The following is a 144,179-nucleotide window of genomic DNA, read 5'->3' as shown; positions in this document are numbered from 1 at the left end:
AAGATGGACAGAGTTTTGTTTGTTCACGGAGCTGAATTCAAAACCTGCATGCTTGGTATGTCATCAACAGGTCGTAGTGCTCAACGAATATAACATTCAACACCACTATGAGACTCACCATAAAGAAGAGTTTCACCATTTGGAGTTAATAAAAGAGAAGATTTACAAACTATTAGCAGGACTGATAAATAACTGTCTGCATTTACAGCTGATGTAGCAGTGACACCTAGCTACCTTATTGCTAACAAGTTGGAGCAAACATTCAAACCATTTTCGGATGGTGAACTTATGGAAAAATGCTGAAGGCTGCATAAGTCTTGTTCCCAAAAAGCAGTCGACCTTTGCTAGCATAGGTCTGTCAAGGATTACAATTGCAGATACAACATCTCTGAGGAGACTTGGGCGCCAAATGAAGGAATCCAGTCATTTATTTTATTTTCATAAATCATTGTCGCTGTTGATGAAAGCACCAACATCACTGATACAGTACAGACCAAAAGTTTGGACACACCTTCTCATTCAAATGAATGGGAAGGTGTGTCCAAACTTTTGGTCTGTACTGTATATGCAGCTGTGCATATTGATTAGAGGTGTTAAAGAGACCATCACAGTGGAGTTTCTTGAATTGATGGACATAACAACAGCTGATGACATAGCCAGCTCTCTTGTTCCTGCACCAGACTATGTTGGCGTGAACTGGTCATGTGATGTCAGTCTGGTCAATAGTGGCGCCCCATTAAAGGTCAGGAAGAAGGCAGGTGTTGCCACAAAATTCAGGCAGCAAACCAGGAAAAGATTCTTGGATATTTCATAAATGTGTAAATGTGTTTCTGCACAGGATCTGAATCCTGATATTGACGGCTGGGTGACGTATCAGGATAAAAAGGAGGTAACTCCAAATTGTTATGTTCAAAGAGGTTTGCAAGTTTCATTTACTTAAATTTTTCATTGATTTGCACATTTACATTTTAGGCAGGTGTTTCTTTTTTTCAGTAGCCCCTCTTGAGTTTATTATTGGGATTGCTTCCGTGTCAGATGTAAAATATTCAGTCTGTATAAAATTGAATAAACCAATTATTTTAAAGTGAAATGCATTTTATTTGAAATCCATTATCCTCTGTGAATGAATGTGTAATAATAAATGATTAGGCTACCATGTTGGTTGAAGCATTTAAAAAACAAAACAATCAAAGCTGATTTTTACTTTTATGTTACTGGTCCGGCCCATTTGGGATCAGATGGGTTGAATGTGGCCCCTGAACCAAAATGAGTTTGACACCCCTGATCTAAAAGGAAGCGTTCAGCTTTTCTGCTTTAAAGTTTTTTCTCAATAGGATCTTAAGCAGCATAGTTACGGCACATTGCTACATGTTCAATGGAACATATAAATAGTTGGATTGTTCGCCTTTTTCCTTCCGTGTTAAACTTTTTGACCCTTATTTTGAAGGACAAAATAGTTTCTTAATGTAAGGCCTCTCTTTAAGAGCCTGTTCAAACAAAAAACATCACACACCCTCTTTAAAACAACAAACGTCTGCGGTGAAACAGTTTCTGCAAAAAAAGGATTAAGTTGTGAGGAGTACTCACGTAATGCTGGTCTGCTTGATGCCATCAGGTGTAGTTATTGGTAACGAGAAACGGTTCGGCCTTTTTTTATTTTTTATTTTAAAGATGGCGCCGCATATGTGGCAGCAAATCTCTGCAGCTTTGTCCTGTTGTGTTTCTTTCTTTGCTTTTTAATATTCCCTTCCATCTTAATTGTGTCTTTTTTCTTTTAAAAAAATCAACATGGAGTTCTGCGACAAAAAACAGAAACTTCATTACTTTTGCTTTTTTTTTTATTATTTTCTCTCAACTTTTTGAGCCGGCCTGGGGGGATACTTCAGAATGCTGTCCCATTGTTTACACTCGAGATCAGCTGTTAGCTCTTGGCCGTTCCGTGTTTCCTCCCGCCGGAAAGCCAGATATTCCCGCTGAAATACGGAGAAAACGACGAGGCTGCAGAGCTGGCGTTTAACGCCGGGGGAGAAGATGGAGGTACAAGCCATTTTTACCATCTGTTACTATGAGAAACGTCCGCTCTCTCTCTAACAAGCTGGATGAGCTAACGGCGCTCATTCGTCTGCAGCGTGTGTACTGTGAGAGCAGCCTGCTGTGTTTCACAGAGATGTGGCTCAACCAGGAGACAACAAACTCAGTGGTCTCAGTTAACGGATTTATGCTGGTGCGGGCGAACCGGAGCGCGGTGCAGAGCAGAAAAAAGAAAGGCGGTGAACTGGTGGTGTTCGTGAATGATAGATGGTGTAAGCCGAACCACATCACTGTTAAAGAACAGCACTGCAGCAAGGACATTGAACTGGTGGCAGTCCGCGTTCGGCCGTACTACCTTCCACGGGAGTTCTCCCATGTGCTGATGGTCCCTCCATCGGCCGACACTGCTGTCGCTTGTGAGCGCGTGCACAACACTGTGTCCCAGCTGCAGACACAACACCCGCAGGCTCTGATCCTGATTTCTGGGGACTTTAACTATGCACGCACCCCCCTCTCCGCCACCCTGTCCAACTTCACCCAGTATGTTAAGTGTCAAACAAACCCTGGACCTTTGCTAATGTCACAAATGCATATACTTCTGCCCCCCTCCCCCCTTTAGGACACTCTGATCACATCCTGGTTCATCTCTCCTCTGCTTACACTGCAGTGGTGAAACAGCAGAAACCACAGGCTTGGTGAGGATCTGGACTGAGGAGGTAACAGAGCAACTAAAGGACTGTTTTAACGCCACAGACTGGGACATTCACTGCAGTCCACACAGGAAGGACATTGACAGTTTCTAAGTTAATTTTTGCGTGGAAAACACAGTACCAACAAAAACAGTGCAGTGTTTTTCCAAAAATAAGCCCAGGGTCGCTCCTGAGCTGAAGACCCTCATAAATAAAAAGAAGAGGACTTTTCTCTCTGGGGACAAGGAGAAGCTCCGCATAATGCAGAGGGACCTGAAATACAAGATCAGAAGGTGCAAGGACTGCTACAGTAGAAGCTGGAGCAGCAACTGGAACAGAACAACATCCGCAATATATGCAACGGAAAATTATAGTATCATCGTTCACCGTAACTGTAAGAGCGTGATTTGTCTGGACCAATAAATTGACCAATCGCTATCGTATACGTCACCGTGCCAACACAGCCAATCAAATAGTGTGACGTCATCATTGGTCGAAGGACCCCGAGACGATCTGGCAGCCCGAGTCGATCCGGTACCCATACCATAAACATAATCAATCTCCGTGGATTTCACCGATCACGGTTATTTTTAGAACGTAACTACTGCAATAAACGAGGGAACTCTGTGCTGGTGAAAAGGTAACACAGATATATGCGTGGCTGCAGCAGAAGACAGAAAAGAGCTTTTTTCATTTTTACTGGATGAGAAACAGACGTGCAGGACACGGTGCAGCTGCGCAAACTGTTAGACGTGAGGAGCTGCAGCCCTTAAAGTCTTTATTAGGATTATGACGGAAAAGGATAGATTATTTATTGTTTTTTTGTGTTTTTTTTTTTTAAATATATCAGTATATTTTTCCTAAATTTTTGTCTTTGAAAATCATAGAGAGTGTTATTTGGTCATTGCTTTATTTAATAAATAATGTTATTTATTTTATTAAAAAGATCATGAATGAATAAAACTTTATTCAGATCACTTTACAACTCCTTGAAGGTACAAAAGGGCTTCACAAGAAAAAAATAATCTAAAATGGAAAAAAAAGTTTTAAACTAAAAACTCTAGAAAATTCTGTTATAGAAATGTTTTTTCAATCCAAATGTTTTCATCCAAGGTATATCATTCTCATTTCACGCATCTGTCTGCTTGTGGTCCGGCCCTTCTATCGAATTTTAGAACCCAATGTGGCCCGCGATTTAAAATAATTGCCCACCCCTGATCTAATCTAATCTAATCTAATCTAATCTAATCTAATCTAATCTAATCTAATCTAATCTAATCTAATCTAATCTAATCTAATCTAATCTAATCTAATCTAATAAAAAAAAAATCATTCTATTTAAAAGCACTACACACCTTGTTGAAGTTCATTTTAGTGGTTGAGGACTAGTTAAAAAAAAAAGTCAGTTAGCGTTTACTTTTTTAGCTGTACTAGGAGCCATTGTATTTTTAAAGACTATACATTTCTATTTTATTAGTAAATACAAGATTTTTAGTTGTAAACTAAAAGCAAATGTGAATAGTTTGACTACCACCCTATTTTGTAAACTCATGTTAAAATATTAAAAAAAAATGAACAGACTGAGAAAAGAAGATGGTGCAAAAACACTGGAAGGCCTAAGCTTAATATTTTGTTGCACATAGAAAAGAAATTATGAAAGTTTGTGTCCGAATTCTCTCATTATTCACTACATAGTGCAATGTATAGTGTTCGCCATTTTGTAGTGCTGTCCAAATCTACAATTCCAAAATCGAGTGCCCTTGAAATTTCCCAAGAGTCCCTGCGAAAAACCAGTGTGCATCGATGGTCACTAGATTGGTGAATATAGACCATAAAGCATTGCATTTGAATAATCTTGGCGAGTTTTACAATTTATTTATATGTATTTTTCTGATAAACTATCATTTCTTTATCAGAACACAGTGGATTCCTAAAAAGTTGTTGTAACATGATCATATTGATTAGGTTTTCACTTAGTGAAATCAGTGATGTCGTATTCGCTGTTTAAAAAAGAAAGAAAAAAAAAAGAAGTAGTGAGCAGTGTCTGAATTGTTTTTATAATCCAGAGCACTTAATAATCCGGCACTAGATAATTTTTAGTAAGGATTAGGGTGAGAATTCACATAGCCTAAGTGTGGTACAAAAACTGTTAAAAAAAAGTCCTCACCATGGAACGACTCGCATGACTTCCACCGAGGTTTGGTCTAGGATGGGTGTTTCCGCTCGTCATCTGTGAAAGGTTATAGTAAAAGCTTTAAAGCTTAATAAATGACTATAAGGTATCTGATTTGAGTACTCTTAAACCACAACATAAATATTTTAGACTTGATGCATCATACTTCAGTATTGATTTTAACCACCTACAGGGTGCAAAAATGTTTTCCACAATTGACCAGGCTAATGCATACTATCAGCTGCCTCTGCACGAAGACAGCAGAGACCTCACAGCACTCATTACTCATGATGGTCTCTTCAGATTTTGCAGGGTTCCATAAGGATTCGCATCTGCCCCTCAGCTTTCCAGAAAATGATGAGAGAAATCCTCAAAGATCTTCTTGATGTCCAAAATTACTTGGATGATCTCATTGTTTTTGGCAAAACCAATACTGAACATGATCAGAACCATGACGCTGTCCTTCAGGGGCTCAAGGAAGCTGGACTGGTGCTCAATGAGCAAAACTGCAATTTCAGAAAACCATCATTGCACTTTTCCTGATCAGGACTACATTGAGGCTGTAAGCTCCTCCTCCATCTGATGCTGCTTCACTGAGATCCTTCCTGGGTTTGGTTTACTGGTACTCCAAATTTCTGCCCAATTTTGCAACCGTTGTGGCCCCTATGCGTATCTGTGCCAAGGAAAAGAACACATTTACCTGGACCTTGGCTGCACAAACCAGTTTCGAGAAAGTTAAACACCTCCTGGTTACTAGTGCTGCTCTGGCACCTTTTGATCCAGCCCTACACACTGTGGTGCCCACCGATGCCAGCGACTGTGGACTGGATGCTGTGCTAGCTCAAGTGCACCCTGATGGCACTGAGAAGACAGTGGCTTTTGCCTCCCGTAAATCCCAATCACACTTGCCCATGAGAGTCATCAAGGAATCGTGCACACTAGAGCACTTGAGGGACCTTTATTGGTGGCCAAAGATGGACTCCCAAGTGCGGGCTGCTATAGCCTCATGTGTCATTTGTCAGACTAATGACAAAACAGCCCATACACATTCTGCTCCCCTGCAGCCTGTTCCACTTCCTGATGGACCATGGAAGAAGCTGGGAGTTGACATTGTTGGACCTTTTAAGACTGCTGACCCCACCTGCAGGTTTGCCATCGCGCTGACCGATTACTATTCTAAGTGGCATGAACTTGCTTTTTCACCTACTGCTCCCGCTAATGATGTCATTTGGTTCTTGACTAGTGTTTTCAGTCGACATGGTAACCCCAAAAACATAGTCACCGATAATGGTGCACAGTTTACCTCTCACGTTTTTGCCTCTTTTCTTCTTCTGTGAGACATAACACACAGCAGAACATCTGTCTACTACCCAGCTGCCAATGGGGCGGTTGAAAGAGTTCACCGTGGTCTCAGGTCCTGTATTCAGATTGTAATTCAGCAGTCCCTACCTTGGACAGAGATTGTGACAAACTGGCTCCAGGTGTACCGTGCAACTCCACATGCGACCACCTGCATCTCTCCTCATATACTACACTATGGTAGGAATGTGTCAACCAAACTTGGCATTCTTCCAATACCCCCTGCTGTTTCTCCTTTGGATAACACAAACAGTACTTAAAGTACTTCTGATTCTGATTTAGCTGAGATCAGTTGTTTAAGAGGAGAGAGGAGGAACTCTTACCTTTTTAATTTGATCAGGAAGAGGAATATTTGACTGTACTCTTGAAAAAGGATCCTGCTCTGATTGGTTCTGCAGACAAAGAAAACAGATGTCTGAGTCTGACAAAACATGTTTTATTCTTTTGAAAAGCGCTACACACCTTGTTGGAGTTCATTTTAGTGGTTGAGGACTAGTTTTAAAAAAAAGGTCGGCGTTTGTTGGCGAGTTTTAAAATGTATTTATATGTATTTTTCTAATAAACATAATAATAAACATAATAATAAAATCATTTCTTTATCAGAACACAGTGGATTCCTAAAAGGTTGTCGTAACATGATCGTGTTGATTAGGTTTTCATTTTGTGAAATCACTGATGTCATAATTGCTGTTTAAAAAAAAAAGGTGTGAGCGGTGTCTGAATTGTTTTTATAATCCAGAGCATTTAATAATCCCACACTAGATAGTTTTATAGTAGGGATTAGGGTCAAAATTCACATTGCCTAAATGTGGTACAAAAACTGTTAAAAAAATGTCCTCACCATGGAACGACTCACATGACTTCCACCGAGGTTTGGTTTGTTTATGCTCATCTGTGAAAGGTTACAGTAAAAGCTTGAAAGCTTAATAAATGACTAAAAGGTATCTGATTTGAGTACTCTTAAACATTAACATGAATATTTTAGACTTGATGCATCATACTTCAGTTTTGTTTTTAACCATAGATTCCTTCAACGAGTCTGAAGTCCCCATGCTGTACGCTCCTGAGCTGTACGTTTTCTTGTTGAGGGAACGTCCTGAAGACGTTGCAGACTTCTAAGAAAAAACAAACAAAAAAATACTGTACATCTCACAATAAGCCCTGGATTAATTAACCAAGGATGGATACAAATTGTAAGATGATAGGCAGCTTGCACTTCTTCAGATCTTCATTCTACATTTAAAGATTGCTGCAAACACCCAAAGCAGGAGTCTGCAACCTTCAACTCGACTTTTTACTGACTATAACTTAGGAACTACAAAGTCTTAGTTTCCCTTTTAGAAAGAAATACATAACTGATTTGTACTTATTTTATTGTTAATAAATTAAAAATGTTAATAGGCTGCATTTTTTTGGGCATAAATTCAACTTAAACAAAAAGAGATTTTTTTTCAAAATGTTGTCGGGTAGGTTACATGACTTCTTTTTAAAAATAAAATACACCTTTATAAGATTATCTAATTGTGGGAAATGTAGTAGTAGGCAGTATGATGTATGAAAAAGTTTGGGCACCCCTGACCATTTTACATATTTTCCTTCTCCTTCATTAATCATTGGTTAACTTCAGGTAATTATATCATATAGGAGACAAACATGGAGGGTCTTCTTTTAGTTTTGCAATGTACTTTGTGCTAAATTGTATGAAAAGAGATTATTCTCTTTTCTTTAGAGCCTGTTTAAGCAGCAAACATGAACATACTGTCTTTAAAAGAACAAATGGCTGCAGTGAAACACTGTCTGTCCAAACAGGATTAAGTTGTGAGGATTACCACTGTATTGTTGGTCTGGTTGATGGCATTAGGTCCAGTTAATTCAGTCGGAGCCTAACATAAAAAGAAAAAAAATGTTTTTTCATTGAAATCATGTTTTGAACATCAAACTTTAGCTAATTTAATAAACAAACAAAAAAACAAGAAACATCACAACCAACTCACTATAGGTTTAAGGAGGTGTCCTTCTCTATTGTATTTCACAAGTGTCTGGTATCCTTTATCTTCCGTTTGTTCAAACTGATGTTTTTTGCAACTGCATGAGAACCCGATAAGTAAGACTGTAAACAAATCATAACAAAACATACATTTATGCTTTTAAAAAACGTACTTCAAATATAGTGAATTTCATCTTTTCATTTGAAGACGTTTGATCTGTTTGTGGTCCTTCACATGCTTCTGAGATCATGATACTCTGATCTTTATACACAATAGATGAAATATTCCTTTATGTAAAAGTATCTCTCACAAAACATGTGACACATTACACATAAATCAAAGATGATCTTATAGTTGATTACCAACCAGATAAAGTTTAAAAAGATTTAATTACATGAAGGTCCAGTCAAAGTTGAAGTTTCCATAATGATGACAATAAAAATGTTAACATTAAAACTGTTCTTTTTTTTCCTTCAATAACAGATGATCATCATCAAATACATTGTGTACAAGACAACATACAAGTGCCTTTGTTAATCCACGACAGTTGATAACTTAAAATAATTTTTAACAAATTTTCACTTTAACATATATTAGATTTCACTAAGTTTATTAAGACAATAGAGTACCAATAGAGCTTTCAAAAATTTGGGAAACTAGTTAAAGCGGGAAATATTCACAAAAAGCAATGATAAATGATTATTTTTCAATAGTTTTTTTATTTAAAAATAAGCTTTGTAGAAAGTGTAAAGGTTGCTTAAAAAAGGCAAAATAAAGTAAAAATTACTCAGTTTAGTCATTGCTCTGCTAACAGATACATTTCTTTATTTCCTAGTGCACTTTAACTAAAACATTTATGTTGTTTTATTTTTTTTTTCTATGCAGTTAATTATTGATATTTTTTGCCTAAATGTTACTGTCTTATTGTAAAATGTTAATAAGTTCTCACGATTTATCCTCAGATACAGTTAAAATATTTGGTGATATATGTACTCACTTAAAAACAAAAGTAGTCCAGCAATCATTGAGTATATGGCAGGTACTCCAAGGTGAAATGAAAGTGCCTTTTTTACATGACATGTATTATTCTCACAGTCACACACAACCACTTCCAGTGTCTCACGTCCAATATTGTTCTGCTGGTCTTCAATCACCAGTGATATAGAATAGTTTCCATAGGAAAGTGGTTTCAGGTTGATAAGGCCACCTTGCTGACCTGGTGAAACATGCAAAGACAGATATGTTGCTGTTTTATGCACGTGTTTAGTCATATGGATTAACAGATGTGTACATACCATAATATGGATCTAGTTTCCATTGCTTTTTATTGTCATCATTATCAAGTGAGAAATGAAATGGTCCACTATATGGATCAGCATCCAAGTCAATCACAGAAAGCATCATTTTATTGCTCATATTTCCACACATGATGATGCTGTTGTTGACCAGCTGTGGCTTGTGGTCATTGGTGTCCCTCAGGTGGATACTGATGGTGCAAGAACTTGAGGCTGGAGGATCACCTTCAAAGCCATGACAACAAGAAAAAAAAACAGAATCAGATAAACAAAGGATTTTAGATTTTGTTTCAAGTTTGTTTCAGTACCATCATCTATGGCAGCAATGACGACTTTGTAAACATTGTCAGCATCCACGAAGGGTGATTCTCTGTCCATCTTCTTAGTTGCTCTAATTTCTCCAGTTTTTTCATCAACAGAAACCCAGTTAGCTGGATCTTCTACAAGTACAAACCTGGAAACAGTTGGATAAATTAGTGTTCAAACTTTATGCAGACAAGCAAGATGTTCAGTTTCTGGACAGAATGCAGACACTTTACCTGAAGGAAGTAGAGTCTGGATCATGAACCTCTGGGGTGAAGAGAACCTTTCCTGGTTCAGACTCTTCTTTCTCAAACAAATCTACTTTAGTTTTCTGAAACTCTGGTGGGTCATTGCTATCAACCATTAGAACTTTGACACTGACTGAGTCTGGAGGATAAAGTTTGCTTCCCTGTTTAATCAATTTCCCGTTTTCACACTTAGAAAAGGGTTCAATGTTTTCTACCCCAACCTGCAAGTCGACCCAACTGTTTTTTTCATAATTCTTTTCCTGCAAAAGACACACAAATCAAGAATAATCAAAAATGAACCTTTTGTGTTTATCATTTGTGTAAATCATTTTAAAAACATTCAGATTTATTGAGAGCAAATGGAGTTACCTTAATGATGCTCAAAATACCCTCATTTGTTATTGGGTCTGTTTCAAGCTTAAAGATGTCTTCCTCATTCCCGCTGATGAAGAAGTACTTTGCACGCCATCCATCAGTGTTGGGAGTGTCTTTGTCCTCTACTGCCAATCTCAGAAGGTCATCATGGGTCTCCATTTCTGAGGCTTTAGTTTGGTACTAAAACAAGCAAAATTGAAACATTTTTTTTCATTAAAAGTGACTTTAGAGAGTAAAGCAATGACTATTAAATATAAGCTCCTCTTACCTCTCTCTCCTTGAACACTGGCATATTTGTGTTTCTGTCAACAATATTTATCGTAATCTCAGCAGTGGAGGACAATGGAGGGTCTCCATGATCCTTTGCTTGAAGAGTAACACTGTACTTGTTTTCTTTCTGGAACAAAGAAAATAGTTTTAAAGAAACTGAAGCAAAGTATAAAGAAAAACACATAAAAAACTGGCTTTACTTCATAGTTAAAACATCCAGTAAAGTTAAGATGCACAATTCTTTCATCAATCCATTTGGTCTGAATCTTAGGCTCTGGTGGATGCTGTGCAATCACACTGATGTTAAATCTGGAATTTATTGTATTTCTTTCATCCATGTCTTGAGCAATCACTTGCACCTCCAGTAAGCCTAACAGAATAAACAGAAGCAAAACAAAATTATTTCAGGAAAAAACAATTATCAATGGGTTTAAAGAAATATCCCAGCTGGGTATAAAGCTGGTAGCCTACTTGGTTTCAACAATGTCCTATATTTTTAAGTAAACCCACCTTCCTCTTGGTTTTCATCCACAGTAACAGCCTCAGGAATTTCGGTAAACTTTGGGGGATTGTCATTGATGTCCTTTATTACCACATTAAACGCTAGTTCCTTGTCAATTTTTTGGGCGGTCTCTGTGTCGTACACATCAAAGACGACCTTTGGGTAAAAACAAAGGGGTAATCAATTTTCTGGAGCTACATTGAATGATTTCATATCCAAATAAATATCTTATATCATATTTACTCACATGGAAAAAGGGGACATTTATTATCTCTCTGTCAATACGTTTGTTGACATAAACGTCTCCAGATGTTTCATTAATGGTCAAATATCCCAGATCCACTGCTTCTCCGCTTATCTCAAACCTGAATTCTTTCCCTTCTACCTTGTTATTGTACATCTAAGAGAAACATACGCAAAGTCTGATTAAGGTTTTTACATAACTAATCAGTAACTTGATATTTATTTAATAAAGCAAATTTTTTTAGATGACTTTGTTTTACCCTTGCAAGAAAGTAAGGGTAAGTCACATTCAGTTCTTCGTAAAGTTCAAATGTAGACAGAACCCATACTCTTTTAGTCCGCACCAAGAGATCCTGGAAAGGGAAAATTGGAGATTAATGTTTATAAACTTTTTCCATTCGGGGTTGCCTTTCAAACTTTTTACCACTTTACCCGTTTTTTACGAGAGTCCCGGGAACAAAGGCATCCAGCTAAAGCTGCAAATGAAACCTGTAGAAAAAAAAAATCAATTTTATTAAAATAGCAGAAACCATTTACAGTACGGTAAAGTGTGAGGACTGGTATTCTTTCACTTAAGTGTTTTCTTGGTTGTTAGTTTAAAAAACTGTGTGCCGCAGTACACTAGTGTCCTGTGAGAGGTGTTTCCCATGGTGCTATTCAATGTAATCTAATTAGTCTAAACCCCATATACTATTTCCAGCATCTCATCTCTGTGTTCATCATAAAAACTAAGTTTCACATAGAGTATGTAGAAATATGAAAGATCATAACTTTGTTTTTTAATGACTTTTGCAGTTCTAGGACCAAAAGTTCAGTTTTGTCACACAAAACGTACTGATGGACTTGAAGCTTTGGTGCAGTGTAAATAAGGAAGATTTACTTGATTTGTGGGAAATCTTTGATGCTGTTATGATACTCTACATGCTGCTCGTCATTATGCTTTCATCTGAACACAAAGGTTAGTTGCTCACTTTTCTTCGCAGGCAATCAAAAACTAGTTTTGCTTTTAATTACTGGTTGTTTACTTCCTGTTGGATGTATGCACTTTATTTTATTAATTATCATTCTAACTTCTGATTTTTAAGACTGCTTTTTGAACTCTGTTGACCTATACATTAAAGGCTGCTGTGTCTGGATTTTTCTTCTTCTCCACATACCATCTGGAGGAAGGAGACGTCTGAAAAAGCAGGAGTTTGGAATACAAACTGATAAGATTCAGAAACTGTGACCTACTACTCCCATTTCTGCAGCAAGAAGTTTAAACAAGTGTATTGTCAACTACTAACCTTGCATCTCTTAGATTCATTATTTTTTTCTGTAACCAGGGCAACCGATTCTAAATAAAATGGGAGGTCAGACAGGCATCCACAGAACTGCTGTCTGTTTTCAGCTCTCAGTATGAGAAATTCTACTGAGCTCCTGTCTGTTTTTCAACACTGTCTTTTGCTTTTAGAAACAACTTTGACTCTGTTCTCCACCAAGAACTGTGCTTAGACGTGGTCTGGTCCCTTTACCCCTATCAGAATCTTTTCTCTGGGGTTTATTCATTTATGGTCTGAGCTTATTTTACTTTTTATTTTATCATACTGGAAATTTGTTCTCCGCATTTGACCCATCCCCTGGGAGAGGGAACCGCGCTCGGGAGGTAGTAGCGTTTAGGGTCTTGCTTAAGGGCCTTCACTGGGTAATGTTAATTGCTCGCCATTGATATGGTAATCGCCACCAGTACCAGTGTTCATTCCCCTCCGGGAATCGACCCCCGGTTTCCTGCATGGTGCTCTCTCACCTTACCAACCTAGCACGCAAGACATCATTTCAACAATTAACTGTCAAAGATTGATTAACTTATTTGTTTTATTTCTACACCTTTCTATATTGCAATACTCATATTCTTAAGATATTTCCTCATTAAAATCCATCTTGTGTGTAAAAAGTGGTAAGAATAGAATAGTGAATAGTGTATAGTTTTTTTGTCTTTTGATATTTATAAAAATAGAGACATAGTCTTTTGTGTTCAAAATTGCCCAAAAAAGAAAATTCACACTTTTAATTATATTCTTCTCAAAATTTAGCTTAGGTGAAAAATTAAGACTTTAGTTAATGATCACTATATTTAATTAAGCAAATGTGACTAAACAGTGTCTTTATTTTTTTCTGTTTTTTATCAATCCATTTAATCATTTCTGACTACAATGCTTGAAATAATCAATCATTCAATCAATCAATTTAGGTCAATTCTTTTTTTTTTTTTTTTTTACAACGATATATTGACCTGACTTCAACTCAACAATTGAAAAATCGACATTCCTTAACTTTGCATTTCAAAATTTTTGACACACAGGGCAGCTGTTTCTCCTAAGTTATTTTCATTTTGTTGGCTGAATGCAAGAGTGCGGTGATCAATTGGCAAGATCTGTTTCAGTTCGATCCAGACAGTTTAAACATGACTTAGAGGCTTTTTCCTGTAACAGCATTCCGCACGCTCAACTTTGAAAAGGCAAACAATAAATCAGGAAACAAGTTACACAAGTTAAGCCTAAAGTGACAAACACGTTCCCTGCATTTTCATGAGAGTTTAGCAAAACTTCAACAAAAGGTGTCTACATTTACATGGACAAATATCTTTATGGAACAACAAATAGACAAAGTCCATATATTAAAAAAATAAAATACTGCACATGTAAATCCACTCAAATATAATTTTTTCCTCAAAGTTATAGAAAAATGTAAAAATGGTTTTCTCTTCTTTACAAACAATCTTCCTTTGAACCAGCAATAATTTTCTAAAGGTGAATAGAAACAGTTCAAATGTGTGATAGACGAACATAAAGAAAATGTTGACTTTATGCTTACCAAATATAGCAGAAAGTTAATCCTCATCTTGATCTACGCTGCTTGCCATCCACTGTGACAAATGCCCAAACAGAGCGACAAAGACCATGTAAATGAGCTGGGAGGGAACAATGCTAATTGTGCCTTCAGGTGTCGGATGTGCTGATTGTTGGAAATCAAAACCTTTCTTACAGATACTCGTTTGCTGAACACTGAAGGCAAAACTTATATTTATAGCTTACTTTGAGACAAATCTATGGTAAGTATCACACATTCATTTTCCATAAGCATTCTTAGAAAAATGCATCTCCAAAAACTCTTAGCCTGCACTTAAACCCTCGTGTTCAGGTGGAAATCCTTTAAAAAATGCTCTAGTCCCTCTTTCTCCAATTTTCATGGAGCTTTAGATTTATGGGATAATTGTTCATCAAGGCAAATCATTGGTTTTGAGCTTACTGGAGGTGCCTGCCCAGACTGTTCTCCACCAAAGCTGACCCTGGGGACCATGTTGACCTTGGTGTATCCCTCACCTTGCCTTCTCCAGCAACGCTGACGACCGTCATTTCTGTTCAAAGTGACCTGGCACTCATCAGTGAACAGGCTGGTTGACCTTTGCTGCATTGACCAGGTCACAGGGTCTCGTGCCCACTGCAAACATTGATGGTGGTGTCTTGGTGTTACTTTTTTTTTTCCAAAGCAAGCACAGGTTCATATCTCAATGCTCAGGTTTGCTTTGCACCTTTTTTGGAAATAGATCTAGATCCAATACAGGCATTAAAAGGGTACTGTCTACTGGGAGCAGATCAAGACGTGTTTCTGTATATACTATTAATATGAACAATGAGTGTTTTTGCAGTGTGACTGCCCGCTGTTCAGTTTTTATTTATTTTTATCTTTGGCATTAAAGTATTCCCTCTTTAGTTCTACAGACTATAATGGGTACATATCACGGGAATGAATCATTTAATTTGTTGAATCTTAAAAACTTGATTATGTTGTTTGCTCCAATGTGAGCATAGGCACTGAAATAATTAAAGTTAAAGGAATGAGTAGACTTTGAATGGCCAAATTACTGGTTAAGGGTCTGCTGTTTTGTTCCATTTTAATCTGCTATCTGGTATTTCATCCATCCATCCATCTTCAGGAGCTGCTGAATCACTTTGGAGGCACAGAACTCCTGGAGAAAACCCAACTGCTGTTGGGTGAAGGTGGCGTACATCCTGAACAAGCTACCAGTCAAGCCACACTCACACACACACATGCTTAGAGGCAATTAAAAATAACAATTATCTTATGAACCATGTCTTTGGATGGTGGGAGGAAGCAAGAGTGCCAAGAAAAATCCCTCACATGCTAAGGGAGAACATGCAAACTCCACACAGAAAGGTCCCAGCCGTGTTTCAAACCAGAGCCTTTTCAATGTAATGAAATCTTTTTTAAATGATTTACACTGCACCTCTGTGCAGCTTCATTTGCTATTTCAGGGAATCAGTCAACCAAACAAACAAAAAACAAACAAACAAAACCCTGATCTGTTTTCTGACGAATGCAATTATCGTCAGTAATTGAAAACGCTTGCAGTAAAAAGAACATCCCTGCTCTGGTATCTTGAAGAGCATGTATCTCTGGTGACTAATCTACAACCTTTTGCTGCTGCATTGAAATTTGATGGGGCAGGAAATTTAATCACTAAGAAAAGAATGTGCTTGCTCTTCCAGTGTAACCCACTTTTTTTCCTCAGTAAAGCTTGCTTGGGTAGGCCAAACAGTTTCAAACCTTATTTATTTATTCGCTTGAATGCCGTTTCCCGGAACATAGCAGAACAATTTACCCAAGTCAATGTACCCCTCCCACTTCAGGCTTCATTCATGCAGTACAGAATTATTACTTTTTATAAAATCTATGTGAAGGTTGACTACGGTATATATTTATTATTAGTTTGTTTGAAAACTGAAAAAAATGGGAAAACCTGTTGTTTGAATTAACAGTAAAATAACAAAAGAAGGGAAATAAACTTGACTTTTGTCACTTTTTGTGTCACTTTGAGAAAAATAACTTGTAGATTTCATTGTTGGTTCTTAGCTGGGGATATCTTTAAAAACAATTTTTTTGTTCTCAAGGGGAGAGAAGTGACCATCAACATCTAAATTTTTAATTGCTTGTAAAAATAAATCAATCAAAGGTTTCTGCTTCCTGAGTTCCTGTTTGTGCTCATTTCAAGATGATGGTCGTGAGAGACAAAGTTTTACCTCAAAGTGTTACCTGTTCTAGCATTCAGAATTTTTGTGTTGTACCAATATACTAATGTGAGCTTGTTTGATTGTTTCTTGGTCATTCCAAACCCCACAGATGGCCAATTTTACTGTCAGCGAAGCAGGCTTGGTAAAACTATGTGCATCACCTAATGAGAGCGCGGCTCTACTGCCAAACATTGCAATAGAGAAAGAAAACTGAGTTTGTTTGCTGTTTCCTTAAAGCTCATGACAAAAACTGATCCGTCCAGAATCCAAGAGCAGCACAGCTCAGTTTTTGTGGACATTGCTCAGCTCATTCCTTTTCAGTGATCTGTCATTCTGAAAACAGGTGAGTTGCTTTTAATGACTGCTCTGAACCTGTTCTATTATGAGCTGCTGATGTAAAGTTTAATGACAAAAACAGGCTGGATCACTGACTCTTTATACTGACATGCACACTAACTGGAAATTTGCTCTGAGCATTGCAAATTTAGTTAGAACTGAGTAGTCACAGGTGCATAAAACCTGTATGTTGAGGAAGTTGGATAACAATCTTTTCAATAAAAGACAGAATGTAAAACCAAAACCAAATCAAAATATAATTTCTTGACTTTACTAACAACCTGAACATTTAATACCATCAACTTATATTGTACTTGCTATGAGTTGTATGTGGCTTCTATTTGTACGCCAAATATTTCCTGCTCCTACACGTGTTTTGTCGAATGAATGTCTATATATTGTGACAGACAACACTGACAAGATTACTAATGAAGCTATTTGCTAGAAGTAAAACCAAGGATTCACGAAACACATAGAAATCAATAATAGTCAGAAGTAAGCCGTTTTTTTTTCTTCTTCAAACATTTGTACAGATTAAAGAGTGAATATGTTAAAAACACCCCCATTTGTTATTGGGACGCAAATGTTGTCAGGTCAGTGCACATTTTCTGAATCAGATATGAATAAAGTGTGTAAATCCTCATTTTTGAAACACTTTCAGCAGTCAAAGTAAAATGTCTACCTGGGGATTTTTTAGTTGTCAGTGTAACTGTTGGGAGAGGGGAGTGGATAACTGAATCCAAGTGCATACACAAACTGGTAGAAGTTAAGTTATTTAATTTGACTTGGCAGGCAGACTGATAGGCAGGCAGGCAGGCAGGCAGGCAGACAGACTGGCAGACTGGCAGACTGGAAGGCAGGCAGGCAGGCAAACTGGAAAGCGATGCAAACGTTATTTCAGTTGCTCTTGGGTGTAAAGGATTGTTCAAAGCCAAGGACTTGTTAACACGGGGTGAACAATAATCTGGCGCTGGCTGGAGGTCCTCGTCAGGAATAAATAGTCTGTGATAAATAGTCTGTGATGGCCAGCAGGTGTGGAGGTGCTGATTGTGGAGAAGAGCAGCAGGTGTTGTGCCCCAAGGAGGAGGCATGCTCAACAGAACCACAACAGTAACAAATCCTTCAGGTTCATGGTTAAAAATGGTGTAGACTTATGTAACCCTCAAAGTACTTTACAATCAAAGTCCTATTCCCTCATGCATACACATTCACACGCTGATAGCCTCCGCCAACCTATAACCACCAGGAACAATGTGGGGATCAGTGTCTTGCCCAATGACCCTACCACACGAGTGAGCAGGGCGGGAACCAAACTTGCGGTTTTCCAATGAGAGGTCGACCACCCTACCTCAGCACCACAGCAGGTTATTGAATTGTTGCAGAGTAATGGATTTAAATTTATCATCTTGTCATTGCTTTAGCGCAGAAGTGCTCATTACATCGATCGCAATCGACCAACTGATTGCAAAGGATGTGACGGTAGATCGCGGGTATGAGGAAACTGATCGTTCTAAACAGGACTGTAGATAAAAATAAGGTTACTTTCGTACCCTTCAGTTTCCTGCACACAGAAACGAATGAATAATGACTCAGAGACAGTTACTTATCTTTTGTGAAAGGTTTACTTCGTACAAGAAGCACAAATTTGTACGAAGGGTCACAGACAGATGAACAGGCTGCTGCATTCAAAGTCCGAACAAAGAAATCAGGAAAATGGGCTTGGTATATAAACCCTGCATTTGCATATTCAGAAGATCATCCGATAGACAATGATGTGAAAATCACACCCACAGGTTGCTGCTGGAGAGAAGCTCCAAGGTTGCAATGGAGTTATCTCTGAGGCATCTCACACACACAGCAAAAGGGAGTATGAGAAGAAACTGTGAGAAAAATAGCTTGGCTGTGCTGTCTTCAAATGTAATATAATTTTGAGATGATAATACATAGTGAATCAAGTTTAAACCATTAGTGTAATAAAAAGTAAAAGTTAGTTTAGTAAGAGTAAAAGAGAGTTTCTAACTATTCTGTTTCTAATTATTCCTAACAGCAGGCTATCAAAAAGAAATAAACAAAAAATAAAAATATATTTTTATAAAATCGCCATTATTGAATCATCATCCTTGCTGTAAAGTATGTAACTTGATTCACATGCAGAACAGCCAATCGAACATCCACTCATCCATACATTACTGCCAAATGTGTGTTTAACTACACTGAGCGCAGTCTGTCTTCCATCGGAGAGCCTTTGCGCGCCGGGTTCCCAGTGGAGGGCCACTCTGGCCCAGAGGATTTCAGGCCGGGGCCGCTCTGCCACGGCACCTGCTGCCAGGTCTGCAGTACTGCAAGGGGGAACCGAGCCCTCTCAGGCAGCAGTGGTCCAGAAGCATGCACTTCTGGAGCCCTTCCCACAGAGCAGTGACCTGCGCGGCGTGTGTTCTTGCCGCTCGCCCACTTGTCCCGCCAGCCATTTGAAAGCCTGAACGGGCGGATACCTGCTTGATCCTTCCAATATGTGATTATCTCAAAGATAAAGCCAAAGAAAACAAAAGTAGCCCCAGATGTGGAGTTTTCCTTGCTCTTTATCTTCAGATTAGCCTCAGTGTTAAATGTCATCTTACATAAGCAAAACTCCTCCCATAAAATACTACTACTTCTAATAATAATAATTATTATTATTATAATAATAGTAATAATAATAATAGTAATAAGCAAGTGATTGGACACAGCTGTTGTCATTTGCCTTTTATGTTAGAAAATGAAAGTAAAACATACAAATTTTCCACTCCTGGACACATGCAAAAGTTATGTTATTTAAGATACGTTAGTAGTAATGTAGGTCATTGGTCTCCAACCCCCGGGCTGCAGACCAGTACCGGTTCGTGGGTCACTTATACTGTGTCACAGGGAAAAGGCATATCCCCTCTTTTTTTATAATTCTTAATATCTTATTCTGAAGGACATTCTTTAACTTGTAAAAGGACCAGATTCTCTCCACCACATCCGTCCATAGCTGCGTTTCCATTGACGTTGAATTAGGCAAAATAGATTTGAAATAATGAATTACCTTGCAATAAATATTAATGGAAACACCACACCTTTAAAAAAACTTTCATTTATCGAAACCAGCTTCTTTAAGGCTGTGGTTTTTGAGGCTTATTGAAATTAACGTTTTTGGCAAAGCTGCAATGGAAACACTTTTTTCGAATTAAATGAGTCCTGTGACCAACAACCGGATGGCACTGTGCTTCTTGCTAGGAACAGGCTGCCTCTCCTACCATCACACAGCTCATCAAAAGCTGAGCATTTCATGTGGAATAGTTGGATCCCCAGCCACAATTTTCCAAGAACACTCCATCTGTAGCCACTCCCACGTGGGGCTCGCCGCTTTATGGCCTGAATAAGAAACCAATGTCTCCTTTGATAGTTAATGACGAGCGCTAGTGCCGTAGCAGAAATCTGAAAGGATCTGCTGTTTATCATTGTTCAGATCCGTCGCCGTGTTTTTGACTTGTCGGGTGTGTTGGCTTGTGTTTATTTTTGATGAAATGCAAACAGTGTAGTAGTAAAATTGTTTTTTTCGACATTTCTTTGACATGTCTTTTCACATCTGAAGTACATGTGCTACATTCTTAAAGCAGCTGCTCTGACTGCATAATTGAAATTCCTAAGATAACAAAAACAAACATTCCTGGAAAGTTTCTTTGTGCAATAAAAAGTGCCAGTGAGAAAACAGAAGAAAACAAAGCTAATAAATAAAAACCAGAAGCCCTACTAAAGACATGGATTTCTTGCAACTTTTTTTCCCTGCTCTGCACAATATGCACCAACCTGCTAATAAAGTTGCAAAAATGTTAAATAATATATTGGGAAAATACAAGTTGTATTGACAGCTCAATCATTTTATTTTCTTGTATTTATCCTCCACACCTCAAAAGTCGGGCAAAGCAAAAGTCAGCACTCAGCTATGGCTTCCACAACAGTAAAGGGTGAAGTTGAGGGGAAATCTACATCACATTTAAATGGGTCCCACAAAAAAATCAAGTGTTTTGTGTTTACTGAATCTCTTCTAAAATATCTACAAATATTTTCAAACTGTAATCCATTGTAAAATGGATGTCTCATTAAGCCATTTAAATGTGAAAAACAAATGTTACAAAACCAGAAGTTAAAAGAATTGGATGCCAATGTTAGCTCTGTACAGGTGAAAATATTGTCTGACATCTGACAACTGGTCCGGGGCCTAAAAAAGCTTCGGAACCAATGATGCAGGTAAATATCTAACCACAAGCTCTATTAATACATTCAGAAGAAAATCAGATTTTCTAATTTATAAATAAATTGTTTTCAAATTATGGTGGAAAATAAGTATTTGGTCACCTACAAACATGCAAGATTTCTGGCTCAAACAGACCTGGAACTTCTTCTGTAAGAGGATCCTTACCCCGTGGGGTCAAAATGATAACAAGAACCATGAGCAAAAATCTCTAGGGGGACCTAGTGAATGACCTGCAGAGAGCTGGGACCAAAGTAATAAAGGCTACCATGAGTAACACGCTACGCCGCCAGGGACTCAAATCCTGCAATCCTAGATGTATCCCCCTGCTAAAGCCAGTACATCTGCAGGCCCGTCTAAAGTTTGCTAGAGAGCATTTGGATGATCCAGAAGAGAATTGGGAGAATGTCTTATGGGTAAAAGAAGCCAAAACAGAACTTTTTGTAAGAACTCTACTCGTCGTGTTTGGAATGCAGAGTTACATCCAAAGAACGTGGCTGGGTCTTTCAGTTCTGGAGTGGCCTTTCCAGTCTTCACATATCAACCCCATAGAAAATCTTTGGAGGGAGTTGAAAGTCTGTGTTGCCCAGTGGCAGCCCTAAAAAAATCACTGCTCTAGAGGAGATCTGCATGGAGGAATGGGCCAAAATACCAGCAATAATGTTTGAAAACCTTGTAAAGACTTACAGAAAACGTTGACTGGTGTCATTGCCAACAAAGGTAATATAAACACAGTATTGAGTTGAACTTTTGTTATGAGCAAATACTTATTTACCACCTTAGTTTACAAATAAATTCCTAAAAAAATCAGACAACGTGATTTTCTGGATTTGTTTTTCAAAGCATTGTTATTGAATTAGAAATTGTATTGAGTAATCTTCATACGTTTTTCAGTATGCTAAAAAAAGGGCACCTATTATTTTTCCTAGATCTTTCCCCATCTTCTATATTAAACTATACCAAATTAAGGATCATTTTATAAGAAAATATATTTGCTGCTTTGGTCTATATGTTTTCTCCTTTTGGTTCATCCAGTTTTCATTGCTTGATTTTCAGTAATTTTTTAATTTGCAATGGATTGTGGTAGTTAGTTAATTTATAACGATAGATATAACAAAGACAAAAATTACAATGTAAGTCTTCCCCTCATATTACTCATAAATAGAAAAGTAGGTTTGAGCATGTTTAGCACCTCTTTGTGGATTGAAAGTGGTGGTGCACAGTCTTGGACTAATGCAGCGTAACCCTTGAGCTATCCAAGGCACTTTAACATTGGGAGTTGGGTCATCTAGACCCACTAGACAGGGCACTGAACCTTTTTTCTTCAATGATTTGTGATCTTCACTGGTGTCCATGGATTACATGAAATCCTCTCCACCTTTATCCACCTTTGTCATGGTAGGGAGAACACTTCAATGTAATGGTGGGGTCATCTAAGATAGCACAAAGGTTAAACGTGACACAGTCTAAGTTATTTCAGAATAAATAAATAAATAAATGTAATAGTAATCTATATTTTAACTATTATAAAGGAAACTGTCACTCCCCTTGGAATGGGGGTCAAGGTTTTTATGAGTCTCTTGGATGTTCAGAGTTCATGTTAATCATCTATGAGGTGACTTGAAGTTTTACAATAAAAAGCTATTGAACTTGAAAAGCCAAATAAATGACAAAAGGTTCCTGGTTTGAGCTTACTTTTAAATAATAACACATCATTATTTATATCTAAAGGAATAAATCAAAGGAATATATCTGACAATAAGGCCTGCAGTATGTAACAAAGCCTGTACACAACTTTAACAAGTGTGATGTAAAATGTAACTTTCTATCAAACCTAAATTCTGGAACCATAAACTTTATCCAACAGTAAATTTGAAGGTATACTGAATTCATAAATATGATAGGTAACATGTGCTTTTTGAAATTTCCATTCTGCAAACACGTAAAGCCAAATTTAGTCAAGCTTTGTTGTGCCTTAAAGTTCATCATTCTAATCACTTGTGCCACGATCTTTAGGAAACACTGTTATGCTTCTTTTACAAGTGCTCTGAAATGGCAAAATTGCAGCATAGTGTTTTGTATTAGAGTAATACAATAGTTGGATTATAGTGGTTAGCTTTTTTTTCTTACCATGTTTAATGGGAGACTAACGTGTACAGCCTATAGCGCTAAACGATTTCTGAAAGGTAACATGAATGTGCTCTCTTTATAACAACACATGTCTGCAGTAAAGCATTCTGTCAAAACAAGATTAAGTTGTGATGATTACCATTGTGATGTTAGTCTGCTTGATGCCATCAGCTCCAGTTGTTGGTGGAACTGGTTAGACCTCAGATAGAAAGCGAAAAATGTTTGGAATTGCATTCATGTTTTTAATAGCAGCCTTTTGGCAATTTGCTGAACAACATCACAACAAACTCACAATGCACAATGGACAGGACAAGTTAAAAAAAAAAAAAAAAAAAACAACAACTCACAATGCATGCAGAGACCCCTCCTTGGCTGCAATTGATAAGTCTCTGAGTCTTATCATCCGTCAAGTCTTCAAGTGGCGGTTTTTCAGACTTGCATGAGAAAGCAACAAGTGCAACTGTAAACACATCAACATCCAGGTTTATACTTTAACCAACTAACTTAAAGTACAATGAATATAAGTTTATCATTTTCCTTTTTAAGACATTTGATCTGTTTGTGGTCCTTCATATGTGACAGAGATCATAAAACCCAGACCTTTATAAACATTATTTGGAAAATTCCACCCATCCATTCTTTTTCAGAATGAGCTGAGTCCCTTTCTGGATCAGGGGGCAGCTAGAGCTCATCCCAGGTATTGTTGAGCGAAGGCAGGATACATACTTACTTTGAAGATTTAGAAGGCTTTCTTTTTGACTATTGAGACGTCACTAACACTGTTCTATTTTATCGCTTTCATCTCTAAATCTAGACTTCACAGGAACATTCTTTCACAATCCTGGAAATTCTCTGGAACTGTTAAGCGCAGAAGGCTTTAGAAGGAAATCTTTTATCTACCAAGTGCATGGCACTACTGCAGCTGTGTGTGTGTGAATGGGTGAAGGTGAATGGGTTGATTCTTTAGGTCCTTAAACTCCAAAAAAAATTGTGCTTTTGGTGTTTTTAATATGTTCTTGTATCATTTTTCTCAAGATGTCTTTATATAAAGAAAATTAAGATTAAAACTGCGTTTCTGAATACCTCTTTATTCATATCATGGTGAATCAGGAGCAGACAAAGAAATGCTGCTGAAAAATACTTGTAGTTATTACGTAAAATACAGTCGACCACAAACTCACCAGGGACAATAAGTATTTTATGGCATGACAACACTCAAGCGTCATTATTTTAGAAGTGTTTTTTTTTTCTAAAAGTTTTCAAAGGTTATGTAGTATTAAGTCATGTACAATTTTATTCTTTCAATAAGAATTGAATCTTCTTAATGTGCTTGAAGAAGACTTGTAAAAGACTTGAACTCGCAAATATGTTAGTAGAATGAAATTTTAGGTTCTGACTTTCTGCTCAAACCTTTATTGTATTTAGTACAAAAACAAGATTCCTGTTAAAACTGCAGGACTGTTATTATCTTTAATTGCTTTAAAATTTCAGACCACCAGACAACCCATGTTGTTTTATCAGCAGTTAATGAATTTCTGCTGCCATCTTTAGTTAATTTTTGTTGTTGTTATCTTTTCTTTTTCTTTTTTACATAAATGTAAAGGATTAAGAGTGGGGACTGCGACTGCACCTGGAACCCATCACTTATCTATGCAGTATTTAATTCCAGTTCATTACCAGCCACTTTGTCAACTACTCCCCACCGATTTGGTCTTTGTCCTGGCTTGTCCCATCCATCCATCCATCCATCCATCCATCCATCCATCCATCCATCCATCCATCCATCCATCCATCCATCCATCCATCCATCCATCCATCCATCCATCCATCCAATGTACATACCGTATGTGGTTTATATCGCTGCACACTCCTGAATGAAGATAATTCAGAGTTTTTGAAGTATCTTTAATCTTTGTTTGTTTACAATCTTTTCTGAGATCTCACAATTTTTGCCATCACACATGCTTTTTTCCCCTCACTGAACTCCCCTTAGCCTCCATTCACCAAACATCCCATTTCAGGACCCCTTAGCTGTCCAAACGGCCTGAATCTCAATGTCCCTTTTACATTCTTAAAGCACATTAGATCACTTGTGGTCATGTGTTGTCTACCAAAATATTTATTTAATAGATGGAAAGAAAAGGGTTATTGAGTTTTGGTAGCAGCAGCAAAAAATGCATTGATAATGAACTTTCGAAGGTTGCAAGCATGATTATTAAAGTAAAATTATTTATTGTTCACTTCTGCAGTTTATTTTTTTATTTTTATTTTTTGAAATAGATTATTTAGATGAACTATTCTGAGAATGACTAGTATTCCAAGGGGGTGCTGATGAGTTTCACCCAGTGAGGGTCCATGGGTTATGTGAAGAATAGTTAGAAACTGCCTTTAACTTTTATTACACTAATGGTTTAAACTTAATTCACTGAGCATGTATTGTCATCTCAAAATTATATTACATTTGAAGACAGCACAGCCAAACAGTTTCTTCTCATACTGCCTCTTTTCTGTGCATATGTGATCTGCTGAGCAGGCCTCAGACTTATCTTCACTTTAGCCTTGGAGCTTCTCTCCAGCAGTAACCCGTGGGCGTGATTTTCACACGAAGTCCATCGGACGAACTTCTGAATATGCAAATGCAGGGTTTTTATACCAACCCCATCCCTGAGCTCGTTGGTTCGGACTTTGAATGCACCATGTTCATCTGTCTGTCCCCTTCGTGTTTGTACGAAGTAAAACCTCCACAAAAGATAAGTAACTGTCTCTGAGTCATTATTCATTAATTTCTGTGTGCAGGAGGCTGAAGGGGAACGAAAAATATTCCTATTTTACAGTCCTGTTTAGAATCTCCAGTTTCCTCACAGGTTAGACTTTTCACGCCAGTGCGTAGCGACCAGTAATAATTTAGAATAAGTAAATGTGTATATTTCTGGGTTCTTTATTAAAATGAATTGAAAACTAAAGATAAATTTGTATCATTTTTCAACATGTAAATTTCACTCTTGTGATTATGGTTGTGAAGGTTCTACCTGAAATAAAAAGAGAAAACGTTTCTGATTAAAAGCCTTTTTTTAAACATTAACCCTTTACTAATTTGCTGAACATCAAAACAAACCCACATTGCATGCAGAGGCCTCTTCTTCTTGATTTTAAGTCCCAAGTGTCTGGCCTCCTTCCTCTGTCAAGTGTTTAAATGGTCGTTTTTGGCAAGTGCATGAGAGAGCAAGAAGTAAGAAGACTGTAATCACATAAAAACACAGGGTTCTACATTTAAAAAACTTACTTCAAGTATGGTGACATTTTGTGCATCTTTTCATTTTAAGATCTGCTTGTGGTCCTTCACACGCTACTGAGATAATGAAACTCGTAACTTTACACACATATTTGGAAAATGACACATTCACAGTAACCCTTGTGCTATCCTAGGCACTTTATCATTGGGAGCTGGGTCATCTAGACCAGGGGTCACCAACCTTTTTGAGACCGAGGGCTATTTCATGGGCAGTAAGTGGTATGAAGGGCGCCACAATTTGAGGCCTTCCTTTTGTGTGCCCTATTTTTATTTTCTCATTTTACACACAAAAACATGCATGAATTTTCTAGACTTGTATTACAGGGGGGGTCAAAGTCAGTTGCAGAAGGGGCCTAAATCCATAACACACTTTAGGTTGCAGCCAAACAAGATAAATATTTATTGTACACACTAAAGCTAAACTTTAAACCTTTAAAACTTTAACTTAATTTAAACTTTTTAAACATAAATGTGAAGAAAAACAGACAGGAATATTAATCCAGAATAATAAATATATTCTGTCAAATGATGCAAATATGAACAAACAAAGCCAGCCATATTATCAATTAGAAATAATAAATCAAATTATTCCATTTTCTTTGCTCTTTTGTCATTTTCTTAGAGCTCAACTCCTGACATCATTTTTAGCAAGTTCATTTCTGCTTGGTGTGTGATGATCTGTGAGAGTCTCTGGTCTTGTGTGTGTCTTTGGTCCTGTGTGTGTCTCTATGGTCCTGTGTGTGTCTTTGGTCCTGTGTGTGTCTCTGGCGTGTGTGTGTCTCTTTGGTCCTGTGTGTGTGTCTTTGGTCCTGTGTGTGCCTTTGTGAAAGGTATCAGAGGGATTTGATTATTTAAAAACCTGTTATTGTGCAAAATCATGTTTAGGTCTCATAAAACATTAAAAACTAAATCACAGAGCTCATCACTGGGATTACTCCAGAAATATTTGGCATTTTTCTAATTTTGTGCAACACCAACAGTAAAAATCCTCCAAAATCCTCAATACTTTCATAAATAAATGATCGATTGTTTATTTATGGTCTGAAAAAGTGCAGCTGTTTTCCAGCCTGCATTACCTGCTGTCTTTATTTATAAGTAACTATCACCAACTAAACAACCGTAAAAATAAATTTATATGTGACAGACAAGACAAGACAAGCCTACAGACAAGTGTTGAAAATGTCCGCAATAATTAGTAAAAAATGACATTATTAGAATGAGCTGAGTAATTTAAGCCACCCCATGATCCAGGTGTTGCGCAATGGTCTCCATGCGACATTTCACCTCGCAACCTGCGGCCACTACCCCTCTCCTCCTCACACACACATACACACGCACGCCTTTTTCTCAAAGGCGGGAACGCTGATTCGCAAGTTTCAGGCCGTTCCATACAATGCCATATATTTCACGATAGCAGAACTAAAGTGCCACAATTACTAATAGCAAGCACTGAATCGCCACCCTCTCCTATCCAGGCAAGTACTGTTGCGCCAGAGTCTCAATTCACTATCCTCTTACTGAGGAGCGGCTCCACTGGACATGTCCAAACCTGCTACCCGTGCCTCATGCAAAGCACAACCCCAGTTTGTCGAAAACGACACTCACATAAGTTAGCGGACTATCATATTTGTCTGTTCAATTTGAACACACCCACCACCAGCCAAACAGCATTAACCTCACTTCTGCTCACAGCTCCCTCACTTATGGTGAGCGATTTAACACACCAAGATTCCCCACTTCCCATGAGTCTTAGAAGCTGAAGGCGGGGATAACCCCCAGATCGCAACAATATATTGATTTGCTATGTGAGCAGTGCTATTTTTGGAGCATTCCCATTAAATTATATTACCCTTCCAATCATTTTTTTACATTCTCACTTTAACTGGGACAGTGATCTTTGTGTATTTTGTGGAAATGATGTAGAAACTGTGGAACATCTTTTCTTTGAATGTTTGCATGTAAAAAGTTTTGGTCTTCTTTTCATAATTGGCTTGAATCCAAAAATATCATCATTAACCCTTTACATTGGAATACAATTACAATTTGATTACAATTAATTGACAAAAATCTGGACTTTCTGATTAATGCACTGATTGTAATTTCAAAGCATTTTATTCATACTTGTAAATTCTTAAAGGTAAAACCTCACATTAATGGATTACTCAACCATCTCAACCTAATCTCTAAATCTTTACATTACATGAATCATAACAACGCCCAGACATTGCGTAATTTATTTGATTTATTTAAACTTTTGTAATAGACCCTTACTTTATTATTTTTTAAGTTATATTTGTTTTCATATTTGTTTTTTGTCTACCTTTATCTCAGAATTGATATTGTTGTCATTGATAGACATGCCGTGGTTGTTTGTTACGACGGAGTTTTAGGGCCACGGTGAGGAAAAAAAATTCTGGCCAACATGACGAGATTAAAGTCGTCATGTCGACTTTAATATCGTCATGACGAAAAAAAACTCGACACAAAGTTTCGAGAAAAAACTCGTCGTGTAGACATAAAAGTCGAAATAAAGTTTCGAGATCCCAATGTTGCGCGAGAGCAGTGAAGCTGAGTCTTTCAGGAGTATTCAGTGTTATGGCTTACATTAGTGAGCTAGTGGCTTTGTATTTAAGAGTTTACAACAGAGTTTTATGGCCACCAAAAAAAAGTAATTTTCTTAGGAGATAAAAACTCGTAAATTTACGGGAAAAAAGTCATAGATTAACAAGGAGAAAACACCGAAGTTGTCTGTTTATCGGAGCCTAGTTTGAAGATGAAATATGTGGAGCCTTTTGTGAAGCTTTATTTCCGGATTATAGGTTTAAAACAAAGAGATTCTGAGTCTTTTGGCGACTCAAAATCAGATTATTTTCCGTGTAGCAGTCTTTCCGGGATTCGGTGTCAGTAAAGCGGACTTTCATATGTAAAATAAGGAGCTCAGAGACAGGTTTGGGTGTAGAGGACCGCTGCAGCCTTTATTCTCCTTTTCATTCACATAACCTGAAATTCATCTGTCACATTACGTCATGAACCTGTCATCCAAACACCAATGCGGAAGTAAACAGTGTTACATACGCCCCCTCCTGCAGATGAAGCAACCCGTTTGATCATTAAAAAACAAGGATGAATGAAAATAGTCTGTTATATTAGCATTACAACGTTGAAAAAGGCAAAAAGTGCTTCTCCTCCTCAGACGGAAGCGTCACACAAACATAGAGATCTGGTCTTTGGTGGAGGAAGAAAGGATTCAAAGTCAAACAAACAGCTGCAGGGACACCCGATGGCTATCGGGCTGCAGAGATCCTGCAAACCAACCATCAATAAATAAAACTTTAATGAATCGTAAATCAATCAAATTAGCCTCCAGACATTTGGAACGTTATCAATTAACATTCAGCTCACCTGTTCAACAAAGTTTAGTCGGTCTGCTCTGCTGCTGCACGGCGTTCACCTGCTGCTCTGCATGATGCTCACTTCCACAATAATCTCGTAAATTTACGAGTTTTTTTCTGTCGCGCGCAACATTGCGACTTTAATCTCGAAACTTTATTTCGACTTTTATCTCGACAAGACGAGTTTTTTCTCGAAACTTTGTGTCGAGTTTTTTCTCGCCACGTTTTGCCAGAATTTTTTTCCCTCACCGTGGCCCTAAAACTCCGTCGTATAGTTTGTTGAATATTTGCTTCAATTAAAAAAAAAAAAAAAAAGATTTTTTTTGGGCGCATTTTATGCGGGCGCCAGTGCGCCCGCGGGCAAAGGGTTGGTGACCCCTGATCTAGACCCACTAAACAGTGCTCTGAACCTTTTTTCTTCAATGATTTGTGATCTTCACTGGTGTCCATGGATTACATGAAATCTTTCTACCTTTATCCACCTTTGTCATGGTAGGTTGAACACGTCAATGTAAGGGTGGGCTCATCTAAGATAGCACAAGGGTTAAACATGAAATAAAAATGCTTTTATTACCAACCAAATACACTTTAAAGAAGTAATTAAGTTTCTTTCAGTTCCAGTTACAGTTTACATTTCTGTTAAATAATATTTAGTTGATTTATTTAGGTCCTAAATTATCTCAGGAATCCCTAAAAATATTCACATTTTCTAATGGAGGTAACTGTTACACAGTTAAGTGTGAAATACCCACATAAAGCATTGTTCCAAGCGATGTTGACAGCACATTTTTCACATGGGGAAAGTAAGCTTTATATATGGTGCTTAAGGAAATAACACAGCAAACCCCCCCCCCCCCCCCCCACACACACACACACACAAAAAAAAGGCCCTCTAGTTATTTCTCTGTTATTACTATAAACAACTATATTTTAGTGCTGTGCGACTACATTTTAGTTCTCAGGGTTTATCCTTCAAATGAAATGCTTACAGCTTAAGATATAAATGTACTCACTCAAAAATGAAAGTGGTCCAGCAGTAATAGGTCCTATGGCAGCTTTCCCTAAGTGGATTTTTCTAAAATGGCGTTTATATCTGCCTATTCAGTCAAACATCACCACTTCCAACATCTCACGTCCAATATTGCTCCTTTGGTCTCGAATCACCAGAGGCACTGAATATTTGCCAACGGGGAGTGCCTTCAGGTTGACGAGGCCACCTTGCTGACCTGGTGAAAGACAATTATGCAGCTGCTTTATGCACTAATTTAGTTTTATGGATTAACAGATGTGTACTGACCATAAGCAGGATCTAGTTTCCATTGCTTCATATCGTCATAATCATCAAGGAAGAAAGAAAAGGGTCCAATATGTGGATCAGCATCCAAGTCCTCTACAGATAGCAAAATTTTGTTGATCTTGTTTCCACACATGATGAGGCTGTTGTTGACCAGCTGTGGCTTGTGGTCATTGATGTCCTCCAGCTGAATAGTGATGGTGCAAGAACTTGAGGCTGGAGGATAATCTTTGGGGTAAATTCAAAGAAAGTTATGCCTTTATAAATTAGATTTGCAACTAAAGCATTTTTGTATTTTGCTCCAGACTGTTTCAGTACCATCATCTATGGCAGCAATGACGACTTTGAAAACATTGTCAGCATCCAAGAAGGGTGATTCTCTGTCCATCTTCTTAGTTGCTCTAATTTCTCCAGTTTTATCATCAACAGACACCCAGTTAGCTGGATCTTCTACTAGTACAAACCTGGAAACAGTTGGATAAATTAGAGTTCAAACTTTATGCAGACAAGCAGGATGCACCGTCTATGGACAGAATGCAGACACTTTACCTGAAGGAAGTAGAGTCTGGATCATGAACCTCCTGGGTGAAGAGAACCTTTCCTGGTTCAGACTTTCTCAAACACATCTATTTTAGTTTTCTGAAACTCTGGTGGCTCATTGTAAGCAATAATTAGAACTTTGACATTGACTGTGTCAGGAGGATAAAGTTTGCTTCCCTGTTTAATCAATGTCCCATTTTTACACTTAGAAAAGGGTTCAATGTTTTCTACCCCAATCTGCAAGTTGACCAAACTTGTTTTTCCATATTTCTTTTTCTGCAAAAGACATAAATCAATGATATTCAAAATCAAGATGTTTGGTTTTTTTGTACTAGTGTGAATAATTTAACAAACGTCCAAACTTAGATTGTGTCACATATCCCAAAATGCCTCAGCACGGCAACCTAACGTTTTTTAGCTAATTCAGCAGGTGGCGGCCATTTGTAATCCGGAGGCTGCAGTCAAATTTTTACACGCAGCACAGTAGCCTCTTCAGAAAAAAGTTATAATGGCCACCGGACGATATTTTTGTTAGTGGTCAGTGGCCCCAGTGACACATTCGGAGGTCACGCAGTCTAAGACAGGTGAGTAGTAGGAAGGCAGCAGCACAATAATTGAGGAGGGTCTCCAAGGTCCCCCAAATCATCCGATAGTTGGCCGATTTCAGACTGCCACCCTTCTGCCCCTGTGCCGTCTGATTGTTAGAAGTTTGTCTCGTAGTAGAGTGGACACTCGACGAGGGCTGTTGACATGGGCCAGGGGCCCGGCTTTGACCAGACGTCAATGCGGCGACGGATTGATGCTTTATGGGGTTAGCACCACAGCGACTACAAAACCTGTGTCTTGACGAATTGCAGTTGATGCTGAGAACAATATGAAGAAGACAGAAAATTGTGCTTTCTGCGCTACTTATTGAAACAGAGCAACATGCATAAGAAGAAGTTGTTGGATGAGGCCGTGGTTGCAATGCAGTGCTGCTCAGACAGTATACAGCCAGTTTATATAACCCCAGGCTACTGGGGTTATATAAACGGTGATCTGGCTTCCACAGCCCTGTGGCTGCCCAATTTTGTAATTACGTCATCCCCGCCTGACTGATAACTGCCTGACTGCTGTCGTCTACATTCATGACAATGTCAACATTTTTTTTTCAAACGAGCGGCAGCAGCTAATCTTGAAGATTCATTGCACAGTGGCAGTTGTATTTGTGACAGCATTAGTGAGAGCAAATGGAGTTACCTTAATGATGCTCAAAATACCCTAATTTGTTACTGGGTCTGTTTCCATCTTAAACGCCAGCCATCAGTGTTGGGAGTGTCTTTGTCATCTACTGCCAATCTCAGAAGGTCATAATAGGTCTCCATCTCTGCTGCAAAAATTTGGTACTGAAAAAAAACATTAACTTTTATATACCTAAATTCAAAATTAACTTTCAAAGCAAACCAATAACATTTATAAAAGGAATTCTTACCTCTCTCTCCTTGAACACTGGCATTTTTATGTTTGTGTTAACAATATTCAGCATAATAACAGCAGTGGAGGACAATGGAGGTGTTTCATGATCCTTTGCTTCAAGAGTAACACTGTACTTGATTTCTTTCTGGAATACAAAAATTATTCATGTACCTTTGAAATGTGATCGATTCGAAGCATTTATAATAAACGTATTTAAAAATAAAAGTCTTTTGGGTTTACATCTTAGTTAAAACATCCAGTAAAGTTAAGATGGACCATTCTTTCATCCATCCATTTGCTCTGAATCTTGGGCTCTGGTGGATGCTGTGCAATCACACTGATGTTAAATCTTGAATTTAGTGTATTTTCCTCATCCAGGTCTTTGGCAATCACTTCCACCAGTAATCCTAACAGAATGAACAGAAACAAGTACATTAATTCGAGAAAAGACATGAATAAATTTATTTAAAATATTATTTTGTATTATCAAATTCTAAACTTAATAGGGTTTCTGTGTTAGCCTTTACTTAACTATGGAAGCTTTGACTCAATCTGGAAATGTGTTTATTTTTACTTGTTTCTTATAATGTGAACTCGTCTTCATCTTGGTTTGCCTCCACAGTAACAGTTTCAGGAATATTTATAAACTTTGGTGGATTATCGTTGATGTCTTATACGTCCACAATAATTGCTAGTTCCTTGTCTATTTTTAGGTTGGTCTGTGTGTCATGCACATCAAAAAGCACCTGTGGATTAAAACAGCATGGTATAATCATTTTTCTATTGAATGTTCTTTTGTTAAATAGTGGTCTGATTTCCTTTTTACTCACATAGAAGCAGGGATGTTTCTCTCTGTCAACAGGTTTGTGCAAGAAGATTTCTCCAGTCTTTTCATTAATGCTTAAATATTTTTGATCCACAGCATCTCCATTTATTTCAAAACGAAATTTTTTTGCCTGCTGTCTTATCATTAAATATCTATGAGTGACATAAAATAGTGTTGATTTTTTAATAGCTCGTTTTTAAAAACAAATCTCCTTTGAAAGAGACAATCATATATTTACCTTCGAAAGAAAATATGGATAGGTAACGTTCATTTCCTCTTCAATTTGAATAGTAGACAGGACCCATCTCCTTTTAGTGCGCAACAAAACATCCTGTCAAGGCAGAAGGTAAGAGGAACAACATCCGTATTTGAAAAACTGTTTGCAGATGTTGTCTTTCAAATTTCTCACAAATGTACCCGTTTTTTCCGAGCATTATCGCAACCATTGCAGAAAGACAAAGTTGGAAATACAACCTGCAAACAAAAAACGAAACAGAAAAAAAAACACACAATAACAAAATCACCATTAAATTCTGGCTGTCAACAGAAAATGTTTTAACAAATCAATTCATTAGGTCTGCATTTGCACACATCTTGCTCATTGAGACAAAAAGGGATTTGTTCAATAAAATGTCAACTCATCTTTTGGTCACTATTATTGGTTACCAGTGGCTGAGTAACAGTGTGGGGTCTTGGGCAAGACCCTTTGTGCTACTTCATAACTATGTAGTCAGGCCTGGTTCCCCCTGGGCAACGTCTAAAGCAGGGGTGTCAAACTCCAGGCCTCGGAGGCCGACCTCCTGCTGGTTTTTCAGAAATCCTGCCTCATCTGCTTCTAATTACCTGGATCAGATGTGTTTAGTCAATAAGGAGCTTTAATGGCAGATTGGTAGGAAAACATGCAGGACACCGGCCCTAGAGGCCTGGAGCTGGACACCAGTGGACTAAAGGGATATGCCGAAAGGTGGACAACAACATTAGTCATTCTTATCTTATCCCATTCTTATATATTATTTTTCTTTTTATGATGTCACAGTACTGCTGCCCAGTTTAGTTTAGTCTGTTGTCAGATAAATGCATCTAGACATTAAAGAAAAACACAATTATGAACAACAAACCACAACAAGAATCAAGTTTCTCATGCACGAGGGAGAGGAGCAAGAGTGACAGAAAACGTCTACCACGCTTCTCTTCTCAAAGGTCTGCCTCTCCTCGTGCTGCTTTTATTAAGAACACAAGTGGGAGGTAACAATTCAAGACAAAGACAAAAAGTTCATTAGGGGGTGTCGTCAAATGACCCTTTTGGTTGGATTCTGAGTTCAAACAGTATCCCTTATCAGCTGAGGACAGTGTGTCGTAAAACCCCCTCTGCCTGGCTGGGGATGAGAAGCAGATGACCAAACACACAACTGTTTTTAGAAGAGGTAAAAAGGTCAATCTGAGTTAACATTTAAACATACATTTAGACAAATACATTTACACAATGATAATAATAAAACAATTTCCTTCACATACTCCCTCCATTTTATCATTGATAAATGTCACCATCTCAAATCCAATATCACATCTCTTGTCAGTTTTCTGTGACATCTTCATTTTCATAACACTTTCAATTTACACTCAGATGAGAAGTTCCTTTTTTTTTCAAGTAATTTCAATTTCAAAATCATTACAGTCATCTTGTTCTCCCTTTAATAACAAGTTGTATTCTTGACTCAGAAGAACACTTTGTACTCCACCATTCACTGCAATGGAAATCATAGATTGAATACTAGGAAAAATGCACATAGTGAACACACAACATATGATCAGTACCATAAGAATAGGTGTCACTATTTTTAACAAAAGTTGCCACCAGGAACCAAAAGCAAACCAGGAGAAGAAATCCCAAGATTGGGGTTTCCTGTCATCCTGCATTGCCTGCTGAACCTTTTCAAGTTGATGTAATGCTTCAGTGATGCTGTGACCTTCATCTTTTCCCCAGTATTCCAATGTTTATGGTCTTCAGGAACATGTGATCCCCAAATGGAATCATGTGGCTTGACATCAATAAGGTTGCGTCTTTGGCGCAGGTGAGGCTCATGGACTGCAGAAACTATGAAAGTGTGACCTGTGACCTTTACAGAAGCACAAATCCCACTCCAGTCTCTAGGCAAACTGAGGTAGAGGGCCTGCCCACATAACCAAAGCATTTGATGAACCACAAAAGTACCATTGTTACCTGGAATTAAATCTAGATTAGATCCAACACAACGTCCTCTGGGGCAGGGAACAGCATAACCATGGGAAACTCTGTCATTGATTATCTGGACTGTGAAGGGAACAAGAAGTTCATGACACATCTTACTCGGCAAAGTTCCTAAAAACACTGTTCCATTGTTAGTTACGCAATGTGGAAACACAGTTCCTGGTTCCACACTAGCATATGGAGCAAATGGTTTTTTCAATATCAGTTTTTTAAACTGATACAAACTCTTACAACTCGGTCTTACAAGAGTACCATTTGAAGTGGTGACGGCTCCAGTACTAATATACCCTCTGGTACTATATTCAATAACACAGTCGCTTTTCTACTCAGAAAATTGCTTTGCCTGTAAATTAGGATGTAGGGATGAAGTTGGAATTACAGAACAAACATAGCAATCAGATCTATTCTTTTCCTTAGCCAGTAACATAACATACCTATACCAAGAATTTCTCATATACAGGTGAGTTATGTTCATTTTTGGACTATTCAAAACATCATGTTCATCAATACTCAGCCATCGTCGAGAAACATTTAGTCTTTCCTCGTTGGTGGTTCTTCTTGCAGGTGGATAATGATTCCAAAAGAACCAAATCCTTGTGGCGGCTCCTGTCAGGAATAGCAGGAACAGTAAACAAAATAAACTGTCTCTTAGCCCAGTTGGACACGCCATGGTGGATATGTACCTATCTTCGGGAGGGAGAGGTTACTAGCACATCACCTCCTCAAGTCCTCTAACAGTGTAGGATCCGTGTAGTGCAAAAGAGATCTGGTGTGCTTTCTTCCCTAAGACTAGGTGGATCTCCCGGTTTCACTGACGTTGAGACAAGCAGCTTCTATACAGCTGCCTCCCTTTGTAGTCAGACTTCCCCACCTAGCAGTTGGAGTTAACCTCACCCAGATGCTTTTTCTTGCAGTTTAATAGATGGATCCAAGACGTCCTTTCAGCAATCTTTACAGCTGTTGGTGTAGTCAGCAGGACTTGGAATGACCCTTCCCCCCGTGGGCTGGATCAACACTTCCTTTTTATGGCCTTCACAAACACCCAGTCACCAACCTGCACTGGTGAGGTGTCCTGTGGAGATAAAAAGGAATCTGGCACTTGATTTGTCCTTTGCACATCTTTAGTGGTAAACATTTTCCTGAAATAATTCACTAAATTTGCATCATCATCTGGAGAATTTTGCTGTGTAGGATCAGGATCTGGTAACCTATAAGAACGTCCATACAACATTTCAAAAGGCGTTAAAGGTTGACCTGCTGTGGGAGTGATATGCATGCTTAGTTGAACTAAGTCTATGCAGTCAGGCCACTGTCTGTTTGTCTCTTTCATGCATTTCTTTAACTTTGATTTGATAGTGCCATTAGTTCTCTCAACTAATCCTGCACTCTTTGGGTGATAACTACAATGTTCTTTAAATCAATACAAAGACGTTGAGCCATTTTGTCTATCACTTGATTTACAAAATGTGTACCATTATCACTTCTTATCACTTGTGGTGTCATGGCTACAGAACACTTTTCGAACCCAGATGCTGGAACCCAGAAGAAACACAGCGGGAGGCAAGCGTGGCAGGTAAGAGGTTTAATACGTGGAGCAGAAAACAGAGCGTGAGCAGGACTGGATGTCGGTTCCAAACTAGAGGCAGAAGTTAGCGGCGTCACTGGTGGATTTCTCCGTAGGCAGATGCTGGTGAAGGATGGGATACTAGAAGAGGCAGAGGCTCGTGGTGGGACCGCAGGAGAGGACAGATTGGCGAGACCGGCTGGAAACTGATTCTGGCGACCACTCGTGGTACTGGATTCCTGGAGGTGAGTAGAGAGAGACAGTTTTTAGTCATAGACTTGACGTAACGAAACAGACAATAGCTTGACTTGAAGACCAACTATGCACCATCAGGGGCAACGGACTGGCGAAGACTGATGATCCTGTGGCTCCTTATGAAGGCGGATGAGATGATGAGGTAAGTGGTCGCAGGTGGGGAGAATCAGCAGCCAAGCGGAGAGGAGAGGGGGAGGAGTCCGACAGAGGCACCATATCAGTATCCCCCCCTCAACGACCGCCTCCAGGCGGTCAAGGGCGGCGATCAGGGTGGGCACGGAAGAAAGCCTCAATGAGCGAGGGGTCCAAAATAAACGAGCGGGGAATCCAGGAGCGCTCCTCCGGACCGTAGCCCACCCAGTCGACCAGGAACTGGAATCCACGACCCCTACGACGGACATCCAAAACCTGGCTGACATCATAGGCCGGAGCGCCGTCGATGACCCGGGCGGGCGGTGGGGAAGTGGACGGCGGGCAAAGAGGACTGTCCTGGACTGGCTTGATCTGAGAGATGTGGAACGACGGGTGGACCTTCAGGGCTTTGGGTAAACGAAGACGGACACAGGTAGGGTTGATGAGTTTGTCAATGACGTAAGGACCGATGAATCGTGGGGCCAGTTTCTTGGAGGATGCCTGAATGGGTATATTGCGAGTGGAGAGCCAAACCCTCTGACCAGGTTGATAGTCGGGTCCCACCACCCTGCGACGGTTGGCGATCCGGCAGTTGCTCTCCTTGGTGCGGAGGAGAGCGGCCTTCGTCTGAGTCCAGACGCGTTGACAACGCTGGATGTGATGGTGGACGGAAGGCACTGCCAGATCCAACTCCTGGGAAGGAAACAGAGGTGGCGAGTACCCTAGGGCGGCCTCAAAAGGAGAGATCCTGGTGGCAGATGAAGGATGAGTGTTATGGGCATACTCTATCCATACCAGGAAGGTGGACCAGTCCTTTTCATTCTGTGCCGCCAGACAGCGGAGAGCTGCCTCCAGCTCCTGGTTCGCTCTCTCCGCTTGGCCATTTGACTGGGGATGATAGCCGGACGAGAGACTGACCGTGGCCCCCAAGGCCGAGCAGAAGGCCTTCAACACTTGAGACGTGAATTGGGGCCCACGGTCGGAGACAATGTCCATAGGGATGCCATGGTGGCGAAAAACGTGGTTGACCATTAGGTCAGCAGTTTCAGTGGCCGAGGGGAGTTGAGGAAGGGGAATGAAGTGAGCCATTTTTGAAAAACGATCAACAACAGTGAGGATAGTTGTGTTACCGTGTGACGGGGGGAGACCGGTGACGAAATCCATGGCAAGATGGGACCAGGGTCGATTGGGAGTGGGGAGTGGATGAAGCAGACCTGCCGGAGCAGAGGATGAAGATTTTGATCGGGCGCACGTGGAGCAGGCTGCTACATACTCCCGCACGTCCTTTTCCATGGCAGGCCAATGGAACCTTTTGCGGATAAGGTTAAGAGTCCGGTGAATTCCCCCATGGCAAGCCAAGCGGGATGTATGCCCCCAGGTGATGACCTCGGACCGGAGATCAGCAGGAACGAACAAGGTACCCCTGGGGACAGGAGGGTGGTCATTATTGTCTCTCAGGGCTTGGAGTACCTTGTTTTCGACGTCCCACGTGAGGGCTCCGATGACGCAGGTGGAGGGAAGGATAGAGGCTGGGGCGCGTTCTGAAGGGCTGTACTTATGGGACAGGGCGTCAGGCTCGACATTTCGGGATCCGGGTCTGTAGGTGATTACAAAATTGAAGCGGTCAAAAAAGAGACACCAACGAGCTTGCCTGGAGTTGATCCGTTTGGCTGAGCGGAGATAGGCCAGGTTCTTGTGATCGGTCCATACGATGAATGGCTGTTCTGCTCCCTCCAACCAGTGACGCCATTCCTCCAATGCCAGCTTGATGGCAAGTAGTTCCCGGTTGCCGACATCGTAGTTCTGTTCTGCCGGTGATAATTTGCGAGAAAAAAAAGCACAAGGTTTCATTTTGTCTGTTGAGTCTTCCTTTTGGGAGAGGACGGCCCCCACATCGGTATCAGAAGCGTCGACCTCGACGATGAATTGGCGAGATGGGTCAGGTTGGATGAGGATGGGTGCGGATACGAACAGTTCTTTCAATTTGTCAAAGGCGTGTTGGGCTTCAGTGGACCAGACAAAGGGGTGAGAAGTAGAAGTAAGGCGCGTGAGGGGAGAAGCTATGCTGCTGTATTTACGGATAAAGCGCCTGTAAAAATTGGCGAAGCCTAGAAACTGTTGAAGTTTTTTCCGAGTGTCTGGAGGAGCCCAGTTGGTGACGGCTTCTAACTTAGCAGGATCAGGTCGGATGCAACCGGCCTCAATGATATAGCCGAGAAACTGAACGGTTGAAACATGAAACTCGCATTTCTCAAATTTTACATAAAGCTGGTTTTCCAATAATCTCTCCAGCACGAGACGTACGTGATGTTCATGTTGGGCCTGATCATGAGAATAGATGAGAATGTCATCTAGGTATACGAAGACGAACCGGTTAAGGAAATCATGGAGTATGTCGTTAACCAACCTCTGGAAGACTGCAGGGGCGTTGGTGAGGCCAAAAGGCATGACCAAATATTCATAGTGGCCTAAGGGGGTTTTGAATGCAGTCTTCCATTCGTCGCCTTCTTTGATGCGAACCAAATGGTACGCATTGCGGAGGTCTAATTTAGTGAAGATACGAGCTTGTTGAACGGAGTCAAAAACGGATGTGATTAGTGGCAGGGAGTATTTATCTTTGACTGTGATCTGATTAAGTTCGCGGTAATCGATGCAAGGCCTGAGTGTCTTTTTTTTTTTCTCCACGAAGAAAAATCCAGCCCCCACAGGGGAGGAGGAGGGTCGTATGTGCCCTAGCGAAAGCGCTTCCTGGATGTACTGTTCCATGGCGTTTCTTTCGGGGCCCGACAGGTTGAATAGCCGCCCCTTAGGTAGAGGAGCACCAGGAAGGAGGGTAATAGCGCAATCGTAAGGTCTATGCGGGGGAAGGGCGCTAGCCTTAGTTTTACTGAAAACCGCTTTTAAGTCGTGATAACACGACGGAATGGAAGCAAGATCAACTGAGACGGGACTCTCGGTATCAATGGAGCACACACGGGGAACCGCGGACAGTAAACAGTTAGCGAGGCAGTACGAACTCCATTGAGTGACAGATCCTTGAGCCCAGTTAAATTGGGGATTGTGCAATTTAAGCCAGGAGAACCCTAACACTATGGGAGTATGAGCGGACTGGGTGATGTAAAACTGAACTGATTCCCTATGATTACCTGAAGTGACGAGTAGAATGGGCTTGGTACGGTGGGTGATACGAGACAGGTGTTGTCCCCCGAGGCCAGAAGCTTCAATGGGGGTTTCTAGGGGCTCTGTGGGGATAGACAAGTGGTTAACTACATGAAAGTCAATAAGGCTCTGTTCCGCCCCAGAATCTACGAGGGCCCTAAGATCATGAACTTGGAGATCGAGGCATAACTTGACAGGTAAATACAAAAATTCTTTACCAGAATCTGTGGCAGATAACTCCCCTCGCGGCCTGTCGTCTAGCGAGGGGCTTGGGAGTTTAAACGTACTGGGCACCCTGAGACTAAATGGCCTTTAGCCCCGCAGTAGAAACAGGCTCCAGCTTCGCGTCTTTTGCGCCGCTCCTCTTCTGACAGCCTTGAGTGACCAATCTGCATGGGTTCATCCATAGTCTTGGAGGGGACAGGACACTCAGCATACGGGCCTGGATTGATCGGTGGAGCGTGGACTGACTTAGTCGGGAGACGTGGAGGCGGATGACTTCGTTCTTTTTGTCGTTCACGTATCCTAACGTCCGACCTGAGAGCGGCGGAAACTAACTCCTCAAAGGATCGTGCTTCCGGTTGAGAACAAAGGTGGTCTTTAATTTGTTCATTCAATGACTGGTAGAAAACACCTTTGAGGGCCAGATCGGGCCAGCCAGCTTCAACCGCTAGAATGCGGAAATCGATGACGTGATCGCTAACAGGACGGTTCCGCTGTTTGAGTGCAAGCAGCCGCCGGGTCGCCTCTTCCTGTTTACGAGGTTGGTCGAATATCAGGCGGAATTCGCCGAGGAAACGCTCATAAGACAGGTGAGAGATGGGATTGGCAGAGAGAAAGGCTTGGGCCCACTGGAGAGCTTTACTTCGTAGAGAATTGATGATGAGTGTGATCTTACTGTGGTCGGTCAGATAGAATCGGGGAGCTTGTTGACATATTAACTGACACTGCAGCAAAAATCCTCCGCAGGCTTCCACATCCCCGAAGAAAGGTTCCGGTTGGAGTCGGATGTTTTCGGGTGCGGACGTCGATCCGGAAGCTGAAGAAGCTGGGATGACAGGAGTATGGGCTGTGGCAGGCGAAACCTGGGAAAACTGGCTGGTTATTTCATGTAAGGTCTGAGTCATACCATCTAGGCGATGAAAGAGATCCTGCTGGGCCGCAGCCATTTGTGACAGAGCGTCCGCTTGACGTCCCAGCATAATGCCTTGTTGGGAAACGGCTAATCTGAGTCCTTCTGGGTCAGCTGGGTCGGAATTATGGCCAGTCCGTTCTGTCATGGCTACAGAACACTTTTCGAACCCAGATGCTGGAACCCAGAAGAAACACAGCGGGAGGCAAGCGTGGCAGGTAAGAGGTTTAATACGTGGAGCAGAAAACAGAGCGTGAGCAGGACTGGATGTGGGTTCCAAACTAGAGGCAGAAGTTAGCGGCGTCACTGGTGGATTTCTCCGTAGGCAGATGCTGGTGAAGGATGGGATACTAGAAGAGGCAGAGGCTCGTGGTGGGACCGCAGGAGAGGACAGATTGGCGAGACCGGCTGGAAACTGATTCTGGCGACCACTCGTGGTACTGGATTCCTGGAGGTGAGTAGAGAGAGACAGTTTTTAGTCATAGACTTGACGTAACGAAACAGACAATAGCTTGACTTGAAGACCAACTATGCACCATCAGGGGCAACGGACTGGCGAAGACTGATGATCCTGTGGCCTTATGAAGGCGGATGAGATGATGAGGTAAGTGGTCGCAGGTGGGGAGAATCAGCAGCCAAGCGGAGAGGAGAGGGGGAGGAGTCCGACAGAGGCACCATATCATGTGGTATGCCAAAAGTTGGGATTTTTTTTTTTTTTACAAATAACTTTAGTTACTGTAATAGCATCTTGTGTTGCACATGGAAAAATTTCAACCCATTTGGAAAATGCATCAATAATCACTAAACAATATTTCAATCCCTTGCTTTTATTCAATTCAATAAAATCCATATGGATTGTATGGAAAGGAAAAGTTGGTTCAGGAAATTTTCCTCTCTTAGGTCTAACATTGCCTTGGGGATTATGACGCATACATGTAACAAATTGTTTACAAAAAAATTTTGTAATAGAGAATAAATCCATAAGTTGTTTAATATGTCTCTAATAAATTCATCCTAATTCATCCTCCCCCCTGTTGAATCATGGCAAAGCCCATGACTCAAAATTGCTGCCCATTTGTACATGGATTTTGGTAAAATAGGTTTTCCTTCTGTGCTGACATAAAGACCTTGTTCTACTTTGCTCCTTTTTTCAACCATAAATCTTTTTCTTGTTTCGGTGCGCTGTATTGCATTTCTTTTAAAAACATCAGCGGTTGCATCTGCAGTCACATCCTCATTTGTGCATATTTCTACATCTTTTGTTGCAGCTTGCTTTGCTGTTGCATCTGCAAAGGCATTCCCTTTAGAAGTATGATCTGTTCTTCGTGTGTGTCCCTCGCATTTACATATTGCTACTTGACGGTAACATTACAGCAGTCAATAATTCTTTCAGTAAGTCTACATGCGTTACTGGTTTTCCTGTTGATGTTTTAAACCCTCTGTTCTTCCACTGTTGACAAAATAAATGCACTGTAGCAAACGCATATTGGCTATCAGTATAGATTGTAACTGGCTTATCTTTAAACAGTTTGCATGCTTCAGTTAAGGCTGTCAACTCTGCTGATTGTGCTGAGTAATTTCCATGCAGGGGTCCTACCTTCAGAACCTTATCTTGAGTTACAACAGCAAAACCCACTTTGTTTCTGCCTGTTTCATCTTTCTTTGCTGACCCATCAACAAAAACTATTTCCCCCTCAGTTAGTGGTACATCCGATAAGTCTGGTCTTGGCTTGTATACTAAAGTTGTTTCTTGTAAGCAATTATGAGGTTCCCCATCTTCTGGTGTAGGCATAAGCGTAGCTGGATTCAATGTAGTACACCTTTCAACAGTCAGGTGAGGCTGTGAAACTAATGTAGCTAAAGATGATAAGTGTCTTGCTGGTGATAAAAATGTCATTTTAGTTTGTAATAGTAAAACTGAAACTGCATGCGGCACATACAGAGTAAGCTTGTGGAAAAGCACTACTTCAGCTGAGCTTTCCACTGCCATTGCTGCTGCTATCACTGCTTGAACACAAGGAGGTGTTGCTCTTGCTACAGGATCTAATTTTGAAGAATAAAATGCCACAGGCCTCTGTTTATCTCCTTATTTGTGTAACAAAACAGTTGTCATTAATCCATCTCTACAGTCTACAGTGTGACTGAAAGGTTTACTGTAGTCTGGAAGAGCTAACACTGTTGTTCTGGCTAATGCTTGCTTTAATTCACAAAATGCTTTTACACCATGTTCTGTCCATTGAATTTTATCATGAGCTGCCATAGGTGCTCCATAAATCAATTCTTGTCGTGGGGCTGCTATTTCAGCATAGGTTGGAATCCACATGCGACAGTAATTACATAACCCTAAAAATGACATAATTTGTTTCTTTGTTAAGGGTTGTGGTGCCGATAAAATCGCCACTTTTCTGTCTTCATTTAATTTTCTACCCTGAGATGTTAAAGTATGGCCCAAATATTTAACTTGTGGGGTCCATAGCTGTAATTTGTCTTTGTTTAATTTGTTTCCAGTCTCTGCCAAATAATTCAATAAAGCTATGGTGTCTTTTTTACAAAACTCCTGTGAGGTTGATGCTATGAGAATGTCATCTACATAAGTTATGATTTGATTTAAGAAAATCATGGTAATGACTTCTTATTACAGTTCTACAAGCCCCTGAATCACAAAGAAATACAAATGGTTGTCCCTGAACATAAAGAGTTATTTCTGGCTTTTCCATAAGACAAACTTCAGTGAGATCTAAAAATTCATCAGTAATTGGTTGAATTTCTAGTTCAGATTCATCTTTTAACTTGTCATTACTTCTTCCATCTAGTCAATCTGATTTCTTCCTTTCAGGACAATCTATCTCTCCCAATGATCTCTCTGTCTACAAATCCAACATCCATCATCAACCTGCTCTGACCCTCTGTTGCTACTTCCTCTAAACCTTCATCTAAAACTTCCTTTTCCACGACTTCTTCCTCTGTTCACATTCCTTCCAAAAAACACATCACTACTTTCCACCTGCCAAAATGTATGTTCACTTTGATTCCTAAATTTCTTTCTATTCACCATCATTTTTTCTGCATGAACAGCAAAATTCATAAAGTGTTGTAGCTCCTGTTGGTAGATCAACGTAAAGTTTCCTTATCTAGTCTGCAATCTCTGGTCTCATAGCTTGCAGTAAAGCTTGTTTCAGCTACTGTCTATAGGGACTTTCATCATTATCATTATCTCTGAGTCCACTATTAGCTTTAAAACTTCTTCAAATCTGACTCTAAAATCAAACACTAACCCTCCATCGTTTTGCGTAGTTTCACCAATCTTTCCATAATCAGGTCTCATTGGAAAGGCTTCTCTAATTCTTAGTCCTAAAAGTGTTAGACTTTGAATTAACACTTAGATTGTTTTGCGGAAGAGGTCTGGGTGGATCGTCATCATTCATAGGATTCCTTTTTCCCTTTACTTTTGCCCAGTCTGCTTTCATAGCAGTCATACAGGCTTGCTGACATTTAATGCCATTCAGATGATAAGCTCTCTGAACTTCCATCATTTGCCTGTGAGAGATAACTCCCCTCACTGCCTTCCTAACATCCTCTAATGTCCAGGTGCTAAACAAAAGAAGTGTAGGCCTCTGGCCATCTTCTCCAGCTCTGGGATTGGACACTTCAATGATTGGAAATGTCTCTGCAACTTTAGATGACTCTCCAGCTTCTTCCAAACCAACCCCCATAGTTTTACTCCATTCAAGTTTTTTCCCTTTTCTTCTTAACATCATTTTTTTTGTTTTTCTGGTTTATTTAAATCAGTCACTGGTGGGTAAAAACCCGTCAACAGAGGAGCATTTGTCCCCTGGTAGGGAGGAGGTGAGAAATCAGCTGGTTTCTGCTCTCCCCCCCTTTTCATCCTGCCCCTGCTCGGTCTGCAGCCCGCTGCAGCCTGCTGTTGCAGGGGTCTGAGTCTCACAACTGATTTATCCTCCTTTTTTTTAGCAATCAGACATGCGTCTCTAGTTTTACTTTTCTGAATGCCATTCTTTATTTTTCGTTGCTTCATTTAAGCACAGTTTTGCACAAATTAATGCTTCACTATTTTTTTTTGTTTCTTTTGTATTTTTTATTTTGTTTTTAATATGTAACCTTTGAACTAATTCAGTACATTCCCCTTAAAATCATAGCTTTATCCCATTTTATCAAGAATGTAGTTGAATCTGGATGAACTCTTTCCATATAGTTTTAATCTCATGTTAATTTAACTTTTTTATTTGAATTCCCCCTTTGGTTTTATCTTTTTTATTTACGTTAGTCGCAGAATGTGATCAGAACCAACAGAGAATTTCTCTCAGGACCGAATTTCACTCCCCGTGCAACAAGCTTCTAGGTCAGACCTATTGTCTGATCCAGTCACACGTTTAGGGTCCTCCCAGGAGCAAAACCCGTTTTAGACTCTGGGTTCTTTTCACCTAAAGCCTAATGAGATGAAATCTTGTTCTACTTCAACAAGCAGCCTTGTGTTAACACCGCAAGGTTTCCAGCTGCTCACTGTTTCGAACAATTTCACTCCATTCACACATGCACTCACATTCACACCAAAAAAAACTTTTTATTTATTTTTGTTGTTCTTTGTCTAGGCCTTTTAGGGACTTGAACCCTCTTACGCGTTTTAGGCTGTAGGACTCGAACCCACACCTTTATTCAGAATTTTGGACTTTTCGGGGACTCCAAACCCACACGTGTTTTAGGCAACAGGACTTGAACCTGTTCCTCAGAATTCTGGGCCACTTCGGGGACTCGAACCCCTGAATAAGCGCTTTACTTGCCTTGTCGTTGTGGTCTGACTGGTTAACGAATAACGTCAATCCGGACCCAGGGATAAGACCAGTCGATTGGCCGGCATAGAATTCACTACGACGGACTTTCCTCCGGAGACCTGGTCTCACGGGCTGTGCACAGACTTCAATCGGCATGGTCCTCCCCCAAGGACGCAGATATGTTGTCATCCGGCTCGAATGGACCAAAGAATGTCAGATAAATGCATCTAGACATTAAAGAAAAACACAATTATGAACAACAAACCACAACAAGAATCAAGTTTCTCATGCACGAGGGAGAGGAGCAAGAGTGACAGAAAACGTCTACCACGCTTCTCTTCTCAAAGGTCTGCCTCTCCTCGTGCTGCTTTTATTAAGAACACAAGTGGGAGGTAACAATTCAAGACAAAGACAAAAAGTTCATTAGGGGGTGTCGTCAAATGACCCTTTTGGTTGGATTCTGAGTTCAAACAGTATCCCTTATCAGCTGAGGACAGTGTGTCGTAAAACCCCCTCTGCCTGGCTGGGGATGAGAAGCAGATGACCAAACACACAACTGTTTTTAGAAGAGGTAAAAAGGTCAATCTGAGTTAACATTTAAACATACATTTAGACAAATACATTTACACAATGATAATAATAAAACAATTTCCTTCACATCTGTTTAGTTAGTTTTGTTTAGAATTTTCCTATTAAATTCTTTGTAGCCATTATCCTTATGATACAAAGCCCATTGAGACGATTGTTGTTGTGATTTTGGGCTAAATAAATAAAATGGAATTGAATTGATGAGATTGGAAGAGGCTGCAAAAGGGTGTTGTCCACAGGCAAGATCAGGAAGCCATACAGCAAATATAGTCATTTTATAGTTTCCTCTCGAGTCTTCTAAATCATTTCATAGATTTAAAAGCTACCAATATTCTCCACCTGCTTTAGTTCTACCTGTCGTTTCCAAATAAGACCTCATATTTCTTCCTTGCATGCGAGAGTAGAGATTTTGTAATTCTACTCTGTTGCAGTCTGGCAAATGTGGCAGAAGCACATGAAAGAATGAGGAAGGCTGTTTTGGTCAGTCATTCTGAAAATGTTAACTGAAATATTCAGTCATTTTGCTAATAGCTTTCCAAAGAAAGGGTATCTAAGTGCACATACCCAAATACCTTTCTGTCCTCCCGCTTCTTCAACTCTTTCAGTTTCGTCTAAAGAATACATGTACTTTTTATTGGGTGACGGACAGATAGACATTTAGATCCACTAACTAAAGAATGTTTTTGTATATCTTAATACAATGTTGCAGAGTCTACATTTGCTGTAAATGTAAATGAAATTGACGTTGTAATGCTTTATTCTTTGAAACTTTTCAACCTTTAAACTAAAAAGCACAAATTTCCTTGAAATTGATTTAAAGAAAAAAAAAGTTATAGAGATCCAAATTATATTAAAGATCGTAAAGAACATTTTTAGTCAATGCTTACCGAAAGAACCAGAAAGGCTATGCTGATCTTGATGAGCATTGTGGCTTTCCTCTGTTAGAAATGAAACAACAGAACAACAAAAACTGGAAATAGACCTGGGAGAGGAAAAGCCCATTCTTCCTGTGGGTGACTAATTGGCTACAGATCTTCGACGTAATCTTCTTCTGGATACTAAAGTATTTGCTGCTTAAGCCTAAAACAAATCCATATACCTTTCATATATGATTTGTTTTTATGTGTTTTTGTACAGTTCTGAAACTCTGAACATCCTCAGCTGAACCTCTTAGCTCAGACGAGCATCCTCCAAAACAATACTTGTTAGTACGTCTACATAGTCTAGCCAGGACTCCCTTGAAAAAGAGATTCTTAATCTCAATGAGACATTTCCTGGGTAAATAAAGGTTAAATAAAATAAATAAACATAACTCATGGAGCTAGAATTAATGGGAAAGTAAATCTTTCAGCAATAAAAAGTGAAATAATATTTAAACACAGTCTGGTCCTTCTGGTCCTTGAGCGTCCGCCTTCTCCAAAATTACAACTGTGGGTGAGCCTGGTCGGGCCATGTTTGCAACACTCCTTGTTGACCCCCACTTCTCTTGGGCGTCCTCCTCCATGCTCTCTCCTAGACCAACCGTGGGCTTCGTGGGTGGCTGCGTGGAGGGTGGGTCTCCCTTTGGGGGGCCCTGGCTTATGCCTGGGGTTGGGGTGGGAGATGCTCAGAACTCCTGGGTGGTGGTGGGCTGGCCGTCTGGGGCTGGGGGTGCTCTCATAGGCCCTCCTGGCGTGGCTCTTCCGGCTGGATTGACGCTTGCTCTCTCTGTCCCCCCATGCCTCCCTGCTCTCTGGCATCATGGCCCCTGTCGCGCGTCCTGCTCGCCCAGGCCTGGGTGGTGGATGTGATTGCCCAGCAGGCAGTTTTCTGTCGATCTGCTTCCGTGCAGGTGTTGGGGAGGTGCTGGATGCTGCTGCTACTACGGCGGGGGTCTTGGTGTGGGGAGGACTGGGCACTGTCCCTTTTTATTTTTACATTCCATCATCAACCCCAGAAGAACATAAACACTCACTCGAGCACAGGTGCGATCTCTCTGTTCTTCCCTTCATTTCTCTCTCTCTTTCTCTCTCTCTCTATATATATATATATATTTATATATATTTATATATATATTTATATATATAAATACAGGCTCAATGGGTGACATGTCTGGTTAGTATGCTGGCCATGCAAGAACAGGGATGTTTTCAGCTTCCAAGAATTGTGTACAAATCCTTGCAACATGGGGCCGTGCATTATCATGCTACATGAGGTGATGTTGTTGGATGTGCGGCACAAAAATGGGCCCCAGGATCTCGTCACGGTATCTCTGTGCATTCAAAATGCCATCAATGAAATGCACCTGTGTTCTTCGCCCATAACATATGCCTGTCCATACCATAACCCCCCCACCACCATGGGCTACTCGATCCACAACATTGACATCAGAAAACCGCTCACCCACACACGGTGTCTGCCATCTGCCCAGAACAGTGTAAACCGGGATTCATCCGTGAAGAGAACACCTCTCCAACGTGCCAGACGCCATCGCATGTGAGCATTTGCCCACTCAAGTCGGCTACGACGACAAACTACGTATCTCGATGAGGACGACGAGCATGCAGATGAGCTTCCCTGAGACGGTTTCTGACAGTTTGTGCAGAAATTCTGTGGTTATGCAAACAGATTGTTTCAGCAGCTGTCCGAGTGGCTGGTCTCAGACGATCTTGGAGGTGGACATGCTGGATGTGGAGGTCTTGGGCTGGTGTGGTTACACGTGGTCTGCGGTTGTGAGGCCGGTTGGATGTACTGCCAAATACTCGGAAACGCCTTTGGAGACGGCTTATGATGGAGAAATGGACATTCAATTCCCTAGCAACAGCTTTGGTGGACATTCCTGCTATCAGCATGCCAATTGCACGCTCCCACAAAACTTGTGACATCTGTGGCATTGTGCTGTGTGATACAACTGAAGATTTCAGAGTGGCCTTTTCTTGCGGCCAGTCTAAGGCACACCTGTGCAATAATCGTGCTGTCTAATCAGCATCTTGATATGGCACACCTGCGAGGTGGGATGGATTGTCTTGGCAAAGGAGAAGTGCTCACTATCACAGATTTAGACAGATTTGTGAACAATATTTCAGAGAACTGGTTATTTTGTGTATGTGGAAAATGTTTCACATCTTTGAGTTCATACCATAAAAAATGGGAGCAATAACAAAAGTGTTGCGTTTATATTTTTGGTCAGTGTATATGCCTATAATGTAACATTTAAATGAACAAAGATATTGATTAACTTTCACAGTAAAAATCTAGCAGCTCAGGTGTTTAGAATTTTCTTGTTGTAAAATATGGTGCCACTTCTCATGACAGCATATGGACCAACGGTTTGGTACCAGGGAAAAAAAGAGTTTATCCAATAACAAATTTTTAAATCCATCGATAAACTACAATTCCCAGAGCCCCATCCCTTCACATCAAGTACAATCAAAATGTCCTAAATGTCGTCTATAGATTATAAAAGGAGCTAATTCAATAGTATGCAGGGGTTGGGAGATATTTATGTTTAAACCTTGTGCTATCTTATGACCCCACCCTTACATTGAGGCGTTCTCCTTACCATGACAAAGGTGGATAAAGGTGGAGAAGATTTCATGTAATCAATGGACACCAGTGAAGATCACAAATCATTGAAGTAAAAAGGTTCATCGCACTGTCTTGTGGGGTCTAGATGACCCAACTCCAAATGTTAAAGTGCCCAGGTAGCACAAGGGTTACAAGTGTTTTCTAGAGCGGCCAATTCTGCATTCCTGTTGGTAACAAAGTTAAGAAGTGAACTGCAACGCCTGTGAAAATACCATGCAGTTGCAGCCTTTGACCAAAAGAGGTCACTGTAATACTATTGATCAGATCTTTATTGCCCCTAGCACGTTTTTGTTACATTAGTGTGCCGCCGCACACTGATTGAAAAAACACTGATCTAAGACAGCACAAGGGTTAAAAAAAGAGGTTTGATATGAATGAGCGAAAACTTTACAAATGTGGAAACAAAGGCTACTGCTGCAGTCAGTGTACTTATTGCTATTGTAAATAAATTTCTTAATCAAACTCAAATTACAAATAAAATAACTGTAAAAGTAAACAATAATTTGAGAGTTATTATAATAGTTATTATATATATATATATATATATATATATATATATATATATATATATATATATATATATATATATATATATATGTCAGCTACACAGTATCTTCCCGAGAGCTGAGTTTCAGGAAGCTTAAAAAGATAAACAGGAAGAAAGCTTTATTTCCATAACACCTTTCACAGATAAAATTACAAAATGCATCACAATATGAAAACAAAGCGATCAAGCAAGAAACTTTAAAAGTTAAATTAGTGCTAATGAAGCTTAGAATTATTGATGATATACTTTCTTTCTGAAATACCACTATTAAAACATGACTAAAATTTAAAAAATAACCATAAAATGTCTTTAGTAAAGTGTAATAATAAACTCTATAGTAGCAAAGCAAAATAAAAGCATCCAGCATCTAAGACCTTCTGAAAATTCCCATTCAAGAACAAAAGAAAAAAAAAAAACTTGCATCTTGTGATGTTGCAGATTCATTGACTCATAGATGCCTAGAAATAGTTAAAAGTTATTTGAAGTACACAAGTCATGAAGGTCACTCTATTTGCACAGTCCGGTAAACATCTGGTTAATATGTCCATCAATACATTCAGAAGAGGTGACTAATTTTGGCATAAAAGTCACATTCCAGCAGTGCATTTCAAAACTTGAAGTTTTATTAATTTCTTATTGACAAATGTCTGCCAGTGTCTTGAACTTTGGTCCTAGATCATCCAGAAACTGCAAATTATCCCCCAAGTTGCTGAGTGAAAGCTTGTCCAGTGACCCACACTTACTGCCTTGCCCTTCAAAGTTATAGATGAAGGGTCGGTCAACTGCTTTATCACGTGCATCAGCTTCAGCAATCACAGCCATTTTCTGTTGTAGAATAAGAAACGAAAAAGTCAACAATGACTTGTTGTCAGTAATGTAAGGTCCTCAGTGGATTCTCCAGCTCAGATCAGTTGTTTAAGATGTGAGATGAAAAGCTCACCCTTTCAACTTGTCCTGTAAGATTATAATCGGACCGAAGATCTGAACGTACACTTGAATAACGGTCCATTGATTTGTTCTGCATACAAAGAAAGGAGAATTCAGATTGTGTTGAAAATATATTTTTTCTATTTAAGAGCACTACTCACCCTGTAGGAGCTCATCCTGTTGCTGGCCAATGATGAGTACTAGTTTAAAAAAAAGCATATTTTATTATTTGTATATTATTATCATTATTATTATTTTTTTTTTCTGACCTTTACCAGCAGTCTTCTACTACTATGTCTAACAAATGCCATCAGATACAAATTTGTATTGTGTATCTGATGGGATCCATGCGGGATGTTTTTATGCAGTCAACACTGATGTTTGTAGTACTTTTCCCCTAATGTATGCATACCCCCCACCTCACCTACCCTACTTTCCTTCTCTTTTCCATCTGGTCCAACAGGAAATATACACAAATATTAATAAAAAAGAGAAAAGGTCTAACCTCAAATACAAAAGGGGATTATACACCTCTTTTGTCCAAAGCAACATAACCCCTTATGCAACATAAACCAGAAACAAGTGGGAGTAAACATTGGCTCCAGATCTTTTTATTAGATTGAAAATGATGGTGGACAAACTTAGACTTTGAAAATTCAGATCCTGATTTAATATTAAATATATTAAAAGCAAAGTAATCATTTAAAAGGTATCAAGGTAATTGTCACTCACCATGGACCGACCCTCTTGGGTTCTGTAGGACTCTTTTTGATGTTGGAAGTTCATGCTCCTCATCTGTGGGGTGACAGGTTGCAGTAAAAGCTGATTAAGCTTAAAAAGGTCAATAGATGACTAAAAGCTTTCTGATTTGATAATACTCTTTTACAATAACATATTCATTACTTAAGAATGCTGCATTATACTTCAAGTTTAGCTTTGAACCTTAGATTCCTTCATCGAAGACACTGAACTCACCATGTTGAGTTCTGACCTGTACATTTCCTCATTGTGGTAAAATTCCGGAGCCATCTCAAACCTCTAAAACAAAGAAATAATTCTGACGATTAGGCCTGGGGTTTTTAGTGAAGGATACACACAAGTCGAACACGTTAGATATAAGATACAACTTTTTATCATATAAATTTTGGAATAACAGTGACTTTAAAATGTATACATATATACATGAATTCATTAATGTCCCAAGCAACTTATACGTCTTTAGATTTTTATTCACATGAAAAGATTGCAGCAAACACCTAGAGCCAAATATAGTCAATACATCTAAAAGGGAGTGTTCAGCTTTTCTGCTTTAAAGTTGATTGTTTTTGCAGCACTTGTGCCTTGATCCTAAGAAATACTTTTAAATTTGCTCAATAGAATCTAAAACAGCATAGTTACGGCACATTGCTATATGTTCAATGTAGTATATGAATAGTTGGATTGTTTGCCTTTTTCCTTCCGTGTTAAACTTGTTGATCCTTATTTTGAAAGATAAAATACTTTCTTTATGTAAGGCCTCTCTTCAAGAGCCTGTTTAAACAAGAAACATTGTACACCCTCTTTAAAACAACAAATGCCTGTAGTGAAACAGTTTCTGCAAAGACAGGATTAAGTTGTGAGGAGTACCCGTGTTATGCTAGTCTGCTTGATGCCATCAGGTACAGTTTTCGGTGAAGAAAGAACTGGTTCGGCCTTAAATAAAAATAGAAAAATATTACTAATTGAAATCATGTTTTTTAATATCTTTTTGCTAATTTGTCTGCTGAACAACGTTACAACCAACTCACATTGCATGCAGAGACCCCTCCTTCTTGATTGTACTTGATGAGAGTCTGGTTTCCTTCATCCTTTAATTCTTTAAGTGGCTCTCTTCCAGAATTGCAGAGGAAAGTTAAAAGTAAAACTGTAAAAAGATCGAAATACAAGTTTATTCTTTTGATGATTTCAGTTTAAGACATTTGATCTGTTTGTTGTCCTTCACATGCTACTGAGATCATGATATATGAGGAATGAATTGTTTTGGTTAGATAATGTCACCTGTCACCTTAAATAAAAAAACAAAAAAATGTAAAATATCCACATATTTTCAAAGCTGTCATCAGCCTCTCCTGCCATAATGAGATGTACACCAATAATACGTTTTCACAAACTGTTGCTGGTATTTTGACCAATTCCACCTTGCAGCACTCCTCTAGAGCAGTGATGTCTTGGGGCAACACAGACTTTTAACTCCTTCCAAAGACTTTCTATGGGGTTGAGATCTGGACACTGGCTAGGCCACTCCAGGATCTTGAAATGGTTCTTATGAAGCCACTCCTTCATTACCCGGGCAGTGTGTATGGGATCATGGTCATGCTGAAAGACTCAACTACTGACCAAAGGCTTCTTTTCCACCATAAGTTTGCAAATAAATTCCTTCAAAGTCAGACAACGTGATTTTCTGGATGTTTTTTTTTTCTCATTTTGTCTCTCATGGTTGAGTTATGAGGAAAATTACAGGCCTCTCTCATATTTAAAAATGGAGATACCTGCACAATTGATGGCTGACTAAATAGTTTTTTGCCCCACTGTATTTAATGCCTTACTGAAATGTTATTATACACTCTCTCTCAATTTAATAGGCCATGTACTTAACATTTTGTCTAATTTAGTGTTCTGATCTAACATAAAGCTGCTCTGAAGAGACATAAAATATGGCATGCAGCAGCTTTGGCAGAAATGTAGAGAGTGCATACAAGCTTGCATTTATTCTTCGGTGGTTACTTGTAAAAATTGATAGGAACTATTTTCTGTTTTGCTCTGACTGGATAAAAAAATGTCAGATGTGATATCACTGCTCAAAAAACGTCTCATAATTGGACTTTCGAACAAAATTTGAAGTAATTATTAATTGAAGATCAGTGCTGCAGTTAAAAGACTTGGAGTTTTAACATTTCAAAATGTTTCCAAATATTTCTCAAACTAATTTTTTATCTAGAAGGAGCGGTATATGGACTTCAGTTATAAGTAAAGGCAAGACCAGTCTGCAAATTGTGTGTGCTGCTGTGTCTGTTTTAGTCTGAAGAATCCACCCTGGTGTTTTTAGGAACCACACTGAAACGCTATACAATTTACATTCTTTCTTTGCCCAATTTGTACCTGTTATGTGGATGGAAAGAATAAGAAGATATGAAATACAGTCAATACTTGGCTAATACAGACCCTTTCAAAAAATTAGAATATCATGAAAAAGTGTATTAATTTCCATAACAGCATTCAAAAACTAAACTCTCTTGGAATGTATATCCAAGAAAGTATAGTTTCTACAGTTGGTTTTAATACTTTATTTGCTTTTTTTTTTTAAATAAATTGGGGTTCTAGCTCATAAAACCCATGAATATAGAATTTTGAAACAAGAAAACATGAAAGTTTTGAACTCAGTTTCACCAACTAATCATTTACTGAACTCAAAGCCCCTACACAGGTTCCCCAGATGTCATTACATTGGTTTGGTTTGGTTCATTTGTCTCAGTTCAGTTCAGTATGGGGAAGAGTTTAGAATTGACAATTAACCAGAAGACCATTATTGATTTCATTGTAAGTGGGCAAACCTACTAAATTACCAAGGGATCAAATACTTATTTCCTCCACTGTATATGTACTCACTTAAAAATAGAAGGATTCCAACTATAATAAGTCCAAAGCCAGGTCCTCCAAGTTTGGTTGAAAGTGCCAGTTTTGAACGACATGTATTCTTCTCCGCACAGTCACACACCACCACTTCCAGTGTCTCATGTCCCTCATTGTTCTGTTGGTCTTGCATCCGCAGTGGTATAGAATAGTTTCCATAGGGGAGTGGCTTCAGGCTGACAAGGCCACCTTGCTGACCTGGTGAAACATGTAAAGACAGATATGTAGCTGCTTTATGCACTAGTTTAGTCAAATTGATCAACAGATGTTTACAGACCATAAGCAGGATCTAGTTCCCAATGCTTCTTGTCTTCCTCATCATCAAAATAGAAAGAAAATGGTCCACTATAGGGCTCAGCATCCAAATCCTGCACAGGTATCATCACTTTGTTGTTCTTGTTTCCACACAAAATGAGGCTGTTGTTGACCAGTTGTGGCTTGTGGTCATTGATGTCCCTCAAGTGAATACTGACATTACAAAAACTTTTGGCTGGAGGTTTACCTTTAAAATCAGAAAAATGAAAATCTTTCAGTTGAACTAATTAATTAAACAGCATTATCATATTATGTTTCAGGTTTGTTTCAGTACCATCATCTATGGCAGCAATGACGACTTTGTAAACATTGTCAGCATCCACGAAGGGTGATTCTCTGTCCATCTTCTTAATTGCTCTAATTTCTCCAGTTTTTTCATCAATAGACACCCAGTTAGCTGGATCGTCTACTAGTTCAAACCTGGAAACAGAGAAATGAGAGTAACAACTATGTAGTTGAAAACTATGTTTTCTTGCTTACAATGTAAGCAAGAAAATAATATTATTTGTTTAGGACTTTCTTACATTCACAGTTTACATGCAGTCCACAAATATTTTACCTGAAAGAAGAAGAGTCTGGATCATAAACCTTTGGGGTGAAGAGCACCCTGCCTGGCTCTGATTCTTCTTTCTCATATACATCAGCTTTTGGTGGCTGAAACACTGGTGGGTCATTGTCATCAATCATAGTAATTGTGACACTGATTGAGTCAGGACGATAAAGTTTTCCATCCTGTTTAATCAGTTTGCCATTCACACACTTAGTAAATGGTTCAATGTTTTCTACCCCAATCTTCAACTCAACCATCGTGGTGTTTTCATAATTCTTTTCCTGCAAAAGACACACAGAAAAGAATAGAGGTCCAACTACTTTTTGAGCACATGTAGAAAATTATGATCAACAAATTGGACTAATATTTGTTAGAAAGTTTTTTAAAAAGCTTTAATAAATCCACAAATCGGTTGTTTTCCAAAATAATTTTTCTCAGGCAAAATAATCCTGCAGTTTTTTTATTTTTCATGTGAAAAAATTGATCCTTTTATCATCTTGAAAATAGTCTTTTATGATCCAAAGAAAATTTTTTAAAGTGGAAATGAGAACAATTTCTAACCAAATGGCACTGAATCAGAAATAAAATCAAATCGTGAACTAATGCATTGTATTAAGAAAAATATTTTAGTAATGTAATACTTAGCAAATATGTTTTACAAAACAAATGTAAGGATTCTCTCGGACAGGAAAAAAATGTTATTACCTTGACAATACTAAAAATACCCTCATTTGTTTTTGGGTCAGTTTCCACTTTGAAAATTCTTTCCTCATTTCCGCTGATGAAGAAGAACTTGGCTCGCCAGCCATCAGTGTTGGGAGTGTCCTTGTCCTCTACTGGAAATCTGAAGACATCCTTATAGAGTTTCATTTCATGTACTTCAGTCTGGAACTGAAAAAAACAACAACAATGTAGATGTTGCACGATTATCCATTAGTTATCCATACTTCTAGTAGTTCATTTCTATCACTTATCCTGAATTTGGTCGCGGGGGCAAGAAAAGACAAACTTCCTCCTACTGGCTCCTATTGTGCTCTAATAGGAGTTTACAGAGCCAGTCAGGAGATATAACCTTTCTAACTTGGGATGAAGAAGGGGCTTTTTCTCTGGAAGACACTCAAATTGTTCTATCTACCACTTTTTGCAGTTTGCATTTGTGACCCTGACTGTTCTTTCCAGGCCTGTAACTCATGGATAATGTTTTGCTAGTTTTGTCAATATTAGCTTTTGTTGTGGGTGTAGTCAGCTGAATCAAATAGTGGGATCCGTCCGACTCACAACATTCCCCTTTCAGTGGCAGTGGTCCCCAGAATAAAGCATCACACATGGATAACAGTGATTTTGCATTCTCTATACAGCAGATGGTTTTGTTTCCATTTTTTATTCCAATGGTTTAATTAAATAATGTCTGAGTTGAATTATTTTTTTAACACATAAATTTTGCATGATACCAATCTACAATTTGTTAAATCTAATATTGGTGCCCATAGGTTTGCTGCTATTTTTTTTTAACCTTTATTTTACCAGGAGGATCCCATTGAGATATAAATCCTCTTTTTCAAGGGATCCCTGGACAAGGATCAACAAAAAATACCACAAATGTAAAGCAATGCAGATTGAATTCCATATAAATTGATTAGTTAAAACATGTATAATTCAAAAAAGTACAATGAGTGCTTTAAATTGGGTTATGGTGTTCCTGTTGTTTCCTTGATTTTGTTTCCTTTTTTACAAGATCTTTGGAATAATTATTGCCTTATAATTATGAGCAGTGTGGAGCAGGGGGGCATTACTGAACTTTTCCCTGGTGCCTCTCTACATTGCACACCTGATCCTATCTTATCACTTAGTCTTTAAAAGCCTGATTCTTTCTCTTTCTCCCTCATGAGTTTAAATTGTTCTTTTTGTTTAAAATGCTCTTTTGTTAAAATGTTTCACCACAGGTTTTTGTTTGCATGGAGCTTCAAAGTAGCCTGTTTTTTCTTAATATGTATCAATAATGTGGTTGTTGGTTACATTTTGTTACTGTATTTACATTTATTTTTTAAAGAGGTGATCATGTAATAGTACAATAAACCTGTTTTAACCACTCCTGACATGACACTAAATTAAGATGCCTAATGGTTAAATGATTGGTAAATATATGACAATAAAGCCATTCTATTCTATTCTATTCTATTCTATTCTATTCTATTCTATTCTATTCTATTCTATTCTATTCTATTCTATTCTATTCTATTCTATATTGTCAGAACGGTTTATTAAGTTTAAAACAAATGTATCTTCTGCTATTGAGAAAATAGAACTGTTATAGATTAAATATTGCCAACATTTTAAAGTTACATGTTATAACTAAATGGCCTTATGGTCACAAAAAAGTGTATTTTTAAAGAAACAGTAGTGAACTGGACCAAATGGTTCCTTCAGCGTTCACAAGCCATCTGTTTTAGCTATTGCATTAATAACATATTTCAAAGTACACAAACACACTCCTTATACATATATGCTGTCAGTGAAATATTTACAATGAATCCAGACTTTAAAATCTTGTCTACACATGTCAAGTAAAGCTAAAATTGATATTTCCAAAATAATTTGAACTCATTTATTGGTGGGAAATCTAAATTTTAATTATTCCGATCCAGATCTCAGCCCACCAATCTCCCTGGCAATATTTCCAGGATTAAATGAATAAACTCCAGGCTGGATTCTTGAAAAGAGCCATAAATCCCAACCAGTATCCCTACCGTCTAGGTAGAAAATAGAAGCAGACACAATGTAAGACACATTCAACTTCTGACCCAGCTCATAGAGGAGACCCAGGCAGATGTCCACCTTCAGGGGCAGACCTGAGCCCCTGCCCCTGATTACCAGGTTCTGAGTGGGAGCTCTATTCTGGGGCAGGTGACGAGCCAGTAGTTTTGTTGAATTCAACTAGGAAACCAGCTGCAGAACTAAACACAGTAAAGGTGAGCATTTGTCATGACTTGTTTGGGTCTAAGAGGGCACGAAAAAAGGGAAGAAAACACAAATGTTCTTGAATAAGAATAATAAGACAGAATGTGTCTTCTATTTACTGTTTTTTTATTGTTGTAGCTCTGATGTTTGTGATAAATCTTCACAAGACCATCATTTGCTTGCTCTCTCTTCTTCATTGATAAACTGTTTCCTATAGAATTCAGAGGATTCAGACAATCATGTTTATGATTATTACAGTATATTATCCATCTATCCTTTTCATAATCTAAGGCTGTATATTTTGTTTGCATTATTGTGGCTTTTTTTGTTTTTGTTTCAGGTCTTCTGTAAAAAGGAGGCCAAGTTTTGCAAATAGGAGATCTTGGCATTCCTTTGTAGATAATTTCCTTAAAATAGAGATACTTGGAGATAGCGGGTTCTGGGAGATAGATGGTTGATTGAAAGGACTCAACAGGTTTTTCTTGCGGGCTGCTGCAACAGCAAACAGCTTTTAATATATTTGATTCAACATTCTTTTAAATAGAGAAAAGAATAGTTAATAGGAAAGACTAAAAATAACTTTGATCTCTCTCCTCACATTCACACAGTCCACAGTGGACTCGTATTTTTAATACTATAGATGCCACACTGACCTGTCAGACAATCTGAAGCATTCTTCTTTCACTTCCAAAAAATTACTCATGAACAGCCTTAAGGAGGCAATCAATCAATCTTAGTTTGCTTATCTAGAGCCAGGTAGGGGAGTAGCATTCCAAGCAAACACCCAGGCCCTTTTCTCCACCTACATATTTTCCAGATCTATGGGGGTATTCTAACCATGGTCTTGGCCAAGTCAGGGAGAGTTCACTGGTCTGTCTTTGGTCTCCCCCTGGACATCTAGCCAATTGGACTTATCCATATTTGCCAAGGAGGAATTTAAAACAGATGCCCTAGCAACATCAGCTGGTTCTTCTTAATGTGGAGAAGCAGTAGCTTGTAGCTTGTTTGAGCTCTATCCCTGAGCCCTGCAGAGGAAATTAAATTTTGCTTGCTTGCTTTAGGATTTTATCTTGTTAAATCTGAACAAAAGCTTATGACTATAGGTGAGAGTAGGAGCAGACATTCACTTGTAAACCAAAACTTGATCATTACGGGATTACTTTGCTGCAACTGCTGCACCAATCCACCAGTCAGTCTTAAGGCCTGTTCACACCGGGACGAATTTCGCCGGCGATTTTCGCCGACGTTTAACGCCTCATGACTAAACAAAGGGGCACCAACGAGAGTGTGCACACCGACGCGAAAAAACGCCAGGCGTTAAAGCGTCAAAAAAAAAAAACGCCTCGGGTTCGTTTTTTTTTTTTCGACGCGTCGCGTCGAAATCTACTCGACCAATGAGAACGGCGCTTTTGCTCACGTGTCTGGAGCTTCTGAAGTTACAGTAAAACACAACTTGGGGGCGCTCAAACACAAAACTGCCTTACTGAGCACACATACCAGCGAAGAAGATAGACGCCAAGTAGCGTCTACACAGCCGCGAAGCAATAATGACGGACATTCTAAAACATCCCCGAACCAAGCACCAGTTGGAGCTACTGGTGCTTGAAATATTCATGTTTTCTTTGTATTATTCGGACAAGCGCGTGAATACTTGCTCTCTTCTTCTGAGTGAAAAGCAACTTTAAGAAGCGTAAAGTTGCGCAGCGCCACCTTGTGTACAGGAGTATTTCTGTTTTACATTAAGCGCCATCTAATGTCAGGGAATGAAATTGCATGTTCACTCCACTCATCGTCAGCGAAAATCGCCTGGGTGTGAACACAAAAAACGTGGCGAAAAACGCTGGCGAATAACGCCTGGCGAATATTCGTCCCGGTGTGTACGGGCCTTTATGCTCCCTCCTTTCCTCATCTGTAATTAAAGCCTCCATGATACTCAAAACCCACTCCAATGCAAGTTGTTTTTTGGTGTTTTTTTAGCATGTTCTTATAAGCTTTCCCGATGATGGACATTTATTAAGAAAGTCAAGCTCAAAATTAAATGTTTGTTTACTATTTTATTCAAGTTGAGATTTGGGAGCAGATGAAAAAATACAGTTAGAAAAAGCTTGTAGTTGTTATGTAGAAGGTACAATTGACAGGCCACAAGCTCCCTGCTCCGCTCATTTCTGATACATCCACTTGTGGATGACAAGGTCCATGTAGTTCTTTGTTTTCCTCAACAGAGCTGGCATCTGGCTCAAAACTGTATGACTGGATAGCTCCAATGTTGCTGACCATTTTTGTTGCACCGATTGTGGTGTAAGGGGCTGTAAGCTAGCGGGAGAGTGTGTAAACAGATGGGTGAAGGGGAGGTGGGGACAGACTTGCTCCACACCAAAATTCTCACCCACAACTCACAGGTGAATTTCAAATGAACTTTTGCTGCTTTGTCCTAGAAACTGCTCTGGTAAACAACACAGGCTTATTGATTTTAGCTGAAAATGATAATTTTAAAATAAAAGACCACTGGAAACACTTAAAAATACCTCAAAGGTTGACCACAGTGGGACTTTAAACTCTTCTAGTTGAAGCCGGAGCTCTCTACTAACCTGAAAATGGTATACCACCCTTTTGTATGAGTGTTATAATTTTTAGATAAGCATACTACTCCACCACGTACATCTGAGCTGAAGGTACGAATATCTCTCAACAACACAAGGGCTTTAGAGCTGGTACAGTACTCTAAGGTCAAAACTGAACCCAAACTATTTCTCTCGAGGTTCTAGCCTTTCTACTATCAACTACACTTTCCTCTCTAGTGTTCTTAACCCTACCAGGTAAAGGAGGAGGGTGATTTTCCATTTGATTCAGAACCGAGAGGACATTCCTCCCAATTACCCTTATCCTGATTTCACTGTCACTGTCCAAAGAACTGAAGTCCACCAGCAGAACAGCTAAGACCAGAAAGACAACGCCGTGTAGCAACTACAAGAAGGTTGGGTATTTAGAACTGTTATCAGCTTCATAAAGACGAATCACAGTGAGGCTGAATAGCTCAACCAGAAGAGGTTGACCTTGTCATCCACCAGTGACATCTTAAAAACTTTACAAAACCAACAAAAACATATATAAGCAAAACTTACCTCTTTCTTCTTGAACTCTGGCATATGTGTGTTTGTGTCTCCAACACTCAGCGATATAACTGCCGTGCTTGACAGTGGAGGCGTTCCATGATCCTTTGCTTCAAGAGTAATTTTGTAATCCTTTGCTTTCTAAAACATAAAAAAATTGAAATTCAGATGAGTCTAAAAGTGTAAGAACTACTGATTTAAAAAAAATGACTAATTAGGTTTACTTCATAATCAAAACATCCAGTGAAGCTAAGATGAACAGTTCTTTCATCAATCCATTTTGCCTGAATCTTGGGCTCCGGTGGAGTCTGCTTAATCACAGTGATGTTGAACGTAGAGTTTTTGGTATTCTTCTCATCTATGTCTTGAGCAACCACTTGCACACCCAGATATCCTTTCAGAAGAGAAACAGCAAACTTCATTTTAGAAAACTGATCAATGGAACTAAAGTTAATGTTGCAGATTTAATTAATTTCTAAACCTTAGTTTGACGCAATGACATTTCATTATCAATAGCTGTGTTTCCATTGACTATAAAATACACAAACTGGATTTGCGATAATGAATCCACTAATGCAATTTTGAAAAGACTCACATTCATTGGAAAAAGTTTTTGCGCTTTGAGACGTTTAGAAATTTACTTACAATATTTTGCAAAACTGCAATGGAAACACTGTTTTCATATTAAATGAGTCATATGACCAAAAGTTGAGCGTATCATGCAGAATTGCTGGATCACCAACCACGATTTCCCAAAATCGCTTCATCTGTAGCCGCCCCCACGTGCAAAGAGCTTAGCGCTCCATGGCCTGGTTAAGAAACCAACATCTCTGTTGTGGTTCAGTGGCCGTGCCTCCTCAGTGAATACTCTACACCTGCTCCTCATCATCTTGTCACCTGCAGCTCATAACAGGGACTATTTATTCTGGGATGGAACCTTTCGGCAAACGCCAGATTATTGTGCCTCATGAATTCTGCCTGCTAGTTAATTTGCCTTCCTGCCTGTCTGCAAGCTCCCCCAGTCTACTCACCTGGCGGCCTGTTCTCCTCTCCTCCATTCATCCCCTCTGCCTCATAAAAATAAAACCTGTTCGCCACTTTATTTTCGTGTGCGCAATTGGATTCTGCAAAACCAGTTTCACAACAGTCCCCTTTGATACATTATGATGAGCGCTAGTGCCGTGGCAGAAATGTGAATATATCTCCTGTAAATCAAAGTATTGTTCATATCTGTCACCGTGTTTTTGAATGACTTATCGCAGGATTTGGTTTGTGTTTATGCGTGAATAAATGGAAACAGTGTAATTGTGAAACTGTGTTCTTTCGACATTTCTAGAACTTCGAAAAGTTTTGCGTAAGTACGTAATGGAAATGCAGCAAATGTGTATTTTAGGGGTGGGCGATACTGGGAATGTGGGTATCGATCCAATAGCAAGTAATTACAGGGCCATATCACAGATATCTATTCTAATATTTTTTAGTGAAATGTTTGATTATAGAATACTTTTGGAAAGACACATTCTTTTTGTGAAGTGTATAATAAAACATAGGACAGGCTTTACAGGCTTCCACCAAAAAAAAAAAAAAAAAAACTTTAACTAATTGCAACAAACTGAACTGAACACGCATCAAATATAGAACATGTATATTAGTAATGGCATAGTACATAATAATAAAGAAACAGCAACTATTACAACATTTTTAAAAAAGCTACTACAATCAAACAAAAATAAACAGCATCATAAAAGTATACTTTTTACAATAAAAGCAGTCGTAAAACTACGACTGAGTTTTTGGGCCAGCTTACAAAAAAAAAAGAAATTACGTCTTTTAAGTCGTACATTTACAAGAAAGAAGGTTATAACTGGAAAATTACGAGATTTTAAGTCGTAAATTTAAAAAAACTAGATTTACGAGATTAAAGTGGAAGCAAGCATACAGAGCAGCAAGTGAACGCCGCGCAGCAGAGCAAATCGACTAAACCCAATTGAACAGGTAAGATGAATGTTTATTGATAACGTTCCTAATGTTTGGAAGCTAATTTGTTTGATTTACGATTATTAAGGTTTTATTTATTGATTGGTGTTTTGCAGGATCTCTGCAGCCATCTGCAGCTGTCCACTTCAATCCTTTCTTCCTCCACCAAAGACAAGATCTCTTCTGTCTGAGGAGGAGCACTTTTGGGCATTTTCAACGTTTTAATGCGAACATAACAGACTATTGTCATTCCTCATTGTTATATGTTGAAACAGGACATTTCATCTGAAGGAGGTGTATGTAACACTGTTTACTTTTGCATTGGTGTTAGGATGACAGGTTGATGATGTAAGTTGACAAATGAACTTCAAGGTATGTGAATGAAAAGGAAATTAAGGGCTGCAGCGGTTCTCTACACCCAAACGTGTCTCTGAGTTCCTTTATTTTACATATGAAACTCCACTTTACTGACACCAAACACCGGAAAGCCGGCTCCACTGATAATAATAAACCTATACGTAAATAAAGCTTCACAAAAGGATCCACATATTTCATCTTCAAGCTAGGCTCCGATAAATGGAAAACTTTGGTGTTTTTCCTCGTTAATCTATGACTTTTTTCTCGTAAATTTACGTGACAAAACTTATAAATTATTATTTTTATCTAGTAAATTTACGAATTAAAATCGCATAATTTAACAGTTATGACTTTCTTTCTTGTAAATTTACGACTTAAAAGTCGTAATTAAAAACCTTTTTTTTGTAAACTGGCCCTCAAACTCTGACGTGTAAAACAATTAAGTCACTAGTAAAAAAAAAAATGTAAAAAAACAGAATTACTGTAACAAAGTTATGTTAAAGTCCCTTAGGCGTGTGAAATGTGTTCTACACATCTGACCCCTCCCCTGAGGGAGAAGTGAGCTGTAGACACAGCCATGCTCTGGAACCATTGTGTGCAAATATGTGGCTCTCTCTGCTCTCTTTATGAAGCAAGAAAGGTAGGAGCAAAGTGTGATCTGCCAGATTGGGCAGTTTTCCACTCAAATTGGGTGGGTTTTTAATCAAATTGGGAGGGTTTTTTTCTCTCTTTTTTGTCCAATCAGGCAACATGGCAGACAGAGACACCATGCTTGCATGAACTCCGTGAGTCAATTCAAGCTCAGTACTGTGCTTATTGAAGAAAGAAATGCAACAAAAGTATCAATTCATCATGCTTATTTCAATACTTCTCCTTGGTGTTTATAACATCGATACTCAGATCAATCTGCCCACCCATATTGTGTTTTAGTTTCATTAAAATCCAACAACTAACTTTAGAACTGTGTCTACTTCTCCTCACTCCTTTAAGTGAAACCCACCTTCCGCTTGGCTTTCACTTACTGTGAAAGTTTGGGGAAATTCGATAAACCTTGGTGGATTGTCGTTGATGTCTTTTACTTCCACATCAAATGCCAGCTCCTTGTCTATTTTTTGATTGGTGTCTGTGTCATACACATCAAAAATGACCTGTGGAATAAAGCACTCAATAAAGCTACAATTAAAATACTTTTCTATGTACAGTGGGGGGAAAAATGATTTAGTCAGCCACCCACTATGCAAGGTCTCCCATTTAAAAGAGGAGAGAGGCCTATAATTTTCTTCATAGGTATACCTCAACTATATGAGACAAAAGGAGAAAAAAAATTCCAGAAAATTATATTGTCTGATTTTTTTTAAGGATTTAATTGTAAATAATGGTTGGAAATAAGTATTTGGTGAGTAGCAAAAGTTCAACTCAATTCTTTGTTCAAATTCAAATTCAAATTAATTTTATTTATATAGCACCTTTCATGACAGCAAAGACAGCTCAAGGTGCTGTACATAAAAACAAAACTAAATGCAATAAAATACAATAAGATACATTAAATTAGCCCCACACAATAAAATACAAAGACAAACACCAGTGGAAAATAAATAAATAAATAAATAAATAAAGATAAACCAGAAAAAACCAGAAGGCGCCGTCTGCCCTGTCCTCCTATTATTTTAGAATATTATATATCCTTGTTTATCAATGACAGTGGTCAAAGATCTGTTTCTGTTAGTCTTTACAAAGTTTTGAAAAACTGTTGCTGTTATTTCGGCCCATTCCTCCATGCAGCACTCCTCTAGAGCATTGATTTTTTTTGGGGCTGTCGCTGGGCAACACAGACTTTCAACTCCTTCCAAAGATTTTCTACAGGGTTGAGATCTGAAAACTAGCTGGGCCACCCAAGGACCTTGAATTGCTCCTTACGAAGCAGGCAGTGTGTTACGGATTGTTGTGGTGGTGAAAGACCCAGACATGTTTCATCTCCAGTACCCTTGCTGAGGGAAGGATGTTTTAGCTCAAAATCGGAAGATACCTTACTCCTTCTTTCCTTTACAAAGATCGGTCGTCCTGGTCCCTTTGCTGAAATTCAGCCCCAAAGCAATTATGTTTCCACCCCCATGCCTAACAGCAACTATGGTGTTCTTTTGATGCAACTCAGCATTCCTTCTCCTCCAAATATGACAAGTAAAGTTCTTACCAAAAAGTTCCATTTTGGTATCATTTTTCCATAAAACATTTTCTAAACCTCTTCTGGCTCATCCAAATGCTCTCTAGCAAACTTTAGACGGTCCTCCACATGTACCGGCTTTAGCAGGGGGACACGTCTAGCACTGCAGGATTTGAGTCCCTGGTGGTGTAGAGTGTTACTGATGGTCGCCTTTGTTAATTTTGTCCTAGCTCTCTGCAGGTCTTTCACTAGGTCCCCCCGTGTGGTTCTGGGATTTTTGCTTACCGTTCTTGTGTTCATTTTGACCCCATGGGTAAGGTATTGGCGGGAGCCCAAGATCGAGGCAGAATATCAATGTTCTTCTGTGTCTTCCATTTCTTAATAATTGCTCCCATAGTTAACCCCTTTTACACTTATCTATTACAGATTCCTGGTGCAAGTCAAATATTTTGTTTCTGGTGTCCTTAGACAGCTCTTTGGTCTTGATCATAGTGGAGTAGTGAGTGTGACTGTTGAGGTTGTGGACAGGTATCTTTATATGGATAACAAGTTCAAACAGGTGCCATTAATACAGGTAACAAGTGGAGGACAGAGAATCGTCTTACAGAAAAAGTTAAAGGTCTGTGAGAGCCAGAAATCCTGCTTGTTTGTAGGTGACCAAATTCTTATTTTCCACCAAAATTTAAAAGTAATTTGTTTTAAAATAAGAAAATGTGATTTTCTGGATTTTTTTCTCCCTATTTTGTCTTTCATGGTTGAGGTACACCCATGATGAAAATTACAGGCCTCTCTCACCGTTATAAATGGGAGAACTTGCACAATTGGTGGCTGACAACATGTTTTATTGCTCCACTTTGGATATATCTCCAATTTCATATTGACTCACATGGAAGCAGTCGTACTTCTCTCTGTCAATAGATTTGAGCGCGAAGACCTCTCCAGAAGTTTCATTAATGGTTAAATACCCTTCAGTCACAGCCTCTCCGGTTATTTCAAACCTGAAGTCTTTTCCCTGTATCTTGTCATTGTACATCTAAAAGAAACAAATTCAAACTAAGATGTTTGTATTGCAAAAACAGATTAACTTGAGATTACACTTGTTTAACCTTTGAAATAAAATACGGGTATTTCACTTTCATTTCCTCCTCAAGTTCAATAGTAGATAAGACCCATCTTCTTTTGGTTCGAATCAAAAGATCCTGGAAAAGGAAAAAATTGGTGAGATGGATGTCAGTGTTAGAAGTTTTAGTTATAGTTCTCATGCAAACATTTAGTATCCATGTACCCGCTTTTTTCGAGCTTCCTCGCAAGCACTGCCGAAATCCAAGGCTTGAAATGCAACCTGCATACATAAAGAACATGGGTTACAAGATAAATGTTTGTGATATTCTGATTACCAGCAAAAGCTATTTACTATATAGTCTCAACTTGACACTTGAAATTGCATGCATTTACACTACTACATTTTTTTGAGCAAGTAGTATATTTTCTCTTTTGGCTGTACAAAAATCTATTAAAAATATTTTCTTTGCAGTTCTTTTTAATATACATGACATTATCTGTATTTTTATGTGTTTTAAACATATTTTAACTGTACAAAAAAGAAAAACAAGTGGGAAAAAATGCGGAACTCAGGGTACTGGTAAGCCTCTTGCGTAGGTGTGCGACACAAGTGTTCTTTGTATCTTTGTACTTTCAAGAAAGGTTGAAAGCACTATATTAATTAGTACACAATACTCAATATCCAACACATTCTAAAGCAGAACATGTGACTTTAAAATGTTTTGAAAGCATATGTCTACATTTGTTATTTGTGGAAGATTCTATTCAAGATCCAGGTTTTTAAACGTAAAACTTTGGTGCCTTTTATTTAGACATTTAGACATTTTGTGGCTTTGTTTGCAGTTCAGATGCTGCACTTTCTGAGCTTCCCTTATAACATTTATTTTCTGTATTCATATATTTTTCAGTTTTTTGTTTCAATTGATGTCCTGCCAATGCTTTCTGCACCTCTGTGAAGCATGCTAAACTTTCTCTGTCTCTGTAAGGCATCTGAACAAAGGCGCACCGCTTTGCCTTAAATAAAAGGCCGGGGTCCAGCTTAACGACTCATTTTATCTAGGCTTGAAACTATTCATGTGGAAATTTAAGTTTTTAAGTTGAATGAACAGTAACTAACAAAAAACAGTAATTGATAAGTTGTTATTCTTATTTTTTCCCTATAAGATACTTGTGTTGACACTGAAACAAGCAGTTGAAATGTTCAGATCCTAGTTGTAATTGCTTTTAAATAGTTTTTTGTTTGTTTGTTTTTTTAGCAATTAAGGCTCATGCAATCATGCATCACTACATTGACACCAAATCTTTTATATATCCTAATAGAGCTGTGAAAGAAAAAGTCTGCAGCTTCAACATCTGCACCAAGCCTCCTCCAGCTGTGAGTCCATGTGTTATTATTAGGTACTGACTGTCTAGTGTGAACACCATATTCTAAATGAGCGTTAAAGAACCTGCGTTAAATAAGTGCTTTAATGCAGCGTCTCCCAACCCCCTGGCCGCGGACCGGTACCGGCCCGTGGGTCATTTGGTACCGGGCCGCACAGAATGAATAAATAACTTACATTACATCTGTTTAATTTATTTCGGAATCTGAAAGACGTTTTATTTTGAAAAATCGCCCGATTCTCTGTTCAATCCGCCCATGTCACACTTGACGCAGGCCAAGGCGCTCTTCTCGGTCACTTGATAGGTTACCGCTAAAACAAAACCCAGGAGCTAGCAAAATGAATAAAAAACAAACGTCTTTGGAACGTTTCTTTGCCAAGGGGAAAACGCCCAGCCAGGAGACAGAAGAGGAGCCTTCGACTTCCAAAAAAAGAAAGCTACATTTAAAAGATAGTACTTCTTTTTTGCACCATGAGTGTGGGAAGGGGAGAGGATGATGACACCTGTGCGATGGACAATGTCCTGCGTATCAAAATAAAAGCTCAGGTAGCAACTCTTCATCGTAGCATTGCTACAATAATCATCTGGCTACATCTTCAGGACTGGTCCGTGAAAACTTTCTGTGACGTCATACTGCGAATCAGCTTTCACTGATTCACTGATGGTTTGGCAGAGATTTTTATTCTTGATGCCCTTCCTGACAAACCCCTGGGTTTTATCAGGAATGGTGACCTACACAGGAAGACCTAGACTTGGGCCCCTTTATGGTTAACCCACACTGGGTTAAGCTCATCACGACCCCTGGGAATTAAACTCTGATTTCCCATGAGCCAGTTCTGCACTTAACCAACTGAGTTTTCCTGGCGCTGCATTACATTCCTGGTCTCGACGTAGCATAAGAAGTATATGACTAGTATTATGGAAGACAACCTAAGAACCATTCAAAGTATATCTTTTAAAAAGGAACACTAAGACAGTATTTTGTTCTTCAGGTCAACTGGACTTAAGAGGTTGATATAAAAGACGTTTTGATGTTCTTCCAAGTAGCTGATTTAGTTCTAACTGCTGATTCCAGTTATTTTTCAGAGGTGTGAGTAGAGACAAACACCAATGATCCAGAATGGTAGGCTGGATTTAATAAACATTAGTATATTTTATCATTACAATGCATTTTAAAGCATAGAGGGGTTTAAACTCATTGCAAAACCAGCAAATGTTATACTCAGGACATTTTCTTTTTTTTCATACTAAATGCAAGAATACAATGAGTCTCTGCAAAAATCTCTTTGTCTGGGGTCTCATTTATAAATGTTTCCAGTTTGCACATTGCAGAAACCAGATGGGTATGAGCACACACCTAAGCAAACATCTGTGTTTTTAAAGAAAATATTTGTGGAAAAAGAGGTCTTTTGTAGAAAATTCCCCCCTGCTATTAAGTTTTTCAAGAATAAAATATTTATTTATCTAACAAGTGAGCCCCTGGGTTCATTTAAAGATAAAACATTTTATGTTTATCCTTCTGTTTTTGTCACAGAAAAAGAAGTCTAGACAGCTATATGGTCAGATGGACTCTACTACAACAAAAAGAAAACATGCACACGTACTTGCTGAATAAGTTATAAATGTAAACTATCTGTATTCACATAAAATGACTATTTATTTAGAAAACAAAAAAATGGTTTGTTGATGGATAAAACAACTTTTTTGTCTTTTCCAACTCATCTCCAACTGAGCTGCTTGGATATTAAAGAAAAAAGAATCGTGTTCTGTTTAGCATTAACCTTACAGATTCTCCCACTCAGAGTCAGAAGAGAGACTGTCTGACAAAATTTACCTTTACTGAAAAGCTACCAAGCAGGGCAAAACCTTTTTTAATACAACTTTTCTTTTCTTTTTTGGTGAATTTGCCTGCAGGATTCATGTGATATACATTGCAGTTCAATCAATAAGTATCGTATGCATTTAAAAACCACAATCCTCCCATTGAGAAGAGTGTTGGAATAGACTACAGCATACCTTTGGGTGTATGTTTTCTGTATTTTGTAAGAATACACTTTTTGAAGTAATATTTTCTACACTGAGCATGTAGGCTGATTTAAATACAACAACAAGTAGAATTATTAACCTTTAAAGATTATTGCACCCATACATTGAAACACTATATTCTGTGCAGGTGTGTGACTATAAGAAAATATAAGAAAACAAAAAGTCATGCTTACCAAGAGAAACAGAAAAACAGTCCTCATCTTGGTTTCCACTGCCTGCTATTCACTGTGGGAAATGCCCCAGCGGAGCAGAAAGGATTTTGAAAAAAAACATGGGTGGAGACAATTCCACTCTGCCTCCAGGCAGCAATTGACCGACTGTTTAAAACGCAAACCTCTTTGTTGGTGCACCTTTTTTTGGCCTTGTGGTGAAATTATAACTTTAACTCTAGCTTCAATCAATAGAAAGACATTTAGAGCTGGAAACACAACAGGTTACAGAAGATTTTTTTTTATGTAAATGCATTTCCTGAAACTGAGCATGCTCAGAAGAACCTCTTGACTCAAGTGTTAATGTTACCATGTTTCCGTGTTCCGTGGAGCTTTCATTAAGAGAATATATTTCATCTGTACTGATCAATAAAATACCATTCATGATAATACATGCTTTTAACCCATTAAAGAACAAGATGCAGAAAAGATGCAATTGAGGTCAATTAGTTTGTTTTAACACAAATCTACATCGTGTCTTCAGTATGTCAGTTCTGTTCTATTTTTATACCTCTTCAAAACTGATGGGGAAAAGTAAAACAAAGCTGGGATAACAAAAATCTATTCATATGTATGTTTTTTAAGGTTGGTCCCCATTTCAAAGTATATAATTGGGCTGATCAAAAACGTTATTCACAGAGGTGTAAAAAGTACTCAAAAATTTTACTCAAGTGAAAGTACAAGTACTTAGGGAAAATTTTACTCAATTAAAAGTAAAAGTATCTGGCTAGAATCTTACTTGAGTAAAAGTAAAAAAGTACTCCATTAAAATTGTACTTGAGTATTAAGGAAGTAAAAGTAAAAGCAAGAAAGAAAACTAGAGATTCTTGTTTAAGCTTTTAATCTCAAAAAACATTAAATGAAATGCATACAAGGTTTTATCCTGCTTTAGAACTGTTTGTATTTAATTATCAAACTATAAGACAGACAATCTAATGCCAGTACACGCTACTCAAAGTTGTAAAACCTCAGATTTAACTTCAGTAGAAGCTGATTCTCAAAATTGTTAGTGTCAAGCCTAGCTCTTTTGGGGCTGAAAAGCAATCCTGCAGTGCTGAAAAGCCTCTCACAGGCAGCCGATGCGGGAAGAGGTGTATTAGTCTTGATAGAGAGGCTGCAAATAGCAGGAAACGTGAGCAGAGACTCCCTGGTGTCTGAAACACAGGCCAGATATCCATCCAACTCTTTGCTGGCTTCATGTGTTGTCGGTTTCAAAGAAGCGAAAAAATCTTCATCATCAGATGAACTGTTGGCCAATTCCTTCTTGTGGTCCAAAGGCTCCAGATGCACTCTGATGTAGTCCATGCCTACAAGCACAGTGAGCAGACACAAAGAAAAGTTTGGTTGAGGGGCTTCTGACTGGGAACAAATTTTATGGATTTTGTCATTAACTACATTTACGTGCAGTCATCTACATCTAAAATCATGCAAATCCCTTATTTTAGCATAAAATCTAACTGCATTTCCAAACCACATATGATACATATGAGTTTGGTTTCAAGAAACACTGAGGGATAACTACAACCTGCTGCAAGAATACTTTACATCAATATTCATATTGAGATCACAGCCAAAGATGGGATATAACATTCCTAAAAAGTGCAAAAATAAATAAATAAAAGAATAATTTTGGTATGGCTCAAAGGTTGCCCAGATTAGAATTCGTCAAGTGTATGTTGCTTGCATTCATTTACCTCGTTTTATGATGGTTTCATCATTTGTCCAAGAGGTCCGAAATTTAGGGAGAAGGATGGCAGCTGCTATGATCTCAGGATCTTCAAACATATGCTTGAATCGTGTTTGGATTCCTTGTTGTAGGGCATCCACAAGTGGGTCACAGTACCTGAGAGAATGGTGGAGTCGCTGAAGTTTCAAGCTTAACTGATGGACACTAGGCAGCAGCCACCCCAGCTGTGTATTCGTTTCCGCTTGCAAGATGTCGAGTACTTTTGCAACTGGACGCATTGTGTTGGCCCACTCTGTCAAGAACAGCATTTCTGCTGGATTAAACCTACAGGAGAAATCAGCATAATCAAAGAGTATTAAACAAAAACAACCCACATTTGTTTACATCGATAGAGGGGAAAAACACTTACATTGGAACCTCAAGAGAGGTGCATATATTCCGAAGTGCGCCTTCTCCTGCTTCTTTGCAAATTTGAAGAATTCTGTCAACAGCCATAAAAGTTGAATTCCACCGCGTTTGGTTTGGCCTTAAAAGCTGAAGCCGGCTTTCTGATTCAACAGCTTCAGCTGCTAGAGCCGATCGGCTGCTTTTATTCCATAAAGCTTGGCATTTGCCAAAGACAGATCTGTAGAGTTTCTTGTAGTGTTCATTTGAGAGAGCTTTTTGGGCATCAACGCTTGAGACTAGGTTAAGTAAGTGACAGGCACACTTTTGATGTTTTGGTAGCTGGAATTCGAAGCCATCGTCTTGGTCCAGGACTCGTGAGGCATCTTGGAATTCCACACCATCACTTCCCTCACCACAGCCTTCAGAATCAGTGTCATCACTTTCACACCTTCTTGCCTCAGTCTCGATATCATTGTTTTCCACACCAAAAACTCTGAAAGCCTTCATAAAGTTGGAACCACTGTCTGTGGTTGTGCAAACAACCTTGTCACGTATTTCATACTCTGAGTGGATATCATTCATGGCACTGGCCAGTACCTCAAAAGTATGAGAGCCCATTAATCTTTTGCAGGCAAGTGCAGCGGAATGTCTTTCAAGACTTCCAGGGTTGATCCAGTGAGCAGTTACACCAATGAATGACTTTCTACGTGCAGTCCAACAATCCGTTGTGGTTGCAATCCATTCAACTTCACTCATGGCAGCAGTCACTTTCTGTTTCATGATCAGAGCAGCTTCAGCTATCTTGGAGCGTAAAGTAGGCCTTGTAATGACAGAAATGCCAGGCTGCAGTGTACTAATCAGCTCTTTAAATGATGGCAGATCAACAGTGCTGAAAGGATGAAGTCCTTGAATGATGTACCTTAATATAGCTTTGTTCACAGTGACTGGAGACACATGTTTGACTGGGAAAACTGAGTCAACTTTCAGTTGCTTACTGCTGGAAGCATGGGTGGAGGTCCCGATCTTTCTCTTCTGTGCTGTCAATTTAGAGTAGTTTTTGAGGTAATTTGGGTGCATTCTCTGTAAAAACAACAAATAAATATTTATATTGTATGCAATAAATGTAACAATTACACATACACTCTCTGATTACAGCATTAAAGGGTTAGTTCACCCAAAAATGAAAAGATGTCATTAATGACTCACCCTCATGTCGTTCCAAGCCCGTAACACCTCCGTTCATCTTCGGAACACAGTTTAAGATATTTTAGATTTAGTCCGAGAGCTTTCTGTCCCTCCACTGAAAATGTATGTACGGTATACTGTCCATGTCCAGAAAGGTAATAAAAACATCAAAGTAGTCCATGTGACATCAGTGGGTTAGGTAGAATTATTTGAAGCATCGAAAATACATTTTGGTCCAAAAATAACAAAACCTACGACTTTATTCAGCATTGTAGCGTCACTGCGAAGTCGTGAACGCGGATTGACAACAGACCCGGAAGAGAATACAATGCCGAATAAAGTCGTAGGTTTTGTTATTTTTGGACCAAAATGTATTCGATGCTTCAAAAAATTCTAACTAACCCACTGATGTCACATGGACTACTTTGATGTTTTTATTACCTTTCTGGACATGGACAGTATACCGTACATACATTCTCAATGGAGGCACAGAAAGCTCTCGGACTAAATCTAAAATATCTTAAACTGTGTTCTGAAGATGAACGGAGGTCTTACGGGCTTGGAACGACATGAGGGCGAGTCATTAATGACATTATTTTCATTTTTGGGTGAACTAACCCTTTAATAAAACTGACATTTGCAGCCAATTGCACACTTTATAATGTTAAATACTTGTTGATTTTAGAAATACAGTAGCATTTAGTGACAATCAAACATTAATTTTATTTCTGATTATATTGACAAAAACACAGGACTGTAAGGCTGACATGACAGGGTGAATTGATTTCATTACATTAGTTTTGATGGTAACACTTTTACAATAAGGTTCGTTAGTTAACTACATTAGTTAACATGAACTAATAATGAACTGCACGTATACATGTTAATTTCAACATTTACTAATACTTTATATCTTGTTAACATTAGTTAATGCACTGTGAACTAACATGAACAAACAATGAACATCTGTATTTCTATTAACTAACGTTAACAAAGATTAACAGATACAGTAACAAATGTATTGCTCATGGTTATTTAATGTTAGTTAATACATGAACTAATCAACCTCATTGTAAAGTGTTACCGTTTTGACAATACAACATGTTTGGAAAAAAATTTCTCGCTTGGTTTTCTTGTGTTTTGCATGAATTCAAACACAATGAGAGCACGGAATGATAATGATTATTCAAAGCTGCAATAGGCGCCAAATTTCCCGTGGACCTAACGTTACCAATTACAAATGCATTTTAGCATTTTATTACGTGAGCCTTATATTGTCAATCGCATGCATTAGTGAAAATAGGCCTACTACACATATAAAAGGCGCGCCATCAACGTCAAAACATGCACACCCAAAAAAAAAAAAAAAATAAAAAATAAAAAAAAAACTATCAGTAAAACAAAATACTTAATGTACTTACCTCAATATGCTTCCTTAGGTTTGATGGCGAACTTTTGAAGGCCGATATTTCTTTATTAAGCGGGAGACAGAGGACACATTTCATCTTGAATGAATCTTTATTTACACCACTTAAAGAAAAGAATTCGCGAAGATACGGCCACGGGTGCTCTTGATCCTGTGGCTGATTTTGGACTGTGCTGCTCGCAGCTGCTGATGAATCACATACTTCCTCCATTTTCTTCCACTGATTGACTGTTATAATTTCCCTAATTTCCAGGTCAAGGTGCTGTGCATTGTGGTAATAGATGTGACATGACGTCACTTCCAAAGGACCAATGAACATGTCTGACCAATTTCATATAATGTGAAAACGATTTTCATAGGCAGAATAAATAACATTTAAATTAAACTGGGCATCAGCGCAATTCAATTGGTTTGGTAATAGCAAGGGAAAATAGAATGAAGTGATCTCCAAAAAATAAGTACTTTTTGACTGTAAATAAAATTGTAAGGAGTAAAAAGTACTTTTTTTTCTAAAAAAATGTAATTAAGTAAAAGTAAAAGTATTGATTTTTAATTGTACTCAAGTAAAGTAAAAATCCCCAAAAATAATACTTAAGTACAGTAATCAAGTAAAATTACTCAAGTACTTTACACCTCTGGTTATTCATATATATTATAGACAACAATTTGTTTTAAATCTGCATGCTTTAAGCACTGATGAACTGTGAGCATAACTTGCAGTTGTTACACAGTAGTTTTCTTTAACAGGTTGTGTTAAAGAATTCTGGGGGGGAGAAATATCAACTGAAACCTAAGAACTGCTGTTGGAGCTTCTCAAAGAACATTTTTGGCAAAAAAATAAGCTGAGGTGCTCCTCTTTAATTCAGCCTTAGGGTAATTAAAGATCAAATTTGTTTTTGCAGGAAACAAGTTTAAGTTCAATATGTGAAGCCTGAGAAAAAAGCAAGATGTTGGATTTTTAACATTAAAAGTGGTTTTATCTCAACTCTTACCTGTGTTGAATTTTTTCTTGAAAACAGTCTTTACCAAACAAAGACAAAATCATAAATCCATTTATTTTCTATACCCGCTTATTTCGCTTATTTGACATTATATCTTTTCAAATTTCCAAAAGATTCCAGCTTATTGGCCCAGTGTGTCTGCCCTGAGACTGGAAGGTTGTGAGTTCAAATCCACGGCCAAGCCATACCAAAGACTGGGACCCAGTGCCTCCCTGCTTGACATCTACTGTAATAACTCCTGAGTGTGGCTGTTACTGCAGCTCACCGTTCCCCCAGAAGATGGGTCAAATGTGGAGAGCAAATTTATAGGTGCGTGACTACTAATGGTATTTTAGTTCAGTAGTTACCTGAAGCTGGTTACTTATGACAGTCAGAGAAAAATATTTAAGTTAAGTTGTGATGTACGGTTCATGCTATCATGGGCTGTCCTTATGCCACACTTTGGTCATTAGTGATGTCCCCGCAGTGGCACCCTGCTGAGGCTGCACAATGCTGCATGCACGAGGTGTGCAGTGGATTTGTAAGTGCCTGTTATATGCTAACACAAACTATGCCCTGATTGCCCAATTTTGTGATTACTAACAGCAAGGCTACACAAGAGTGCTCACTTTGCACTTGAAAGCACTTGCTCCCGGCGGATGGCGCAGAGTTTGCTGGGGTAGAAAAAAAAAGAAAAATGCGTAAGACATGCTTATTATGTCTCACCCACTTTTCCATTACAGTGATCCCTTGCTATATTGTGATTCACCTTGCTCTCACGAATTTCTTTCAACTTTAAATACATTTTTATCAATAAGGCACTATGTTTTGCATTCTGATTGGCTGTTAATCTTGTCAATCAATCTCTTTTTTGCTGTTTTGTCTCTATAGAGATGCTCCACGTGCAGCTTGACAGAGTTACATAAGTCTTCAGGCTTAAACATATGATCCTACTATCAACTATTATTTATGGAACTTATCCCCTTGATACGATAACTGAGAGAACAATGTACTCACCCTTATGTGTTACTTAAGTGTTCACTACAACCTGTCGCCCCCAGCATGCCCGAAGAAAAAATTTGCATGAACATTTTTGCCGTACGGGCTCTCCAGGTTATCTTTGATCTTAAAATTTTGTGCGGATCACATCTGTGCCTCTTACAGATTTGCCCATTTTTCACCTGCAGACAGCCCATATCCACCTTTAAGGGCAGTTGTGACTAAGACATTACTATGGTATCTTTGCTTGCCAAGTACCGATGTGTCCCTCGTGTACTGTCGCCACGGCTTCCACTAAAATTGAATATTAAATGTGCCAGGTGTTTGGTGAGAACATAAAACATAACTTTCGATCATTTCAACAAAGAACCTGACAAGCCTGCAGGCACCTGAGGTGGCAAGTGTTGTGCTCTAACCTTGAAAAAAGCATTCAGTCAGACCACTTCAAATTTTGGGAAATATGGATTCATGCCTGTTGTGCTCTTCTGTTCTCACTCAAACTAGGCAGGAGCATCACCTGAATAGATTAAATAAAAACCCTTGTTTTTAGTGAGAGTTTGACTCCACCTGGTTTGTTCCTTGTTGCAAATTCTGGACATTCTTTGTCTTCTTTGAACTCTTTGTCACAGCCAAAGTGAAAGGGTTTGTATTTGGTTGACTCCAGCCCCTGCTGTTTTAAATTAAGAACTTCCAAGTACGGCCACTGGAAAGAGCAGTTAAGACAAAAGACAGAAGTGGTGAAACTGGGCTTTATTGAAAGACTGGAGTCTCCCAAGCTTAAACATCTATTCCTCCTATCCTTCTAAGCACCCAAATAACATTGTACATGAATATAAATCCTTTATTCCAGTTTTTCTTGTATGACTTAGATTCTTTTTTTTCTTTCAAATGGTCTCAAACAAACTCATTTTAAAAATCAAATGGCCTAATATTTATGCAAAGAGTTAGCTATAGCGGATGGCTCAGTTTACTGGGTGCATGACTGACACGCAAGAAACTAGGGTTTTCTGCCCAGGGCGTGTGATGAGCTTCATCAAGTGTGGGTGCATCAGCAAAACCCTATGGATAACTATGTAGCAACAAGAAGTTCTGAGTCTGGGTGCCCTGTGCCACTCCCCAGCTTGAATAAAACACAGAGTTGTGACAGGAAGGGCGTCCAGCATGAAAAATTTCTGCCTAACCACATGTGCGAAAAGTGAAAGTTGCTTCACTGTGGCTGAAACAACAACAAAATATACTTAAGAACTTGATAGTGCTCTAAATAATAACCAGTTATTAGGACCCCAATGGAACACCAATTATACTAAGATAGGGTATAGTTCATTTAAATCCATTTCCTTTCATTTTGACAGGCTGTACTTAAAAAGACAGACATATAAAGGTATTTTAGTCTAAAAGAGAAGTTCAATTCAACATGTTCCATTCGAGATGAGCAGCGATGTGGTAGCTGTACAACAAAATTAAAAGTGTTTAAAAGCGTTTATGGTTGTAGTGTAACACATTTACACACTTACTTGGATCTTAGACACAGTTTGTAGTCATAATATCAGTACCAGTAAGTCACCCACTTCCCACATGATCATAAATATTCCACTTTTAGCTTTCAGCTTGAATTCCACATGAGGGGAAGATTTGTTACCTGAACAACTGAATTGAACTTTATTTATCTTGCAGAGGAGAAATTCACCAACATAACAGAGGATTATTTTTTTTATTTTTTTACAGCTAAAGTTTCTCATTTGGTCAGCAAACAAGCTGACAAGAAACAGCAGTGCACCTAGGAAAATGCAGGGACAAAAGTGAGTGGAACCAAACTTGTAAAACAGGCGGAGCAGGAAACCTCAGAGCACAGTACAGCTGCGTTCAGTGTCTACTGCTTAACAGCTTTGAAAATGTAGTCAAATGGGGTAACAAGTGTGCACACGTTAATACTGTCAGTTTTTATGACTGGTTTTAACTTCAGCAGATACCACCAGAGAAAGAAAAGCTTCGGTTTCAAGACCAGCAACTGAGTCAGCACATTTTAACGTGTTTCATGTCAACTTTTTACGTTGGTTTGTTGATAAGATTTAATGGAAATAAGTAAATAAACATAATAAAAGTGTTTAAAAGCGTTTATAGTTGCAGTGTCACACATTTACACACTGACTTGGATCTTAGACACACTGTTTGTAGTCATAATATCAGTACCAGTATGTCACCCACTTCCCACATGATCATAAATATTCCACTTTTAGCTTTCAGCTTGAATTCCACACGAGGGGAAGATTTGTTACCTAAAAAATTGGAGCTATAGGAGCCTATAGGCATGCATATAACAGATCAATATGCTATATGATTGGAAAGTCATTATGTAAGAGAAATAAAAATAAAACCGTATATGTTTTGTTTCCCACATCAGTCAAAAACTTGAATTTTGACAAAACCAAAAAAGAAGTCCTGGTTTTCATGCAGCATGCCTGCACTTTGACCTCTGAGTCTGTTGACCTTTTGAAACAAATGCAGTCAGTTTGAAGCATTAATGTTTATTTTCAGACATTTTGCACCTTGAGCAAATATGTCAAACAACAAAAGGAGAAACACTTGTCTTCTAATCTGTAGAGCTCATAAAGAAATCAGGTTCTTACAAGAAGAAGTGGTTTGTTTTACTCGACTGCATAATCGGGTCACTATAGAGGAGGTCATATAGCATGTATAGTACTTCTTATCAGTGTCATTTTGTCTTTTAAAAATGGTTCATGGAACCAAGCTCACTTTCCAAGAACACCTGTTTTCCTACTTTCAACAACTCACTCGTGGCAACTGAACAACTCTAATTGGGAAATGAATGCCAAGGGTCTTGCTCAGGGGCATGACAGTAGGATTAATCCTACCCAAACAGATGCTTGACCTGTGACCAAAAGCACATTTTCCTACCCGGTTCTCTTTGAAAACGTTTTGATGGATTCAAATGGCTTTTTCATTTACAGTTGTAATTCTACACATTTTACAAAGGAATGAAGTCCAGAAAATCCTCCATAAAGTGCTGAGAATCTGGTACCAAATGTATGGCTTCCTTGAGAAAACTGATCAGTACCACTCACTCTCCCACCAAAGTTTTGAACCCTGATTGCTAGAGTGGATCTCTTTGCCGGACTAAAATGCATCATCCAGTTTCATACAAACTTATCACTCGCACAACCTGTTTGCCAGCTGTCTCTTCATGCTACAAGTACAGATTTGCATATTAACTTGAAGGTGTGTTACCAATCTCAAAAGTACATGTGTGGTTCATGCAAAGCATCGTAATTTTCTGATGAGAACACAGGCTAAAGAACATTACCTAAGTTTCACAAAATTTCCATTGGTGGAAAAAAAAAACATCCTTTGACATCATTACCTCATTGTGATAGACTGCAGATCCGCCAATTATACTTTCTAAAGTCTTGAAATCACACTTTTCAGTATTTATCACATATTTGTCACATCCAAAACAACACAAAGAAATTGATAATTGAAACAGGCGTGGAAAACAATGATGATAATCTAATTATCATTTTTTTCTTGCACAACATTTGTAACCAATTATTGCAATCAAACAACTTCTATAACCGTCAGTTAGATGTCTGCATCTCTCAACAGTTATTTTGGACCACACCTTGTGGGTAAACAGCTCCAATTGTCACATGTTTGCAGCGTGCCATCTCCACATAGTATATTTCAGTTCCTGTAGATCAGGTCCTTACAGCAGGCCACTGTGGGATAATCCACTGCTTTGGATCTCGCCATTCTTGGATGTTTTTTGGTTGACCCATGATCTCCAAACTTTGACCAAGTTTTCTGATTCTTGACAGCATATTGCATCTTTTGCAGAATGCCCTGTTCCTCTTTATGTAACAGTAAGAACTTTATTTTCTTGTTACGCTTCTTTAGTTTTCTTTTTTCTTTTGCATCTGTACGTAAAGTTGCTGTGCTTTAAAGATGACTTTCCCCAATAAAAAGAACCAGCTTTCTCTCCTCTTTCTATAGAATTTTCTCCAGAAGCTTTGTTGCTTGACAATATTATTTCTGTTCTAACTTTTTTGATATTTTGCTTTCAACAGTAGCGACCTCAATAGTCCTCTCCACAATATCCTCTTTATGTAAAAGAGTGAGTTGGTCGGACATTCACTTACTTGGACCTTGAGCTCAACATTGACAGTTTGAATGATGCTCTGGAGTCTTTACCTAGCAGTCATATACTCTTTAATTTGTCAACATTTTCTTAATTTGCAGACCCAGTTCAGAGTTTATTGTCTGTAGAGCCGCCATGCTTCAGAGGTAGTGTGGTCGACCTCTGATCGGTAGATCACACTACAGATCCTACATTGCCCCGCCTTTGTTTCAAAGTGTCCTTGGGGAAGTCACTGAACCCACATTGCTCCTGGTGATCATAGGGTGCACCCATGTGTTTGGCAACAAAGTGTGAATGTGTGTTTAAATGGGACTTTGACTGTGAAGCGCTTTGGGCCTTCTAAAAAAAACATTAACATAAGTATAGGTTTTTACCGTTTAATAATTTCAAGTGAAAAGGAACATCAAGCTGCTAGAACATCAAGTCTTTCCTTTTGACAAGCTCATTTGTGATTTTGAATTATGCCCTCTTATTAATCACTTATTACACATGGAAAGACATCTGTGATGTTTAAAAAAAGAAAAAACATAACGTCATCTTTTTTCAAGCCAGCCCAAGCCAGTTTTACTATTTTAGTTTCTTAAAAAGCTGTTGAAGAAAGGTTACGGCGTTGGTCCTTTTGATAAGTTTACTCCATTTCAAGGTTAATTTATGAAAATATGGTGGTTTGGTTCATATCTAACATATTTTTCTAAGTTTTATCAGATTCACAAGGACATTGTGACTCTTAGCACATGCATGTAGCACGACTTTAAAGTTTTCACAAACAGCAATTCATTCAAAAAGATGTGTATTATTTTGTGAATTCGTTTGAACTTTTATTCTGGATGGATTTTTTTCTTCCAGTGACTTTTGTTCATTTCTGTGGGTTCTAAACCAGTGATTTCCAGAGAAATGTGTGCAGGCTGGAGGACGGTTGTCCCTCAGGCAAGAGGAGAAATAAAAGAGGAGCTGAACGTGTCGTTGCAGGTGAGCGGAATGATTCACATTGAGAAGTTTTTTTTTGGCATTTACTTTTAGATTGCCACATAGTTTTGTAAAGCTAACAGAGGTACAGGGCATGTTTGCACAGAGGAGCACAGTGAGGCTCAATCATGCTGGAGTTTTCGGTCTATAAGAAAGAAATGTACACATAAAGCCAAAGAAAGTTATAGATAAAAGTCATTCTCTTTACTTACCATTTACTTCAACGGCAAACATCCACCAACCTCTGCTGTCTCCTTTTTTTTCTTGTTCAAAAAAGAGGGAAAAAGTTGAAATGGGAACAGTACATTTAAAAAAATACATAGTTATGTGGAAATAAATTAGAAAAAGAAAAGAAAATACCAGAAGTATTTTTAAATAAGAATAAACAGATTTTTTTTTTTAACTGCATCTCCCATCATTAAAATGTAAAAATATGAGAAATTAAATACCAAAAATTGTTATGTAGATAAAAAAGTCAAAATGTGTTCAACTAAAAAAAATGCATCTTTATATTTCAGTGAAGAAAAAATGCTACTCCACATTCATTTTTAAATTCTGTTACCTTTTACAGAACCCCAAATCTTTTCCTTTTAGCTGCTTCCTGTGGAGTTTGAACTGTGAAGGTTTTTCACCTTGTCTAAATGCCCCCCAGTGGGTTAAGGTTAGGGTTTTCACCTTGTCTAAATGCCCCCCCAGTCAAGTAATGTTAAAGAACTTTAAGTGAATTTAGTTAACATGAACCACCCTTTAAGAATTCTTACTTCTCACCTTGGAGAGCTGTGCCTACAGTTGATATTCTTTTAATACATGCCAATTTGGCTCACTCCCTCAAAGAACCATTTGGTGATATTCACCCCCCTATCCTTCCCATGAGGCTTAGTGCCAATCTCAAATGGAATGAGTTCAAACTTTTTAAATCCATGACCCAACAAGTCTTGGGGCAGACCCTTTTAGTGAGTCAGTAAATGTTGAAATGTCAACCTTGACACTTTTTTTCCTTGTTTACCCACTGCTTCATTTCAGTGTGAGATTACAAGCCTGATAGAGGTTATTTACACGAATACATTTGGAGTGGAATCAACTTAATTGCCCTTTCTACAGTAACTATGTAGGCTTATAACCTCCAGCGAGGAACGATCAAGGAGAGCAAGTTCAAAGCAAGTCTTCATTTTCCATCAACTCTTAACCTGTGACTTCGTAAGAAGTGTAAATTTGTATTCTTTTTCTTTGTCTTTTTTTTTTAATGACAACATCTTTCTTGAAAAATGCCATATGCTCCTTTAGTTCTCGGTGCTGTCAATCAAAATAAAATAAAAACTAATTATTTGGGGTTTTTGTAGGGTGTGGTCTGTTCTTTCAGTGTGTATGTCATCCTACATTTTTATTTTTTTTACAGTTTTATTAGTAACATTTGATTTCCATCTTGTTATATCTAAAAGTACCAAAAACTAAAAAAAAAAACAAGTTGATAATTATTCAAACCCAAATGTCCAGTGAACAGTATTTCTGGTTTAACAAACAGAAAAAGAGTTTTCAGTATCAACAAAAACTGTATTTTAAAGTACAAAGGTGGAGCAGGTAAACGCTTGACACTGTAGTAACTGCATTATTTTGTCTAGTCAATGTAATTATAAGCCATAAAGTTGAATTTCGGTTGGGATTTCTCTGCATTTAAATGTTAAGTGTAATAAAAGTTACATTCAGTGTTTAAACAATGAAACGGATCACATTGACATAATTCAGTTTGACCTGGTGCAAGATTTGTGGGGAAAACAAACAAACACGAATATATGTAACCAGCCAAAACAAAAATGCACAGATAAACTGGATATGTACAGGCGGGACATTTATCATGAGCCGTCTAAGAATCAAACAATTCATTTGTAGTGGATTAATGTAGCTTCTTTTATAGATTTACTTTCTAAAACCAATCTTTAATCCTTTTTTGTTACACAAAAATGCATTCAAATGCCTTATCCCATAAAAACAGTGTCACTTACTGTCACATATTTAGTCAAAAATCATTTCATTATTGTCAACGGACAAAATCATGCATAGCTAATTTCTTCATCATATGGAAAAACCCTTCAATACAATTATATTTTGATTGTTTGAGATCTTGTTGAAAAATGGTTTTAAATCTACACTTGATTATGACTTGTAGATGTGGGAGTTTTTCAGTGTCACTGAGTTTAAGTCAATGACAAGAACCATCATCGCCTCAACCTGCCATTGTAACCTTGTCATTGTTCCAAAAATGTTGCTTGTGCTAGCTTTCCAAAATTCAGGGCCACACCCAAAAGATTTTCCTTCCTCGTGCCAGAGGTTTTCAGCCCTCAATCACATGTTTGTACGTCTCACAACAGTCTCCTCAAAATGCTTTTATTCTCTGTGAGTGAACAAAGCGAACTTGTGTATCTGGATTGTGCAGTCCTAAGTATAAAAAAATGATTTAAAAGGATAAAAGCAACAGATTTTTACTAAAGCGGACTTGCCGGACTGTAGCCAAACAAGGCTCTGTTCTTTCTTTGATACACTTGATAAACCAGTTTAGTGTTAAGCTGGCTCTCAGGACTTGATCCTTCAATAAACCTTAGTATTAGCAACCAAGCTTTTCATGCATCATTTCTTGTGTAGAAGTGGATCTTTCTTTGCAGAAATCCAATTCCAGATGTTCCCTGCTGGTAATATCCATTTTCTTAAATGTTACACATGTAATTTGCAGAAAACAGTGATTTATTTTGCTAATAAATTAATAAAGAATAGAGTCCTAAAACGCAGAATGCAAGACACATTTATTTTTTCTATTGTCAGGATCATCTTTATGGGTCAAATTCTGCTTCAGTTTAGCCATAACAACCTACATTGCCATCAAATTCTTGTTAATTTCAAACAGAATAGTAGATTTATTGAAATTATGAGGACTAGTGAAACTTAAAATATCACTCATCATATTTAAAGCCAGAAATAACTTACTTCCAATGAACACACAACAAATGTTCAAGGACAGAGACGGTGGTCACGAGTTAAGAAATCAGTTGAACTTCGAAAAGCAGTGCATTCGGACAAAAAAAAAAAAGAAAATGTGCTTATCAAATTGTGGTGTGGATTTATGGAACGGACAGGATGAAGGTTTAAAACAAACCAAAAGTTTATATGTATTCAAAAAACCTACAAGATGTCACTAATGGAACCCTAAAAAGCCAGAACTGCTCAATAAAAAAACAAAAAATGTCACTTCTGCGTAGGTGCTATGCAGAATGTAATGTGAACGTTTTGAACTAAACTGTAAATAGAAATACACACAGAAGCAGGTGTTGTAAAAAGGGATGGGATCATACAAGATTTCTCTTTAACCCACACTGTCTTGTTTTATCTGTCTAGTTTTAACTTGTGTTTTTATTTCTTTTTGTGTTTGAAATAATGAAAAAACAAAAGAAATTTGAAAATAGATTTGGAACCAAATGTGTGTTTACCACCGCATGTAAAATATGTCTAACGAGATAAAACATGACGATGTGTGCACTCACTATCTCTGAAGTCATGCATTGGAATGAGGACAGTGAAAATTTAAGCCTGAAGTAGGAAAGGAGATTGACAAAATTACTATAGCTGAGTGAAAGTAACGTTTGAAGCTCTGTTGGCTGATCCATTTGTCAATCAAATCCCCAGAGTTGTATTGTATGAAAAAAGTATAAAAAAAACTAAAAACAAGAATGTAAATAGACTAAAAACAAGAATGTAAATAGATTTGAGTTTACTATATTTTTTATGATTGGAGCCAAAAGGTATGTTTGTAACGTTTGAGTGTGTGTGGACAGGCCCCACTCCTTTTAGATTTGTTATACGTCTGAACCTGACCATAATGATTATAATCATCCAGCAACTTTTTGCTTTATAATGCTTTACAATCCTTTATACCCCCCCCCCCCCCCCCCCCTTCTATAATCACCCTCCTATCTCCCTCTCTTCTTCCCTTCTTCTCTTTTCCATCCGGTCCAACAAAAAACTGTCACAAATATAATTTATATGAATAAAGTTTAGTATAAATTACAAAAAGGGGTTTATTCTAATTCACCTCGTGTATCAGAAGATTCATAACCCCACACTGTAAAAATCTACAAGTTGACTCAACTTAAATTAATTTGTAACCTGCCTGCCTTAAAATTTTGATTAAAGCTAACAAATTATTTAAAGTAAATTCAACCTATTTGTTTCCCAAACTTAAAAGATCAAGTTTATATCACTTATTACTTTAAGAAATGTTTTTTTAAGTTAAATAAACAAATATTTTTATTGCATCAACTAAGGAAGTCAAGTATTCTCAACTAATGTTCTGATTAAGTCTAATTAGTTTCTTAAGTAATGTCAACTTGCAACTAAAACTACTTAAAAAAATGTGTTAGCCAGATTTAAAATTGAGTTGTGATAACTTAATTTGCGTTGTTGACACAACAAAATATACGTTGTTTTTTTTAACTACAAAATTAAGTACCCACAACAAATCAATAAGTTGTGTGAACTTGAATGTTTAATTTGGAAAATCTATCATTGAGTTCAAAATATTAGAAATATTTTGCTATCTTAAATCAAAATTTTAAGGCAACCCGGTTACAAATTATTTTAAGTCGGAAAAACTATCATTGAGTTTAAATTACTAGAAATATTTTGCTATCTTAAATCAAAATTTTAAGGTAGGCAGGTTACAAATTATTTTAAGTTGAGCCAACTTGATTTTTTTTTTCAGGATGAGTCAGCTCCTTAAACACAGAGGTCGGTCGGAGTTAAAGTTTAACACAAAGCAATGAGAAATGCCATATTAAATCCACTACTATGAAAACAGCATAATTTGGGATTAGAGACAATCTTAATAACTTGTGAAAAAACGTAACTCAAAAGTTATAATGTTATTAAAACAGTTTAAATCATCTTTTTGAAAAAAAAAAAAACATGTTTCTTACAATGTATCAGTTGTAAGTTAAATATGTCCAGCACAAGAGGCCTTCAGCTTTCATCTGTTTGCTCTGCTGTTGGACAGGACAAGTTAAAAAAAAATTAAAATAAATATATTAACTCTCATAGAAGTCTGCAAACTGATGATCCCAGGAGGCACACTTTTGATTCTACATAGGTGTAACCTGAAGCAAGACCAGTTGACTGGAATTTACTAAACTTCTACAACACAAAGTACTAAAGTATGAAGCCACGTGATCCACCCTGCTGTCAATCAAACATCCGGCCCACAAATATCTCCCAAGATGGGCTTCAAAACAGATATATATATATATATATATATATATATATATATATATATATATATATATATAGATATATATATATATATATATATATATATATATATATATATATATATATATATATATAGCTCAGGTTTCCAGAGTTTCATAATGTAAAATATGGTGGCACTTCTCATGACAGTTCTGTTAAATTATGGCATATGGACCAAAGGTTTGCTACCAGAAGATAAAAACAGAGTTTGTCCAGTCACATTTTTTACATTTTCATGTATATAAGTTATCTCATATTTGCTTTGCAGAAGTGTCTGCATCCAAATCTGTTTCACAGGGAGGTGGAGGTGACACCCTTGGGAGAAAACGATTATTTTTGCGTCTTTTCAACATTCTCCTGAGAACCTGTGTTAGCTGTGTCTAAAATGAATCGAAGGACGCTCTGTGTTAGTTTATCTGTGAGAAAAGGCTTACACCTTTTGCTAATATGGAGATGCTAATGCATGCTTTTATCATAAGTAAAATAGATTATTGCAAAGCTTTGCTTGCTGGTCTTCCAAAAACCAACATTAGGATCATTCAGCTTCTCCAAAATTCTGCTGCACGAGTTCTCACCAAGACCAGGAAGCGGGCTAACAACACCCCAATTTTAAAATCCCTGCATTGGCTCACCAAATGCTTCAGGATTGATTTATTCTAAGACATATTTAACAGTTTTTAAATGTCTTAACTTCTTACTTATCAGATCTTTTAGTAAAGTGTGAACCCTCGCGGACCCTGAGATCCTCTGGTCTGTTAACCATTCTGACTGTAGGAACCAAAACCTACGGAGAGGCTGCGTTTCATCACTATGGCATTATGGAACAGTCTGCCAGAGGACCTTAGAGCCGCAGAGAGCATTCATGCTTTTAAGAAAAGGCTCAAGACCCATCTTTTTAACCTTGCTTTTAGCTAATTTTTAATTAATTTTATTTATTTATTTATTTATTTATCCATTTTATCTTGTTTTATGAACTTGAGAGTTCATAAAACAAGATAAACTAGAGTTCATAAAACTCATGTGTATATATATATATATATATATATATATATATAAAATATTTTGCATGGTTGAAGTGAGGAGTTTGACACTTTAAGAAATTCCCACCATGCTGTTAAAGTGCCGTTTATATTAATACTTTGAAAGCAGTCCTGTTTCTTAACTATTTGGCTAATAAACAGTAGATTTGACAGGTTGATCTTTCCACCTAACGCCTGTTCCAAGTCTAACCATGAGTTGGTTTCTGGATTGTTTTTCAACCATTTTAAGATGTATTGTAATCTATTTACTAAATAATAGTTGTGGAAGTTTGGTAGTTCAAAGCCTCCACAGCTTTTTGCAGATTTTAAAGTTTTTAGACTGATTCTTGCAGGTTTATTGTTCCATAAGAAGCTTGATATAGATGAGTCTAATGCTTTAAAACAATTTAGTGGTGGTTGTGAGGGAATTATCGAGAAGAGATAATTAACTTTAGGCAAAATTGTCATTTTAATAGTGGCTACCTTGCCCAAGAGGAACAGAGATAGATTGACCCAGCGGGTTAGATCGTCATGCATTCTTTTCAGTAATGCGGTGTAATTTAGTTGCACCAGTTCTGATAATTTGGGGGAGAATTGGATTCAATTGAATCCAGAATGTCAAACACGCCGCTGCCTGGAGAGGAGGCAGACCCAGGAGAATCTTCAGGGCATTCACACTTGGAGGAGGGGGTGGTGGTGTTTGATTTCCCCATGACGCAGGTATGATAACACTCGTTAATGAATTTCTCCAGGTCCTCCAGGCTGACAAAAAGGCCTGGGGTTTTTAGCGAAGGATACACACAAATTGTACTAGTTAGATATAAGATTCAACTTTCTATCAAACAAATTTTGGAATAACAGTGACATTAAAATGTATACATATATACATGAATTCATTAATGCAACAGGCAATTTATACTTCTTTAGATTTTTAGTCTACATGAAAAGATTGCTGCAAACACCTAGAGCTAAATGTAGTCAATACATCTAAAAGGAAGCGTTCAGCTTTTCTGCTTTAAAGCTGATTATTCTTGCAGCACTTGTGCCTTGATCCTAAGGACATACTGTTAAATTTTGCTCAATAGAATCTAAAACAGCATAGTTACGGCACATTAATATATGTTCAAAGGAGCATTTAAATAGTTGGATTGTTTGCCTTTTTCCTTCTGTAATACATTTATTTAATCTTATTTTGAAAGACAAAATAGTTTCTTTATGTTAGGCCTCTCTTTAAGAGCCTGTTTAAACAAGAAACATTGTACACCCTCTTTAAAACAACAAATACCTGCAGTGAAACAATTTCTGCAAAAACGGGATTAAGTTGTGAGGAGTACCCGTGTAATGCCGGTCTGCTTGATGCCATCAGGTACAGTTTTCGGTAACGAAAGAACTTGTTCGGCCTTAAATAAATGTAGAAAAATATTACTGATTGAAATCAGGTTTTTTTTTTATCAACTTTTTGCTAAGAGCCTGTTTAAACAAGAATTGCCATATCATGTTTTCCCTGATATGGCAACTAATGAAGTCCAGAAAAAACATTGGCGGTTTCTGGATCATCCAGAAACTGCAAACCATCCTCCAAGTTGCTGAGTGAAAGGGTATAGCTGATGAGTTGATCAACTACATTATCACTCGCATCAGCCTTATCAATTACAACGATTTTCTGTAGGATTTAAAACCAAAAGGAAACTAATCATAAAGAATACCTTACATGATTAAATAATTTGCTGTCAGGAAATTAAAGCCCTCAATAGATCATCCGGCTGGTGGACGGATTTGTGGAATGTTCTGGAGAAAATCACCTGCTGCTCAACGCGGAAAAGACCAGAGAAATGGTGACTGACTTCTGAAGGAAAGGGACAGTCTTGCAGCCTCTCTGCATCCTGGGCAAGGATGTGGAGAGGATGGAGGAGTAAAAATTCCTGAGAGTGACTATCGACAGCAGACTGAGCTGGTGGAACAACAGTACTGCTGTGTACAAAAAAGCCTGCAGCAGACTCTACTTCCTAAGAAAGCTGAGGTCCTTTAATGTGTGCAGCAAGATGCTGGAGATCTTTTACCAGTCTGTGGTATCCAGCACCTTGTTCTCCTCGGTGCTCTACTGGGGAAGCAGCATAATATGAGAGAAGAGGAACTCGTACCTTTTTAATTTGATCAGGAAGAGGAATATCTGACAGAAGATCTGACCGTACACTTGAAAAAGGCTCTCGCTCTGATTTGTCCTGCAGACAAAGACAACAGATGTCTGACTGACAAAACATGTTTTATTCTATCAAAAAGCACTACATACGTTGTTGGAGTTCATTTTATTGGTAGTCAATGTTGAGGACTATTTAAAAAAAAAACGTCAGTTAATGTTTACTTTTTTAGCTGTACTAGCAGTCACTGTTTTAAAGATTCTATTTTATTGGTAAATACAAGATTTTAGTTTGAAACTAAAAGCAACTGCGAATAGTTGGACTACCTCCCTATTTTTGTAAACTGTTGAGAAGTGAATAGACATTCATAGTATTTAACAAAAGTGTGCAATATTTACTTAAACAAAAGTAGGCATTGGATCCTACAATTTTAGCAAATTCTAGGCCAATCTCTAAACTACCCTTTATCTCTAAAGTACTCAAAAGCATAGCACACATTCTGATAATCGTTTTTTCTATCCTTGAGGTCTTCCAGTCAGGGTTCAAAGCTTTACATAATACAGAGTCAGCTCTTTCTAAAGGGTTTTTTGATCTGTTCTTAGCGACAGACTCTGCTGATTGTGTGGTTCTTGTGCTTTTAGACTTGTCAGCCACCTTTGACACTGTTAATCTTGGAATTTTAATTTCTTGTCTTGAGCAGTGGGTTGGAGTAAAAGGACTGGCATTGACGTTGTTTAAATCTTACTAGAGTGAGCAAACCTTTTGTGTAAGTCTTGGAAACCATGTATCCTCTTCTGCCCCCTTGACACGGGGGTGCTTCAAGGCTCCGTTTTAGGCCCCCTTTTATTCTCCTTAAATGGAGAATAAAACTCAGACTTTATTTATTTATATAGCACCTTTCATTTCAGTGAAGAAAACACAAAGCGCTTAACATAAAAGCAGATAAAATAATCATAAAAAAGGAAAATTATTAAAAACAGAAAACACAGGACAATCACACACAGAAGGGACCCCCCCCCCACCAGGTTCCTTTCTCCACCCACCCCGTTCCCTCAGTAGAACCCTGAACAAACAAAGAACTGTAGCTAAATGAAGGTCTGGCTTGGTACTGCTGTGAGAAAAAGACATAATGGGGATCCATTCATTTCAAGGCCCAGCCCAACCACGGGAGTCATTACCACAGTGCCCACCCAACACAGAGCAGCCTAGGGCCCACTCCATGGCTATTAGACCACAGAGCGGGACCCCAGCCAGCCGGGCACCGCAGCAACAGCACCCCCTACAGGTTAAACTGGTGGTGCCCCAGAACAATGGATCCCCAAGAGGAAACACTGGATTATGAAATATCAGAATACAAATTATAATAAAATAACAACAATAAAAACAGGGAAATAGCAATATTTGTATTCAAAAAATAGAATACGTAAGATGATTAAAACATAACCTTAAATATCATAAGTATAATAAAAAAAGAGAGTAGGATATTAAAAACATAAAGATAATAATAATAGTCCTTAAAAACTAAATAAATAAAATAGATAAATTAATAAATAGATAAATAATAAAAACATAAGCAATAATCAAAGTCATGTAAAAGCTAGACTAAAAAGGTAGGTCTTGAGCCTCTTCTTAAAAACCTCTGAGGAACAACTAAGAGGCGAGTGCCGGAGGACCTCAGGGTCCGCGAGGGTTCATACTTTGAAATAATATAATTTAAATAAGAAGGCCCAAGACCATTAAAACATTAATAAACCATTAAAAGAATTTTAAAATCAATTCTGAAACGCACCGGGGGCCAATACAGCGATTTTAAAACTGCTGTAATGTGTTCCCACCCTCTGGTCCTCGTCAGAACTCGTGCCGCTGAGTTCTGCAATAATTGTAGATTTGAGATCAACTATTTGGGTAAACCAGAGAGCAGGGCATTACAATAATCTAAACGACTAAAAATAAAAGCATGCATTAGCACCTCTGTGCTGACAAGAGAGAGGAATGGGCGGACTCTGGCAATGTTTTTAAGATGATAAAATCCTGTTTTTACAACGTTTCTGATGTGAGGAATAAAACTCAGCTCAGAGTCAAAAAGAACGCCTAGGTTTCTCACACATTGAGAAGGTTTAAATTTCCTAAGTTTGGTTAAAATCATCTCTCTCTTGTCCTCAGGACCAATGATTAAAACTTTTTTTTTGCTTTGGTTGAGCTGTAAGAAGTTTTCTGCCATCCGTGACTTTATATCTATTATACAGTTAAAAAGGGTGTTGGTTCAAGGTCATCAGAAGACACGGCGATGTAAATATGTGTATCATCAGCATAGCTGTAAAAGTCAACGCAAGGCTGTGTATCATCAGCATAGCTGTATAGGTCAACGCCGTGTCTCCTGAAGATATTCCCAAGAGGCAACATATATAAATTAAAAAGTATTGGACCTAAAATCGACCCCTTGGGGAACCCCACAACTGATTTCATAGAATCTTGAGGGCCGAGTATCCTTACATACAAAAAAGTGTTGATCTGTGATATAGGAGTGAAACCAGTTGAGAGTGGGTCCTGAGAGGCCAACCCGACTCCTAAGTCTGTCTAATAAAATCTGGTGATCTACCGTATCGAAGGCGGCACTAAGATTTAGCAGTACCAGAACAGAAAGTTTCTGCGAGTCATAATTATGTCTGATATCACTTAAAAATTTTAAAAGGGCCGTCTCAGTACTGTGATTTGTCCTAAAACCAGATTGACATTTTTCAAGAACATTATGTTCATTTAAAAAATCATGCAATTGAGTAAAAACAATGTTTTCAATAATTTTACCTAAAAAATGGTCAGCTGGATACAGGTCTGTAATTGTCTATGATATTTGGATCCAAGTTACTCTTCTTCAGAAGGGGCCTCACCAACGCCGTCTTACAGGCAGAGGGGAAGACCCCCGTCTGAAGAGAGCAGTGAACAATGTTTAAAAGCTCTGACTCAAAAAATCCACAAGATGTTTTAAAAAGAGGAGTGGGAATGGGATCTAAAAGGCAGGTTGTAGTGTTTGCTTGGGAAAAAACTCGACCAAGCACATCTGCATCAACCAGGACAAAACTCTCCAGTGTTTCCTCGGGTAAAGATACCACATGCTGGGTAAAATCCATACTATTTAAAATATTGGAAAACTCAGAGGCAGAAGGATCATCCATGTTGTCAACGTGAAGATTAAAATCCAGTTATTAAAATCCTATTGTGCCTCAGAAGAATGACTGATAAAAACTCAGAAAAATCTTGTAAAAAAACGGAGGGAGGACTTGGTGGTCTATAAACAGTCACTACTAAAATAGGTGGGTTGCTGAACAGGAAGGAATGATGCTCAAATGAAGGATAATCAGTTAAAATAATGGTTTCAGTTTTTAAACCTTGTTGACCAATTGATGCTGTTCCACCACCTCTCTTACCTTCCCTTACAGAAAATAAAAAAATTAAAAAGTCCCCCTTGTGTAGTTCTGGGATTTTTGCTTGCCGTTCTTGTGATCATTTTGACCCAGCAGGGCTCTTGCGGGGAATCCCAGATCAAGGGAGATTATCAGTGGTCTTGTGTGTCTTCCATTTCCTAATAATTGCTCCTACAGGACTTCATAGGTTAATTGGTTACTCTAACTTGTCGCTTGGTGTGAATGTGAGTGTGCATGGAAGTGTGATTGTGGCCCTGTGAAAGACGGGCGACTTGTCCAAAATGTCCCCTGTCATCGCCCATGAGTGGGCAAAAACAGGTTTAAAAGATGAATAAATGTGGAGGGTGCATATAAGCTTGCATTTGTTCTTGGATGGTTACCATTAAAACTTGATAGGAACTATTTTCTGTTTTGCTCTGACTGGATTCCAAAAATGTCCGATGTGATATCTCTGCTCACAAAATGTCTCATAATTGGACTTTCGATCAAAATTTGAAGTAATTATTAACGGAGGATCAGTGCTGCAGTTTAACGACTTGGAGTTTTAACATTTCAAATAGTTTCCAAATCTTTCTCAAACTATTTTTTTTATCTAGAAAGAGACGTAAATGGACTTCAGTTATAAGTAAAGGTAAGACCAGTCTGCAAATTGTGTGTGCTGCTGTGTCTGTTTTAGTCTGAAGCATCCACCCTGGTGTTTTTAGGAACCACACTGAAACGCTATACAAATTTCATTCTTTCTTTGCCCAATTTGTACCTGTTAGGTGGATGGAAAGAATAAGAAGATATGAAATACAGTCAATACTTGGCTAATACAGACCCTTTAACCCTCCTGTTATGTTCTTTTGTGAGGAACAGAGATGATGTTCCTGGGTCAATTTGCCCCGGGGCATATTTTATTAATTAAAAGATGTCTGAAACTAAAAAAAATCCTAACAAGCAGTGTGAATATTTCATTACTAACTCCATTATTAATTATTCTATCAAAACTTAGTGAAATGGTGTTCCTTACCTCTAACAGCTAGTGGTTCAATTATTCGATAATTCACTTGTTTTTCTTAAAAATACACGTTCAAACTTTTTAAAAAAATTTCACTGCTGTATTACTTTTGAAAGACTACCATATAAAATACTATAGTTTTACATAACATTGAAACAATCTGAAATTTTGTTTTACATACATGCACTGTGAACCAGAAAAAAACAAAATCACAATACAACAGACAAGCAATCGCAATATGAAGTTGTATGTGGGTCTGTACATATACACAGCACAAGAGTGACAAGTCATCACACTGTGCTTTGTGAAAATTAATTTTGCGCATTTCGCACAGGTCATGCTTGTCTTGACCTGGATCCTGTTTCCGGGCCGTCCCCCCAAACTCCATCTGGATGAAACTCGTCTACTGGACTTTAAATATGTAGTTGTAGGGTTAGATAAATTAATTCTTCTCTATGGGTTCTGGTAAATTGCCTGCCCGTCCTGGGGGAGGATCCCTCCTTAATGTGGGCTCCAATGAGGTTTCTTAGCTTTTTCCGGAATCTGTTTTTTTTAGGAGTTTTTCCTTACCGCGAAGGAGGGTCTAAGGGAAGGGATGACTGTTTAGTTCAGTCTGTTTAGTTAGTTCAATTTAGTATTTTCCTATTGAATTCTATGTATTTATGATCCTTTTGATTTTATGCTTTACTTTTTCAATTACCGACACGAAGCCCATCGAGACGACTGTTGTTGTGAATTTGGGCTTTGTAAATAAAATTGAATTCAATTGAATTGACATGGTCACATGAGTCACTGCCGTCCTAGTGGGCCCTGGCACTGTCTTTATCATGTTTTCTGCAGACAGGTTTGTCTGACGCATATTTGGGGATGAAGACCAATGTACTTCACCATTCTTTAAAATGGATGTCTTGCTTGGAGGAAAAGGAATAACAATTCCTTCATCTGGTTCAAAATCAGAATCATTAGAATCAAAATTTAGCTCAAGAGATTCTTCTTCTGACCATGATCAGTGATGACTTCCAGAGCCTCCTGGACTGTCATCGTTCTGCTTCTGCTGCTCATTTTGTAAAGTTCTGCCTGTGCAACAGGAAGGACTCCCATGCAGAGAATCTTTATATGTTTTGCCCCTCCCCTGTTGAGTGTCCACTGAATGTGGGTTGCGTTTTCCCGCGAGAACATACATGGTTCCTGTCAAAAGTCACAACACCTATAGTATGCATGCTGAAAAATACTTTTAACTATTTTTCCTTGATGTTCAAATTTTATAACGGGTCAATTTGACCTACATAACATAACACAAGGGTTAAAAAAATTGAATATCATAAGAAAGTGTATTCATTTCCACAACTCCATTCAAAAACTAAACTTTCTTGGAATGCTTATCCAAGAAAGTATATTTTTGTAATTGGTTTCAATCATTTGTTTACTTATTTTTTTTTACATAAATTGGGGTTCCAGGTCATAAAACCCATGAATATAGAATTTCGAGAAAAGAAAAAAAAAGAAATCTGCCCAAATTTTGCAGGACAGTAAAGTTATGAACTCAGTTTCACCAATTACTCATTTACTGAACTCAAAGCACCTACACAGGTTCCCCAGATGTCATTACATTGGTTCGGTTTGGTTCATTTGTCTCAGTTCAGTTCAGTATGGGGAAGAGTTTAGAATTGACAATTAACCAGAAGACCGTCATTGATTTCATTGTAAGTGGGCAAACCTACTAAATTACCAAGGGATCAAATACTTATTTCCTCCACTGTATATGTCCTAACTTAAAAATAGAAGGATTCCAACTAAAGTCCAAAGCCAGGTCCTCCAAGGTTAGTTGAAAGTGCCAGTTTTGAACAACATGTATTCTTCTCCTCACAGTCACACACCACCACTTCCAGTGTCTCATGTCCCTCATTGTTCTGTTGGTCTTGCATCCGCAGTGGTATAGAATATTTTCCATAGGGGAGTGGCTTCAGGCTGACAAGGCCACCTTGCTGACCTGGTGAAACATGTAAAGACAGATATGTAGCTGCTTTATGCTCTAGTTTAGTCAAATGGATTAACAGATGTTTACAGACCATAAGCAGGATCTAGTTCCCAATGCATCTCGTCTTCCTCATTATCAAAATAGAAAGAAAATGGTCCACTATAGGGGTCAGCATCCAAATCCTGCACAGGTATCATCACTTTGTTGTTCTTGTTTCCACACAAAATGAGGCTGTTGTTGACCAGTTGTGGCTTGTGGTCATTGATGTCCCTCAAGTGAATACTGACATTACAAAAACTTTTGGCTGGAGGTTTACCTTCAAAATCACAAAAATGAAAATCTTTCAATTTAACTGATTTGCTAAGAACAGCATTATCAAACTATGTTTCAGGTTTGTTTCAGTACCATCATCTATGGCAGCAATAATGATTTTGTAAACATTGTCATCATCCACGAAGGGTGATTCTCTGTCCATCTTCTTAGTTCCCTTGATTTCTCCAGTTTTTTCATCAATAGACACCCAGTTAGCTGGATCTTCTACTAATTCAAACCTGGAAACAGAGAAAAGAGAGTAGCAACTACTATTTAAATGTAAGCAAGAAAATAATATTAGTTGTTTATGACTTTCTTACATTCACAGTTTACATGCAGTCCACAAATATTTTACCTGAAAGAAGAAGAGTCTGGATCATAAACCTTTGGGGTGAAGAGCACCCTGCCTGGCTCTGATTCTTCTTTCTCATATACATCAGCTTTTGGTGGCTGAAACACTGGTGGGTCATTGTCATCAATTATAGTAATTGTGACACTGATTGAGTCAGGACGATAAAGTTTTCCGTCCTGTTTAATCAGTTTGCCATTCACACACTTAGTAAATGGTTCAATGTTTTCTACCCCAATCTCCAACTCAACCATCGTGGTGATTTCATAATTCTTTTCCTGCAAAAGACACACAGAAATTAATAGAGGTCCAACTACTTTTTGAGCCATGTAGAAAATTATAATCAACAAATTGGACTAATATTTGTTACAAAGTTTTGAAAATGCTGCAATAAATCCACAAATCAGTTGTTTTCCAAAATAATTTTTCTCAGGCAAAATAATCCTGTAGTTTTGTTAGTTTTCACATGAAAGAATTGATCCTTTTATCAGCTTGAAAATAGTCTTTTATGATCCAAAGAACATTTTTAAAAGTGGAAATGAGAACAATTTCTAACCAAATGGCACTGAATCAGAAATAAAATCAAATTGTGAACTAATGCATTGTATTAAGAAAAATATTTTAGTAATGTGATACTTAGCAAATATGTTTTACAAAACAAATGTAAGGATTCTCTCGGACAGGAAAAAAATGTTATTACCTTGACAATATTAAAAATACCCTCATTTGTTTTTGGGTCAGTTTCCACTTTGAAAATTCCTTCCTCATTTCCGCTGATGAAGAAGAACTTGGCATGCCAGCCATCAGTGTTGGGAGTGTCTTTGTCCTCTACTGGAAATCTGAAGACATCCCTGTAGAGTTTCATTTCATGTACTTCAGTCTGGAACTGAAAAAAACAACAACAATGTAGATGTTGCACGATTATCCATTAGTTATCCATACTTCTAGTAGTTCATTTCTATCACTTATCCTGAATTTGGTCGCGGGGGCAAGAAAAGACAAACTTTCTCCTACTGGCTCCTATTGTGCTCTAATAGGAGTTTGCAGAGCCAGTCAAGAGATTAAATTTTTCCAATTTGGGATGAAAATGGTCTTTTTCTGTGGAAGACACTTAAATTAAAAACAAAAAAAAGCTGAGTGAGCTGCAGATGAGCCACGCTCGGGCACCATTTGGTGGTTCAACCCCCCAATCCAACCCCCTTAATGCAGAGTGTCAAGCAGGGAGCCACTGGGTCACATTTCTTGGTATGTCTCGGCCTGGGATTGAACCCACGACCTTCCAGTTAGCAGACACTCTAACCACAAGGCCACTATCCAGCTCTTTTTGCATTTTGCATCTGTGACCCTGACTGTTCTTTCCAGGCCTGTAACTCATGGATAATGTTTTGCTAGTTTTGTCAATATTAGCTTTTGTTGTGGGTGTAGTCAGCTGAATCAAATAGTGGGATCTGTTCGACTCACGACATCCTCCTTTAAGTGGCAGTGGTCGCCAGAAGAAAGCATCCCACATGGATAACAGTGATTTTGCATTCACTATACAGCAGATGGTATTATTTCCATGTTTTATTCCAATGGTTTATTTATCTAATGTCTGAATTGAATTCTTTTTTAACACATAATTTTTGCAGGATCCAAACTACAATTTTTGTTTTAAATCTAATATTGGTGCCCACAGGTTTTGTTGCTATGTTTTTTCTTATTTTTTTTACCTTTATTTTACCAGGAGGGTCCCAGTGAGATAAAAATCCTCTTTTTCAAGGGAGCCCTGGACAAGAATCAACAAAAAAATACAACAAATGTTTAACAATTACAAAAGAGTTACAATGCAGATTGAAGTACATATAAATTGATTAGTTAAAACATGTACAATTCAAAGAAGTATAATTGAGTGTAGTGATCTTTCTTGCCCTCTTGTTACCATTGTCTAACATGTATGTCTTGTTTTACTTAATCTTTTGTTTAACAATTTTGTTATAGATGTTATCAATGTAATATTTTCCACAAGGAAAAAGAGTACATTGAGTCTTGAAATTAAACACTATTTATTTTATGGTCACAATGTGTTGCCGTAGTTTAACTAATACTTCTCAGAGCTTTACATTGGGTTATAATGTTTATGTTGTTTTCTTGAGTTTGTTTTATTTTTTACAAGATTTCTGTAATGATTATTGCCTTATAATTTTAATGAGCAGTGTGGAGCAGGGGGGCATTACTGAACTTTTCCCTGGTGGCTCTCTACATTCCACTCCTGACATGACACTTAATTAAGAGGCCTTATGGGTTTAATCAAACCTCCAAAATGAACATATGTCAGATGTTTTTACTCAATTCATTCATTCAGACATCTTCTTCCGTTTTATCCCTTTCGGGGTCACGGGGCTGCCGAAGCCTATCCCGGCCACTTGTGGGCAAAGGCAGCGGGCACCATGGACAGTTCGCCAGTTTGTGGCAGGGCCTGACTGAGTCAAATGATTAAATCTATTGTCAGAATGGTTAATTAAGTATAAAACAAATGTTCTTATCTTTCAGATTAAAATACATCCAAATCATCATGTAGAAAATAATACTGTTATAGTTTAAATGTTGCCAACATTTTAAGGTTACATGTTATAACTAAATTACCTTATGGTCACAAAAAGTGTATTTTTATAAAAACAGTAGTGAACTTTTACAGCTGTCCCTCAGTTTTGCGTGTAAGAAACTGGACCAAATGATTCCTTCAGCGGTCACAGGCCGTCTGGTTTAGCTATTGCATTAATAACATAATTCAAAGTAGAGCCCTGCGCAGGACCATTTTCTTCATCCCGCTTCCGCCCGCGCCCGCTGAATTTCTGACCAATCCCGCCCGCTCCCGCAACGTATGCGTTACACTCCCGCCCGCACCCGCAATATGTATGTCCAATCCCGCCCGCACCCGCAAAACTAATAGAATTTAGTCCCGCACAGTAATAGAGATGCATTGATTTTGTATCGTCTCCCGTCCCGCAGGAAAAAAAAGTGTATTTGTATTGATATTATTAAAGAGATTCATGTCCCTCTTCCAGCCTCATCTTTTCCTGCATTCCTCTTTTGTGTAATTTGCAACTTAATTATTAAATATATTTTCACAAATCCTGTTCGGTTAAAAGTGTGCGTGTGTGCGTGTGTGCGCGCGCAGACAGACGGCCTAAAGCGTGCTCTTAGTAAGAGGCGGGGCGGGGCGTTGCACACCCCCAACAACAGGTTAGATGACAGAGGCCATTGGGCGTCTCTACCTGGTGCCTTCACGGAGCTTCAGTACATAGGAATCCAACAGCCGCACAGCCTAACGTAGTCTGCTATTATATATTCATGAGATATTCATGGCAACACGTATCCCGCGGGTTTTTATTTTAGCCGCCTGCTCCCGCCCGCAGCACAATTCAAACCGCCCAATCCCGCGAGATTTGGGTTGGGTCCCGCGGGACCCGGCAGGACCCAATCCCAATGCAGCCCTCTAATTCAAAGTACACAAACACACTCCTTATACATACCCACTGTATATAATGGCAGTGAATCCAGACTTTAAAATCTTGTCTACACATGTCAAGTAAAGCTAAAATTGATATTTCCAAAATAATTTGAACTCATTTATTAGTGGAAAATCTAAATTTTATTTTATTTGGATCCAGATCTGAGCCCATCAATCCTGTTTCTCTTTCAGCTTTTCCCATCAGGGGTCGCCACAGCGAACGAGTCGCATGGTAAACTTGGCAATGTTTTTTATGCCGGATGCCCTTCCTGATGCAACCCTCTCAAAGCAACCGGGCTTGGGACCGGCACAGAGGTAGAGAAGGGAACAGGGAGCAGCCCGGAGTCGAACCCTGGTTTCACGAACGGAAGGCGCCGCAAACCAGCACGAGCTAAACCGGCTCTGAGCCCATCAATCCTCCCTGGGATTATTTCCAGGATTAAATGAATACACTCCAGGCTGGCTTCTTAAAAAGAGCCATAAATCCCAACCAGTATCCCTACCGTCTAGATAGAAAATAGAAGCAGACACAATGTAAGACACATTCAACTTCTAGACCTAGATCATAGGGAAGAGCCAGGCAGATGTCCACCTTCAGGGGCAGACCTGAGCCCCTGTCCCTGATCACCAAGTCCTGAGTGGGAGCTCTAGTCTGAGGCATTTGATGAGCTAGTAGCTTTGTTGAATTCAACTAGGAAAACCCGCTTCAGAACCAAACACAGTAAAGGTGAGCGTTTGTCATGACTTGTTTGGGGGCTAAGAGGGCAGGAAAATTTGCTTAAAATAGAGATAAGTGGAGAGAGAGGGCTTTGGGAGGTAGATGATTGATTGAAATGACTCAACAGGTTATTCTTGCAGGCCGCTCCAACAGCAAACAGTTGTTAATGAAGCCTCATAGAGGGAGAGAACCTTTTTAGGCGAGACTACCGGCCAGCGATCAAAACGAGTTAAGATAAATAATCTCTTTGGTAACGCTTTATAATAAGAGTCCTTAATAAACTATTTATAAGACTTTAACGAGTCCTTAATAAACTATTTATATGATCTTAGAAGTAGTTTTAAGGGCTGTCATCTGGACTTGGTTTTTAAAGATAGAAGACGTTTCACCTCTTCCAAAAAGCCTTGTCAATTCTGAAATAGCTGGTAAAAGAGCTGGCATCTATGCGCTCGTGGGGGAGGAGTCAGACCTGAAACTGGAAGGTATTGTCAACTTATGGTTTATGGTCGTTAAGAGTCTTTTGTCCTCAGCTGGGGGTTGGGGAGCCAGTGACTCCCTCCCTGACAACTTAAAAACTTTACAAAACCAACAAAAATATATTTATAAGCAAAACTTACCTCTTTCTTCTTGAACTCTGGCATATGTGTGTTTGTGTCTCTAACATTCAGCGTTATAACTGCCGTGCTTGACAGTGGAGGCGTTCCATGATCCTTTGCTTCAAGAGTAATTTTGTACTCCTTTGCTTTCTAAAACATTAAAAATTGAAATTCAGACGAGTCTAAGAGTGTAAGAACTACTGATTTAAAAAAAAGGACCAATTGGGTTTACTTCATAATCAAAACATCCAGTGAAGTTAAGATGAACAGTTCTTTCATCAATCCATTTTGCCTGGATATTGGGCTCTAGTGGAGTCTGTTGAACCACAGTGATGTTGAACGTAGAATTTTTTGTATTCTTCTCATCTATGTCTTGAGCAATCACTTCCACACCCAGAGATCCTTTCAGAAGAGAAACAGACAACTTTATTTTAGAAAAGTGGTCAATTGAACTAAAGATAATGTTGCAGATTTTATTAATTTCTAAACCTTAGTTTTACGCAATGACATTTCATTATCAATAGCTGTGATTCTAATGACTATTAAATAACACAAACTGGATTTGCGATAATGAATCCCCTAATGCAATTTTGAAAAGATTCACATTCATTTGAAAACGTTTTTGCGCTTTGAGACGTATAGAAATGTACAGACAATATTTTGCAAAACTGCAATGGAAACACTGTTTTCAAATTAAATGAGTCATATGACCAAAAATTGAGCGTATCATGCAGAATTGCTGGATCACCAAACACGATTTCCCAAAATTGCTTCATCTTTAGCTGCCCCCACATGCAAAGAGCTTAGCGCTCCATGGCCTGGTTAAGAAATCAATGTCTCTGCTGTGGTTCAGTGGCCGTGTCTCCTCAGTGACTACTCTACACCTGCTCCTCATCATCTCGTCACCTGCAGCTCATAACAGGGACCATTTATTCTGGGATGGAACCTTTCGGCAAACGCCAGATTATTGTGCCTCATGAATTCCTGCCAGCTCGTTAATTTGCCTCCCTGTCTATCAGCAAACTCTGGCAGTCTGGTCATCTGCCTTCATCCCTGTCTGCAAGCTCCCCCAGTCTACTCACCTGCCGGCCTGTTCTCCTCTCCTCCATTCATCCCCTCTGCCTCATAAAAATATAACCTGTTCACCACTCTATTTTCATGTCCGCGATTGGATTCTACAAAACCCACCAGTTTCACAACAGAAACAGAAAAAATGTGCGCAAGTACGTAATGGAAATACAGCAAATGTGTATTTCAGGGGTGGGCGATACTGGGACTTTGGGTTTCAATCCGATACCAAGTAATTACAGGGGGCCATATCACAGATATTGATACCAATACTTTTTTAGTGAAATTTTTGATTATAGAATAATTTTGGAAAACCACATTTTTTTGTAAATTAAGTGTACAATAAAACATAGGACAGGCTTTGACCAAATAAAATGTTTAACTATTCACCACAATCTGAACTGAACATGCATCAAATATAGAACATGTATATTAGTAATGGCATACTACAATAATAGTAAAGAAACAGTAACTAGTATAACATTTTTTAAAAAGCTACTACAATGAAACAAAAATAAATAGCACCATAAGTGTATATATTTTTTACAACAAAGGCAGTAATAAAACAACTAAGTAACAAGTAAAAAAAAATAATAATAATAAAATAAAAGATTTACTGTAATAAAGTTAAGACAAAGTCCCTTAGTTGTCACACATCGTGTGAAATGTGTTCTACGCATCTGACACCTCCCCTGAGGGAGAAGAGAACTGCAGACACAGCCATGCACATATATTTGTGTGCAAATATGTGGCTCTCTCTACTCTCTGATGAAGCAGGAAAGGTAGTCTGCCAGATTGGGCAGTTTTCCACTCAAATTGGGTCGGTTTTTGCTCAAATTGGAAGTTTTTTTTTTCTTTTTTTGTCTAATCAGGCAACATGGCAGACAGAGACACCATGCTTAAGTCAATACTTTACCTCGGTGTCGATAATATCTATACTCAGATCAATCCCCCAACCTATAGTGTGTTTTAGTTTCATTAGAATCCAACAACTAACTTTAGAAGTGTGTGTACTTCTCCTCACTCTTTTAAGTGAAACCCACCTTCCGCTTGGCTTTCATTTACTGTGAATGTTTTGGGAAATTTGGTAAACCTTGGTGGATTGTCGTTAATGTCTTTTACTTCCACATCAAATGCCAGCTCCTTGTCTATTTTTTGATTGGTGTCTGTGTCATACACATTAAAAATGACCTGTGGAATAAAGCACTCTGGTTAAAAGCATTATAGCTACAATTAAAATGCTTTTCTTTGTACAGTGGGGCAATAAAGTACTTAGTCAGCCACTCATTGTGCAAGTTCTCCTACTTAAAAGATGAGATAGGCCTGTAATTTGTATCATAGGTATACCTCAACTATGTGAGACAAAAGGAGAAAAACAATCCAGAAAATCACAGTCTGATTTTCAAAGAATTTATTTGTAAATTATGGTGGGAAATACGTATTTGGTCAATGACAAAAGTTCATCTCAATACTTTGTTAATATTGTTAAAATACCCTTTTTTGTCAATGACAGTGGTCAAACATTTTTTGTAAGTCTTTACAAAATTTTGTGTTGCTGGTATTTTGGCCCATTCCTCCATGCAGATCTCATCTAGAGCAGTGATGTTTTGGGGCTGTCGCTGGGCAAGACAGACTTTCAACTCCTTCCAAAATACTTTATTGCTCCACTGTAGATATATCTCCAATTTCATATTGACTCACATGGAAGCAGGGGTACTTCTCTCTGTCAATAGATTTGAGCACGAAGACTTCTCCAGTATTTTCATTAATGGTTAAATACCCTTCAGTCACAGCCTCTCCGGTTATTTCAAACCTAAAGTCTTTTCCCTGTATCTTGTCATTATACATCTAAAAGAAACAAATTCAAACTAAGACGTTTGTATTGCAAAAACAGATTAACTTTAGATTATACTTGTTTAACCTTTGATATAAAATACGGGTAGTTCACTATCATTTCCTCCTCAAGTTCAATAGTAGATAAGACCCATCTTCTTTTAGTTCGAACCAAGAGATCCTGAAAAAGGAAAAAATTGGTGAGATGGAGGTCAGTGATAGAAGTTTTAGTTATAGTTCTCTTGCAAACATTTAGTATTCATGTACCCGCTTTTTTCGAGCTTCCTCGCAAGCACTGCCGAAATCCAAGGCTGGAAATGCAACCTGCATGCATAAAGAACATGGGTTACAAGATAATTGTTTGTGATATTCTGATTACCAGCAAAAGCTATTTCCTATATAGTCTCAACTTGACACTTGAAATTGCATGCATTTACACTGCTACAAGTACATCTTTTTGAGCAAGTAGTATATTGTCTTTTTTGGCTGTACAAAAATCTATTACAAATATTTTCTTTGCAGTTCTTTTTAATGTACATGACATTATCTGTATTTTTATGTTGTTTTTTTTTTTACATATTTTAAACTGTAGGAAAAAGGAAAACAAGCCTTTATTGGGGCACTAATTGGTGGTTGTGATGCAGAGGTATTTGGTTGACCTCTGCGTCCCAGTGAGGTTCTGCTCTGCCTATCTGTGAATGGGAAAAAACGCTGAACCCAGCATACTGGTTAGCCTCTTGTGTGGGTGTGTGTGACGCAAGTTTTCTTTGTTCTTCCAAGAAAGGTGAAAAGTGCTATATTAGTACACAACATTTAATACCCAAAATATTCTATAGCAGAACTGTGAATCTAAAATGATTTGAAAACGCATCTCAACATTTGTTATTTGTGGAAGATTCTATTCTAGATCCAGGTTTTTAAACATAAAACTTTGGTGCATTTGTTAGACATTTAGACATTTTGTGGCTTTGTTTGCAGTTCAGATGCTGCACTACCTCAGCTTCCCTTCTTACATTTATTTTCTGTATTAATATGTTTTTCAGTTTTTTGTTTCAATGTTTTATTGATGTCTTGCCAACACTTTCTGCGCCTCTGTAAAGCATTTTAAACTCTCTGTATCTGTAATGTGTCTGAACAAAGGCGCACCGCTTTGCCTTAAATAAAAGGCAGGGATCCAGCTTAATGACTCATTTTATCAAGGCTTGGAACTATTCATGTGGAAATTTTAGTTTTTAAGTTGAATGGACAAAACAGTAATTAACACAAAACAGTAACTGATTCGTTGTTTTTCTTATTTTTTGCATATAAGTTACGTTAGTTCACACTGAAACCAGCAGTTGAAAATTTCAGATCCCAGATGTAATTGCTTCTAAATCATTTTTTTGCGATTCAGGCTCATGCAATCATGCATCACTATTTACGTTTTTAAGTCAGTTTTTAGGCTCTACACGTGCGTTGAAAGTTTAAACCAGTTAAACTCTGATCAATCATGAACTCGGATTTGGTAGTGAAAAATAGGTAGCATCATGAAGAAGAAGAAAAAATAATTGCAGTTTGCGCCTGGCCAGAATTATATGATACCAAATCTTTTATATATCCGAATAGAGCTGTGAAAGAAAAAGGCTGCAGCTTCAACATCTGCACCAAGCCTCCTCCAGCTGTGAGTCCATGTGTTATTATCAGGTAGCGACTGTCCAGTGTGAACACTATATTCTAAATGAGCATTTAAGAACCTGCGTTAAATAAGTCCTTTAATGCGCTAGTTCTTGTTTGTTCACCTTTCATCATAACTCTTTTTTATTTTTATTTCATTTATCACATATCAAAAAAGGTAAATAAAAACAGAATATTAAACAATGCGGATGTGATGGATGGTTGCCAGAAACCCACAAGGGGCTTAACATGTGGCAACCACCATAAAAAGTCTATAAGCTAAAAAACAATACCGTTCAGTAAATACAATACATAAAAAATCAATACATATTCAATTCATGCACTTACATTCTTTTATCAAACTAAAAATGCATGGCATATGGAAAAGTACCATTGTTAAGAAGAAAGCTTTTTAGAGCTTTTTTAAACTGAATTTGTGAAAGTACTTTGAAAGAGGAAGGAAGACTGTTCCAAATTTTACATCCTCTGTTTAGGACACTAAACTGTGACTGATAATAAAACTCGAACCTCGGATTCAGGAACAACAGTGCGGTTTCCGTCCTGGTCGTGGAACAGTGGACCAGCTCTGCACCCTATCTAGGGTGCTGGAGGGATTGTGGGAGTTCGCTCATCCAGTCCATATGTGTTTTGTGGATTTGGAGAAGGCGTTCGACCGCGTCCCCCGTGGCATCCTGTGGGGGGTGCTCTGGGAGTATGGGGTCCGGGGAGCCTTACTGAGGGCTGTCCGGTCTCTGTATGACCGGAGTAGGAGATTGGTTCGCATAGCCGGCAGTAAGTCAGACCTGTTCCCGGTCCACGTTGGACTCCGGCAGGGCTGCCCTTTATCACCGGTTCCGTTCATAGTTTTTATGGACAGAATTTCTAGGCGCAGCCAGGGGCCGGAAGGGATCTGGTTTGGGGACCACAGGATTTCCTCTCTGCTTTTTGCAGATGAAGTTGTCCTGTTGGCTTCATCGAACCGGGACCTCCAGCGTGCATTGGGGCGGTTTGCGGCCGAGTGTGAAGCGGCTGGGATGAGGGTCAGCACCGCTAAATCTGAGGCCATGGTCCTTGACCGGAGAAAGGTAGTTTGCCATCTCTCGGTCGATGGAGTGTCCTTGCCCCAGGTGGAGGAGTTTAAATACCTTGGGGTCTTGTTCACGAGTGAGGGAAGATCGGAGCGTGAGATTGACAGGCGGATCGGAGCGGCGTCCGTAGTTATGCGGTCGCTCTATCGGTCCGTTGTGGTGAAGAGAGAGCTGAGCCGAAAAGCAAAGCTCTCAATTTACCGGTCGATCTACGTTCCAATACTCACCTATGGTCATGAGCTATGGGTCATGACCGAAAGAACGAGGTCCCGAATACAAGCGGCTGAAATGAGCTTCCTCCGTAGGGTGGCTGGGCGCTCCCTTAGAGATAGGGTGAGAAGTTCGGTCAGCCGCGGGGAGCTCGGAGTAGAACCGCTTCTCCTCCACATCGAAAGGAGCCAGCTGAGGTGGCTTGGGCATCTAGTCCGGATGCCCCCTGGACGCCTCCCTGGAGAGGTGTTCCGGGCATGTCCCACTGGGCGGAGGCCCCGGGGAAGACCCAGGACACGCTGGAGAGACTACGTCTCTCGGCTGGCCTGGGAACGCCTCGGGGTCCCCCCAGAGGAGCTGAAGGAAGTGGCTGGGGTGAGGGAAGTCTGGGCATCTCTGCTCAGTCTGCTGCCCCCGCGACCCGGTCCCGGATAAGCGGAGGAAGATGGATGGATGGAACTGTGACTGAGTTATGCGAGAGAAAGGTGCTCTGATGAGACAGCCACCCCGAGTGGGATATTCATGAAATTCGTTATTAAATTGAACATGTTGGTGAAATGTTGGGGAAGAAGTTTTCCAATAGAATTGAAAACAAACTGACCAGTTTGAAGTTGGTTGACTGGATAGATACTCAGGACACTGGCCTGACAAAACAAAGCTTGAGATAAATGCCTATCTCCTACATTGAATATTATTCTCAGAGCTTGTTTTTGCAGACGCAGAATAGGTTCAAGTTTAGTTTGATGTGTACTAGCCCAAGCAATATTGCAGTAACTAATATATGGATATATCATTGAATAGTACAACATAATTGCAACCTTTGTATTCATCAAATGACGGGTTTTACCTAGGATACCCACCATTTTGGCAAGTTTGGTACTAATAAAACTAACATGAGGTTTCCAGGATAAGGATTCATTTTGATTGGAATATTATCAATTTGTATTTTAAAAGAGAAATCCATGGCATTTGACTATAGACCAAACAATAAAAAGTGTGGTTTTTTTATAATGAGTGACAATTTGTTAGCTTTAAACCAAGTAGATATCTTGTCAAGTTCATAATTTACAACATTGTTAAGAATATCTAAATCCTTATAGGAATAGAATAAATGGTGTGATCTGCAAATAATATTTTAGAAAGTTTAACTGATGCATTGGGTAGATCATTGACGTATAATAAAAATAACAAAGGACCCAAAATGGAACCTTGAGGTAAACCACATTTTAGAAGAAGAGGGGGAGGACTCCAGTCCATTATAGTCTAAGGTTTGATATTGATCAGTTAAATAACTAGTAAACCAAAGTATAGAGTTGTTTGTGATGCCAAGAAGTGCAAGTTTATCCAAAAGAATAGTATGGTTAACAGTGTCAAATGCATTTGACAAATCTAAAAAGATACCAACTGTGTTCTCTTTTCTATTTTTTTCTTTATAGATTTCAGTAATTAAATGCACCAGTGCCATGTAAGTGGTATGTTTTTTCCTAAAACCATACTGGTAAGGGTATAATATGTTATTGTTTTCAAGATGATCTATTAATCTTTGATAGACAATTTTTTCAAGAATCTTAGAAACAGCTGGTAAGACAGAAATTGGTCTATAATTATTGAAGTGGGTTGGATCATCATCTTTATAAACTGGAGTAATTTTTGCTCTCTTTAGCTCAATGGGTACAATACCTTTGACCAGAGAGAGATTAAAAACATATGTCAGTAGTTTAATAATAAAGACATAGATTGATTTTAACAAATTACTATCAATATTGTCATAACCAGGTTAACTGTCTTTTAAGCTAAGAATAATATCTCTTACTTCATTCTCAGTTGTTAGTGATAAGTTAAATTCCTTAGTAATGGAATAATTTAGATACTCCAATGGTCCCTGTTGACTAGGTGGGATCCTTGAAACCAGAGTAGGGCCTATCTCAGAAAAAAATGAGTTTACATTTTGCAGCAATTTAGTGAGGGTTTGAAACATGATGATCATAAACCTGAAATTCATTGGATAGCTGTTTTTAAGTAGTGTTTTTATTCAGTATTGTGTTGATAGTTTTTCAGAGGCAGGCAACATTGTTTTTATGCTGGGCTAACTTTGTATTGCAAAAGTGTACCTTTGCTCCTCTTATGATATGGTTTAGTCTGTTTCTATATTTTTTGAATTCTAAGTGATTGTACGGAGTAGGACAAGTCAGGTATTTTTTATATAACATCTGCTTGGTCTTCAAGGATTTTATTGTAGCTGAAGTGATCCATGGTTTTGAACATTTGAGGTCCAGGCTTTTAAGACCTCCATAGTGACAACCTCCTCTTCATTCTGAAGCACCATTTTGGACTTATTGCGTGACATTAGTACCTGCTTTAGTTGATGTTCCAAGGCTGTAGAAGCTTTAAGTCCCACAGATGGAGCAATTGTTTGGCAAAGCTATTGGCCCAGTTGAATGCAGAGCAGCAGGTCCCACAAAAGGAGTAGACTGAAGCAGCAGCAGGTCAGCAGAGCAGCAGGCCTCACACTAGCAGTGTATCAGCTTTTACTGATTCACAGGCGGTTTGGCAGAGATTTTTATTCTTGATGCCCTTCCCGACAAACCCCTGGATTTTTTCCGGGATGGGGGCCGACACAGGGAGACCCAGACTTGGGCAACTTTGTGGTTAACCCACACTGGGTTAAGCTCATCACGACCCCTGGGAATCAAACTCTGATTTCCCATGAGCCAGTTCTGCACTTAACCAACTGAGTTTTCCTGCCGCTGCATTACATTTCTGGTGTCGACAGCATAAGAAGTTGTGGGAACTATAATTAAAAGTATATTAATGTTTTATACGTGAGTCAAGCAAACATGAGACATGTGTGAGATAACTTGTGACTTCAAGTGAAGGATGTGGTTAAGAGAACTTTAGACAAAGGTCAAAAGAGTAAGTGAAGGGTGACAAAGGTCAAAAGAGGAATGTGAGTCAACTTGGAGGCGCTGTTAAAAAATAACTGGGCAGAATGTTAGTCATGCATACATCATGTGTCTTAATGAGCAGGATGCATACATTATGTGTGGATCAATAAAAGGAGCCTGCTGAAAAGGGGAAGGCAGAGTTTTAGCACATTCTGTGTGAGGAGCAGATGTGAGCAGCTGTGCTGGAATTCTCCCTTTGCAAAGGCGAACCAAAGTTTCAGTCTTATTATTATAACCTTCAACTATAATCCTATAATAGAAGAACCCAGGGAAGTCAATTTGGACTTCAACAAATATATTACTAGTATTATGGAAGACAACCTAAGAACCATTCAAAGTATATCTTTTAAAAAGGAACACTAAGACAGTATTTTGTTCTTCAGGTCAACTGGACTTAAGAGGTTGATATAAAAAACGTTTTGCTGTTCTTCCAAGTAGCTGATTTAGTTCTAACTGCTGATTCCAGTTATTTTTCAGAGGTGTGAGTAGAGACAAACACCAATGATCCAGAATGTTTGGCTGGATTTAGTAAAGATTAGTATATTTTATCATTACAATGCATTTTAAAGCATAGAAGTGTTTAAATAAATTACAAAACCAGCAAATGTTATACTCAGGACATTTTCTTTTTTTTCATACCAAATGCAAGAATACAATGAATCTCTGCAAAAAATCTCTTTGTTTGGGGTCTCTTTTATAAATGTTTCTAGTTTGCACGTTGCAGAAACCAGATGGGTATGAGCACACACCTAAGCAAACATCTGTGTTTTCAAAGAAAATATTTGTGGAAAATGACGTCTTTTGTAGAAAATTCCACCCTGCTATTAAGTTTTTCAAGAATAAAATATTTATTTATCTAACAACTGAGGCCCTGGGTTCATTGAAAGATGAAACATTTTATGTTTATCCTTCTGTTTTTGTCACAGAAAAAGAAGTCCAGACAGCTAGATGGTCAGATGGACTCTACTACAACAAAAAAGAAACGTGCACACGTACTTTACTGAATACATTTTGAATGCAAACTATCTGTATTAACTTAAAATGACTATTTATTTAGAAAACAAAAAAATTGTTTGTTGATGGATAAAACAACTTTTTTGTCTTTTCCAACTCATCTCCAACTGAGCTGCTTGGCTATTAAAGAAAAAAGAATCGTGTTCTATTTTGCATTAACCTTACAGATTCTCCCACTCAGAGACAGAAGAGAGACTGTCTGACAAAATTTACCTTTACTGAAAAGCTACCAAGCAGGGCAAAACCTTTTTTAAATACAATTTTTTTTCTTTTTTGGTGAATTTGCCTGCAGGATTCATGTGATACACATTGCAGTTCAATAAATAAGTATCATATGCATTTAAAAACCACTGAGCATGTAGACTGATTTAAATACAACAACAAGTAGAATTATTAACCTTTAAAGATTATTGCACCCATAAATTAAAACACTCTATTCTGTGCAGGTGTGTGACTATAAGAAAATATAAGAAAACAAAAAGTCATGCTTACCAAGAGAAACAGAAAAACAGTCCTCATCTTGGTTTCCACTGCCTGCTATTCACTCTGGGAAATGCCCCAGCAGAGCAGAAGGGAATTTGAAAAAAACATGGGTGGAGACAATTGCACTCTGCCTCCAGGCAGCAATTGACCGACTGTTTAAAACGCAAACCTGTTTGTTGGTGAACCTTTTTAGGCTATTTGGTGAAATTATAACTTTAACTCTAGCTTCAATCAATAGAAAGACATTTAGAGCTGGAAAAACAACAGGTTACAGAAGATTTTTTTATGTAAATGCATTTCCTGAAACTGAGCATGCTCAGAAGAACCTCTTGACTCAAGTGTTAATGTTACCATGTTTCCGTGTTCCGTGGAGCTTTCATTAAGAGAATATATTTCATCTGTACTGATCAATAAAATACCATTCATGATAATACATGCTTTTGACCCTTTAAAGAAAAAGATGCAGAAAAGATGCAATTGAAGTCAATTAGTTTGTTTTAACACAAATCTATATTGTGTCTTCAGTATGTCAGTTCTGTTCTATTTTTATACCTCTTCAAAACTGATTGGGAAAAGTAAAACAAAGCTAGGATAACAAAAATCTATTTATGTGTATATTTTTTAAGGTTGGTCCCCATTTTAAAGTATATAATTGGGCTGATCAAAAACGTTATTTATATATATTATAGACAACAATTTGTTTTAAATCTGCATGCTTTAAGCACTGATGAACTGTAAGCATAACTTGCAGTTGTTACACAGTAGTTCTAGTTTGGGGGAGAAATATCAACTGCAACCTAAGAACTGCTGTTGGAGCTTCTCAAAGAACATAAGAACTAAAGAAAAAATAAGCTGAGGTGCTCCTCTTTAATTCAGCCTCCTCTTTAATTCTCAAGCCTGAGAATGAAGCAAGATCTTGGATTTTTAACATTAAAAATGATTTTATCTCAACTCTTACCTGTGTGGAATTTTTTCTTGAAAACAGTCTTCACCAAACAAAGACAAAATCATTCATCAATTTATTTTCTATACCCGCTTATTTCGCTTATTTGACATTATATCTTTTCAAATTTCCAAAAGATTCCAGCTTATTGGCCAAGTGTGTCTGCCCTGAGACTGGAAGGTTGTGAGTTCAAATCCACGGCCAAGCCTTACCAAAGACTGGGACCCAGTGCTTCCCTGCTTGACATCCAGCATTAAGAAGTTGGATTGGGAGGCTTAAACCATCTACTGTAATAGCTCCTGAGTTTGGCTGTGACTGCAGCTCACCGTTCCCCAGAAGATGGGTCAAATGTGGAGAGCAAATTTATAGGTGCGTGACTACTAATGGTATTTTAGTTCAGTAGTTACCTGATGCAAGTTACTTATGACAATCAGAGAAAAATGTTTAAGTGTCTATAATGTGAATTTAAACAACTATATAGAAACTGGGGGAAGGTTCAAAGGTGGAGTGAACTGCATTACATGTTGGTTGATGTAGTGAATGATAATAGACTACATGAAGAAGACAGACATACTGCCACTTTTATATAACAGGGACTGCGTGGAGAGGGTGGCAGACTTCCGCTTCCTGGGAGTCTACATGTTGGAGAGCCTAACCTGGAGTACAAACACCACTGAGCTGCTGAAAAAGGCCCTGTAGAGACTGTATTTCCTGAGGTTACCCAGGAAGAAAAACATCAACCGAAAACTGCTGTGACCTTTTACAATACCACTGTAGAAAGTGTAACATCCTGCGTATGCACTTGGTTCAGCAGCTGTATAGTGGCTCAAAGGAAAGCTCTCCAGCAGGTCATCAACACCGCCCAAAATATTGTTGGCTGCTCTCTCCCCACCCTGGAACCCCTCAGCGCCTGCTGCCTCAACAGAGCAAAGAACATCATCAGAGACGCTTCACGCCCTTACACTCCCTGTTTGATCTGTTGCGTTCAGGCAAATACTACAGGTCAAGCAGAGAAAGGACAAAGAGATACCAGAACAGATTTTATCAAACTGCCATAAACAAGTTAAACGTTATGGAAGCGATTCTGTAGCATAATTAACAATAAAAGTCAAAACCAGAAATGCTTTTTCATTTTCAAAATGAAGCTGCATTTTTAGGTGTGAGTGTGAGAGTGAGAGTGAATAGGTGTGTGTTTGTGGACATTCTACCCTGCGACAGACAGGCGACCTGTCCAGGTTGTCCCCTGCCTTCGCCCACAAGTGGATAGGCTCCGGCAGCCCCGTGACCCCGAAAGGGAAAAACGGTTAAGAAAATGAATGATGAATGAATGAATGAAGCTGCATTTTTTGACTCAAAATTAAAATGAAAAAGCAATCCGCCAAGATGCTTTTTCATTTCCTTCCTCAACACTGCTTATTCTGTCACTTAATTAAAATGATAATGAAAATGGTATTTGACATTTCATTTTCAAAATGTTTTCTGGTTAATGTGTAGCATATTTCATTTAGAAATGTCTTATTCGACAATTAAAATGGATTAACAGAAATGCTTTTTACTTTTCAAAATGTAACTGCATCAAATGACTCAAAATTAAAATGAAAAAGCAATATTTCAAAATGATTTTTCCTTTTAGACTTAAAACTGCTTATTCTGTGTCATAATTAAAACGAAAATGCAAAGAGGGGATTGCATTTGCATTTTCACATCCACCCTGCGAACATTGTCTCAATATTCATTTCGAAAAAGCATTCCCAGCGAGGAGGCGGGGCGATGACGTCACTGCTTTCTCCGCTGTAGTTGGCTTGCGATTCACAGCTTCTGATTCTCGAGGGCACTAAAGGAACATTCCGCTGCATTTTTCGCATTAAGATCACCTAAAACCGCATCCTGTTCACAAACCGCTGGACCTGGACTGCTCAAACCTGGATTCCTGGATCTTAATGCGAAAAACGCAGCGGAATGTTCCTTCAGTGGCCTGTGAAGCTGTGAAGCGCAAGCCAACTTCAGCGTCGTCTGACCGCACACATTTAAAAACATATGATTGAGCAGGCCCTTAAATATAATCATAACTGTTATAAAAGCACATTATGAAGAAAGTCTCCTGCAGCTTCGCGCTGACTGCGTGTTGGTCCAACCAGCAAACGTTTACCACAGTGAAATCTGCTATCTGTTGATGGGGCTCCAGCTGTCATCAAACAGCAAATTCAGCGCGAAGCTGCAAATAAATTTGTAAATATGTGGGAATTACATCAGTCTTTATTTTTGTTCTGGACACCACTGGAAACACAAATTCATATGATGGTTTCTCAGATCGCAGCAACATTTCCGCCTTCGACAATCATTATCGGGAGCTTCGCACTCCGCTATGCGGAGGCAGCTGGCGGTCTGAAGAACAAAAGCTTGTCCGCAGGGCGTCCGAAGGAGGACCGCAGAAGGCGGACATGCTGCTACGTCGTCCTGAGAAGCTGTGTACAATCATCAGAAGTTGCCGCTAACAGAAAGCTACAGTGCTCCTAGCATATCTGTCTCTTAGCACGGACACACGGAGAAAGCAGTGATGTCATCGCCCCGCCTTCTCGCTGGAAATGCTTTTTCTAAATGAATATTGAGACAATGTTCGCAGGATGTAATATTGTTTTAATGCAAAAAGATTTCATGAAAAATCAATCGTTTATCTTTAAATATAAATAAATAAATAAATAAACAGCAAAAAAAAGTTGTTTAAAAAATAATGAAAAGTTTGATAAACTTGCTACTGATTCCATTCACTGAGCAAGGTGCATGATGGGAGCTTATATGATGCTGTTTTTGTTTTGTTTTACTAACTCCAGAGATGGTTGCACTAGATTGATTAAGAAACCATTTTCTTCTGCCTTTATTACGCGTGTAGTTTTTTGTATTTTTACCTTTTGTGTTTTCAGTTTGTTTGAATAAAACCCAAAGAGTGTAGGTTGGGCATATGGGAGTGCAGTCATTGTTTATGCTTTCTTGATATCCCTCATATTTCAGTCTGCTTAACTAGGTACAAAGTTTGCTCGATTGATCAATGCACTTGATCAAACTACCTAAACCTTTTACCATTACCCCTGTGATTATTGATAGATACCTGTTTGAGCTGTGCAGTGGTCAAAGTCCCCTCGTCCCCCTGAACCAACGGATTAACTAATGCCAAAAATCAGGATAAACAAGTCTAAAAGGTGTTTGAACGTAACGTTGAAAAGACGTCCAAACGGCCACACTTAAGCTACAATTAGTCAAAACACTGTAAGAGTCAGTTGACATTTATCACATGAAACCTTGCAACCACTGGATCTTTTTAAAATAAAAATACTTTTGATTTAACAAAGTTTAAATCCAAGTTCCATATCAAGCTAAAACTTGGATAAAATTACTTTATTTCAAAAGTTGTGTTGAAGGGTGGGCTGAAGAAGGTATTCCTCTGGGTATCCCTGAAAAACTCCTAAATGATTAGTCACATGCCCCTGTACGGATACTGTGGGCTTTTGGGTTGTCCAGACCCATAGAGGATTGTAAGGAGGAGAGGCTGCATCCTAAGAGGACAACAGGTGTGTCTTGCAGTTCCCTTGAAGCTCGTACGGCCACCTCAAGGGAAATGGAATGTACCAATGTTGTGCGATTGGTAAGTGTAACGTGAAGTATTTATAAGAATAAGTATTTGTAAGAATAATGTAAGTTGCGACGTATGCTTCATGCTGTCATGGGCTGTCCTTTTGCCACACTCTGGTCATTAGTGATGTCCCTGCAGTGGCACCCTGCTGAGGCTGCACAATGCTGCATGCATGGGGTGTGCAGTGGATTTGTAAGTGCCCGTTAGATGCTAACACAAACTATGCCCTGATTGCCCAATTTCTTGATCACTAACAGCCAGGCTACACAGGAGTGCTCACTTTGCACTTAAAAGCACTTGCTCCCGGCGGATGGCGCAGAGTTACCTGGGGTTAAAAAAAAAAGAAAAATGCGTATGACAGGCAGTTTCTGTCATGGTGCCTCTGTCAGACTCCTCCCCCTCCCCTCTCTGCTTGGTTCCCTGATTCAGCACAGCTGCGACCACTCTACTCATCTTCTCCACCTGCCTATTTAAGGAGCTCCTGGACCAGTATTCATCGCCAGTCCGTTGCCCCTGATGGTGCTCATTTTGGTCTTACGACTAGTAGTTCTTGCCAAGCTACCTTGTTCCAAGCCTGTACCTAACGTATCTTCTTACCTGTCTCCAGGAAACCCCAAACCACGGGTGGTCGCCTGAATCCGTCGCTATCTGGAACCCTCACTCAGTCTGCTTCACCGGTCTCACCACGAGCCTCTGCCGATCATCCAACTCCACAGATCTCCGCCGACGCTGCCCTACGAAGGGATCCACCAGTGACGCCACAAAATCCAGTCTCTCGTTGGGACCTCACAGAAACTGCTCACTCCCTAACTGTGCTGGCAATTAAATCTTCTTACTCACCTCACCAGCTTGCTCCTGTGTTTGCTTCCGGGTTCCAGCATCTGGGTCTCTAATGTTCTGGAGTCATGACAGAACGGACTGGCCCTAACCCCGACCCAGCTGACCCGGAAGATCTTCGTCAGACCATCACCCAACAAGGATTATTTTTGGAACTCCTCTACAGCGCCGTCACTCGGATCACTACTGTTCAAGAGGATTTGTTATCACAAACGAAAGGTACCACACAAACTATTACCGAACTAACCAAACCCCATGCTAGTTCCGCTCCAGGATCTTCCCTACCATTTTCCGGCAACACCGCTGCTTCCGCCTCCGAGTCATTCGCCGCTCCAGAAAACATCCGGCTGCAACCGGAACCTTTCTCCGGGGACGTGGAAGCCTGCGGAGGATTTTTACTGCAGTGCCAACTGATTTGTCAACAAGCCCCTCGTTATTATCAGTCGGACCTCAGTAAGATTACACTAATCATTAACTCTCTCAGAAATAAAGCTCTTCAGTGGGCCCAAGCTTACCTTTCCACCAACCCCATCAGCCAAATCACGTATGAACATTTCCTCCGTGAGTTTCGCCAGATTTTCGACCAACCACGCAAACAGGAGGAAGCTACCCGGCGGTTACTCGCACTAAAACAACGTAACCGACCGGTTAGCGATCACATTATAGATTTCCGTATTCTGGCGGTAGAGGCTGGCTGGCCCGATCTACCCCTGAAAGGGATCTTTTACCAATCACTCAACGAACAAATCAAGGATCACCTTTGCTCTCAACCCGAAGCGAACACCTTAGAAGAATTAATCTCCGCGGCGCTCCGTTCCGACATCAGGCTGCGGGAGCGACAAAACGAACGTACCCCAAAACTCCTACGTTCCTCTGTTAATCACGTCCAGCGCTCCGACACCCTCGCTGCTCCTAAATCTCCGGACGAGTCCATGAAAGTCGGACATTCTAAATTATCAGAGGGAGAACGTCGCAGACGACGTGATGAGGGATCCTGTTTTTATTGCGGTAATAAGGGTCATTTGGTCTCTTCCTGCTCGCTTCGTTCTAAGCCCCCGGGCCCCTCGCCAGATGACAGGCCGCAAGCAGTAACTAACTTCAATCATTCTGGTAAAGATTTTTTATTTGTCCCTGTCAAGCTTTGTTTAGATCTCCATGTTCACGATTCACGCGCCCTTGTCGACTCCGGGGCAGAACAGAGCCTTATTGACCAGCAGCTTGTTGATAATCTGTCTATCCCCACAGAACCTCTGGATAGACCTATCGAAGCCTCCGGGTTGGGTGGCCAGCACTTATCCCGCATCACTCATCGCACCAAACCCATCATGCTCGTTTCATCAGGCAATCATCGTGAGTCCATCCGTTTTCTCGTCACTCAGTCATCCCACACTCCCATTATACTTGGATTTTCATGGCTCAAGTTACATAACCCACAGTTTGACTGGTCCCAAGGATCAGTCATCAAATGGAGTCCATATTGTCTTGCTAACTGTCTACTGTCTGCCCTTCCCACGGTAACCTCCCGTAGCGCCAAGTGTCCTAGTCAGGTTGATTTGTCCGGCATTCCTCACTGTTATCATGATTTGAATGCCGTTTTTAGCAAAACTAAAGCCAGTGCTCTTCCTCCCCATAGACCATATGATTGTGCTATTAATTTACTGCCGGGCGCCCCTTTACCCAAGGGCCGTTTGTTTAACTTATCCGGTCCTGAGAAGACAGCAATGGAAGAGTACATCCAGGAGGCCCTCTCTCTGGGGCACATTCGGCCATCCTCCTCCCCTGTGGGAGCCGGATTCTTTTTTGTTGAGAAAAAGGATAAATCACTCAGACCCTGCATTGACTACCGGGAACTAAACCAAATCACCATAAAGGATAAATATTCCCTGCCATTAATCACCTCGGTTTTTGATTCCGTCCAAAAGGCCCGAATTTTCACCAAGTTAGATCTCCGGAATGCCTATCATTTAGTCCGCGTTAAGGACGGTGATGAATGGAAAACTGCCTTTAACACTCCTCTCGGGCATTATGAGTATTTAGTCATGCCCTTTGGTCTCACCAATGCCCCGGCAGTTTTCCAAAGGTTGGTCAACGACGTCCTTCGCGACTTCATTAACCGGTTTGTTTTCGTCTACCTCGACGATATCCTAGTTTATTCCTACGATCAGACTCAACACGAACACCACGTCCGTTTGGTGCTAGAAAGACTGCTAGAAAACCAGCTCTTTGTAAAACATGAAAAGTGCGAATTCCACGCCTCCACCGTACAGTTTCTTGGCTACATCATCGAGGCTGGCTGTATTCGTCCGGACCCCTCAAAAATTGAGGCAGTTACTAATTGGGACCCTCCGGAGAGTCGTAAGAAGCTACAGCAATTTCTAGGCTTTGCTAATTTTTACAGGCGATTCATACGCAACTACAGCAGCATTGCCACACCTCTGACACGCCTTACCTCCACTAAACTCCCTTTTGTCTGGTCCTCCGAAGCTCAACAGGCTTTTGACAAATTAAAGAATCTTTTTGTATCTGCTCCTATCCTCATCCAACCGGACCCCTCACGTCAGTTCATAGTCGAAGTGGACGCCTCTGACTCTGGGGTAGGAGCAGTTCTTTCCCAGAAGGAGGAAAGCTCTGGCAAGTTGAAACCTTGTGCTTTCTTTTCCCGTAAATTGTCCCCTTCAGAACAGAACTATGACGTTGGAAACCGGGAGCTCCTAGCTATCAAGCTAGCTTTGGAAGAGTGGCGTCACTGGTTGGAGGGAGCCGAGCAGCCATTCATCGTGTGGACAGATCATAAGAACCTGGCCTACCTCCGCTCGGCTAAAAGACTCAACTCTAGGCAAGCTCGTTGGTGTCTTTTCTTTGACCGCTTTAATTTTACCATCACCTACAGACCAGGCTCCCGTAACATCAAGCCCGACGCTCTCTCTCGGAAATACAGTCCTTCGGAGAACACTCCCTCATCCATCATTCCGTCTTCATGCATCATCGGTAGTGTCACCTGGGATATCGAAACTAAGGTACTTCAGGCCCAGACTGGGGACGCTAACCATCCACCCGTACCCAGGGGAACATTGTTCGTGCCAACTCCCCTCCGTCCAGAAGTTATTTCCTGGGGGCACACTTCCCGTGTGGCATGCCATGGTGGGGTTCATAGGACCCTCAACCTCCTTCGCAAGAGGTTTTTCTGGCCGTCGATGGAGAAAGACGTACGCGAGTACATCTCGGCATGCACCACCTGTGCCCGATCAAAGACGTCCTCCTCGGCCCCTGCAGGGCTACTCTATCCTCTTCCAACGCCTAACCGACCCTGGTCCCATCTAGCTATGGACTTCGTCACCGGGTTACCCCCATCCAAAGGTAACACCGTCATCCTCACGGTTATCGACCGGTTTTCCAAAATGGCCCATTTCATTCCACTTCCTAAATTGCCCACCGCCACTGAAACCGCTGATATTATGGTCAATCATGTTTTTCGCCATCACGGTATCCCTATGGATATTGTCTCTGACCGTGGTCCCCAGTTCATTTCCCAAGTCTGGAAAGCCTTCTGCACGGCCTTAGGGGCCACGGTCAGCCTCACTTCTGGATATCACCCCCAGTCCAACGGCCAAGCGGAGAGAGCTAACCAGGAACTGGAGGCAGCACTCCGCTGCCTGGCGGCACAGAATCAGCAGGACTGGTCCCAATACCTCGTGTGGATTGAGTATGCCCATAATACTCATCCCTCCACTGCTACTGGGATCTCCCCTTTTGAGGCCGCCCTCGGGTACTCACCACCTCTGTTTCCGTCACAGGAACTGGACTTGGCAGTGCCTTCCGTCCAACATCACATCCAGCGGTGCCAACGCATCTGGCACATTGCAGAAACCAGATGGGTATGAGCACACACCTAAGCAAACATCTGTGTTTTTAAAGAAAATATTTGTGGAAAAAGAGGTCTTTTGTAGAAAATTCCCCCCTGCTATTAAGTTTTTCAAGAATAAAATATTTATTTATCTAACAAGTGAGCCCCTGGGTTCATTTAAAGATAAAACATTTTATGTTTATCCTTCTGTTTTTGTCACAGAAAAAGAAGTCTAGACAGCTAGATGGTCAGATGGACTCTACTACAACAAAAAGAAAACATGCACACGTACTTGCTGAATAAGTTATAAATGTAAACTATCTGTATTCACATAAAATGACTATTTATTTAGAAAACAAAAAAATGGTTTGTTGATGGATAAAACAACTTTTTTGTCTTTTCCAACTCATCTCCAACTGAGCTGCTTGGATATTAAAGAAAAAAGAATCGTGTTCTGTTTAGCATTAACCTTACAGATTCTCCCACTCAGAGTCAGAAGAGAGACTGTCTGACAAAATTTACCTTTACTGAAAAGCTACCAAGCAGGGCAAAACCTTTTTTAATACAACTTTTCTTTTCTTTTTTGGTGAATTTGCCTGCAGGATTCATGTGATACACATTGCAGTTCAATCAATAAGTATCGTATGCATTTAAAAACCACAATCCTCCCATTGAGAAGAGTGTTGGAATAGACTACAGCATACCTTTGGGTGTATGTTTTCTGTATTTTGTAAGAATACACTTTTTGAAGTAATATTTTCTACACTGAGCATGTAGGCTGATTTAAATACAACAACAAGTAGAATTATTAACCTTTAAAGATTATTGCACCCATACATTGAAACACTATATTCTGTGCAGGTGTGTGACTATAAGAAAATATAAGAAAACAAAAAGTCATGCTTACCAAGAGAAACAGAAAAACAGTCCTCATCTTGGTTTCCACTGCCTGCTATTCACTGTGGGAAATGCCCCAGCGGAGCAGAAAGGATTTTGAAAAAAAACATGGGTGGAGACAATTCCACTCTGCCTCCAGGCAGCAATTGACCGACTGTTTAAAACGCAAACCTGTTTGTTGGTGCACCTTTTTAGGCTATTTGGTGAAATTATAACTTTAACTCTAGCTTCAATCAATAGAAAGACATTTAGAGCTGGAAACACAACAGGTTACAGAAGATTTTTTTTTATGTAAATGCATTTCCTGAAACTGAGCATGCTCAGAAGAACCTCTTGACTCAAGTGTTAATGTTACCATGTTTCCGTGTTCCGTGGAGCTTTCATTAAGAGAATATATTTCATCTGTACTGATCAATAAAATACCATTCATGATAATACATGCTTTTAACCCATTAAAGAACAAGATGCAGAAAAGATGCAATTGAGGTCAATTAGTTTGTTTTAACACAAATCTACATCGTGTCTTCAGTATGTCAGTTCTGTTCTATTTTTATACCTCTTCAAAACTGATGGGGAAAAGTAAAACAAAGCTGGGATAACAAAAATCTATTCATATGTATGTTTTTTAAGGTTGGTCCCCATTTCAAAGTATATAATTGGGCTGATCAAAAACGTTATTCATATATATTATAGACAACAATTTGTTTTAAATCTGCATGCTTTAAGCACTGATGAACTGTGAGCATAACTTGCAGTTGTTACACAGTAGTTTTCTTTAACAGGTTGTGTTAAAGAATTCTGGGGGGGAGAAATATCAACTGAAACCTAAGAACTGCTGTTGGAGCTTCTCAAAGAACATTTTTGGCAAAAAAATAAGCTGAGGTGCTCCTCTTTAATTCAGCCTTAGGGTAATTAAAGATCAAATTTGTTTTTGCAGGAAACAAGTTTAAGTTCAATATGTGAAGCCTGAGAAAAAAGCAAGATGTTGGATTTTTAACATTAAAAGTGGTTTTATCTCAACTCTTACCTGTGTTGAATTTTTTCTTGAAAACAGTCTTTACCAAACAAAGACAAAATCATAAATCCATTTATTTTCTATACCCGCTTATTTCGCTTATTTGACATTATATCTTTTCAAATTTCCAAAAGATTCCAGCTTATTGGCCCAGTGTGTCTGCCCTGAGACTGGAAGGTTGTGAGTTCAAATCCACGGCCAAGCCATACCAAAGACTGGGACCCAGTGCCTCCCTGCTTGACATCTACTGTAATAACTCCTGAGTGTGGCTGTTACTGCAGCTCACCGTTCCCCCAGAAGATGGGTCAAATGTGGAGAGCAAATTTATAGGTGCGTGACTACTAATGGTATTTTAGTTCAGTAGTTACCTGAAGCTGGTTACTTATGACAGTCAGAGAAAAATATTTAAGTTAAGTTGTGATGTACGGTTCATGCTATCATGGGCTGTCCTTATGCCACACTTTGGTCATTAGTGATGTCCCCGCAGTGGCACCCTGCTGAGGCTGCACAATGCTGCATGCACGAGGTGTGCAGTGGATTTGTAAGTGCCTGTTATATGCTAACACAAACTATGCCCTGATTGCCCAATTTTGTGATTACTAACAGCAAGGCTACACAAGAGTGCTCACTTTGCACTTGAAAGCACTTGCTCCCGGCGGATGGCGCAGAGTTTGCTGGGGTAGAAAAAAAAAGAAAAATGCGTAAGACATGCTTATTATGTCTCACCCACTTTTCCATTACAGTGATCCCTTGCTATATTGTGATTCACCTTGCTCTCACGAATTTCTTTCAACTTTAAATACATTTTTATCAATAAGGCACTATGTTTTGCATTCTGATTGGCTGTTAATCTTGTCAATCAATCTCTTTTTTGCTGTTTTGTCTCTATAGAGATGCTCCACGTGCAGCTTGACAGAGTTACATAAGTCTTCAGGCTTAAACATATGATCCTACTATCAACTATTATTTATGGAACTTATCCCCTTGATACGATAACTGAGAGAACAATGTACTCACCCTTATGTGTTACTTAAGTGTTCACTACAACCTGTCGCCCCCAGCATGCCCGAAGAAAAAATTTGCATGAACATTTTTGCCGTACGGGCTCTCCAGGTTATCTTTGATCTTAAAATTTTGTGCGGATCACATCTGTGCCTCTTACAGATTTGCCCATTTTTCACCTGCAGACAGCCCATATCCACCTTTAAGGGCAGTTGTGACTAAGACATTACTATGGTATCTTTGCTTGCCAAGTACCGATGTGTCCCTCGTGTACTGTCGCCACGGCTTCCACTAAAATTGAATATTAAATGTGCCAGGTGTTTGGTGAGAACATAAAACATAACTTTCGATCATTTCAACAAAGAACCTGACAAGCCTGCAGGCACCTGAGGTGGCAAGTGTTGTGCTCTAACCTTGAAAAAAGCATTCAGTCAGACCACTTCAAATTTTGGGAAATATGGATTCATGCCTGTTGTGCTCTTCTGTTCTCACTCAAACTAGGCAGGAGCATCACCTGAATAGATTAAATAAAAACCCTTGTTTTTAGTGAGAGTTTGACTCCACCTGGTTTGTTCCTTGTTGCAAATTCTGGACATTCTTTGTCTTCTTTGAACTCTTTGTCACAGCCAAAGTGAAAGGGTTTGTATTTGGTTGACTCCAGCCCCTGCTGTTTTAAATTAAGAACTTCCAAGTACGGCCACTGGAAAGAGCAGTTAAGACAAAAGACAGAAGTGGTGAAACTGGGCTTTATTGAAAGACTGGAGTCTCCCAAGCTTAAACATCTATTCCTCCTATCCTTCTAAGCACCCAAATAACATTGTACATGAATATAAATCCTTTATTCCAGTTTTTCTTGTATGACTTAGATTCTTTTTTTTCTTTCAAATGGTCTCAAACAAACTCATTTTAAAAATCAAATGGCCTAATATTTATGCAAAGAGTTAGCTATAGCGGATGGCTCAGTTTACTGAGTGCATGACTGACACGCAAGAAACTAGGGTTTTCTGCCCAGGGCGTGTGATGAGCTTCATCAAGTGTGGGTGCATCAGCAAAACCCTATGGATAACTATGTAGCAACAAGAAGTTCTGAGTCTGGGTGCCCTGTGCCACTCCCCAGCTTGAATAAAACACAGAGTTGTGACAGGAAGGGCGTCCAGCATGAAAAATTTCTGCCGAACCACATGTGCGAAAAGTGAAAGTTGCTTCACTGTGGCTGAAACAACAACAAAATATACTTAAGAACTTGATAGTGCTCTAAATAATAACCAGTTATTAGGACCCCAATGGAACACCAATTATACTAAGATAGGGTATAGTTCATTTAAATCCATTTCCTTTCATTTTGACAGGCTGTACTTAAAAAGACAGACATATAAAGGTATTTTAGTCTAAAAGAGAAGTTCAATTCAACATGTTCCATTCGAGATGAGCAGCGATGTGGTAGCTGTACAACAAAATTAAAAGTCTTTAAAAGCGTTTATGGTTGTAGTGTAACACATTTACACACTTACTTGGATCTTAGACACAGTTTGTAGTCATAATATCAGTACCAGTAAGTCACCCACTTCCCACATGATCATAAATATTCCACTTTTAGCTTTCAGCTTGAATTCCACATGAGGGGAAGATTTGTTACCTGAACAACTGAATTGAACTTTATTTATCTTGCAGAGGAGAAATTCACCAACATAACAGAGGATTATTTTTTTTATTTTTTTACAGCTAAAGTTTCTCATTTGGTCAGCAAACAAGCTGACAAGAAACAGCAGTGCACCTAGGAAAATGCAGGGACAAAAGTGAGTGGAACCAAACTTGTAAAACAGGCGGAGCAGGAAACCTCAGAGCACAGTACAGCTGCGTTCAGTGTCTACTGCTTAACAGCTTTGAAAATGTAGTCAAATGGGGTAACAAGTGTGCACACGTTAATACTGTCAGTTTTTATGACTGGTTTTAACTTCAGCAGATACCACCAGAGAAAGAAAAGCTTCGGTTTCAAGACCAGCAACTGAGTCAGCACATTTTAATGTGTTTCATGTCAACTTTTTACGTTGGTTTGTTGATAAGATTTAATGGAAATAAGTAAATAAACATAATAAAAGTGTTTAAAAGCGTTTATAGTTGCAGTGTCACACATTTACACACTGACTTGGATCTTAGACACACTGTTTGTAGTCATAATATCAGTACCAGTATGTCACCCACTTCCCACATGATCATAAATATTCCACTTTTAGCTTTCAGCTTGAATTCCACACGAGGGGAAGATTTGTTACCTAAAAAATTGGAGCTATAGGAGCCTATAGGCATGCATATAACAGATCAATATGCTATATGATTGGAAAGTCATTATGTAAGAGAAATAAAAATAAAACCGTATATGTTTTGTTTCCCACATCAGTCAAAAACTTGAATTTTGACAAAACCAAAAAAGAAGTCCTGGTTTTCATGCAGCATGCCTGCACTTTGACCTTTGAGTCTGTTGACCTTTTGAAACAAATGCAGTCAGTTTGAAGCATTAATGTTTATTTTCAGACATTTTGCACCTTGAGCAAATATGTCAAACAACAAAAGGAGAAACACTTGTCTTCTAATCTGTAGAGCTCATAAAGAAATCAGGTTCTTACAAGAAGAAGTGGTTTGTTTTACTCGACTGCATAATCGGGTCACTATAGAGGAGGTCATATAGCATGTATAGTACTTCTTATCAGTGTCATTTTGTCTTTTAAAAATGGTTCATGGAACCAAGCTCACTTTCCAAGAACACCTGTTTTCCTACTTTCAACAACTCACTCGTGGCAACTGAACAACTCTAATTGGGAAATGAATGCCAAGGGTCTTGCTCAGGGGCATGACAGTAGGATTAATCCTACCCAAACAGATGCTTGACCTGTGACCAAAAGCACATTTTCCTACCCGGTCCTCTTTGAAAACGTTTTGATGGATTCAAATGGCTTTTTCATTTACAGTTGTAATTCTACACATTTTACAAAGGAATGAAGTCCAGAAAATCCTCCATAAAGTGCTGAGAATCTGGTACCAAATGTATGGCTTCCTTGAGAAAACTGATCAGTCCCACTCACTCTCCCACCAAAGTTTTGAACCCTGATTGCTAGAGTGGATCTCTTTGCCGGACTAAAATGCATCATCCAGTTTCATACAAACTTATCACTCGCACAACCTGTTTGCCAGCTGTCTCTTCATGCTACAAGTACAGATTTGCATATTAACTTGAAGGTGTGTTACCAATCTCAAAAGTACATGTGTGGTTCATGCAAAGCATCGTAATTTTCTGATGAGAACACAGGCTAAAGAACATTACCTAAGTTTCACAAAATTTCCATTGGTGGAAAAAAAAAACATCCTTTGACATCATTACCTCATTGTGATAGACTGCAGATCCGCCAATTATACTTTCTAAAGTCTTGAAATCACACTTTTCAGTATTTATCACATATTTGTCACATCCAAAACAACACAAAGAAATTGATAATTGAAACAGGCGTGGAAAACAATGATGATAATCTAATTATCATTTTTTTCTTGCACAACATTTGTAACCAATTATTGCAATCAAACAACTTCTATAACCGTCAGTTAGATGTCTGCATCTCTCAACAGTTATTTTGGACCACACCTTGTGGGTAAACAGCTCCAATTGTCACATGTTTGCAGCGTGCCATCTCCACATAGTATATTTCAGTTCCTGTAGATCAGGTCCTTACAGCAGGCCACTGTGGGATAATCCACTGCTTTGGATCTCGCCATTCTTGGATGTTTTTTGGTTGACCCATGATCTCCAAACTTTGACCAAGTTTTCTGATTCTTGACAGCATATTGCATATTTTGCAGAATGCCCTGTTCCTCTTTATGTAACAGTAAGAACTTTATTTTCTTGTTACGCTTCTTTAGTTTTCTTTTTTCTTTTGCATCTGTACGTAAAGTTGCTGTGCTTTAAAGATGACTTTCCCCAATAAAAAGAACCAGCTTTCTCTCCTCTTTCTATAGAATTTTCTCCAGAAGCTTTGTTGCTTCTCTCCAGCTTTCTCTCCTCTTTCTATAGAATTTTCTCCAGAAGCTTTGTTGCTTGACAATATTATTTCTGTTCTAACTTTTTTGATATTTTGCTTTCAACAGTAGCGACCTCAATAGTCCTCTCCACAATATCCTCTTTATGTAAAAGAGTGAGTTGGTCGGACATTCACTTACTTGGACCTTGAGCTCAACATTGACAGTTTGAATGATGCTCTGGAGTCTTTACCTAGCAGTCATATACTCTTTAATTTGTCAACATTTTCTTAATTTGCAGACCCAGTTCAGAGTTTATTGTCTGTAGAGCCGCCATGCTTCAGAGGTAGTGTGGTCGACCTCTGATCGGTAGATCACACTACAGATCCTACATTGCCCCGCCTTTGTTTCAAAGTGTCCTTGGGGAAGTCACTGAACCCACATTGCTCCTGGTGATCATAGGGTGCACCCATGTGTTTGGCAACAAAGTGTGAATGTGTGTTTAAATGGGACTTTGACTGTGAAGCGCTTTGGGCCTTCTAAAAAAAATATTAACATAAGTATAGGTTTTTACCGTTTAATAATTTCAAGTGAAAAGGAACATCAAGCTGCTAGAACATCAAGTCTTTCCTTTTGACAAGCTCATTTGTGATTTTGAATTATGCCCTCTTATTAATCACTTATTACACATGGAAAGACATCTGTGATGTTTAAAAAAAGAAAAAACATAACGTCATCTTTTTTCAAGCCAGCCCAAGCCAGTTTTACTATTTTAGTTTCTTAAAAAGCTGTTGAAGAAAGGTTACGGCGTTGGTCCTTTTGATAAGTTTACTCCATTTCAAGGTTAATTTATGAAAATATGGTGGTTTGGTTCATATCTAACATATTTTTCTAAGTTTTATCAGATTCACAAGGACATTGTGACTCTTAGCACATGCATGTAGCACGACTTTAAAGTTTTCACAAACAGCAATTCATTCAAAAAGATGTGTATTATTTTGTGAATTCGTTTGAACTTTTATTCTGGATGGATTTTTTTCTTCCAGTGACTTTTGTTCATTTCTGTGGGTTCTAAACCAGTGATTTCCAGAGAAATGTGTGCAGGCTGGAGGACGGTTGTCCCTCAGGCAAGAGGAGAAATAAAAGAGGAGCTGAACGTGTCGTTGCAGGTGAGCGGAATGATTCACATTGAGAAGTTTTTTTTTGGCATTTACTTTTAGATTGCCACATAGTTTTGTAAAGCTAACAGAGGTACAGGGCATGTTTGCACAGAGGAGCACAGTGAGGCTCAATCATGCTGGAGTTTTCGGTCTATAAGAAAGAAATGTACACATAAAGCCAAAGAAAGTTATAGATAAAAGTCATTCTCTTTACTTACCATTTACTTCAACGGCAAACATCCACCAACCTCTGCTGTCTCCTTTTTTTTCTTGTTCAAAAAAGAGGGAAAAAGTTGAAATGGGAACAGTACATTTAAAAAAATACATAGTTATGTGGAAATAAATTAGAAAAGAAAAGAAAATACCAGAAGTATTTTTAAATAAGAATAAACAGATTTTTTTTTTAACTGCATCTCCCATCATTAAAATGTAAAAATATGAGAAATTAAATACCAAAAATTGTTATGTAGATAAAAAAGTCAAAATGTGTTCAACTAAAAAAAATGCATCTTTATATTTCAGTGAAGAAAAAATGCTACTCCACATTCATTTTTAAATTCTGTTACCTTTTACAGAACCCCAAATCTTTTCCTTTTAGCTGCTTCCTGTGGAGTTTGAACTGTGAAGGTTTTTCACCTTGTCTAAATGCCCCCCAGTGGGTTAAGGTTAGGGTTTTCACCTTGTCTAAATGCCCCCCCAGTCAAGTAATGTTAAAGAACTTTAAGTGAATTTAGTTAACATGAACCACCCTTTAAGAATTCTTACTTCTCACCTTGGAGAGCTGTGCCTACAGTTGATATTCTTTTAATACATGCCAATTTGGCTCACTCCCTCAAAGAACCATTTGGTGATATTCACCCCCCTATCCTTCCCATGAGGCTTAGTGCCAATCTCAAATGGAATGAGTTCAAACTTTTTAAATCCATGACCCAACAAGTCTTGGGGCAGACCCTTTTAGTGAGTCAGTAAATGTTGAAATGTCAACCTTGACACTTTTTTTCCTTGTTTACCCACTGCTTCATTTCAGTGTGAGATTACAAGCCTGATAGAGGTTATTTACACGAATACATTTGGAGTGGAATCAACTTAATTGCCCTTTCTACAGTAACTATGTAGGCTTATAACCTCCAGCGAGGAACGATCAAGGAGAGCAAGTTCAAAGCAAGTCTTCATTTTCCATCAACTCTTAACCTGTGACTTCGTAAGAAGTGTAAATTTGTATTCTTTTTCTTTGTCTTTTTTTTTTAATGACAACATCTTTCTTGAAAAATGCCATATGCTCCTTTAGTTCTCGGTGCTGTCAATCAAAATAAAATAAAAACTAATTATTTGGGGTTTTTGTAGGGTGTGGTCTGTTCTTTCAGTGTGTATGTCATCCTACATTTTTAATTTTTTTACAGTTTTATTAGTAACATTTGATTTCCATCTTGTTATATCTAAAAGTACCAAAAACTAAAAAAAAAAACAAGTTGATAATTATTCAAACCCAAATGTCCAGTGAACAGTATTTCTGGTTTAACAAACAGAAAAAGAGTTTTCAGTATCAACAAAAACTGTATTTTAAAGTACAAAGGTGGAGCAGGTAAACGCTTGACACTGTAGTAACTGCATTATTTTGTCTAGTCAATGTAATTATAAGCCATAAAGTTGAATTTCGGTTGGGATTTCTCTGCATTTAAATGTTAAGTGTAATAAAAGTTACATTCAGTGTTTAAACAATGAAACGGATCACATTGACATAATTCAGTTTGACCTGGTGCAAGATTTGTGGGGAAAACAAACAAACACGAATATATGTAACCAGCCAAAACAAAAATGCACAGATAAACTGGATATGTACAGGCGGGACATTTATCATGAGCCGTCTAAGAATCAAACAATTCATTTGTAGTGGATTAATGTAGCTTCTTTTATAGATTTACTTTCTAAAACCAATCTTTAATCCTTTTTTGTTACACAAAAATGCATTCAAATGCCTTATCCCATAAAAACAGTGTCACTTACTGTCACATATTTAGTCAAAAATCATTTCATTATTGTCAACGGACAAAATCATGCATAGCTAATTTCTTCATCATATGGAAAAACCCTTCAATACAATTATATTTTGATTGTTTGAGATCTTGTTGAAAAATGGTTTTAAATCTACACTTGATTATGACTTGTAGATGTGGGAGTTTTTCAGTGTCACTGAGTTTAAGTCAATGACAAGAACCATCATCGCCTCAACCTGCCATTGTAACCTTGTCATTGTTCCAAAAATGTTGCTTGTGCTAGCTTTCCAAAATTCAGGGCCACACCCAAAAGATTTTCCTTCCTCGTGCCAGAGGTTTTCAGCCCTCAATCACATGTTTGTACGTCTCACAACAGTCTCCTCAAAATGCTTTTATTCTCTGTGAGTGAACAAAGCGAACTTGTGTATCTGGATTGTGCAGTCCTAAGTATAAAAAAATGATTTAAAAGGATAAAAGCAACAGATTTTTACTAAAGCGGACTTGCCGGACTGTAGCCAAACAAGGCTCTGTTCTTTCTTTGATACACTTGATAAACCAGTTTAGTGTTAAGCTGGCTCTCAGGACTTGATCCTTCAATAAACCTTAGTATTAGCAACCAAGCTTTTCATGCATCATTTCTTGTGTAGAAGTGGATCTTTCTTTGCAGAAATCCAATTCCAGATGTTCCCTGCTGGTAATATCCATTTTCTTAAATGTTACACATGTAATTTGCAGAAAACAGTGATTTATTTTGCTAATAAATTAATAAAGAATAGAGTCCTAAAACGCAGAATGCAAGACACATTTATTTTTTCTATTGTCAGGATCATCTTTATGGGTCAAATTCTGCTTCAGTTTAGCCATAACAACCTACATTGCCATCAAATTCTTGTTAATTTCAAACAGAATAGTAGATTTATTGAAATTATGAGGACTAGTGAAACTTAAAATATCACTCATCATATTTAAAGCCAGAAATAACTTACTTCCAATGAACACACAACAAATGTTCAAGGACAGAGACGGTGGTCACGAGTTAAGAAATCAGTTGAACTTCGAAAAGCAGTGCATTCGGACAAAAAAAAAAAAGAAAATGTGCTTATCAAATTGTGGTGTGGATTTATGGAACGGACAGGATGAAGGTTTAAAACAAACCAAAAGTTTATATGTATTCAAAAAACCTACAAGATGTCACTAATGGAACCCTAAAAAGCCAGAACTGCTCAATAAAAAAACAAAAAATGTCACTTCTGCGTAGGTGCTATGCAGAATGTAATGTGAACGTTTTGAACTAAACTGTAAATAGAAATACACACAGAAGCAGGTGTTGTAAAAAGGGATGGGATCATACAAGATTTCTCTTTAACCCACACTGTCTTGTTTTATCTGTCTAGTTTTAACTTGTGTTTTTATTTCTTTTTGTGTTTGAAATAATGAAAAAACAAAAGAAATTTGAAAATAGATTTGGAACCAAATGTGTGTTTACCACCGCATGTAAAATATGTCTAACGAGATAAAACATGACGATGTGTGCACTCACTATCTCTGAAGTCATGCATTGGAATGAGGACAGTGAAAATTTAAGCCTGAAGTAGGAAAGGAGATTGACAAAATTACTATAGCTGAGTGAAAGTAACGTTTGAAGCTCTGTTGGCTGATCCATTTGTCAATCAAATCCCCAGAGTTGTATTGTATGAAAAAAGTATAAAAAAAACTAAAAACAAGAATGTAAATAGACTAAAAACAAGAATGTAAATAGATTTGAGTTTACTATATTTTTTATGATTGGAGCCAAAAGGTATGTTTGTAACGTTTGAGTGTGTGTGGACAGGCCCCACTCCTTTTAGATTTGTTATACGTCTGAACCTGACCATAATGATTATAATCATCCAGCAACTTTTTGCTTTATAATGCTTTACAATCCTTTATACCCCCCCCCCCCCCTTCTATAATCACCCTCCTATCTCCCTCTCTTCTTCCCTTCTTCTCTTTTCCATCCGGTCCAACAAAAAACTGTCACAAATATAATTTATATGAATAAAGTTTAGTATAAATTACAAAAAGGGGTTTATTCTAATTCACCTCGTGTATCAGAAGATTCATAACCCCACACTGTAAAAATCTACAAGTTGACTCAACTTAAATTAATTTGTAACCTGCCTGCCTTAAAATTTTGATTAAAGCTAACAAATTATTTAAAGTAAATTCAACCTATTTGTTTCCCAAACTTAAAAGATCAAGTTTATATCACTTATTACTTTAAGAAATGTTTTTTAAAGTTAAATAAACAAATATTTTTATTGCATCAACTAAGGAAGTCAAGTATTCTCAACTAATGTTCTGATTAAGTCTAATTAGTTTCTTAAGTAATGTCAACTTGCAACTAAAACTACTTAAAAAAATGTGTTAGCCAGATTTAAAATTGAGTTGTGATAACTTAATTTGCGTTGTTGACACAACAAAATATCCGTTGTTTTTTTTAACTACAAAATTAAGTACCCACAACAAATCAATAAGTTGTGTGAACTTGAATGTTTAATTTGGAAAATCTATCATTGAGTTCAAAATATTAGAAATATTTTGCTATCTTAAATCAAAATTTTAAGGCAACCCGGTTACAAATTATTTTAAGTCGGAAAAACTATCATTGAGTTTAAATTACTAGAAATATTTTGCTATCTTAAATCAAAATTTTAAGGTAGGCAGGTTACAAATTATTTTAAGTTGAGCCAACTTGATTTTTTTTTTCAGGATGAGTCAGCTCCTTAAACACAGAGGTCGGTCGGAGTTAAAGTTTAACACAAAGCAATGAGAAATGCCATATTAAATCCACTACTATGAAAACAGCATAATTTGGGATTAGAGACAATCTTAATAACTTGTGAAAAAACGTAACTCAAAAGTTATAATGTTATTAAAACAGTTTAAATCATCTTTTTGAAAAAAAAAAAAACATGTTTCTTACAATGTATCAGTTGTAAGTTAAATATGTCCAGCACAAGAGGCCTTCAGCTTTCATCTGTTTGCTCTGCTGTTGGACAGGACAAGTTAAAAAAAAATTAAAATAAATATATTAACTCTCATAGAAGTCTGCAAACTGATGATCCCAGGAGGCACACTTTTGATTCTACATAGGTGTAACCTGAAGCAAGACCAGTTGACTGGAATTTACTAAACTTCTACAACACAAAGTACTAAAGTATGAAGCCACGTGATCCACCCTGCTGTCAATCAAACATCCGGCCCACAAATATCTCCCAAGATGGGCTTCAAAACAGATATATATATATATATATATATATATATATATATATATATATATATATATATATATATATATATATATATATATAGCTCAGGTTTCCAGAGTTTCATAATGTAAAATATGGTGGCACTTCTCATGACAGTTCTGTTAAATTATGGCATATGGACCAAAGGTTTGCTACCAGAAGATAAAAACAGAGTTTGTCCAGTCACATTTTTTACATTTTCATGTATATAAGTTATCTCATATTTGCTTTGCAGAAGTGTCTGCATCCAAATCTGTTTCACAGGGAGGTGGAGGTGACACCCTTGGGAGAAAACGATTATTTTTGCGTCTTTTCAACATTCTCCTGAGAACCTGTGTTAGCTGTGTCTAAAATGAATCGAAGGACGCTCTGTGTTAGTTTATCTGTGAGAAAAGGCTTACACCTTTTGCTAATATGGAGATGCTAATGCATGCTTTTATCATAAGTAAAATAGATTATTGCAAAGCTTTGCTTGCTGGTCTTCCAAAAACCAACATTAGGATCATTCAGCTTCTCCAAAATTCTGCTGCACGAGTTCTCACCAAGACCAGGAAGCGGGCTAACAACACCCCAATTTTAAAATCCCTGCATTGGCTCACCAAATGCTTCAGGATTGATTTATTCTAAGACATATTTAACAGTTTTTAAATGTCTTAACTTCTTACTTATCAGATCTTTTAGTAAAGTGTGAACCCTCGCGGACCCTGAGATCCTCTGGTCTGTTAACCATTCTGACTGTAGGAACCAAAACCTACGGAGAGGCTGCGTTTCATCACTATGGCATTATGGAACAGTCTGCCAGAGGACCTTAGAGCCGCAGAGAGCATTCATGCTTTTAAGAAAAGGCTCAAGACCCATCTTTTTAACCTTGCTTTTAGCTAATTTTTAATTAATTTTATTTATTTATTTATTTATTTATCCATTTTATCTTGTTTTATGAACTTGAGAGTTCATAAAACAAGATAAACTAGAGTTCATAAAACTCATGTGTATATATATATATATATATATATATATATATATATATATATATATAAAATATTTTGCATGGTTGAAGTGAGGAGTTTGACACTTTAAGAAATTCCCACCATGCTGTTAAAGTGCCGTTTATATTAATACTTTGAAAGCAGTCCTGTTTCTTAACTATTTGGCTAATAAACAGTAGATTTGACAGGTTGATCTTTCCACCTAACGCCTGTTCCAAGTCTAACCATGAGTTGGTTTCTGGATTGTTTTTCAACCATTTTAAGATGTATTGTAATCTATTTACTAAATAATAGTTGTGGAAGTTTGGTAGTTCAAAGCCTCCACAGCTTTTTGCAGATTTTAAAGTTTTTAGACTGATTCTTGCAGGTTTATTGTTCCATAAGAAGCTTGATATAGATGAGTCTAATGCTTTAAAACAATTTAGTGGTGGTTGTGAGGGAATTATCGAGAAGAGATAATTAACTTTAGGCAAAATTGTCATTTTAATAGTGGCTACCTTGCCCAAGAGGAACAGAGATAGATTGACCCAGCGGGTTAGATCGTCATGCATTCTTTTCAGTAATGCGGTGTAATTTAGTTGCACCAGTTCTGATAATTTGGGGGAGAATTGGATTCAATTGAATCCAGAATGTCAAACACGCCGCTGCCTGGAGAGGAGGCAGACCCAGGAGAATCTTCAGGGCATTCACACTTGGAGGAGGGGGTGGTGGTGTTTGATTTCCCCATGACGCAGGTATGATAACACTCGTTAATGAATTTCTCCAGGTCCTCCAGGCTGACAAAAAGGCCTGGGGTTTTTAGCGAAGGATACACACAAATTGTACTAGTTAGATATAAGATTCAACTTTCTATCAAACAAATTTTGGAATAACAGTGACATTAAAATGTATACATATATACATGAATTCATTAATGCAACAGGCAATTTATACTTCTTTAGATTTTTAGTCTACATGAAAAGATTGCTGCAAACACCTAGAGCTAAATGTAGTCAATACATCTAAAAGGAAGCGTTCAGCTTTTCTGCTTTAAAGCTGATTATTCTTGCAGCACTTGTGCCTTGATCCTAAGGACATACTGTTAAATTTTGCTCAATAGAATCTAAAACAGCATAGTTACGGCACATTAATATATGTTCAAAGGAGCATTTAAATAGTTGGATTGTTTGCCTTTTTCCTTCTGTAATACATTTATTTAATCTTATTTTGAAAGACAAAATAGTTTTTTTATGTTAGGCCTCTCTTTAAGAGCCTGTTTAAACAAGAAACATTGTACACCCTCTTTAAAACAACAAATACCTGCAGTGAAACAATTTCTGCAAAAACGGGATTAAGTTGTGAGGAGTACCCGTGTAATGCCGGTCTGCTTGATGCCATCAGGTACAGTTTTCGGTAACGAAAGAACTTGTTCGGCCTTAAATAAATGTAGAAAAATATTACTGATTGAAATCAGGTTTTTTTTTTTATCAACTTTTTGCTAAGAGCCTGTTTAAACAAGAATTGCCATATCATGTTTTCCCTGATATGGCAACTAATGAAGTCCAGAAAAAACATTGGCGGTTTCTGGATCATCCAGAAACTGCAAACCATCCTCCAAGTTGCTGAGTGAAAGGGTATAGCTGATGAGTTGATCAACTACATTATCACTCGCATCAGCCTTATCAATTACAACGATTTTCTGTAGGATTTAAAACCAAAAGGAAACTAATCATAAAGAATACCTTACATGATTAAATAATTTGCTGTCAGGAAATTAAAGCCCTCAATAGATCATCCGGCTGGTGGACGGATTTGTGGAATGTTCTGGAGAAAATCACCTGCTGCTCAACGCGGAAAAGACCAGAGAAATGGTGACTGACTTCTGAAGGAAAGGGACAGTCTTGCAGCCTCTCTGCATCCTGGGCAAGGATGTGGAGAGGATGGAGGAGTAAAAATTCCTGAGAGTGACTATCGACAGCAGACTGAGCTGGTGGAACAACAGTACTGCTGTGTACAAAAAAGCCTGCAGCAGACTCTACTTCCTAAGAAAGCTGAGGTCCTTTAATGTGTGCAGCAAGATGCTGGAGATCTTTTACCAGTCTGTGGTATCCAGCACCTTGTTCTCCTCGGTGCTCTACTGGGGAAGCAGCATAATATGAGAGAAGAGGAACTCGTACCTTTTTAATTTGATCAGGAAGAGGAATATCTGACAGAAGATCTGACCGTACACTTGAAAAAGGCTCTCGCTCTGATTTGTCCTGCAGACAAAGACAACAGATGTCTGACTGACAAAACATGTTTTATTCTATCAAAAAGCACTACATACGTTGTAGGAGTTCATTTTATTGGTAGTCAATGTTGAGGACTATTTAAAAAAAAAACGTCAGTTAATGTTTACTTTTTTAGCTGTACTAGCAGTCACTGTTTTAAAGATTCTATTTTATTGGTAAATACAAGATTTTAGTTTGAAACTAAAAGCAACTGCGAATAGTTGGACTACCTCCCTATTTTTGTAAACTGTTGAGAAGTGAATAGACATTCATAGTATTTAACAAAAGTGTGCAATATTTACTTAAACAAAAGTAGGCATTGGATCCTACAATTTTAGCAAATTCTAGGCCAATCTCTAAACTACCCTTTATCTCTAAAGTACTCAAAAGCATAGCACACATTCTGATAATCGTTTTTTCTATCCTTGAGGTCTTCCAGTCAGGGTTCAAAGCTTTACATAATACAGAGTCAGCTCTTTCTAAAGGGTTTTTTGATCTGTTCTTAGCGACAGACTCTGCTGATTGTGTGGTTCTTGTGCTTTTAGACTTGTCAGCCACCTTTGACACTGTTAATCTTGGAATTTTAATTTCTTGTCTTGAGCAGTGGGTTGGAGTAAAAGGACTGGCATTGACGTTGTTTAAATCTTACTAGAGTGAGCAAACCTTTTGTGTAAGTCTTGGAAACCATGTATCCTCTTCTGCCCCCTTGACACGGGGGTGCTTCAAGGCTCCGTTTTAGGCCCCCTTTTATTCTCCTTAAATGGAGAATAAAACTCAGACTTTATTTATTTATATAGCACCTTTCATTTCAGTGAAGAAAACACAAAGCGCTTAACATAAAAGCAGATAAAATAATCATAAAAAAGGAAAATTATTAAAAACAGAAAACACAGGACAATCACACACAGAAGGGACCCCCCCCCCACCAGGTTCCTTTCTCCACCCACCCCGTTCCCTCAGTAGAACCCTGAACAAACAAAGAACTGTAGCTAAATGAAGGTCTGGCTTGGTACTGCTGTGAGAAAAAGACATAATGGGGATCCATTCATTTCAAGGCCCAGCCCAACCACGGGAGTCATTACCACAGTGCCCACCCAACACAGAGCAGCCTAGGGCCCACTCCATGGCTATTAGACCACAGAGCGGGACCCCAGCCAGCCGGGCACCGCAGCAACAGCACCCCCTACAGGTTAAACTGGTGGTGCCCCAGAACAATGGATCCCCAAGAGGAAACACTGGATTATGAAATATCAGAATACAAATTATAATAAAATAACAACAATAAAAACAGGGAAATAGCAATATTTGTATTCAAAAAATAGAATACGTAAGATGATTAAAACATAACCTTAAATATCATAAGTATAATAAAAAAAGAGAGTAGGATATTAAAAACATAAAGATAATAATAATAGTCCTTAAAAACTAAATAAATAAAATAGATAAATTAATAAATAGATAAATAATAAAAACATAAGCAATAATCAAAGTCATGTAAAAGATAGACTAAAAAGGTAGGTCTTGAGCCTCTTCTTAAAAACCTCTGAGGAACAACTAAGAGGCGAGTGCCGGAGGACCTCAGGGTCCGCGAGGGTTCATACTTTGAAATAATATCATTTAAATAAGAAGGCCCAAGACCATTAAAACATTAATAAACCATTAAAAGAATTTTAAAATCAATTCTGAAACGCACCGGGGGCCAATACAGCGATTTTAAAACTGCTGTAATGTGTTCCCACCCTCTGGTCCTCGTCAGAACTCGTGCCGCTGAGTTCTGCAATAATTGTAGATTTGAGATCAACTATTTGGGTAAACCAGAGAGCAGGGCATTACAATAATCTAAACGACTAAAAATAAAAGCATGCATTAGCACCTCTGTGCTGACAAGAGAGAGGAATGGGCGGACTCTGGCAATGTTTTTAAGATGATAAAATCCTGTTTTTACAACGTTTCTGATGTGAGGAATAAAACTCAGCTCAGAGTCAAAAAGAACGCCTAGGTTTCTCACACATTGAGAAGGTTTAAATTTCCTAAGTTTGGTTAAAATCATCTCTCTCTTGTCCTCAGGACCAATGATTAAAACTTTTTTTTTGCTTTGGTTGAGCTGTAAGAAGTTTTCTGCCATCCGTGACTTTATATCTATTATACAGTTAAAAAGGGTGTTGGTTCAAGGTCATCAGAAGACACGGCGATGTAAATATGTGTATCATCAGCATAGCTGTAAAAGTCAACGCAAGGCTGTGTATCATCAGCATAGCTGTATAGGTCAACGCCGTGTCTCCTGAAGATATTCCCAAGAGGCAACATATATAAATTAAAAAGTATTGGACCTAAAATCGACCCCTTGGGGAACCCCACAACTGATTTCATAGAATCTTGAGGGCCGAGTATCCTTACATACAAAAAAGTGTTGATCTGTGATATAGGAGTGAAACCAGTTGAGAGTGGGTCCTGAGAGGCCAACCCGACTCCTAAGTCTGTCTAATAAAATCTGGTGATCTACCGTATCGAAGGCGGCACTAAGATTTAGCAGTACCAGAACAGAAAGTTTCTGCGAGTCATAATTATGTCTGATATCACTTAAAAATTTTAAAAGGGCCGTCTCAGTACTGTGATTTGTCCTAAAACCAGATTGACATTTTTCAAGAACATTATGTTCATTTAAAAAATCATGCAATTGAGTAAAAACAATGTTTTCAATAATTTTACCTAAAAAATGGTCAGCTGGATACAGGTCTGTAATTGTCTATGATATTTGGATCCAAGTTACTCTTCTTCAGAAGGGGCCTCACCAACGCCGTCTTACAGGCAGAGGGGAAGACCCCCGTCTGAAGAGAGCAGTGAACAATGTTTAAAAGCTCTGACTCAAAAAATCCACAAGATGTTTTAAAAAGAGGAGTGGGAATGGGATCTAAAAGGCAGGTTGTAGTGTTTGCTTGGGAAAAAACTCGACCAAGCACATCTGCATCAACCAGGACAAAACTCTCCAGTGTTTCCTCGGGTAAAGATACCACATGCTGGGTAAAATCCATACTATTTAAAATATTGGAAAACTCAGAGGCAGAAGGATCATCCATGTTGTCAACGTGAAGATTAAAATCCAGTTATTAAAATCCTATTGTGCCTCAGAAGAATGACTGATAAAAACT

The 144,179-nt window shown here is 38.5% G+C and overlaps 3 protein-coding genes and 1 long non-coding RNA gene across 11 annotated transcripts in view; all 4 read right to left on the bottom strand.

Moving 5' to 3' along the window:
• The window catches only part of LOC101174348 (cadherin-like protein 26), a 13,457-nt gene extending 1,611 nt beyond the window's left edge, over nucleotides 1-11,846 (bottom strand). Inside the window, exons 1-16 of the mRNA XM_023956727.1 lie at nucleotides 11,737-11,846; nucleotides 11,481-11,633; nucleotides 11,242-11,389; nucleotides 10,932-11,101; nucleotides 10,730-10,858; nucleotides 10,456-10,641; nucleotides 10,075-10,346; nucleotides 9,844-9,989; nucleotides 9,536-9,760; nucleotides 9,238-9,456; nucleotides 8,247-8,362; nucleotides 8,082-8,135; nucleotides 7,254-7,367; nucleotides 7,094-7,144; nucleotides 6,576-6,644; nucleotides 4,888-4,950 (exon numbers count right to left, since the gene is read on the bottom strand). Of these exons, the coding sequence (XP_023812495.1) occupies nucleotides 4,888-4,950; nucleotides 6,576-6,644; nucleotides 7,094-7,144; nucleotides 7,254-7,367; nucleotides 8,082-8,135; nucleotides 8,247-8,362; nucleotides 9,238-9,456; nucleotides 9,536-9,760; nucleotides 9,844-9,989; nucleotides 10,075-10,346; nucleotides 10,456-10,641; nucleotides 10,730-10,858; nucleotides 10,932-11,101; nucleotides 11,242-11,389; nucleotides 11,481-11,633 (2,115 nt within the window). The 5' untranslated portion in view covers nucleotides 11,737-11,846. The remainder of the gene's footprint in view (nucleotides 1-4,887; nucleotides 4,951-6,575; nucleotides 6,645-7,093; nucleotides 7,145-7,253; nucleotides 7,368-8,081; nucleotides 8,136-8,246; nucleotides 8,363-9,237; nucleotides 9,457-9,535; nucleotides 9,761-9,843; nucleotides 9,990-10,074; nucleotides 10,347-10,455; nucleotides 10,642-10,729; nucleotides 10,859-10,931; nucleotides 11,102-11,241; nucleotides 11,390-11,480; nucleotides 11,634-11,736) is intronic.
• Nucleotides 11,847-35,722: 23,876 nt separating this feature from the next.
• On the bottom strand, nucleotides 35,723-38,266 carry LOC105354408. The gene is made up of 2 exons (XR_002290562.1): nucleotides 38,226-38,266; nucleotides 35,723-38,137 (listed from the first exon to the last, which is right to left on the bottom strand). It is a non-coding gene; the product is annotated as an uncharacterized LOC105354408 (long non-coding RNA).
• Nucleotides 38,267-52,172: 13,906 nt separating this feature from the next.
• On the bottom strand, nucleotides 52,173-125,432 carry LOC101174102 (cadherin-like protein 26). 6 transcript variants are annotated; one of them, XM_023956726.1, is made up of 20 exons: nucleotides 125,340-125,432; nucleotides 124,363-124,438; nucleotides 108,055-108,111; nucleotides 107,876-107,968; nucleotides 107,656-107,802; nucleotides 106,998-107,145; nucleotides 105,119-105,288; nucleotides 104,908-105,036; nucleotides 100,783-100,968; nucleotides 100,089-100,360; nucleotides 99,827-99,972; nucleotides 56,942-57,166; nucleotides 56,641-56,862; nucleotides 54,783-54,898; nucleotides 54,622-54,687; nucleotides 53,971-54,033; nucleotides 53,728-53,790; nucleotides 53,157-53,195; nucleotides 53,009-53,086; nucleotides 52,173-52,893 (listed from the first exon to the last, which is right to left on the bottom strand). In XM_023956726.1, the coding sequence occupies exons 4-20, from the start codon at nucleotides 107,906-107,908 to the stop codon at nucleotides 52,702-52,704; spliced, it is 2,295 nt and encodes a 764-aa protein (XP_023812494.1). In that variant the 5' UTR covers nucleotides 107,909-107,968; nucleotides 108,055-108,111; nucleotides 124,363-124,438; nucleotides 125,340-125,432; the 3' UTR covers nucleotides 52,173-52,701. The 6 variants fall into 6 exon arrangements, with proteins under 6 accessions (XP_023812494.1, XP_011475613.1, XP_020560442.1 ...); XM_011477311.3 differs by lacking the exons at nucleotides 124,363-124,438; nucleotides 125,340-125,432 and adding an exon at nucleotides 120,349-120,459; XM_020704783.2 differs by lacking the exons at nucleotides 99,827-99,972; nucleotides 100,089-100,360; nucleotides 100,783-100,968; ... (4 more) ...; nucleotides 124,363-124,438; nucleotides 125,340-125,432 and adding exons at nucleotides 57,254-57,399; nucleotides 57,539-57,810; nucleotides 58,235-58,420; ... (3 more) ...; nucleotides 68,979-69,125; nucleotides 115,190-115,313.
• Nucleotides 73,617-78,112, bottom strand: LOC111947663. Of its 3 annotated transcripts, none has more exons than XM_023956728.1 (4): nucleotides 77,473-78,112; nucleotides 74,889-75,946; nucleotides 74,487-74,803; nucleotides 73,617-74,099 (listed from the first exon to the last, which is right to left on the bottom strand). In XM_023956728.1, the coding sequence occupies exons 1-4, from the start codon at nucleotides 77,794-77,796 to the stop codon at nucleotides 73,741-73,743; spliced, it is 2,058 nt and encodes a 685-aa protein (XP_023812496.1). In that variant the 5' UTR covers nucleotides 77,797-78,112; the 3' UTR covers nucleotides 73,617-73,740. The 3 variants fall into 3 exon arrangements, with proteins under 3 accessions (XP_023812496.1, XP_023812498.1, XP_023812497.1); XM_023956730.1 differs by having other exon boundaries at nucleotides 74,636-74,803; XM_023956729.1 differs by lacking the exon at nucleotides 77,473-78,112 and having other exon boundaries at nucleotides 74,889-76,132.
• Nucleotides 125,433-144,179: the final 18,747 nt, after the last annotated feature.

Source organism: Oryzias latipes, chromosome 7 (assembly GCF_002234675.1).
Source record: "Oryzias latipes chromosome 7, ASM223467v1".
Taxonomy (NCBI): domain Eukaryota; kingdom Metazoa; phylum Chordata; class Actinopteri; order Beloniformes; family Adrianichthyidae; genus Oryzias; species Oryzias latipes.
The sequence above is the reverse complement of the archived record's forward strand: the minus strand, read 5'-3'. Positions and strand labels throughout refer to the sequence as shown.

Bases quoted from the DNA above. Each gene is read 5' to 3' on its own strand.
- LOC111947663 (XM_023956728.1), bottom strand. From the start codon at position 77,796: ATGTTCATTGGTCCTTTGGAAGTGACGTCATGTCACATCTATTACCAC. The intron at 75,947-77,472 runs GTAAGTACATTA...TTGTTTTTACAG, and splicing joins ACCTAAGGAAGCATATTGAG to AGAATGCACCCAAATTACCT. The intron at 74,804-74,888 runs GTAAGTGTTTTT...TTTCTCCTGTAG, and splicing joins ACCTCTCTTGAGGTTCCAAT to GTTTAATCCAGCAGAAATGC.
- LOC101174102 (XM_020704783.2), bottom strand. From the start codon at position 115,216: ATGAGGACTGTTTTTCTGTTTCTCTTG. The intron at 108,112-115,189 runs GTAAGCATGACT...TTATGCATGCAG, and splicing joins CTGTTTTTCTGTTTCTCTTG to GTTGCATTTCCAGCCTTGGA. The intron at 53,087-53,156 runs GTGAGTAGTGCT...CTTTGTATGCAG, and splicing joins ACAGGATGAGCTCCTACAGG to AACAAATCAATGGACCGTTA.